This window comes from Cimex lectularius, unplaced genomic scaffold (assembly GCF_000648675.2).
Source record: "Cimex lectularius strain Harlan isolate CLEC.00 unplaced genomic scaffold, Clec_2.1 scaffold75, whole genome shotgun sequence".
NCBI lineage: Eukaryota > Metazoa > Arthropoda > Insecta > Hemiptera > Cimicidae > Cimex > Cimex lectularius.
Genome location: NW_019392758.1, coordinates 1 through 144179, shown reverse-complemented (window position 1 = coordinate 144179; position 144179 = coordinate 1). Strand labels below are relative to the sequence as shown.

Below are 144179 nucleotides of genomic sequence, written 5' to 3'. Positions count from 1 at the left end.
TTTAATATGTTGAATAAGTCAATAATCAATATACATTTAAATTATAACAATATAATATCCAAAAACCAATTTGGCTTCCGTTCATGTCACTCCACTAATGCTAAACCGACCATGTAATAGCTCACAACTTTAACTTAAAAATACATACTAGTTTGGTTATAATAAATGTGGAAAAAGCTTTCGACTGTGTATGGCACAATGTTATAATTTTAAACCTAATGCATTACAGTTTCCATAGTTACTTAATACAAGTTATGTATAAATATTTCAATAACAGAAAAATGTTTTGCCAAAATTTCTAACAGTCAATCCATTACATGCAATGCCGCAGCAAAGGTACCGCAAGGTACAGTTATTGGCCCCACATAATTTCTCATCTGTTTTAATGATGTCAGCAAGTTAATGTTGCAATTTACATGTTTACAATACGCGATGACAGAGCCTTTGTCATGTACTCATTTAGAATCGATACTATCACCAATCTCTTATCAACAGTTCTATAAAAAAAGGTTTCAAATGTTTCAACAAATTAAACCCAACATTGGTAAAACTCAGACACTATTATTCACTAAAAGAAGTTACAAAATCTTATGTCACATAATTGCCGATAATTTTTAAACACCATGGAAAAGGCCCATAAAATATTTCGGGATGTAGCTGGACTCCAAGCTGACTTTCAGCCACATCAACCTTATCTGTGACAAAACCTTAGAGAACTTCACAAATTAATCCACAAAAACTCATCAAATTTTTCTTTGTAAAGCCCGTTTTTGTTTACGCCTGCCCCAATTTCGTTAAATGCGTGTAAAATAAATTTTTACCAACTCTAAATTGCACATAACTGATGAGTAAGAATTATGAGTGCATTTCACAGGTGGACTGCTATTTTTTATGTACACTCTGTCCTTAGCATTCCATGCATATCAACACACAATTTCTGGGTGGCAGAAAATTTGGAGAAATCATGTGAGAACTACTCACATCAGCACTGAGACTGTTTATTACAATATTAGCTAGCTCAATTTTAAAAAATATAAGCATGAAAATAAAACATATTTCATAATTTAATCTTTTTATTAAGGTTTTTTCTCCCTAATTTTCTCCAAGTTTTTTCACAATATTACTAAATAAATAATGTAAGCTTAATGCCAGAATGCATATAGAAGAGAGCCCGAAACCTCTTGTTTTTTTTACACACGCGCGCATATATATACATATAATATATATACATATAATAAGTGAATAAAACTTATTATTATTTGATATGTAAAATACTAAGTTTGTCCAAAACCTAATATTTTGCGTGAGGCGTTTTCTTGAACGAAGAATTCAGTGCAGAAAACTAGTATTGTATGATTATGAAATATTTGTTTACAAAGTTTTTTTTTTAGAAATTTGATGTTGGTTAAATTCAGTAGAAATTGGTCATGGACTTATTTTAACCTCGTGTATATTTTGACAGTATTGAACGTGCTATGAATTTATGATAATTCGCCATCGTTTGAGTACAATAGAGTAAAAGGTCCGAGGTCCTTCGACATTCTCCCATATCGCCATATCGTGAATCTAAATCAAATAGTTCATTTAATTGTAATTTTTCACGACTTTAATAAGCCCTGCTATTATTTAAATTTTAGTAATTATAATATCTTAACGTCACCACCAATCTTTCAGCCACGCATGCCAGAGGTATTAGTTCATATCGTTTTATATACACGGATATATAAATCTTTTTTCCCATGCAATACGAATAACTGGTAATTATACATATTATATCACGGATTTTTCAACCAGAGGCTTTCTTCACTTCGCCGAATGGGATTTCACACGTGCCCCACCTCCCAGGCGAGATTCGTGACCGTCTGAATCAATTGCTCCTAATAAAAATAGATATGAGCCGCAAAAATGGCCGTGATGCTACAGACAATGGCACGGTGGTTTTAGAATTTTTTTTTCTCCTGTCATTACAAATTTCATGCAGCCAATTTAGACCCTCGGCGACGAAAAATGTTGTGTTTTTTTATTCGGCCTTTATGCTGTTCCGAACCGTGTTCAACACTATTTCACCGCCTACGTTCCAACTCAATTATGACGCACTCGTTAAAGATTTTAATTTTTGATTTTGTTTAAAAGTTCTGGATGCCAATTACCGTGATTGTATGATGTTGTTAGAAATCAGAAATCAAATAAACTTGATGCTTTTGTGTTGCTATGGTTTAAATGTGATTTATAAAACTTAAGGTATATTTAGCCTTAAATAACTTGACAATATTGCAGAAGTGCGCTTTTAAAGTTTTATTATTTTACCTGCTTAGGTAATTTTAAAACACATGTATGGCCAAAATCAACGCAACCGGAGCCTTTATTAACAAGAAGTACAACAACAAAAATTTCCTACAAAATAGTTATATCAAAGAAATTTTTCTTTTTCAATAGTGAAGATGGGCTGGATTAAACCCAAAATAGAAAATTTAAAATTGTAGAAATTGACCCATTTTCAGAATTAAGAACATTACATTATTAACAATAACGACATATGTGTGGTGATTGGTGACCGTTAGTCGATGATTGTTGTTCAGAAATCGTGATAGGCGGTCTGGTGTGATGTAGGTTTCAGAAAAACATTTTCTTTATCGTGCCAACGTTTTTATCTTTATTGAGATCATCTTCAGGGCCTGGGATTTACAAACATTCTTTAAATTTAACTTTTAACTTCAAAATCCAACGTATATAAACATAAAACAGCAATATCTCACTAGCACTCTCAACACGACACGCAAGAATGGCACAATTACGCAGAAAACAAACACTTTGAGTGAGTAGAAAAACTTTGATTGAATATAAAAAATATTTTTTGCATTGTATCAATTCACTTTTTTCCACATCCTACATGTATTTGTTAAATTTAAACAATGTTTGTAAATCCCAGGCTCTGAAGATGATCTCAATAAAGATCGAAACGTTGGCCCGATAATGAAAATGTTTTTCTGAAACCTACATTACACCAGACCGCATCTCACGATTTCTGAATAATAACGATATAGATAAATTTGCATTTTCGAATATACCTAAATCAAGAAGGAATAGCTTTGATAAACTTAAGGAAACTTTTTGCGCACATTTTAGACAGAATTTACATATTTCGCATTATAAAATGTTGCAGAAAATGCATGAGGATATGGATCATGTATGATGATTATTTTATGATTAACATTTTAAAAAATGGAACGACTTGAATATTAAGACTACAAAAAAATTTTAAATAACGTGTAAAATTACCAATTTGTCGGACAATATTAAAGAAATAATACTTAGCTTCTAAAGCATAACTACCAAGCCTACTGTTAACTTATAAAATTAATCAGTTTTCTAAGGATATGGCATTTCTGAATAAAATCAATTAACATGACGGGGTTATGCTCGGCTGAGCCTTCTCTTTATTAGTGAGCTAAAAATCATGAAACAGACGTGAATTTATCGACCAAGGTGAGCGCCGGAAAACGTGACGATCAGCCCTTCATGATTCAAATGATCAACGCTGACGCAGCTTTAAGACCAGGGACAAAGGTTAGAAGGCCTTAAAAACACCATGAAGGATCAAGTCCATGCTTCTTCCGGCTTTAGTAAACAAAATTTACCCATCCACGAGATTCATCTGAGAAAAGATTTTTGTTCATATGAAAATCATGTGCAAAATCGAACATTTTATCAATGCAGTATTTTACTAATTTATCTGGAATAAAAAAAATGATGCATTTTTATAGGCCAATTAAAGCAAGGTGCTAAATAAATATTTAAAACAGAGGAAAAGCTAAGTTCTAGAGTTTTCGTTTCATTTTCTTTCTTTCGTCCAGTTCATTATTTTCATTAATAGAAAATTTAGAAGATATAAAAAATATATAAGTAAGGACAATCCCAGACAAGTTTTATAGTTTAACAATAATAATTACATTATCTGAAATACGTATTGAGAGATTTTTTGATGTGGTCTGACTTGTAATTTCGTCAGTACCGATTGTTTTGGTTTGGCTCTTCTTTTTTTCTTTTTACAGGTCTTTACCATTTGGAAAAATCATACCCAACACTGAATATATTAAATCATAGTGCATGCTTATTATGCACTTGGTTGAATGTTGGGAATGTGTACAATTGACAATATCGATCTTATCTGGTCTCGCTGCTTATCACATGATCTCAATCATAATTATCTGTTATTATTGCAACAACAAACAAACTTTGAAAACCTTTGCATTGATATTTAAAGCTTCAGTGGTGTGTCTAATAAAAAGGACAAAATTAAATTTATTAACCTAAATTAACAATCAAATTAGAGTTTGAATATCAACATTTAACTGTGCAGACACATTGCGTAATAAGTACACATAAAGATACTTTTCTAATTGACAGTGCTGATCGTATCTGGTCCGCCTATTCTCGCTGGTTATCTTATGTTCTCAATCGTACTTTCTATTATATTAACAATACCAAACAACCTACAAACCTCCTAACAAACATCAAAGTGCTATCGCATATTTCTAATCACCTTGAAAGCTGTAATTAATCGAAAAATCTCAAAAACATAAGAAAAAAAAAGTTAGAAACATAGAATAGACTTTCAAAGGTTTTTCATTGTTTTATCTGAGAAAACGTTAGAAACAATATTCTGAAAGAAAATAGGAGGTAAAAGTAGCCCTATGATTCTATTTCTAGTCATAATTACTGGCTACTCCCTGTGTTTGCTCTGAAATTACGGGATGGTCGTATTACGACGGTACCCAGGACCGTAATTTCACATTCTACCTAGCCCCTCGGGCTGTATTACGCCAGAAGACGTTGCAGGGATTTTACAGCGTGCCAATACAGAGCAATGAAGCATTTCGCAATTCTTTTATGGTATACATTATCCGAGAAACTCTTTTCTCCAAGAAGCAAGCCGAAATTGTAACTTTCTCTTTCGCACATATTTAAACTGTGGACTTTTCCCTTAGAACCGGAGATGTTTATTGGTCAAACGCTATCTTTGCCTTTCGACACGTTTACACGTGGTCTCTTGATTTCTAGAACTTTACTATTGAACTGTGTCTAGTCGCACACGTTTCAACTTTTATTCACCGTAGATTATCGAACTTCTTATTTTGACAGTTCCAAACACTTCCCGATCGCAGATAATTCGCCTCTTTTCGCAGTGTGAATACGTGCTTGAACATCGTGCGAACGTTTTCTCTTTGGCTTGTATATAGGAAAAAATCGAGATAAATTTGACGTGATTTTTTGGCAATATATTTACATACTTATAAGATTTGTGCGAATTTCTAAGTAGGTTGCCAAGCGTCAAGAACAGAGCTTTTAAAGTGATTTTAATCTACTACGATCTAAAACATAATCTTGGTCAAATGACTTTTATTTATTCTTAAGTTATAATTAAGATATATAAGAAAATTGGTGAAGCCTTTTTTTAGATCAAACAGAAGCCAAAACGTGGATCAGGGGACCGCTATGGCTGTCGCCCAGGTTTAGGTTCGAATCTCTGCACATCCCATGTAATTTCCAATTTTCTGTAAAAATAAAAAGATATCGTTAAGTGGTCTGCCCTTGGTAGAGACACAAACCGCAGTTGGACGTTAAGCTCTGCTGAATGATATGGATCATTTTACTTTGAAAATAGTGTTTGCATATTTTGTTGGTTTTATGACACACACACACACACAAACTGGAGAGTGAATGAGAAAGAGAATAAATAAATAATAAAGTTGCATTGCTCTATACCAGCTTACAATACGCAGATCTTTAAAAAAATAAAACTATATAACTAAAGAGAATTATAAATAAACATAACATGTACAATTTTTATTTTTTTTAATTTAAATTTAATTGAGAATATCATCACGGGTAAAGTCTCTACGAGCTAATTTAAATTATGAAAATATTTATAAATAGTGAAGTAAACACTTCATTACTAATATTAATAATTGATTATTTGGAGATCGAGAGAGCGGTTTGGTGTGATGTGGGATTAGAAAAACATTTTCTTTATCTTCAGGGCCTGGGATTTAAAAACATGGTTTAAATTATACAAATTTAAAATTTAATTAAAATTTCTAACATTGTATAAATGCATTTTTTCACATTGTATAATTTAAACAATGTCTGTAAATCCCACCCCCTGAAGATGATCTCAATAAAGGTCGAAACTTTGGCACGGTAAAGAAACTGTTTTTTCTAACCCCACATCACACCAGGCCGCATCTAACGATCTCTAAATAATCATTAATTAATGGTCACTAAACACCACACATTAATATTTCATTGTAAATTTTTATCTAAACATTTCCGCTATTTTTAAATGTAGCAAAAAAGTAAACTGGCTTGTCCAGTCTTCAATATTTTGTTCATTTAAATTACATTTTATTCTACACAAAAAAATTATTGTCTTAAACCAAGATATTTCTTTTCTAAAAATGTCTTCAATTATTAATTTAGGATACGTATAATCTGCTAATTTAATTGTTTTAGATAAGTATTTTTGGTGGGCCATGTACTAAGTAGATTAAGTATGATAATTTAAATGTCCGTAGAGTCAATAACCTCTTTATAAAATGACAGAAAATTACCAATTTTCTCGAAATGCTTTCAACCCTAAGTTTGTGTGGTCTTGATAGAGAAAGAGGGTAGAAGATATTTTAACAAATTCCTTACATTATGTTCTCTCCTGTAGAGTAGGTGTTATACAAACCGAGGAAAGATGAACACTTCTAAACATTTTTCTGAATATGTTTTGCAAAACATAGCGCCAATACGTCTGAATTATTATCCAATTTGTATCTAATATATACTTAAAATGTTGTTATTAACGGTAATGTACCTTTTTGGTTACCTTTACAAATAAATCCTCTTAATGTCTCGCTAAATAATCCCAAAAAATTAAAGAAAACTTGACAGCTTTAGAACACAATAAAGTTCTTATTTATGTATTACAATTTAAAAAAATAAATTTTTAAATTAGGTATTAGGAATTGGTTTGAAAGTAGCCTTCCAATTCGTATTTTATCCAGAAAATTAGTATCATCTCTCTAAAAAATAAAAACAAGTAAAACATATAAATAAAAACTCAGCATACTTAGAAAACAGTTTTGCATCTATTAATCACCAAATATGTTAGGCGAGGTCGGATCTGAGCCATTTCCGTCTTCTAAACATCGTCATTAGAAGGAGATTGTGAGAATACTAGTAACCCACTTTTTTAATTCATCCGGTGAATTTATAGTTCCTTCCGGTAAACCAATTTAACTCTAATTCTGACACATTTCGTAAACTCGTGTAATAAATGTGCCTGCTTTATTTTATTCGTTTTGCTTTGAATTTTAGTTAGAAAAACCGTTCTATTTAATAGTTATTTACTCGTACACAATTTAATCTGGGTTTTAAATTTGATTCTTTGTTTTCTCTAAATAAATAAAAAGTGAATATAATTTTGTATTAATTTGTAAACCTAGTTAAAACTAAAAACATTTTTTTTAATGTTAATTGAAAAATAACGAGCAAAACGACATCTTTAAAATTTGTAGACTGAGATGATCAATAAAATGTTATGGTTATGGATGAGTCCATACAAGACATTAAATTTTTGAAGCTCTCCTTGTACATAAATATGTTTTAAAATGCATGCATTGTGGTGTAAATTGATCTGTCAGACTGAAGCACAACAAAAACAACCTGAAGAAAAACTAGGTAGTGCATAAAGATTGGGTAATCTATGCATCTCAGGAGCAACTCGACCAGCTGTTTTAGAGTCACTATTAAACCTACCTTGTTTGGAAACGTGGAAAGAGAAGCTCGAAAAAGCACAGACTCAACAACCAAATAAATCGGATGGAGACTAAAAATTTCTGGTATTCAACAATACCAAATAAAATCAGGCGACAATTATTATAAATGGGGAATGGTAGACCCCGGAAACATACTTTGCAACATTCTATAAATTTTTAACAGACTACAAAGGAAAAAAGCAGAAGATCAAATATAATTATTTGGTACATGGATGGCTCGAAAATCAGTGAAGGAACTGGGCTAAGCAAATGATGTCCAAGCCTGTTGCAGGTATGAGCAACAGATTTATACAGAAGCACATTTCGGTCTTTCAAGTTGAAATACATGCTAATTGTAAAAAGTCTTAAAAGAGGTTAGAATGACAAAAAATGCTCATTCGATCAGACAGCTAAGCAGCTTTAGCGAAGTGAGTACCTCCAAAATCTCCAGTATTTGGGAAAACGTAAGAACACCTTGGGGACCTGGGCACAAAGCCATACTGAGTAATGCATAGGCACACTACCAGAGGAGGATGTGCAAAAACCATAGATTCCTCCAGCTCGGAATGGCTCCACAAAAAACAAAAGTAGAGGTGGACGGACCCCAGAGTCAGACCATGTAAATTACATAAACTGCATAAAAACTGGCCAGCACGTGCCTATATTTGACTGGATAAAACTCAGGAGTGTGATATAGGCTGTGCGTATCCCGGGTTTTTTTACGTAAATACTTTCACATCATCTTCGAATGCGAACTCAATAGAGACATAACCTAGGGCCCCCCCCCAAAAAAAAAACCCCGGGGGAAAGATTTTTAGCAATGACCTATTACTTTTTAAAAGAAGGAACAAGTTCATCGAAGTGAATTAAGGGACTTGACATGTAAAATAAGCCCAAATGCTGCAGTGCATCATCAACTATTAATTTTCTGGTAGAAAGAAAATAAAAGATTCCTACTTTATATCCCTTTGAAATAAAATAACGATACAAAATAAATTAAATTTGGGCTAATTGGATGCAAATAAGAGCAAAAGATGATTGCCATTGATTTCATTATTTTACCGTATAACATTACTCCATTTGGGGCCATAGCGTGCTTCACTTTTATATGAGGATTTGTAAGAAATAAGAAGAACTAATTTACTGTCGTCAGCGCCAGTCAAAAGCGGCGTTTCGACAGCTTTACCAGCAATTCACTCGAATTCTCATGGTCGTTGCGAAAAGCAGGGGCAGTTAGTTGTCTGTTTGTGAAGATTTCTAAAAACCCGCCCGCGCCGTAATTTTCACCGAGGCGCTTGTAATTCTATTGTTGACGTAAATGGCAAGTAGCCGCAACATGCTACTGTTTCATGAGAACGTTTTTTTTCTCTCTTTCGGAGATGGCACCGATCCCGTAGAAATTATCTCGGCCGGTCGAAAACCCCGGTATCTATTACAAATCGCGTTTTTCAGCGTCGTCGGGTTAAGTACCGACCCGAAGACGTGATAAGTCAAATATCAAAGTTCACGATTGAAAAAAAAAATACTTGAGTACGTTCTCCTATAGCATATTTTATACCCTACGGCGGATTTTTATACGAGATCCGTGTGATTGTAACAATGGTTGCCCAACCCATCAGGTCATAGGGCATGGAAAGTTTTATCTCCGCTTGAAATTATTCTTCATTTCTAGAAAACATCGTTATATTAACTTAGCAATAGGTGTTGATATGCAATTTGAGAAACTTCCTGTTATTTAATTATAATCAACAGCAAATTTAGAAAGCTTTTTTCAACCGTTGCTTAACAACAATTGAACACAATTAAATAAGAAAAACAAAGTATTATAAAGCATGGAAAAAGAAAATCTGTCTGCCGGAGGTCGCTGGAAAACAGAAAGACGTGATAGTACCTTTCTTTCACAATAAACGAAAAAGTAAGAACTACTTAATATATAAAAAATAAAGAAAACAATGAAGATAAAAGAAAAACGAAGTTAATTAGAAATTGAATCCCACCAGTAATTCATCCCGGTAGTGCCAGGCCTGTCGAGCATATTTAATTAAATTCCTAAACTATTACTTAAATAGTAATAATAAAAAACTGAAGAGACTGCAAAAGTAATATGCTTGTTTTTTGCAATTACAGAATAATTCATCTGTAAACGGCGGATCTCTGACAAAATGGTGCATTCAACCAAAAAATGAACAATGTCCTCCCTAACACCTAAATTACTCAGGGGATACCGTTCATTTTCCAGAATCCGAAAGGGATATTCAGTTATAAAAGATCACCTCTGATCTTAAAAAACCAACGAAATTTACCCAAAGACAAGCCTTGCGAATTATTTGTAATTAAGCTAAACCTACCGGATCTGCTACCTAACTGCCTCTAAAATAAGAAACGTCCTTGCTGGAGTGCAGAAACAAATTTCAATTTTAAATTAACAAGTATTTCTTTAAAAATAGCTGGCCAATTGTTTACATTATGTGGCGAGAAGAGTTCACAAGACAGCTCATTTATAGAGGTCGTTTCACACCCAAAACCAGAGTACACCACTCTTAATTATTTCAAGGGCAACTATTTTTGGAAAGCGATTATCTGGGAGTTTCATTATTTTTAATGTATATTTGAAATAGAATGTACACAAATACAACTGGCAAATAACTTTTTTATGAAGAAGCGTTGAATTTTTTACAGCGGCTCAAATCTTTCGTAGCAAATACCCGAGAAGCATAACATAGGATCGAATGGCATATTGAACTAAATAATTTTAATTTTATGGGCAGGGGAATCATAACTTGTGAGATGAAATCATGCATAATAATAATAATAACCTCATTTATTTAAACATACACATATACATTTAACTTCTTTATGTAGTTAATACAAAATGTAATTCTCGATAATAATTATGCATAATATTCTGACTACGCCAACCGAGGATAACTTTCCTAATGCGCTTATTTTGTGAAATAAGTTTTAATGGTCTTTGTCACTGATGTAGGGCATATAGAGTATATTTATATAGTTTTCTAATAAAACATATTTATATTATGAATGAACTAAACAACACTTAAATAATCATTACAATAACACACTTTTTTCACTTGAAGAAGAACTTTTCTTAATTTTGTTTTTTTATTTTTAGAGTTTTTGAATTATTAAACAGATTAAAACACAAATCTTCAACGTAATTGTAGCTAATGTTTCAGCGATTTTAAAATATTAATATGCCTAAGACAATTTACCATCACATTTGTGTGATGACACTAAGATGTAATGTTCGGGTTTTTTTAAATATGGCGCACTTTAAGAGCTGTTGTATCCCCGGTTCTGTACCTCGGTTGGTAGGTCCAGTTTCGGTGGTTGAATTTCTTTTACTTTTACATTGTACATCCCAAAACACTTCCGCCTGCAAGCAGATATGTCGCCACAGGTTGTTAGTAGGTGTGTTTATGTCGTCTCGGCTTCTTTGCAGAATCTGCTGTGATGGGTTATACTAATTTTCATCAGATACCATCCAGCCTGCAGTGTCCTGTTCTAAGATTTTCATTTGATACATTATGTTGTTTCTTCTCTTGGAAAACTTGTTAGAAGGTTCTTGGATTGTGTCCAATGAGAGAATTCCACTGTTTTTTTTTTTTTTCATTTTGTTTCAGATACTCATTGACAGTATGAATCCCTGTGCCTGAAGAGTTCAAGACCTATCAGAGGAATAGCAGACCTTTTCTTGGAAAGGGAGTCCGCTCTCTTGTTGCCTTCTACCATAAGTCCTGGGATCCAGCGTGACTTTAAGTGTCATACCTAGTTTTTCAATTCAGCATCGTCTTTGATCTAATGATTTTTGAACATAGAGCTTCTGACAAATCAGCTATATTCTTGTTTTGTACCTTTGTTCAAATTGAACTGAATACATCTTTTAATTGAATGAACTTCAGCCTAAAAGACACTGGCGAATTTCATCATGGGTTCTTAGTACTTAGTTCCAGGACCCACCATTTTGCCCAGGTATCTTTTTGCATTCCATCTGTGTATCAGCAGAAAGTGCCGTTCTCGAGGGAGGAAGTTTTCCCTCTTTCCCATTATTTTTTGGTGCTTAGATTTATTCAGAAATTTTACTTGAACTCAAATATCATGTTCATATTGCATCTTGGGGCCGTGAGCATCGAATCTTCCTTTCCTTGGGCTATCTCTTCATTTATGTTTTAGTTGGAGGTTTCTCATTGATAATGTTAATAATGGTTTTCTGTGCTAATCTCATTACCATATGGTGGATGGAGATTAATAAAAATATTTTCTCCATGTCGGACACGTTCTCATGGTTCCAAATATGCAGTCAAATGCGGGTCTCAGTATTTTCATAGATCTTTCTGTTTTGCATTCAGACGTATGTTAGGTTTTACCGTTATGTTATACATCCAGAGCAGAGAATCTGGTTTACATCCATAGTTGTTTTCCAACTATGCTTCTGCACAACATTAATTCTCATGTCGTTTTCTATATAGAAGGAATGACCCTAGATTTATATATGTTTTTAAATTATTTCATATACACATTTTTTAATTAAACAATAATCCTATTCGAAGAAAATGGTCTGATGTTTTTTAGTATTTAGGGCCTGTGAGTACAACTACGGATATTAAAATATAAAATTTGCCTTAATAAAATAAAAATTTAACCGTAGAAAATTAGCGGTTCGAGATATGATTGATCAAAGTGTTATCATGATCGTCATTTACATACCAATCAATGTACGATTACTCTCGTTGGTTTCGATTATTTAAACAAAGATAATTAAATGATAGATAATTACCGTACAGTGTTTTTGAAGCTGTGGATTTATTATATATAGATATAATTTACCACCGATTTTTCGAGTGGAAATGACTTATGAATCCTCGCCTGTGAAGGACGTTCTGCACGAATTCCCCTCTGTCCTATTTCGTAATCGGATTATTGGAGGTTTCACAGACTGGGTGCTCTTTGACTCATGTCCTAAAGAACCTAGGTCGAAAATAAATCTGGGAGCGTTGATAACTCAATTTAACGCTCCGGATCGAAAGAAGAAAAACCCCAGGAGCCCGTGCTCATTGGTAAACTCAACATCTCGAGAATTGATTCGCGACCCCGAATCATTTGACACGAGTTTTTTCACCGTGTTGCTCCAGGACAATTTCTTTAGAAAAATTTACGGGCACAAGTTCAAAACCAATCTACAGTCACACCAATCTACAAGTTGATTTGCTATGTTTAATGATTGTTGATATATTGCTATAAGAAAAAAAAACAGTAATTAATACATTCTTTGGAAGTTGCATTGTTTGCAGCAGTACCTTTACATACCAAAGGAATAATATTTTTGTTTGATAGAAATATAATAAACTAGATTTTAGCTCTTCTCTTTTTGCCAATGACGAAATTTTTATTAATCTCTTGTATTATTATTTGCTGTGGTGCTGCCAACATTCAGTTGGCCAACATAGTCGGATATTTGTAGCAATTTATAGGTCATTTAAAAATTATCCTGTTGTGCAATATAATTATTAAATTGTTGACTGGTCAAGCATAATTTTCATATATGGGCCTTGGACTAAAGAGATTGGGTTGTAAGCCACTTTAATGGGGATGGCAGCTGTTAGCTGGCAACTTGGTTATTAAGGTAGAAATGAACTGGTCAGTTTATTCTTAAAATAGATATACATATTGGTATTTAAATAATTTTTTCTTGTTTTCTGCAGGTCATCTCCTATTATCATTAACGACGTGAGTTGTACCTCAAGGCTGTAACAGTTGCCGAATTCAGGGTCCGGTCCTAACTGTGTCGCTATGTACGTGATCAAAGTCAATCGTTTTTCATTTCTGATGAACGTTATGCAACGATTTAACCTTTTACTAGGCCTTGTTTCACTCTGAAAACAATTAGGCCCCCAAATCAAAGAGGAATTTTACGCTGACATTATGTTCAGTCTGCTTATCATCCTCGTGTTATTAATAACACAGGTTAACGGTACACGGGTTTTTTATAAGTCGTGTGAACATCGGCCTTTTAAATATACAATTCGTGGTTTACTGTTGAGACACATTTACATAAATGTAGTAATATGTTGATAATCCCTTTAGGCCAGTATTGAAAATGTTCGTAAGCAGTTATTCATGTTCTATCAAAGCTGGGTTTATTCTTTGTTATAAAGGTTAAGTTGTGTACAATACTCTATAAAAAACGATAATTTTATAAGAGAAAAACACAAAACCACCGCAGTAACTCTTTTTCTCACCCTTTCCATTTTTCATGTTTTCTCGCTATTTGTTTTCCCTTCCATCTCTTTCACTTACTCGCTCACCATTTTTCTACTTTTACATCAATATATATGTTGTATGTTTGCAAAGGGCGTAAATAAAACACACCTATAATTATGTAATTTGCTTGATTTTCAAGAAATTTTTAATTGAGACAGTGTCAGTGAGATGGGTTGTTCTTTTGTAATGATTGATGATGATGGTTTGATACTTCATAATTAACCCCGTACATTATTATAAAAGTTTCAAGTCAAAATATTCATTTATTAGTTTTTGTTTATTTTTCATACTTTGCGCTTACAAGCCTACATGTATATATATANATCCACGATCTACAAATATATATATATATATATTTGTTTTGCGACGTTTATAAAATTTTAAGAGTGGTTGTTGTTTATTCAAATAATGCTGTTTGTCATTTTAATATTTTTTTGTCGAGCCAAATTTGTATTTTCGATTTGCCATTAAGAAACAATTTTTGTTCAACTAGAACTTTCTTTCACTATCTAGGTTCATAATTGATGTTATTTCAAATAACCTGGCGGTGGAGGTTTCAAAAAAAGATCACCGATTTAATGAAACTTTTTTTTGGAAATACTACATCAAAACATATTAAACTATGTTGGAGTGCTCTTACCATAGAGCGTAGGAACAGAGAAATAAAATGTTTCAAGAAATTTCCATGGGTTTTTTAATTTGTTGTTTTGTATAGTCTTCTGCTTTTGTATTTTAATTCTATTATACAACATCAATCGATTTAAAAAAAATAGATTAATAAAATAATATAGGCAGGATCGTATTGAATGAGGTTAAATGTGTAAAAAGTTAGCAACACTTTTCCAGTAAATAAGTAAATTTTTTCAACAATTTAAAATCAATTTAAGCAACAAAAAGTAGGTTTTTTCGTTCTGGTGTCCTCTTTTACCAGTTAAAAAGTCATAATTCCCCCGGATTTTATCCACAACGTTATGACAACCACTGGAAACTAGATTATTTAAATTGGAGGATTATAATAAAAAAAACTTAGATTTTATGTCATTATGAGTGAATAAGGATAAAATCAAAAAATGCATCTAAAGTTTTATTTTATATATCAGGTTATAATTTATTGACAGAGGATAATACATAGTTTATAAGGTTACTAAGCCTTGTGATGTTTCCGGTAGTTCAAGAGAGTTGTTTCTGAGATCATTATTTTTCGAACAAATATTGGCGGCATTTGACAAACTAACATTTTGAGGAAAAAATATTTTTTGATTATCCTAAAAATTTGTATTCAAGTCGTTAGGCGGGGGAGGGGTGCAGAAAACTAATATCAACTTTATTTCTTCCCAAAAATATTTTAAACCACTTTGCTGCGTTCTTCAGTCATGTATGTATTTCAATATCTCGAAATTTTAACGCAGAGACAGAGCAACTAACATTTTTCTATTCTGGGTTTTAAACAAAAATAATAAATTCAATCTTATGCATGAATATTTAAATACATACACAACAAACATATTTAAAAAATTACTTAAATTTTCTTTTGAAATATTTTTGGCTTCTAAGTCCCACTGGTAAGAACGTTCAGTCAGTTAGAAGACTTATATGTTTGGATCTAATATCGTCAAAAAAAGTTCTTTAAATTTGGTGATCTCACGTCTGAACCCTTCTCTTGTGAAGAAACTTTTAAAAGTGCGTTATGACCAATAGTCGTTTAAAAATTATCAACTATATCAACCTTCTAATTAATAAAACTTGTTTAGAAAGGTAACAAAAATATATGGAAATATTTGCTTAACTTATCAATATTTTTTAACGATATGTTCAGGGGCAAACTCAATGTCAGCTACCAAACAAGGACACTGTTCACATTCATTGAAATCAACATAAATTTATAGCCTGGTCATTTATTGATCTTTAAGAACTACCTTAGAATATGTTTATTTCTTCGTTTTTATTAATTACAAATTTTGAAGATTGCGTTGATTTTGGCCGTTTCCATTCATATGTAATTCAACCAGAAATACCAATAAATAAGATTGTTTATCATCACAACTGTATAGCATTAAATTATGGTAAAAATGAGGCCATTGAAGCCCTTAGTTGGCCTTTTCGTGATATTTGATGATCATTTCAAAATCCACACTATCAATTTTTCCATTATAATACAAAAAGATGAATTTTATTATTTTATCGGATACATAAACTTAAAACAAATGTAACCACAGTCTTAAAATAGATAATGTAAGTATTTCAATTAGGTTGTATGTACAACACTAAATGAAAACTAAGTCAAATTTGGAAATCTTTAATCGCCCTTCAAATTCCTTCGTATTCAAATCTGACATTGAAATTCTGGCACCTCTTCCGTCGTCTCGAGAGAAATTCTATGTCGTAACCATCTTTTCAATTGACGGAGTCACAGTCAAATCAATGACATAACAGATTCGGGTTAGGTGTTGACCGAAGGCGCCTTCTTTGCTTTAGCTGTTTCGAAACTTTTATCATCTCCATCATCATAAATCGTCCTTTGCCCATTGTTTCACGCGTCCATCGGAGTTTCACAACTGTTCATCGAGTAGGCGTCTTGTGACACTTTCAACCGGCAACCCAACCTGAGACCACAATTACGTAATTAATGAAGTGTGATAATTGGTCATTGTTCGTTACGATCAAACAAAATGTTGCATAAGAAAGAAAAATTGGCCCGTATGTGGAATCGATTTGTGATTCGCGCCGAATCTAGTGGCATAAAAGACTGTTCTGATCGGTTTGCATAGAATAAAGGTTCGATAAACGATGCGTTTAGCCTTACGTGGTGATTTTTGGTTTTTTAAAGACATGTCCGTCTGTGGTAGCTTGGGAATTCATCCTTACATAAACATGGACACGGGTACAAAGATATAGCGTAGTCAGGATTATGCAAACCTTTTTTTTTATACATATTATTGTAAAGCAAATCTACATTGGAGATTTCTCGGGTTGCATTCAATAGAACGCATAGCGTTTCGCCTTTAGAAAAAAATCATACAAAATCAGAATATCACTTTATTACGTTTTCATATGTGTCAATGTTAACATATGCCGCAGACCATTATGTTCGCCTGGAACAGATAGATATTCAGAGAAAATCGATAAGTTAGGCAAGATATTACGTATTTTTTGTATGGATCGTGCTTTCTGACTAACATGAGTCCGAATCGGACATGGGATCAGCATATAAGTGAATCTGTTTGGTGATACTAGGCAGAAAAATGTTGGACTGGGTCCAAGCATTCTTGCCAATGCACCTTAGGAGCTGAGAATTTTTCAAAAACGTAATTACTTCATAAAACGTTGGCCTTTATTGTGCATATATATATCAAAATTTATATCAATCGATTTGACTTTTTACCAAGTTGGAAAAATAATGTTCAAGATCGTAGAAGATCTGATTAGATTAACAACATACAAAAACGAAGACAATTCCAGCAAAGTAAGCCGAGAAAAATTTTTTCAAGAAAAAAAAAATCAGATTCGTTTTAAAGAAACTTTTAAGCTCTTAAATACTACTTTTTATACCATTCTAAAATATACATATTTGGGCTTAATTAGTTGGTGGTAATTTGTATTTCTCCGATGACCAATTTTCATTTAAAAAACTAATAACTCCTTTAATATTTTACCTTTGTCCACCGAACTAAAACTGTTAGAACGTCGAATCTGTTTACTTTCAGCCTATGTCTACGATAATTTTATGACATTGTAATTGCGAAAAAGTAAGAAAAATATATCAAACGTTTTATCTTATTTATCAGGTTATAATATATGTTCTAAGTCTAAGCATGTGCGATCACGTGAAGTTTATAGGGTTTAAAAACAATCTGAATAGGGTGGAGTCTCATGGGATCAGTAGAGTTGATTCAAAGTTAGTGCCAGTTTTGTTATTTTAAGAGAAAAGTCAGAGGCATGTCTCAATATGAGAGAAAGAGAGAACGAGACAAAAAGTAGTTTTTGAATTTACAAAAAATTATTTATTTAGCGGTTTGTGCAGAAAACTAATATCAACTTTGTTTTTTCCAGCTGGTTAGCTGCTAGGGGCCATTGCTTTGTTTTGTCTAACTCACATTTCTTTTTATTTCTTCCATCTTTGATGTTTAACCCTTCCAGATGTGATTAAAATGCTTTAACCTAATGAGAATACACATTACTATTAAGCCGATAATCTAAGTTAGGCAGCAAGATTCTCGATATACTGCTGGGACCTAAGAGGCCTAAGTAAACTGGCATTAATATTTCAAATTTGTTGAAGTCGTTGCTTGATCCGTCCATAATGAAATAAATTTTCGAGATGTGACACAATGGCGACTTGATCATGCCTTCTTGAGTAACCTCCAGTATCTTAGTAGCGATGGAAGGCACTTGGGTCAGTTGTTCGGGGAATGCTAAACACCCTGGCCTCATAGGCTTGACTTCTTCCATCAATGCTATCATTCTAGCCGGATCTATATCACTTAAGACCATCACTCAAAAAATTTTGAAACTTAAAAATAGTACAAGTTAAAAAACAAACCACCGGAACGTTAAAAAGAAGCTTTACAGAAAAACCAACAAAGAAATGATATAATATTCAAAGGTCTATTTTACAAAATCCAATTTAAAACACAAGATGGACATTTTATCTGCGTTTTATTTACCTCTATTCCTTTAAAAAGAACCAAATATTGTTCTTTCTTCTTTTTTTGTTCTTTTTTTACGAGGGTTCGCAACAGCAGAAGTCATATAAACCCTCAGGGTGCCGGTGTTTTTGAAAAAAGCCCATTTGTAAGTATCCAGCGGCCCTGCATTCGAACCCGGGACCTTTACCTTACAGTGATGAGCGCCGTGTCAACGCCTAAACCGTTGCGGCCACTGACGCCCCTCCACCAAATATTGTTGTATGATAATCAATGATCATCGTTTAGTAGTGTTTTAGATTTTTTTTCTGATTGCTATACTAATGGTTATTTTTTCTGTTTTGTTTTTTGGATTAAATTCAAAACGTGCAACTGTACCTGATTCACGATTATATTATTGTCTCCTTTGTTGTTCATCTTCTCATTAAAAGAGGTTGTGAAAAAAAACCGCGATCATCCCTCCCTTTGAAAAGTAATGTTTGGCATGGCGAAACGTGAAAAGGAAAGGTCGTGCTGGGTCCGCGGGGTATAATGTTGGATCACGTTTACCGAACGGCCGTCGATCCCATATTGTCAATTAAAATTACTAAAATTGCTTGCCGTATCAATTTTTACCGTGGTGAACTATGACGAAACGTGTATGCTTGCATACGTATGACCTTTGCACGGTGAAAGCTAAATCATGTGGCATAATTATAGGAGGAAAAAACTCGAAAGAATTCGGTTACATCTTTATCTGAAAATTGCACAAGCAATGCTTTAATTGTATCACATTCTTTAACATCCAACCAAACGAAATGTGTACTAAAAGGAAGAAGAATTTTAATGTAAATTTAAAATAAATCAATGTAAATTGAAAATTTAAAAGTAATCCATTATATAATCGTTTTATGTAAGGTTTTGGTTAAAATGAAAAAGTCCGTGTCAAGAGCGAGATTCGAACCCACGACCCGCTTTTAAAATAATTATTGGCTTATTGTTAGTTGACGTAAATGGAGTAACTACAGTGCGTTCTGGTCTCACTTTAAAATTGTTTAAAAACTCTATTCAATCAAAACAATAACAAAACAAATGGACAAAACCGAGTTTTTGAAGAAATAATATTTTAGAAAACTTTGCATAATTACACGCCGAATAGTAAGGTATGCTTTATTAATTTACTTTAATAACTTAACTTATTAATAAAACTTACAAGAATACAAAATTAACAAGGAAAATGTAAAAACATAGTCATTTAATTAACATACTTATTTAATTATTGGATTTTATGGTGTGTACGGAATGACTGATAGTGATCCTTCCTGCGGTGTTAGATCATAACAGATAATTTTTTATACTTTATCCATGCATGTTATATAAATTACTAAGGATTCAATCTGAAATCCATTCATTAACTTCAATATTTAGCAGATGGCCTTCGTACGTTTCACTTTCAGTTGATAATCATTTTTAAAATTTTGATTGGAATCAATTCCGCGTTTCTGAAGATTTGGCTAATCGCCTAATTTAGCAACTTACGTAGAACGGTGATGAGGGATGAGGTCAATTAGAAAACGAGAGTCAGTTCCTTCGCAGAGCTTTCGAGTAATATATCATCTTCATCAGTTCTCTTAATTTAAAACATTACAATTAATAAATTAAAACACAAATTTTTACGGGTAAACTTAGGTTTACATAAAACTAAACTTTATGTATATATATATATNGTAATAAAAATATGTTTTATTATGGTTTACTATTAAACTATGATTGAATAATTACAAAATAAAAATCAATTACATTCTACAACAAATAACTTGACCAGTCCATACTCTTTCAACCATAATTTACCTAACTAAGCCTCCACTCCTCAAGAACTATTGCAGATATAAATTTAATACTGGGCGACATAAAACACGCAAGTTTTTTATGTATTTTCTATAATTGCAAGCACTTTCATCTTTATGTTCATAGATCATTTCTTTATTTATTAAGAAATTCTTCTTTATTAATTTCGAACTCCATAGCTTTTACACTACCCCGGTCAAAATTGTGTCCTGTTTATGGATATGGTGCGACAACGCAGATCCACTCTAATCTGGGTCTCTTGTGTTCGGATATTCAAATTTTATTTAATTCTTTGGTTTGCCCATAATATGCGGCAGTTCATGAAAGACAATTTAGTTTGTATATCACATTACTTTTACACTCAGGTACTTTGAACTTTAATTTATTTATAGTATTTTTGTATAGGATATTTTTACACTAAGAGGTATATTTATGCTTAATTCTTGCAATCTACCTCTAAATAACACAGCTAATTTGTTTGAAATTTCATAAAAAAATGTAAGTTATTTAAATATTTTAGTAGTATTAACAGCTATGTTATGCATTCTTCTTCGACACTATCGTTGAGGTCCATTTATTTCTTGGGCGTAAATCAAAAGAAAATCTCTTTTTTAATCCGTCCGTAGAGAAGGAGAAATCGAAGTACACACGATGCTTAACGGGACTACAAGTTCTCCGTAACGAACAAACTACGTCCATAAATATAGTAAAGGACGGTAGCCGTTATTCCAAGAAACGGGCAATCCCAGCATGTTGCACTGCAATTTTAAAATTGACGGGGAAAAAAGCCAGTTAGTTGGTGGCCTAAGAGTCATATAAATTGTTTAGCTATCTGACATTTCAATTAGTGAAGAACTCTTGTATCAGAATTTTTTTCTTTATTTTTCGACTTATCTATCAGAGCGGTTGTTTCGGGTCCGGCAAGTATCTGACTACTCCCACTTTTTTGCCGCGAGAGTACCACAAGGCAGTGTGTTTGGACCAATCATGTATCCTTTTATACTGCAGATTTCCCGAATATACTAATCACCAACCTTCGTCAATGACACCACTACTATCCTCTGACGATATTCTCCATGATATAACTTAGTTTTTTAAGTAAATATCAATAGAGTAAGCCTGTACATTCTGATCTATCCTGTTATGGTTTCTCAGGACAATTAGTAAAGAAAAGGTCACGAATAGTGATTTTGCTAGTAATGTTTTACACTAAATTTATGTTATAATTAGCCAAACTCTAGCCATTATTCCTTAAATCTATTAGGGAAAAAAACACAAATTCAAAAACTTTATTCATCATAAGTGTTGTTTTAATTAATCGCCACTAAAATAAAATATTTTAGCAACAACAATCAATAGTGGGCGTCGGTGGCCGCAAGGTTTAGTCTTTGACACGGCGCTCATCACTGTAAGGTAAAGGTCCCGGGTTCGAATCCAGCGGCCCTGCATTCGAACCCGACATACTTACAAATGGGCTTTTTTTCAAAAACACCGGCACCCTGAGGGTTTATATGACCTCTGCTGTTGTGAACCCNAAAAAAAAAAAAAAAAAATCAATAATAAATAATTCATTATTGCCCAAGTTTGCGTCTGAAGTTTAGTTTAATTTGTCTACAATGATTAAAAACTACATTCTAATGATAATATGTTTACAATTAATAAGAACGGTCTGCTTGCATTTATAGGAAAAGGAATGACAAAGTAGAAAAAGTTCACAGAGCTATGCATGTCTGTACGTAATACTGAATAATAATTGTAATGAATTTGTATATTCAAGTAGTTTATCTAATAAGGTTTTCTTCCTTGTTTTATGTTCTTATTTCCAATCCGACGGTTAGGAAGTAAAAACCGGATAGAAATGATCATCAAGTCTAATGGAGAGTAAGGCAAAGTCTTTTCAGGATACGATGGGAACTATTCAAAAACGTCATCATAATTAATGACATGTTTTTAACAAAATATTAGATTTGAGTTGATTTCTAGCGGTTTCGGCTACAATTTCCATAATGCAAAATTCTAGGTTAACTATGTCTAAATATATTTAGTCCTTTTCTTAAATTGGACACGCCAGTAATCTAAAAATATGAAATTAATACAAGAATTTTAACAAAACTATAGCCACAGGGAAAATAATTTATGAGCGTGGTCTTGAAGACCTTCTCCAGATTAAGAATGAATTGCTAGATACCTCGTGATCTAACAATTTTCCAATTATTTTTTATTGGTTTGAATCTTACTCACTTGGAATTTTAATTGGTTCTGTTTTCATAAATTCACCATACACATGTATTTATTTGACGGTCATTCTAAAACGCGTTGAACAAATACTTATGAATATTTAATCGTCCAAAATAATTGATAGGATATTTTACAGATTGCAATCACCCAGAGAGAAATGAAAAAAAATTGAATCTTGAACAATCGTGGCTAGAATGAATTTACAAGATCTCGTGGCAAAATCAGCTTGTTATTTTCCTATTATTTTCTATTGGCTCATCGAAATTTTGTTTTCTCGTTACTTTTAAATCCGTCAAGTTTGTTAGTTTTGATATTCATACTAGAAAGTCCTGTTAGGATATTTTTCTATAAGTTAGAAAAAATCATCATTGTTAAGTTTGATTATTTTGATGCTATTTTTACGTAAAAATGGAATAAACAGAAATGAACAACCACCATAACATTGATAAATAAATTTTGTTTCTACAGAAAAGGATACTGAAGAATAAAAAGAGCCGAACAAATAAGGATATGTTTCTGAACAGGATGGTTTCCGAATGTTCAGAAATGATTTTGCAATTTCTATTCATATACAAGGTGGTTCACTACGAGTTGCAACAAAAAAGGAAGTGGTTGATAGAAGCCGGTAAATGGAGTAGAATGTCGCAAAAACAAACTTTCTCACTCCGACAAGATTTTTTTCCCGGAAAAGCTGACATCCCGCAAAAATTTTCCTACATTATCTATACATTTTTTAACCAAATTGAGGCCATTTTGAAAATGTATGGTAAATTGTCAAAAGAATGATTCATCTTTTAGTCCAATTTATTTATTGACGCTTCGCTGGCACAAACCTGTAACATGCAATATTGAAAGATCTTTGAAAAATTTCATGAATCCACTACACTGCAACAAAACATCCTAGAAATTGGAAATTTCACAAAAATTAAATTATTTAATGTTTTCGAATTGAATTTTTGATAAAGGCTTTGGTATTTTTTTCTCGAGAAGTATGGTAGATTAAACTCCAAGATGTGTATGATGATGATAATTTATGATAAGATAAATAAGATAAGATATGATAAGATCAAGATTTTAAGTGAAGTGGATATTTAATTTTTTGGGAAAGTGTTTATATATGAAAACCTGAATACTGCAAACTTAAAAAGTAAAGATACCCTTTTTTGTAAACAAAATATAAAACAAATATCCACTAAAGCTGATAGGATTTGTGACCAACTAATATCTGCAATCAACAGCAAATTGTCGAAGTACGTTCTAACCTCATCGTTTCGAAAGTTAACAATTCTCATAGATTTTAAGCGTTTTTTGATGTGGGTTTCAGTAAAACATTTTCTTTATCGTGCCAACGTTTCGATCTTTATTGGGATCTTCTTCTGGGCCTGGGATTTACAAACATTGTTTAAATTTTACAAACAGATGAAGATGATCTCAACAAAGATCGAAACTTTGGCACGATAAAGAAAATGTTTTTCTGAAACCCACATCACACCAGACCGCATCTCACGATTTCCGAATAATCATGGACTAACGGTCACTAATCACCACACAGTATAATTAGTTTAACTGTCAATATAGATTGTGTGAAAAATTTGAGTCGGCGTGAAAAAAATGCCATGGTCTTGTTTGGGAAAGGGACGACAGTGTGACACACACCTTCGCCGCAAATTCAATTATCTCCCGGATGAACTTTGAAGTTTGACCTATTTTCAACTGTGTTTAAAGCAAAAACGTTAATCATGCCTTCTACCTTTATTAAATTTATGTGACGGGAATGACATTAAAACGGTAAAAATCACAATCTGGCAACAAGTTATTATGTATTATGACATATTTGATGATATAATTGACTTTAAAAATCCTTTTTATCCGCAAAATTGTGACTGCTCTCACGCTTCGGATTTTCTGTAAGTTTTCGCAATTTCTTTTATCTCGGATCGCGAAGCCCCTCTTGTTACCGCCGTAGCATAATATTCGCTGGCCTTTCCCGATTTCTCAATTTGTTCATGTGCGCAAAGGCTTCGTTGAATGAAGAGAAAGCCAAGTGGCCTAATTCGGCCATTTCTCACGGAGCGCGAGCTTTTCAGCTTATGGAGACGTAAAAGGGCAAATACGGCTCATCCTTCATCACGGGAGATAATGGGTGCCGTTGCGGCTTGGACGACAAAGCTCAGATCCCGTATGGTTTAAGCTAGAATTTCATGGCTTTTTTTTTCTTTTTTTTTCATTGGCCTTCAAATAAATATATGTACAAAACGGGCAAGATTAAATTGTACCTGAAACAATATTCAACCATTTTTATTCTTCATCGAACACAAGTTCATAGCGTGGTCATGCTTCATGAACCTTTACCCTTCCATAGTCATACGTGCGAGTGGATTAAATTAAATAAGTTTGTTCGGGTCGATAACCATTGCTATACTGAACCATGCCTTAATTTTTTCAATTGCCAAAGATAAAAAAGAAAGAATTGAACAGGAATAAAAATTTTGAACTACTACATGATGCCATCTTTTCGTGCTTTCCAGAGAGAGAGAGAGAGAGAGAGAGAGAGAGAGAGAGAGAGAGAGAGAGAGTGAGAGAGGGAGAGAGAGGGAGGGAGGGAGGGAGTGNGAGGGAGGGAGAGAGAGAGAGAGAGAGAGAAAAGAGAGATGTGTGTGTTCATGTTTCAACTTTTGGATATGAGATATGATGGTATATTCAAATGTTCCATAGAGCTTAGTATTATTTTAGATATTTTCTTAATTAAAGGCCCAATTTATGTGAAATCATCATCTTAGTTTCTTTTCTTGTTGTTACTAATAAAATAATAAAAAGGTAATTAAAACGATGAATGATTCGTGTAATGCAATTTGGCCGGTACCGATAATTTTGGTCTGCCAAACATTGTTGGGACGGTCTATCCAACGCATTTTGGTATTTCGCTTTCTTCAGTGTTGGGCCTGGGCAATTTTGGACAGAAACCAATAAATAATACTTAAAATTAATTAAGGTTTGTAGTTGAGATAAAAAAAGTCAGTGTCACGAGCGGGATTCGAACCCACGATCTTCGGCTAGATACGCCGCTGCTCTACCACTTGAGCTATCGTGACCTCGATCCACTCGGCCACTAACTTCCCATCTCAACGGCACCTTTTGGATTTTCTCTCCTTTTTGCCATTTTTCAAATGTCGTGTAATCTATTTGATTCTCGGCGACAAATGGCCATATAAAGAGCAGCGGCGTATCTAGCCGAAGATCGTGGGTTCGAATCCCGCTCGTGACACTGCCTTTTTTATCTCAGCTAAAAACCTTAATTAATTGTAAGATATTAATTGGTCAAGCGGACCACGCAACTAGTGAATTTAATAAATAATACTATTGGGAAAATACATTAATTTTTTAGCGTAGATCAAACGTTATTTTACGACGGTATATTAAAAAAAATATTTAAATATCTACTCAGTAGTTGTACATAAATTGTTATATTTTATCTACTAATAATATATATTACAGTATAAACGATTTAATTTGTATGCTTTGGCTTTGCTGAAGATCTTCTTAGAAATAATAACTTCCATATTCTGTTCCCACATGATAATAATGTTTTATTATTATAAATCTAAGTAGTTACAAAACTTCTGTTGGATTTTGTATGTATTTTAGTTTAAGGTTTTCATCAATTCTAATCTACGCTAGAATTGTACTGTTCTAGAAATAACACAAAATCTAAAAACGTCTCATGGCCATTGTAGAACATTGTTATTATTTCGCCTCAGTACAATCATGTACGATGTGGTTTTTATGGTCAAAGGTTTCTTTGAAAAAGTCTCTGTTGATGAACGATTGTCCTTAAAGGGTCATGAGACTGAATAAAGCTTTTGCCGGGGGGCGGTCGTGATTCCCCGATGCCTTTTTTGGCCACTTGCGGTCATTGGATTTCTCACGAGATGAAGAGAAAATAGGAAAAAGGCCCGATTTATCCAGCCGTTCCAATGCGTTATGTCATGGAGTAGTAATTTGAGAAATAGCCTCTAGATTTTTTTGACTTAAAAGAAATTAATGTTTTTTCCGTTTAAGGGACCGAGTTTGTGAGAGAAAGTGGACAAGAAAACTACTTGTTCCACAATCAGAGGTACATCACACGCTATATCCATACAATTCATACAAGTATAAGCAGTTGAAGCAAGTATGAAGCCTTGAAAATTAGTGCATGTTAACATAAAAGATTTATCACACACACTATCGATATATTGATCATAAATTAAAGAGGTTCAAAGCGACATAACTCATCGTCAATAAATTATGAATTTAGTATTAACATTGTTAAAAGTTTAAATAGTAAACTACATAAAACATACAAAACTGAAAATTGTTACGTTTGATTGAGTACATCTTGAATAATAAGACCCCACATGGTTATATTTTAATGATATGATAAAATTGGACTTAGTAACCCTACATCGGCGATTTACCTTTTGCTGAATTGTGGATACATCGATCATGTAGCTTCTTCCTTAATAAACTTCTCCCCTCACACTTGGTGAAGAGCCCTAATTCAATCAACTTCACAGCAACACGCCCACGTACATATACGCACACAGAGAGTACAACACCTATTCTATACCTAACCTAACTAGTTGACGGGTCTGCGGGGTACTTCTTCCGCCACAAATCCATCCGTTCACACTTAATCTTTCAAGCAAATAAATACATTTTTACGGATATAGTTCAAAATGTATTTACACTGAAAAACTGGGAAGGCACCGGATATTGATATTTCGCTGATGTCTCACCCTCTTATCACACTACACACATTCATTGTACTAATTGACCTAACCAGATCGATAGGTCGGGTGGGTACTCTATATTTCGCCACAGACCAGTCCGTTAACACTTATCCATTCAAGCAAATAAATACATTCATACCATGAAAGGATATAAAAGTCACATCTGAGGGGTTATGTATAACCATATGCTTTTATCGATTTTAGATATTGAAGTTTATCTTTATGATCACTGTTGCGCTTTAAGATTTTCGCCATATCGTTAAGCAGGCTACACTGAATCCTATGCGGCGCTAATCGGTCACACTCTTTTAAAATATGTTTCACTGTCGCCGCACCGCTCAGGGGCATCTCCTAGGACTCTTTCCATCGAGGCCCAAGTGTCAGGCGGGTGAGGTCAATTCTTAATTGTTTGTGGGAATAATTCTCTTTTTTATTTACTCCGGGACGCAAGGATTCTCTGATTTGAGCTTTTTGGTGATGGCTGTCCAGCGGACCTACCATCGAGCTTAATATTTTCAGTCTGCTGGACTGGCCGAGCTGTCCGAGTCATGTGGCATTGTTGCTGCTTCTTGCCGCTTTGACAGCCCCTTCAATCAGGCTGACATAACTCGGAATCCTCAAGAAGATTAACTCGCCTTCTTTCCCTTTTAATATCTTTAAACTTTCATAAATCTTTCCAATTAACTGGCCCACGCAGAATTTCTTTTGCATGGCTGAGACCGCGCTGAGCGAATCCGTACGGACTACCAATTTTGAGCCTGGCAGGTTATCAATTTCGCTCAGCGAGAGCGAATGGCGGTTATATACTTAATAATCTCACAAATCTCTCTTTATCAAAAATTAATTATGATATTGCACCTTTCATAAATAAAATTGGAAACTAGAAAAGGCGGAATTAATCATGAATTTCAGAATCCCATTAGTCAGATAGCATTTCAACGTTATAAATTAGAATTCTCTGTATGAAATTGGGGCGGAAAATATAACATTTAAACACTGTAAAAGTTTAATATTTTAAAACTTTTATATTAACTCATCTCATACACCGTTTGCCGGATATGTAATTTAGATAATTTCCTTTCCAGTTAAAAGTTCACTGACATGTTTCATAACTGACAGAATGCATACGTTTCATTCATTTCCGTAAATACTTTTTAGGATTATTTAACTTTTTTATTGTTTTAATTAAACGTCTGATAAACTTACCGAAACAAAATGAAGGAAAAACATAACTATACTACAAAAAAGTGATAATAGATATTTGTAATTTCTTCTTATTCTATTAATAATATAAAATAATAAAATTAACAGGTATATTATTGTAAGTTGGATAAAATAATATAAAAAATACAAACCAAAAATAAAAAAAATTGTTAATCGTCATTTTTAATAACGGATTTACTTAAGAATAGTAAACTAATAACTGTCTGTCTGAATAGTAATAACAGAATAAACTGAAATTCACAGACAGAAACGCGACTCATCAGTAAACACAACAGCATTCCAATTGTTTTCTTCTAGGAGGTGCTCGCTGTACTATATTCTCCTGAGTTTCTGGTGGCAGGCTGTTGCTGCAGGTCATCTCAAAGGGGCGTACGATGTGAAGCCAACAAACGAGTTTTCGTATCGTTTGTGTTGATGAAAGCCTTGCCAAAACATCTTGTACTTCATTTAGGATCTGGCGGGCATTATAGAAAGAGTTCCGTTTTGCAGCAACGACTATATTCTCCCCTCCCTTCCGTCGTAATGCGCTGAGAATCTGAGATCCACTACCGGCCGTCCCATTGGGACTTCCAGTATCTCGGAATCCGGCTAAAGCACGGGAGACCACTGCGATATCCCCTTGCCGGTGACAACGTTGATATTCTCACATTAATATTGCGAATTTCTGGGTTTTTCTTTCCATGGTTAATGAGAATATAACTGGACAAAAATGGAGAAAATAAAAGAAAAGGTGTTTATTTGAGTTGTTAATGAATAAACTTCATGTTTCTACTTTGTTTTATCGCACTAACAAAAATATATCGGTTAATTGAGCTAAAATTAATATAATAAGAATAAATTACAAATATCTACAGGGTGTCCCATTTCCTTCTGACGAAACTCAGGGAATCGATTGTACTCTTCGTTTGGAGCAAAAAATGCTCAGGAGAAAATTTTCGGAAAGTTCTATATTTTGAAGATATTCGTCAATTTATTTTTTTCAACTTTTTACCACCTTACCACATAAAAACGCTTACAGCTTTCAAAATATTGAGACTACAACAAATCCAATTACACCATTTGAAAGAACGCTAAATTTGCTGATACTTCTTTGCAATAATCTGAATGACATAAAATGTAAGACAATATCAGTTGGAGCATGTCAAAATTACAAAATTTAAAATTTTGGTCATGATTGCACGTTCTACTGAGGTTACAAAAAAATACCTACAACTTGTCAAATTTTACAAAAACTTCTTCATTTAATATGCTTTACGTTGATATATCCAGGTTTTTAAATAACGTTCTAGTAGAGTTGAAAAATAACAATTGAAAGTTCGAAAACGTGAGCTAAGGTAAATTTGAAGAGGGGGGGGGTAGAAATTCAGAAAGTCTGTTATGCATTCGAGAAGAGGGAAAACACTGAACATTTTCTCTGAAAAGTTCCTCCTTTGTTGTTAGGTGCTTGCTACAAGAAGAATTGTATGAAGCTTTCTGGTATAGTTTTTGTGAGATTACAGATGTGTCATTTTTATTTTACAAAGCGAGTTGTAATCGGTTTATTTCTACCCCACCTTCAAATTTACCTTAGCTCACTTTTTCGAACATTGAAGGTATTTTTTTGTAACCTCCGTAGAACGTGCAATCATGACCAAAATTTTAAGTTTTGGAATTTTGAGATGTTCCAACTGATATTGGCTAACATTTTATGTCATTAAGATTATTGCAAAGAAGTATCTAACAGCAAATTTAGCGTTCTTTCAAATGGTGTAATTGGATTTGTTGTAGCCTCAACATTTTGGAAGTTGTAAGCGTTTTTATGTGGTAAGGTAGTGAAAAGTCGAAAACACCTAAATTGACGAATATCTTCAAAATAGAGAACTTTCCCAAAATTTTCTCCTGAGCATTTTTCGCTCCAAACGAAGAGTAGAATCGATTTCCTGAGTTTCGTCAGAAGGAACTGGGACACCCTGTGTATACATGTTTTAACATTTTTTTTCAATTGCTAATATGTATTTAATAAAAACGAGTTGAAGAAATGAGACATAAAATCAATATGTAGTACGCCAAACGATAGTTCTATAAATCATCTTATAATAATTTAATTTATTAGATCCATTATATTTAAAGGACTTTGTTCAACTGTTTATTTTCTGATTTAGTTTTTATCCTTTCAGTTGAAAAGTAACAAGAAAAGCCGTTCTGGCAATAAATAGCCGTTCAGGAGAATTCTTTAGTTACAGACAGCATTTAAAAAGGAAGAAACGATCGATTAGGGGATATAACAGTTTTAATGTTCATTTTTCAATCTTTGCTAAAATTCATATATAAATTTTACGCTTTTACTTGCTTTGCAAACTATAATGAAATTATTTTCATTTTTTCTTGTCGACATATTATATGAATTAAATGAAACTAAATCTGCCGATAGAAAATACAAATTTGTTATGGCAGACAATATTTGATATGAGTTTTTACAATTTAATAACTTATTACAATAATAATAACATATTTGAAATCATATATACTGATGGTCAAAGGCTTCGTTTATGATTTACAAGGTCGATTATCCTGAAATACTAGTGTTGTGTTTTTTGTTTTTATGAAAATTACCCCGGAAAATCTAGTTTTAGATTGCCGGAAAAAAAATTTCTGCGCGGAAAGCGTCGTGTTTCGTTGGAAGGCCTTGGCTATGCCGAAAGCAGAAAAATGGCACAAAACGGCATCTCGAATCCCTTTGACCTATTGGGACACAGAAGACATCTTCCAAACTTGCCCAACTCATATTATTTATGAAGTTGAAAATGAGTCGGAAACCTTTGACCGTGTCGGGGTCAATTGATTCCATCACGATAAATGTATTCGCGTACGAACTTAATGGAAAATGTCCCGATGAAGAGGCACGCTTTATGAAACAATAAACGCTATGACTTATGATCAAAACGGAGTGTTGATTTATTTTAACATAATATAATGTTATAATATAACGGTTTAATACAATATAATGTTTTATCTATCAATGCCACACTTTGATACTTCATCAATTTTAAACATTTTTTTCAATTAACTTTTTTTCGTTTAATAACAATTGTCCAAAGGTCCTTATGAAGCATAATTTTCAGTATATTCACTTATCAAACCAGTAGCAAATAATATCCTTCAATTTCATACTGGCGTAACAAGCCAAGTACATGGTAATCGTAAGTTTCTTTTAAACATCATGATATAAATGTGACGTTGTCAATTGAAGTCATATCCATAACCGTCATTTTGCTTGTTTCGGGTTTCTGAGTACAAAGGACTAGAAAAACGTCAACGGTGATCTGTCAATGTTCAATTCGGACAACCCGTGCAGAACAATTCAAGAATGAGCACGTGTTCCACATAATGTTAAAATGGTTACCAAGTGTGTGATTTTTTCCTTTGTCCCAGAATAATATGGAAAAATTGGCCTGACCCTGTTTGGCAGAGAAATTGGAGTGACGCATGTACATATTTAACCCTTATGAATTTACTTTCATTCAGAAGGAGTTTTAACTAATAGTGTTTTTAGTTTTTTGATCAGATCGTAGTTGAGTGTGCAATTAAAAAGACATACCAGTAGATATTCGATAGAAACTTTAATCTTGGCTGCATATCTTGAAAAGAAGACCATTTGTAGTCGTAAAACAATTTCCCATCAAGCTTCACTCTAGGATAAGTTTTAGCCACATTAATGATAGATTTGATTAGTCAAATACAAACAAAGCAGATGGCTCCCCTTGGCCCAATGTGTCGACGAAAGCTTGCAGCAAAGTCCATTGTCTCACAAGCCTGAATACGGCGGCTCCTCGACCCCCAGGGTGCCCATTGTTGACAATTTCATTAGGAGAGTAATTGTTGTCGTAATTGTAATTGCCATCCTTTGTAATTAGTCATTAAAGTCATGGGCTAAACTAATTAGCCACGGATCAATGGGAGGATGTCGTTACTATGCTTGTTTCGATAACAAAAACCTTCGGCATCCGCGTCCAGGGATGGTCGTGACTCCTTACGGACCAAACAAAACGGACGGTCTTGAATAAAGCGGAAACGCAATTTTTTTATATCATTAATCACCAAGCATAAAGGATCATTTGTGATACGACGTCACACCTGTCACCAATTATATAAGCAATTTTATTATAATAGCATCTTTGTAAAATGACCTGGGCAAAAATTTAACAGTGTCTTTTCTTCGAAGAGACTAGTAATACTACAAATTTCAACCCTTTTACATTTCAAAAAGTGCAGTTTTAATAATTTTAGGCCACCCCATCTTACCATAAATAAAATTTAAGATTTCAGATGTGTGTACCATGATCTATGTTAAAGTAAGAAAAACATTAAAAATAAATTTTTAATACTTGTGAAATGTTATTATCTGTTATAAATTTATTTAATATTTTAATCATTCATTATGAAACTTTAGGATGTTAACTTTCTTAACTTTTTCCTTATTCTTAAATCTAATGGTAGTAATTATAATTGTTATTTGCGTAACATTAACAGACATGCTTTCCCACGAATAATCTGCATATGAAATTATAGAATGTTGTCTAAAAGAATAATGAAACTAATAATAAAAATAAAATACAAAAGTAGAGAGTTACTTTATCAGATTTTGTTTTATTCGAGAAAGAATGTGTTTCGAATTCACCAGTGATACAAGCTTTGCTAGCAAGCTTTTAAGAAACTAAAGTTTATTGCTACGATAAATAAGATAAGACGGTGCTAAACAGATGTATAATTTTGTTCTAATTGATGTGATAATTTTAATGAAAGGTTTTCCAATCATATAAGTTTTTGGGGAGTGGTTGAAACGTGTACAAACATGTGGTCAAATTTTATAAAATTCAGGTAAGCAGATGTACGAGAAGGAACATAAATGAAAACTAACAACGTTAAACTTTTCCCTGGACGTGCTACGAATTCGAAAAAAAATGCTTTCAGGCGTGGGCAGCCCTTCCTCCCATTGTTCCCGACGGTCGTCCCTCTGCTTATTATACAATTGAAAACTATCATTTGAATTACAAGGATAATTTCCACTCACGTTTCCTCAAAAGACTGTGGCTTTTTGAGGCAAGTTTTTGGGCAGAACTCGATTATTTCAAGTGGCCCTTTGTCTCTTACCATTGTATTAATTAAAACGATTTTGTGTTTCAAACTTAGTCCTTTTTCTTTTATATTTCTTGAAAAACAAAGACTTGTTCTTTTCAAATTAAATTTTCGTGCATAAATATTTTGAGAACTGTCGTCATTTTTGATTATTCTGGTCCGCCTAGTCTCGCTGTTTTGGTTTGTCAGACGTTTTTCGGCATTTCCCAATCTTTAGTGGTATATTTGTCATCAAATTTGAAATTTGTTAATATTTGATTTTTTTAAATATTTGGTTGATTCTTCAGTCTATCAATTTATTCATCAACAAAATAACAAAGCATTCGTGATTATTTGGCTGCCAATACCAAGGAAACTTAGCTTTAAAAAAAGAGACTCAGAAACTCGCTGAAAAAACAAGGAATTTTGTAAAATAGACAAGTATGTAGATTTGGTAAGGTAAATTTGTCGGTTCCGGTCATTATGATCCGTCTATTATTGCTGTGTGGTCTGTCATTAGTTTTTCCACATTTCCACATCGCAGGGGTGGATTTCATATATATCATTGTGACAAGCATTCCAGCAACATTACCATAAACATTACTGACTGCAAAGTAAAACATTCAAGTACATTTTTTCACTCTTCATGGAAATTTGTAAAATGTAATGATATATTTCATCAGTCTGATCGGTTCTGATCACTGATCCATTCGCTGTGTTGGTCCGCTAGAAAAAAAATTTCCACATTTTTTTTTACTTCTGCCGCATTCTTATTAACAAAAAGGTAGAAACCAAGCCCTTTTCATTTTACAAGAGTCTGATTGTTCAACCTGAAAATTAATTTATGAACAATGATGAGCAAACACATGCGTATTTGGCAATTAGAACCAAGGTAACTTATCTAGATAGGAAAGAGATTTCTTAACACACAATTTTTTGACTATGAACGTTTGTCAAACTGTATAAGTAGATTTTTCTCAACACTCGTCAAATGGGGTTAAATTGGTCGATTTGCCCTCGTAAAATCTTAAAACCAGTAAGGTGATGATGAACTTGGAGTTTGATCGTTTCCGATCATTTGGTTTGCCGACTCACTGTTTCGGTCTGTCAGTCGCTTTTCGACATTTCACCTTCTTCAATGGTGGGTTTGTCGCAAACTGCATTTTACCTAAACATACTTGGACGGCAATCCAACATAAACAGCTAGGATGGGAGAACATCGGAAATGATGAAACTTCAAAATTCACAGGGTTTTTATTATGCAACAGATATGTTATGCTCTTTTTACATTTATTCAAAATAGTTTGAAGTGTGCAATGACACACAAAAATAATTTCCCTTTATATGTTAAGTATTACGAAATAGGCGTGTTATTGTGACACTTTTGTCCAAAACAGCCCGTTTTCGATTTCCTCGAGTTTTTGTTACTTACAAAGAAATAAGGATTTTTTTCGCAATAACAATCATTTCTCAAAGCATAATTCCATCGATCATTTCTGCGCCCGGTATTTTGTTCCAAGATCACGATAGTAAAGTTGAAGTGTCGTATGTTTTTAAATAGCCGGTATTGTATTTTTTTCTCACATCATACATATTCATAGTCTAACGGGGTTAACTACTAGATAAGGCTGCTACCGAGAAACGATAATTTCTGTCTTTAAAATAGGAAGTAGCAATTAAGCAAGGCTTCGCGCTAAAATAAATTAGCATACATTGCTTTTTGCACGACCTCGTCCGTGGTGAGTTTTGCCGTTGGCCCGAATATGACATACGTTTATCCAGATCCGTTTCAATGATAAACGCAAATCTGCGTTCAGAGGTTTCGACCTATTCTTTGCCGTGTAGTTTTTGGGCGTCGGTCGGTGAGCGGAAAACCATTGTGACTGCCGTTTCCTATCATCGGCCCGAAGGCCGTTCGGCTAGTTAGCTGCACCCAGGCCTGTTGCAACGCAAATGCAGAATTTCTGTACGCCGGCACGATTCGGCCAGCTAACCTTTTCTACCGACGTGAAAGGCGTCTTCTTCATTGGATCTGCCCTTTGTTGGGGGCGATGTTTATTTGAAAACGCGATGCGCAAATTGCCACTTTCGAGAGAAACGGGGACACTTCGCCTCCGCCTCATCACCTTGAGAAAATTTGTCTCTGATTGAGTATAAATTACTTTGTGTTGAAAACTCGAAAAAGTCATGACTTTTTCGAACTTATCCGCATTTTACACAATTTCTTCAATAAAGCTTGATGCAATTATTCTTTAATGTACTTGATGACATTTGAATGCTTATAAAATATAATAGAATTTTCTGTCAAATTCAATTTTTGTCTATATATATTAAAAATAAACAGACACTTTAGGACGTACTGTTGCTCTCCGTACACTAAAACAAAGTGCTGAATGTATCTACGTGATAATTGATCTAATTCAATTAAAAAATATAAGTTAAAATAACTTAACTTGATATAATTGTTCAGACCCGGATGGAGTTCTCTTCTTAAAAAAATGCGTATATAATAATTTTAAGTCTAGTTCCAATTTAGTGAAAAAAAATAGACAGTACCTCAGGCCTAGTTCAACTTTACAATTTTAAATACAACCATATACATCCTGACACATCATTTCAAATAACGTTTTACACTGAAAGGAATGGTGCAATCGGATTTTAAATTGGTCCAATATGACAAAGTTACGACAAGAAATTTGAAAGTCATTTGGGTTTGCTATTTCATGTTCAAACTGCCTGCCTTGCGTAAAGATCCACAGATTTGCTCTTTTTAACCACTCTTCACCGGTGCTCAGAGCGACAGAGACAGGGGAGATGAATTGACAAGCATTTTCTATCCATTGCCGCAGTTCTTCTACTGAGGGTGTTGGGTCATGACTGTCTTTTAAATAGACCCACAGAAAATAGTCAAGTGGAGTTAAATCGGGTGACCGAGGAGGCCAACAGATCGGGCCATGAGGTCCTATCCACCTAATTCGGAAGTGACGATTCAAATAACGTCTCACCTGCAACGAATAGCGTGCGGGGCATCCATCAAACTGGAGAATCAACTTAGTCGTTGTTGCAGAGGTACATCATGCGATAGTGTTGGTAAAACCTCCCTCAAACAGTTGAGAAACTGAGCACCATTTAAATTATTTTAGTAGAAGTAAGGCCGAATTACTTTATTTCCGAGTTAACCAAACGTTAATACTATGGACCATCTAATGATGAAAAGAGTACGAATTTCTCGAATTTTCCTTGGCCCACGTTTTTCCATAACGGTTTAGTATGGCATTAGAGGTGAACTTGGATTCAGCAGGACATAGGATTTATGTAAGAAGGTTTTCTTCAGCCTCTTAAATCGACATTTGTACAAGGAATCCGAAGCCCCTGGACAAGATGAGAGCGATACGGCTTAAAATGGTAAGTCTGGAGTACATCTCTAATTTGATTTTTTGAAAAACCTAAAACCCTTCCAACAATTCAGAGAGAGGAATTCGCATTTTTACATACAGTAAAATATTCAGTTCCTCGTCGAAATTACGCTGCCGGTTTCTTTTAGCCATAATCATGTCATTTTGTGGTCAATTTAAAATCCGATCGCATAAAAAAATCCTTTAAAATGATCTTTGAGGATGCAAACGGTCGAATTCGAATTTTTAGAATTTGAACTGGACCTGAGGTACCCTGTATAACTTTTCTCCAAAAAAGACGGTAAAAATTTGAAACTAGATTAAAAAATGTTAAACAAGTATTTTTTGATTTTTTGTTAGCGTCATCGGTCCAAGAGAAATTCAGCCGGGCCATTTAAAAAAGACACCCTGTATATCATAATAAGAATTACAAGAAACATACTTGTGGCATAAAGTATGCCACTTGAAATCTTTAAAAAAAATAGTACGTCTTAACATTGTCCTGTATACAAATATTCCATTTGTATAAATAGATTTGAATAACTATGTAAAACAGGTTCGTTTTCAACATACATAAACAAAAGAGAAATCTGTGCCTCATATAAGGTGGGACAACCTACAAAGAGTATCATGAATGGCTGCTCTTTATTACTTTTGTTCTATTTGATATAGAGATTCGTTCTGGTCTCACTTTCAAACTCTTCAAAGCCTTTATGTTATGGATATTAAACTGAAGTAATAATTTGGTTAAAACTGGCATTTTTAGGCAATCAAAAATATTGTATCATCAAAGCCAATTATGATGATTATTATCTCAATAAAAGCTTTCAAGAGCAGTAATAAAATTATTTTTAATTATGGTGCTTTATGTTGTGTAAATAATCTTTCTGACAAAGCTTTATGTTCTTATCCAATAATAAATTGTTTTCTCTGTATAAGTCAATTGGCAAGTTCATGTATAAAATCCATCCCATAACTCGATTATATCTGATTTGGCCCTCGCGCTTTTCACTTTTGCTTGGTACTCGTTCACAAAATTTTAATTTACAACTATTCCGCTTGATTATTTTCCTAATGATGATGGTCAATTTTTATTTATTGTTTTTAAGTTTTACTCTTTATTTTTGTTAATGAAACTTGTTATTTTATGGCTTTGTGTCTGTTTTTTAAAAGTGACCAAAAAAATAATAGTTCAACTTTCTTGGCAATTCTATATAAAGTCACTCACTTGAAAGACTGAAGCTCTCTGCTTTTCCTTGCTCTGCAGGTTCTTAGATTTACTAATGATTTATCTGCATGTTTGTTACATTTTGTTTCTTCAATTGTTATAGTAATTTATCTCGTTCTACAACGTTAACGAATAAAATTAATTAATCGTATTTGTAATTGTGAATCATCATATCATCACATATCACGTCATGGCCTTACGTAAAAGTACAAAAATGTTTGTAAAAGTAAAGAAAAATCAATCCTTTTTTTCAATTTGTCCCTAATTCTCTAAAACGGTATTAGGTTATTTATTAATCGCCTAATTATTATCGTTTATTATAATCAATCGCGATAAAGGTGAAATATAACCTACAAACTGATAACTCACAGTCTCAAACTCTCAACAATAGGATTCATTATAATTTTAGAACTACCATAGAAAGGCTGATTATTTCTATGAAATAAACTAATTTTATAATCATTAAGGCATTCTAATTCAATCTTCTTCAATTCTTCTTCAATAAATTTAAATTAAACGCTGTATTTGACTATTTTAATACACTAACAAGGCGAGGCTATTACGGACATTGGGACACCGATTTCAGTGAAACTTTTTATAATACTAGGTCGAAAAATGTTAGACACGTGTCCAAGCGCTCTGACCAATGGACCATAGAATCCAAGAAAAAATTTTTTAGTTGTATTTTTGTTTTTGTTGTGCATGAATTTCAAGGTTATTATGTATGTTAGTAAGTATCATAACAGTATAGTAAAAGTGTAACAATTATAATTCGTTTTGAGCACAAGCATTAGTAACAAAATTTACATTTTTTGGAGGCAATTGTTTTTCTCACACATGTCCAGCGTTCCACATAAAATTCATAACTCTTGTTGATGTTCAAATTTTCTTCCTTCAGGATTTGTCAACAAGGTTTTGATATTTTGTCATTATCAGGGAGGAAAACACTAGTGTTCAAAACTCAAAAGAATCAATCTGTAGGCGAGTAAATTCGTAATTATCGAAATTATTTAAAAAATGCCTAAAAGCAAAGTCGTTTTGGGCACCACGATACAAATTTTTGGTAAAATTAAATTTTAAAAAAAAATCTCTTCCTTTTGCCTTCCAAATGTAATTTTTTCCGATAAACACACAAACTAACTTTAAAACGACTCTACCGATCCACAGGAAATTTTACGGGGGATTTGCGACCTTAAAACCTACATGGAAAGGTAAACTGATCTACGTAAATAAGATAATAAATTTATGGACTTTAGAAGTGCTTAAAATAAACTGAATAGTTTTAATACATTTTTTGGTCTACTTTCCTGGAAGTTTGGTTTAGTTTTAATAAATTTTTATTTGTCTAATTTCATTGTGAGTAAAACAAGCGCATAGAATGTTGTATTATATTATCTCACCATAATGTATACGAAAAATTGAAAAATGGCAAAAAGGAGGGAAAATTCAAAAGCTGGGGTTGAGATGGGAAGTTAGTGTCCTAGTGGATCGAGGTCACGATAGCTCAAGTGGTAGAGCAGCGGCGTATCTAGTCGAAGATCATGAGTTCGAATCCCGCTCGTGCCATAGACTTTTTTATCTCAACTAAAAACCTTAATTAATTGTATTATGTATACGATTATCTCATCCACCATTATCTCTAACCTCGCTGAACCTCACAAAAATGACTTAACTCTCAAATCTCCATTTACTTAGAATCATCAAACTTACTTGTACTCTTTAATCTGCCTTTCATCTTGGTGCCTCAACGATTTCGGCTATTTTAAAAATATCTACCGATGTTCAGAAGGCCAGATAGATGGCCATAGATCAAGGTAAAAATTCTTGTCCTTCTCGATTTTTCTAAAGCCTTTGACACCATGAATCTTTCTCTTCGTTTTTCCGAATTCAATTCCATTTCTTCTCAGATACAGTGTTCTTCGATAGATTCATTCTTCCTCGCAGCCCGTTAGCAAATAGCCCTCATCCCAGACAAGCCACTTCCTTTTCCCTCAACTCTCCAGTTATCTACCTTACTCTTTTGTTATGTTAATGACCTTCCTAATATTCTTAAATATTGCACTTATACGTGGATGACTTCCAAATTTATCTCTCCTTTTCACTTCATGATGTTCAAATCTCAAGTGTAATTAAACACTTCTGGGACATTGGAGTGTTTAGGACCACACATCACTCTCGATGTCAATATGTTATAGTAGTTTGGATTCCATTCAAACTCCTTTAAGTCCCGTCTTTTGTGAATAGCTCCTGACCCTAAAATTTAACACCAAGTATATGTTTTTTCTGATAATTTTTCACTTTCTTATGTAGCATGTGCCATTTATTTTTATGCTTTTACATTTTAATATTTCTTTACACAGCCATATTGACATGAATTGTGCTAAATGTTGTACTTTTTATAATCCAAGGGGCCCACAGCCCCAGAATAAAATTTATTTTATTAATTATTCAGAAATCGTGAGATGCGGTCTGGTGTAATGTAGGTTTTAGAAAAACATTTTCTTTATAGTGCCAACGTTTCGATCTTTATTGAGATCATCTTCAGGGCTCAAAGTGTTTGTCTTCTGTGTAATTGTGCTGTTCTTTCGTGTCGTGTTGAGAGTGCCAGTTTATTTTATTATTTATTATTTTTCTACTCATCTTAAACTGCACGCTCAAAAGCCACACACCACAAAAGCCAAAAATCATAACTGAAAAAAAACGTTTTATATTTTTGAAGTCATTCAATTATACATAACTATTGCCTGAATTTTACGTAAAATAATTCCCACACAAATAAATTAAATTTAAGTATAATTATCTATTTTCTAATGATTACCATTTTTATTATTTTAATTAATATTACTGTTTAGTCTGACATTGCCTAGCAGACTACATGGCCTAATTTTACCATATAATTTACAATATATTGTATGTAAATATTATATTAAATTACGTACGGAATAATATTGTTTTTGAAAGAATGTTTTGTAATATTAGCATTCCAATGTCGGCCTGTTGAAAACCAATTTTTAAACCGTAAAACACGGTAAGCTTTGATTGCAAAACATTGAACTTTTCTACGATATTTCATAAAAATGATTACTGGGAAGGCGAGTTTGTTTGGAAAATTGAGCATAACAAGAAATTGATTGAAATGAAATATCAAAGTCATTTTTATAAAAACATTATTGCTTTCCAACTGATTATATTCGTCTCGGTCACACATGTACAACACGCATGTCCAATCTATGTAATTTGTTTATATTTCAATGGATGTTGAAATGAAAACTCAATAGAATTCACACAAAAAATATGTGTGTAGGGTGAATAAGGAGATACATGAAAACAGGTTTTGCAAGTGTAACATACCGGAGTACGTATGGTGAAATCAATTTTTTTTAGTTCTTCAGCGGTAAACTGCATTAGCGATGATTGCAACAATTTATACCTACTTTTATATTTAAAAAACGATACTTTGTGGGATTCAATATTGTAAGGATATGTATTGAAATTGAAGATAAGAATAAATTGAATGAAATATAGCGGGTTTTTTATATAATAACGTAATTCTCAAACTTATCATATTTGTTACGGTCACACATATCCCTATCTCATGGCATATTATACTATATTTTTATAATTAATTTGATGCTAGTATGGTTTTCAAAACCCCAAAAAACGAAACGATAATATAATTATTTATTCGTATTTTTTCGTTGAACTTTCTTTGTACTTTGTATATGTGACCTCAATATTAAAAATCGGTTCAGTAACTGCCAGCATTTTCCAGAGAGGTGAATTGCGCTCTTGCTGTACAACTTATTCACAAATAGTCATTCCAATCTAGTGAAACCAGTAAAGGTTAGTACAAAAAACATATGAAAGTTTATTGGCTATGTACTCCACTGGTACCATAAATAGATTGTCTTACAATTTTATTATAAGTCAAACCCATATGCTTCATGTATGCTTTGGATGCTGAACTGCAAAACTCAAATTCTGTGGAGAAACACATCTCGATAAACAAAACTTCGATGCTTTGAACGAACGTCCACGTTTATCAACTAGTTCAAAAATTTCGGCAGTCTTCGGATTTTGCTGCACTCCTCTATTCTCCAAGCTCTTTAAAATTTGCCGTCTTTCATTAGGTATATGAGTGCAAAACTATCAAATCTTATCTTTAGGTGGTTCACGAACCTTAATTTATCATTCTGGTCTCGTAAAACATGAAGTCACAAAAATCCAGAGCATCTGCAACTGGCCTTTCATGGCAGTTCATATAAATCAGTCGAGCTGATACCATCCTGAATATCCAGATGACTACATCTAAGTTTACAATTGGTACGAGTTCTGTCTGAATAGAAAAAAATGAGAACTGTACATTACAGAATAATGAATTCCTCAATATGAACATTTCAAGGAATGGTATGTTAAGCAACCCAAAGCAATTTTTTGGGTGGGTCACCATAACACCTCAAGGCCCACAAATACTAATTATAAAACAAAACAGTTTAAACAAATTCTGTATCCCAGGCATAGAAGTTCTGAAATCTCGGCCTGTCGAACATGGGGCGTGAAGACTGGGACCAACGGGACCAACATTAGTACTCACAACACGATGATTTGAAAGGTGGACTGGTCTGACATACTCGTGTGTCAGCTGAAAAAGTGGTCAGTCAGAGTAAACATTCTTATGAACGTTTACGTTCTTTGATTGTTCTGACGGGTTCACCTGATCTCTTTTGTAGCCTGAAAGTAATATGGCAGCGGTCTGCCCAAGAGCAACATTCCTAAAAGACATCCTATATCATCCTATTAGCGGTATTACACTTCCTTACTGCTATGACAATTCTATTGTCCAAACATAAGCTTATAAAAGATTTGTAAATATGAAGAATGATACATGAAGATCTTTGCTTCTTGGCTGAATAATCCAGCAACAAGAGAAGGCATTGGATCGCGTCCATTAAAGACGCTGCATTCTCCCGATTACGGACGATGACGGCACGATTCCATGAAGATGAGATTTTTCGGTCGAATTGTTGTACAACAACGGAAGTTAAGTAAATACTTTGACTTTTTTTACATTTACTTCACCATGGACACCGAAAAACTAATTAGTGTAGTTGAATATCACGTTCCCTTGTGGGATATGCGAAACAAGAATTACCTCTGACTACCAGATATTTCCGTTCTTTTGCCCTCCGTCTCCTCATATAGCAGGGAGTATCCAATAACAATAGCATATCCACCACATCCATTTCGATTATTTTTGTTATTGGCCCGTAGCACCCTTGTATAGCTCAAGGAGATTACAATGGTATCTGACAGCAAATTTAGCAGTTTTTGAAAAATTTAGTTTCTCTTTTGTTTCCAAAAATTTAATTGAAAGTTCTAGAAGGATACCTTCTCAAAGCAAATGCAACGCATTTCTCAATACTTATTTGGATTTTGACAATTATGACTAGTTCATGAATTACGAGTAGTATGATGGAAACTGTACATAGTTAAAAAAACACATAAAGTGTTGGGTATAGATATTGAATAATGATATTATCTGCGAAAGGGTTGAGAATGAGACCGTGGTTTATATGTGTTTTTTCTTCCATATGGTGTTTAGAATGGTTTATGTTTACTTTTTTATGTAAGTTAATGCGTTGAGTAAAGACACCCTGTATAATTTGTTACTTTTATTTTATTTCTTTTACCTTATTCTTTTGATTATGTTTTATTGATTATGACTGCACTTTTTTTGGACCTTGTCTGTCGATGTATATTATAATTTTTATATATTATTAATTATATATAATTTTAATATATTATAAATAAATAAACATAAATTAATCATGTGAGGAGCTGCTGGGCTTCAAGAATTCTTTTACCTTTTATTAATGTTATTTTCACGTGTCATGCAATTAATATTTACAATAGTTTCACACAAGCTCCCCGAGGAATATCTAATACTTTGGGGGAGTGAATGTGACCAGACTTCTATGTTTCTGTCGAGTGTTGTGTTTGTGTTCAATTATTGGAATGAATGTTATTTATTAGCGTGAAAGGAAGGGGTTGGTTGTAACCCTGTCCCGAGGAATATCGAGTACCCTGGGTTGAGTGTGTGTCGGTTGGAGAGTAAAAGTAGTTATTAGCGAGAATGGAGTGGGTTCAACTACTCCCTGAGGAATATCGAATACTCTGGGGGAGTAAATGTGGCCAGACATCTATGTTTTTTGTTATATATATATGTATCGTATGTTTTGTTTCTACTCTGTATTTGACAACCTGAGGTACAAACGAGATGCTAGCATATCGAAGTGGTACACATTTAAAAACAGAGAGTCAGAAACCAGATTGAGACGCTCAAATGGCTGCAGTTTAAAACAAAATATGCGCGAAAGAAGAGAAAAAGAAGAAATAGGAAAGGCGATGACCTAAGTGTTTGTCGGCCCATAAACTTCCTACTTTATTATTATTATTAGAATAGAGTCAAGAGAAACGAAGTGATTTACTGGAGCAAATTATATTAACCGCAATTATACACGCTCGTTCTTTGGGAATTATAAATTATTAATTATACCAATTATTACATGATAAAATTAAAAGGAGCAAAAATACTATGTTCGGTTATTTTACAAATTTATCGCTTTTCGATTGGTCAGATTAGCTCCGGTGTAATTATTTTAAGGTTAGCGCGTTTCCGAATATACAAAACCCAGGGATTATTTATGATTTTCACACCATTTTGCAAATTAGGCAGCACCACCTACCCGTTCAGATCAACAGGGCGAGAACCGATTTCTTCATAGCATCTTATTGTGCTGCCTTTTTTTTCCGGTATTCGCATGATTAAAAGACCTTCAACGCACAACGATAAAGCACCACCGGGCAAATCAATTCGCCGACATACACGTGGCGACACTTCATTACCTCATGATCGCAGAGTGCGGGCGTGCAGAATAAAAAGGAACAATTTCAATTCTGCAATCACGGAATCTGATTCGCCCCGGACGACAACTTGTCACTGCGGCTAGCCGTGCGTTCAAAGTAATCGGACCTATTGTGTAGCCGGGGTTTTCTAATCTCGCCGAAAACCCGATAACTCTGCTCTTTTGTTCACGTAAAATCAGCCCTTGTTTCATAACATTTGTATAAAATTTTAATAATTTAGATCAGGGTATTGTTTCGCTAGAGTTCAGCGAACAATAGTACTACAATAATCAAAATTTCAGGGGACCGCGGGGGCCAAGTGGTTAGGGTGTTAGGCTCCTTATTTGCCTCGCTAGCGATTCTAGGTCCTAATCCCGGGGAAGACCATCGCTTTATTAATTGACAATAATGAGGAAAATTGCAAAGTGGTCAAAATTTCAGAGGACCGCGTTGGCCAAGTGGTTAGGGTGTAGATGAATAGGGTTTTATACTATTCATGTGCTCATTAAAAATGAAAATGAATGAAAAATGAAAATTAATATTGCATACAACCTGATTGATAGGGAACTACAACATAATGATTTTGGTTTCTTGGAATTTTAGAACAATACAAGAGCCCTCCCCAAAGAAATCATAACAATTCATATATATATATATATATAACAAGCTGTGATAATGAGAAAAAGTGGTAAATCCGTTGTGGCAGTGTGTATAACCTCCCACAACAGGAAAACCTCAAATAAGTTTAGTCATCGCCCATGTGAGATATATATATATATTTACCTAAAAGGCATGAATACTGCACGAGGCCGGGCCGGGACCAAAACTGGGTACGGTATTCAGGCGTTTTAAATATTTTTTCGCCCGTGCAGTTTTCATGCGTTTAAAATATCGCCGACCTCCCAGGGTTCCTCCAGCGGGGAAATTTCCCGAATTTTCCTTGTACTTTGCATACGACTATTTACGTCCATTAAAAAAACAATATACATATCAACGTGAAAGTACATAATTTTTTCAATATATTTATTGGCGTTAATTGTATTTATAACAGTCAAATAAATTTTCCGAGTTTTCCCCCGCTTTTCCTCTTATATCGCGAAGACGGCTCGATGGATTTTCTTAATTCCAACGTTTTTCCGTTAGGTTTGGACCGAACTAGCTGGGAAAATAGTCAAATAAATTTTCCGAGTTTTCCTCCGCGTTTCCTCTTATATCTCCTAGACGGCTTGCTGGATTTTGTTACTTCCAACGTTTTTCCGTTAGTTTTGGGCCAAAGTACGTACGAAACTAGTCAAATGAATTTTCCGAATTTTCCTCCGCTTTTCCTCTCATATTTCCTAGACGGCTCGATGGATTTTCTTACTTCCAACGTTTTTCTATTAGTTTTGCATCGTACTAGATGAGAAACAAGTCAAAAAAATTTTCCGAGTTTTCCTCCGCTTTTCCTTTTATATCTCGTAGACGGCTCGCTGGATTTTCTTACTTCTAACGTTTTTCCGTTAGTTTCGGATCGTACTAGATGAGAAACAAGTCAAAAAAATTTGCCGAGTTTTCCTCCGCTTTTCCTCTTGTATCTCGTAGACGTCTTGATGGATTTTCTTACTTCCAACGTTTTTCTTTTAGTTTTGGATCGTACTAGATGAGAAACAAGTCAAAAAAATTTTCCGAGTTTTCCTCTGCTTTTCCTCTTATATCTCGTAGACGGCTCGCTGGATTTTCTTACTTCCAACGTTTTTCCTTTAGTTTTGGATAGTACTAGATGAGAAACAAGTCAAAAAATTTTTCCGAGTTTTCCTCCGCTTTTCCTCTTATATCTCGTAGACGGCTCGATGGATTTTCTTACTTCCAACGTTTTTCCGTTAGTTTAGGATCGTACTATATGAGAAAGCAGTCAAAAAAATTTTCCGTGTTTGCCTCCGCTTTTCCTCTTATATCTCTTATACGGCTCGAATGGATTTTCTTACTTCCAACGTTTTTCCGTTTTTTGGATCGCACTATAAGAGAAACGAGTCAAAAAAATTTCCGAGTTTTCCCCCGCTTTTCCACTTGTATCGGATGATTTGATGCTGTCCGAAAAAATTTCAACATTTAAGTCATTTATAATGTCTTTTAAACTTGTTTTATCAATTCCGCTCTTAATCATAAGAACATCATCCCCGTCAAACGTTAATATGCGTTCTGAGAACGTTTCTGTTCGGAAAACGAGTTCGAATTCATTTTATACTCATTTTTAAACCGATCTAAACGAAAGTAGTCAGAAAAATTTTAAATGTTTCCCTTATGATCTTATTAAGATTTAAAATAAAATAAATGTTCATCTTGTTACATTACTTCTGTAACAAATGAGGAAAAAGTTTTATTACGACAGACACGTGTCTAATTGCCATCTTCGCCAAGAGTGCGTTTTTTAATATTTCATTTTCTCTACTTTTATGTTATAAAAAGATTTATATAAAATTATTTACAAAAACTTTCTCTTTAGATTTGAAAAAGAAATTTTTAAATAAAGTGTCGTTCACACCTGTGAAGTTCAATTATAATGATGTAATTTTTTGAATATAAAACTTTACATACACTCAAATCTTTTTTTTTTTTTGTGCATAGATGCATGCCAAAGTGAATTGGGAATAATAAAGAAATAAAAACTATGAAAAACGTGAACAACATTATATATTCACATATAAAAAATTCATGAAAAATTTGTATTCCCATACAGATTTATAATTTTTATGTATATATTACACATAGACATAAGTATTTTATTTTTATCATTTTTAAATAAAAAGCTTCTAATAAATAAAAAACCAAGGTGCATGTTGTAATCTGCAAAAAGACATCTGATTAATAATAAATTTTTTTGTGTAAATTCCAGTTTATGCAACACATTACCGGCAGGCCTGGAGAATCACCCACCTCGGGTGTTGGCAGACCGTGGTCAGACCTCGGGTCTTTTATGTCCAACCACCGAGGTTGGGCTCCGGGTGCTGTGAACATCTAATTCATTTCAGCGCTCAACGCAATGCAATTCCTAGATGATTAATAAAAGAGAATGCTTTTTATCTTATTATTCATTACATTTCATAAACGGAGAAAAATTAATATTTTGAGGAAACTGACTTTTTTGGTTGTCGCCGCGTATGGAATGTGATAAATAATAGCAAATAACAAGAAATACAACAACAAACAAATAAACGTAATACAACAACCTATTGAAGGAAAATAATACTAAATAATTAATCAATTTAAAATATTGACAAAATATTCACAGAAAAAATATATATGTATATAATATACAGATAAAAGAAACCACGGTGCACGTTGTAATCTGCAAAAAGACATCTGATTAATAATAAATTTTATAATAAAATATTTTTTATTTATTCATTTTTAATTGTTGAATAATATTATTAATTGCCCCCCTGACCAATTTGGGGCTCATAATAAGGAGGGATTTATGCTTATTCGATAACTTTCTACACCCCTGCCTTATCCTATCAAATCCAGGTAATTTACTGTTGTTAATTTCCTCATTAAATTCCACCCTCAAATCATCTTTTATTTCTTTCGACCAACGAAAACGTTTGCGTTGTCTTAATCGGGGGGCATGTCTTCGCTTTCTCCCAGGAGTTTCACCGCGGGGTAACAGAATTTCCTCTTCACTGGATGTATCTGTTTCCCCCCGTTCGTAATCAGGGCTATCTCGTACTGCGTATGAGCAACCAGGTTGTGGAGAAGTATTTAAATTTTGCCGATTTATAAAGCCTTCCTGAAAGCTTTGTGGTGGTGTATTGGGAAGAACCGTGGAGGGTTGAGTTCCTAAATCCTCCAAATTTTCTATTACAATGCTGTCAAGAGGCTGTCCCTTGAATGTTTGAATTCTACCCTTATCTAACGCTGTAAATAGCTTGCTAATCCGGCCGAGATGTAACGCAGAAACAGGATGCCTATAAAATTTTAAATGGGTTTCCTCCCGATGGCCTAACGTTTCTGCCACTTGCCTTAAGTCTTCAGTTGTTAAGCTGACATACTGAAGGCTTACAGCCAAGTGTTTCCTTAGCTTGGTCCCTCTTAGGAGGGTAGGATTTTCAGCCCCACATTCATTCGCGAATTCTCGCATCACCGCGGTTCCTTCTACGAATGATTCCCCCCGTGCAAACAGGAACCTGTTATTTGGTCCAACGTCGGCCACTGATCTCAACTCTAACATTCTATTAAAATACTTAAGATCCTCTTTTAAAACTAACAAAGCTACCACTCTTCCTAATTTTCCCTTCACGCATAATCGTTTAAAAGAAGATGCAAATAATTTTTCTGAGTTACTAAGAGAGAGGTATTCATCGCTTCTCTCGTCTACCTCTTGGGCGTTGTACCAATCCTCAACAGTGATTTGATCTATTTCTTTAACCCTCTTCCTATTAAAGATCCATAATTTTAGTAGCAGGACTTTTACAAACATTCTATAAGCTTTTTCATTAAAACCTCCCTCTAACGCGGTGAAGGATTCTTCTAATTTCATTTTAACAAAATTAATTAATTTTTGTACGTCTTCCATGATTGGAATGGCCTGACGTTGTATAAGTGTCTTTCGGTCTGCCTGCTTCCGAGCTACACTTGAAACTCGGTCGGAAAATGAATCATCAAAGATGTCTTGCCATTCCTTAACTTGTTTAATGTTACTTGCATCTTCTTCTAAGCGAAGTTTGTAAGCCACCGTTTTAGCAAAATTCCGAAATGTTCTTCCATACTGGTCCACAACAGATGGTTTCGCGTAACCTCCCCCCGGGCCTTGACCGGCACCTCCCATTTCCCTAATAGCCTCCACAAAATAACCATACGTTTTGGGCGTCAAACAATCCCTGGAGGAATCAAGCACTACATTTTCTTTTATGTAAACTTTTTCCTTAATTTTGAAAATAATTTTTGAAATTGTCCTAATATGTGATAAAATCATTTTGTGCTGATCCTCTCCAGCATATTTGTCGCTCAGCATATTACCATGCTCTATTAAGTAGGGGTCTTTTAATAACAATGACCGAGTATTACCCTCCCGCAATTTCGGCATTATAATATTTTTTAAATAATCATTCAAAGTTGGAGGTAATGACAAAGCTCGTACTTTCGCATGCTGTTTCTCTACTCTCCTATTTGCAAATATAGATTCGTTGCATAATTTTAAATGAGGAAAATAATTCTTAGAACTAATGAGATTATTACAAGATGTGCATGGAATACGAGAGTGTCGTTTACTTCCAACCTTATTGCATTTTAAAACAATAGGGGACAGAGGATGTTCTCGATTGTATTTTTCATCCCCGTCGCCCTTTATTTTTGCAAATAAACGGTTTTTATACGAGCCTGTCGCTTCAACGTATCTTTTAACTTCTGCTTCTGCTTCGTGGGCCGTTTTCAGATGCCGGGATAGATAGACAATTTTTTTATCGCAAAACTTGCAAAAATGTGCCTTCCTATTACTAGTTCCTGAAAAAAATTACCTATTTTTTACAAGTCGAATGGCTAAATGCTATTTTCAAAATAAAAATAAGAATATCTCAAAACTAGAACAAAATAAAAGTCGTTATTAAACTATTTAACAAACTAAACTTGATTTGCGGTAAAAACCTAGTACTGCCACTTGTTTTGCCAATTTTCAATCGTATGCTTCCTTCAGAAAAAAATACGTAAATTCCCCATGCATAAATCAAATAAAGATTACTTACTGCGATGTGTTGCTTTTGTCAATTCACGTGACTCCGTATTTGGAGGAAGAAAAATCTGTGAAGTCCCCTCGCCAGGTTGGTCTCCTATGACATCTATTTATACAAGAAATAACGATAGCAAATTCTAACATTTACTTTGGTGATTAATCAGCCTTCTCATTTTAAATATATTTTTTTCTTTCCAAAAGGTAGATCGGGGATGAGGCCAGGCCGATAATAATAACGATATAACGATAGTAAATTCTATTGATGTTAAAGCATTTTTCATAGCAATAATAATTTTACTTTAGTAATGTGAAGATTTGTTTAAATACCATAAATAATTAATTTTTCTTTACATTTGAATACCCAGCAAAAAATCATAAATTTCCAACTCACCAGAGGTAGAAGACGGAAATAGTCGACGTGAAACAGATTTAATTCTGCTCCTATCGGATTTGTCAAGAGATGAGCCAGGTGTAAGCGTTGGTTCAACGTGCTCTGTAACAAATCAAATTTGTATTATTTTCAGGATCTTAAAAACTACAAGTTGTGTTCATTTAAAATTTTTAAGTGCAAAATTAAAAATTTGATTATTTCAGAAATAAGAAATAGAAAATGGAGCTAATAATATATTTTTCATGCGATTTATCGATGTCTGTGGAGTTATTAGATATTTATTTATATTATCAAAAAAATATATATTTACCACTGGGTATCTGAATGTCAGCGTTTGTTTCATCTCCCTCATCTCTTGATATTGCCACAGTCGAAGACGATGATGCTTGTGCTTGATCTGAGAAATAAAAAACACATCTCAACTCTGAGTCAAACTATTTTAAATATTTTAGGAGGTCCAATATTTACCAACTCTGATCTGATCTGTCCGAACAAAACCACCAATATGTTCTTGTTTTTCCGTAAACATTTTTAAAAAGGAGATTTGATTTTCTAGTTCACTTTTGGATTCTGAAATATGGGTTTATTTATCAGAAAGATGTTAAGGTTTTAATTAATTTTACTTACTGTTTTTCGTAATCAAAATACCATGGCAGCTTTTTCCCTTATCAGAAAAACTGTACAAATCCTCTTTGCCATGTTTTCCGACTTTCGTTAATTCATTTTCACGCTTTATGAAGAATTTTTTGTCCTCAACTTTTTGCATTAGACAAAAGTTTTCCCTGAAATATATAAAATATGCATAAATATTATGGTAACAAAATATAATTTTTTACGCAAGCTTTACGAAATAAGTTATTAGTTATTATTAAATTTGTAATATCAACAAGTACTTACTGTATGGAAAAATAAAAATAAATGTACTTACTCTGCAAGAGTTGACATTCCTGACAACGCCAGATTGACCAAAGCCTTTCCTCGTTGCATATTTGTAACAATTAAACAACAAGTTCGCACAAAAGTTCACTGTCTAGAAAAAATGATCGTTTATCGTTTTGAGTCAAATCGAAAAACAACCAGGGTGAGCAGCAAGAGCACTCTGAATTTATAGAAGTATTGCCCCAGAAAGTCATCCAAAAACTAGGAGAGGGTAGGTTTATCCCCACTCCAATTAAAATAAATTTCGGGGTGTTGCCGAAAAAGGAAATACAAAGTACGAAAATCAAACAAAATTATTTTAAACATTACAATTTGAAACTTTTCAAAATCCCTATTCTATTATTTTCTTGTATTTTTATCAGAAGAAACTAAATTTTATCTTCTATTTTGATATCAGTTTAGTTCATTTAATTAAATGTTGGGTCACGACCTCACCTTTTGTCATTTTTGATACGTTTTTATTATTAATTTTGTGTTTGTTTATAATACTGTAAATAAAAGTATCAATCTATCTAAATAAGCGAATATACGTTGGAAGTAAAAAAATCCAGTTAGCCGTCTACGAGATATAAGAGGAAAAGCGGAGGAAAACTCGGAAAAATTTTTTGACTTCTTTCTAATATAGTACGGTCCTAAACTAACAGAAAAACGTTGGAAGTAAGAAAATCCATCGAGCCGTCTACGAGATATAAGAGGAAAAGCGGAGGAAAACTNTGAGTATTTGAAAAGTAAATGAAAAATAAAAAAAGCAAAAACCTTATTTGTCAGTTTGAAGTAGTAGTAATAAATAACCTATAAACTTTAAGGTAATTATTGGTATAATTGTAAGAGGTGGTTCACCTTGAAAATGTTAACATGTTCACTTTTAACCAAAACGAAAGAATTGCGAGATAAACTTTTTTTTTAAAAACCTTTAATAGTAAATGAACAATTATAGTTTGGATAATGTAAGAACTGATGAATGATCATGGTGAAATTTCATTTCTCAAAACTCGACCAAAATGAGTCGAGACCAATTTCAAAAGAGAAAAGGTGTGTTAATAATATTATATATATATATATATATAAAATTCTAAAAAGTCATTGGTCATAAACATTTAATTAATGAATTGGCACAATTACTACAAATAAAATCTTTTTTTTATATTATCTTATATGATTATATACACATGCACAAATCCACAATAAAATTAACTTAAATAAAACCTTCTATTATTATGTATATATATAATACTAAAAAAAGTCATTGGTCATAAACATTTAATTAATGAATTGACACAATTACTACAAATAAAATCTTTTTTGTATATTATCTTATATGATTATATACATCCAAAAAATCCATAATAAAATTAACTTAAATAAAACCTATTATTATATATATAAAATACTAAAAAAAGTCATTGGTCATAAACATTTAATCAATGAATTGGCACAATTACTTCAAATAAAATCTTTTTTTTATTATCGTATACGATTATATACACTTACATAAAATCCATAATAAAATCTTAAAATCTCTTGATTCCTTGAGAAATAGTGTTATTATATATATATATATATAAACCTATTTCACAGGTGACTTTAAAATTTTATTATTGATTTTATGTGTAGTAATTGTGCCAAATTATTGATAAATTGTTTATGACCAATGACTATTCTTGTTTTTGTTTTTTTAGTATAACATTAAATATTGTTTATATCAGTTAAATGAATAACCCAGACAATTTTCTCCTTTTGAAACTTTTAACCCCATTCGATAAATACAGTATATGAAAGGAAAAAACAACCTAGATAATTTGATTTCTTGATTTTTTTGCTAATTCAATTTTGATTCTTTTCAAGCATGAAAGCCGGGAGGAGCTGGTTATTTTTGATAGACTGAAAATCGATAGGCGTTCTTGCCCTTGTCCTCCCTGCAAGCTTACCTGCATTTAAGGCGCTAGACATAGACTACGCCCGCCATGCCGGACCGCACCCACGGTTTGCCTAGCTGGCCTTTTTCTCCTGCCAGTATTTTTCTTATTAAAAGCTTCTACCCAAAGTCATTTATTTGAGACAAAAACCTACATGGGCACAGTAATTTATAATCGGGGAAAATTAAACTGTTTGTTTCATATAAAAAAAATATTCTTAGAACATAGTAGAAATAGAGTAGAAAGTCGTGTAAAACAGAAAGGAAAATATTTATGGTGGTGTAGTTTTTACCCCAGTTCTTATTTGATTGAAAGTAAATAACATAAATAAAGTACCAACATAAATTAATATTTAGTCAGGTTGCTTACTATGTGTTTAAGATTTTTTCCCTTTGCATTAGCAGTTGGCTGAAGGGCTAAATGCAGGTTGTTGAAATGGGTGTTATATCACATATATAAATAAATAATAACTATAACAACCAAATAAATAAATAATTTAATTAACAAATATTATTCATATTACATTTAGATACAAACCTCAAAATTATTCTATATTCTACAGGATCGTTCAAGGTTAATAAATATTTATATTTTATTGGTTTGTCCACGAAACGTATTTTTAACGTTTTTTCCCTAGTCATGGTTAGACGGACAGTATGCTTAAGATGTTCGTTGGTATTAAAAAGTTACATAAATCAGAATAACGTTGATTTATTCTGAACAGGAATGTTCCACACAAACATGGTTTTTACGGATTCTTCATTATCGTACACTCCTTTTTTAAGTCCATTTTTTAAAAGTATGACTTCTTTTTCCTACAATGGTAGACTGGCTTAAAGAACAAACGTTTTTGGGCGAACTGAAAAACATTTACGGTCGACTTTATTTTGAAACAAATTTCCATAAGATTTTAAAGTTAAAATAACAACAAATGCCTTAGTGCCACAAGGTAGCATATTAGGTCCACTTCTTTATTTGTTATATACAAGTAATTTTCCGAAAATAGATGGAGTAAAAATTGCAACGTTTGCAGATGACAGCGATGAACGTACTGACTATCAAAAATTCATCGAAAATCCTTCAAAAGGCTTGTAATACAATAAATAAATGGACAATAAATGGAGAATCAGGCTCAATCAGAATAAATCTGTACATATAAATTTTACAAAAAAAATTATATTAAAATGAATGATCGTACAATACAGCGATAGAACTAAATATCTTGGAAATGACATTAGATTCCAAGCTGAGATGGGAAAAGCACGTGAAGAAAAAAAGGACAAAAATAAACTTAAGATAGACAACTATACTAGTTGACAGAAAATAATAATATTATCCAACAATTCAAAATTATACACATTACAAAATAAAACTTTGAGTAACTTCTTCAATACACATTGGTACGTATTGCGGATGTCTATTAGCTTGACCATTGATACTTTCCAAGCAGAAAGTATCGATATATTATTTATCCGAATTTTATTAAATAAATGAAGAGGTATTATTTTACATAATTGGGGCAGATTCTGAAACTTCGAATAGAGAATTTGACCGAAGCCAAGAGCAGGATTGTTTCCAGTGTTAAGTTCAATTTTAAATTCGGACATAAAATATGCCGACATATAGTGTTAAGAATATTTTTATTTGACCAAGAACAATTTGTGAATGTTATAGTTTCATAAAATCAATATTTATCATATTATTGTTTTTCTTTTTCTTCAAAAGTCTTCTTTAGACTGCTTAGTTCAACAGACTGTTTAAATATTTGGCTGTTTTGGTTTCCGGGTCTGATGACGTCGAGTTTATTGCTTTTCCTCGACGTTTCTCCCGTCTTATTTGTTGACCTTCTAACAAACTTTAGCGTGATAGGTTATTTTTTATCTGGTCTGTTGACAAATGACGTCAATTTTGGCGTAGCTAAGGACCCATTTTCACTGGATTCAATATCGCACGGTTCACAATAAAACCTGAAATTAAAAAAAGAAGAAATTACATTGACACAGTATCGGTCAGCGATTAATGTCAATGACTCAAATATTTTATTATTTATTATTAAAAGCTAAATTTTTTTTTCATATTGACCGGTTCATTTATTACCAATAACTTACTTTATTCTCTAGTAACCTTGGACGAGCTTTCTTACCTTTCCAAGTTCTTCGGCCAAATCTCTAACTTGATACATTCGGAATTGCTCCGTTATTACGTTTGAAATGTTACAGAAGTGTGAACTTTTGGAAGCTCGTTGACAAAAAGAGTGTTAAGTCAATATGACTACGTACTTTTTTTTTTGTCGTTCAAAAGTTTTCAAAGTTGTCTAATTCCTCTGTTAAGTTATTGTATCTTAAATCATACATTGGGATCCATGCATTCATGTCTATATATTAAGTATAAGACTTGAGTGGAAGTCTATAGTTTTTTGTTGATATATGGTGAAAGCCTAGACATTTTTTTGTAAGTATTACCTTTTGTTAGAGTAAAATTGGTAAAAAATTAAAATTCAAAAAGATTGAAAGAAGAAAAAAAGGAGAATGAGTGAGAATGAAAAAACAACGAATGTAAACAACGCATAAGCAATTTTGAGAGTGCTTGAGCTTGGTTTGTTGTTTCCTCCTTTAGAGAAATAATACTCAACGAAAACCAAGCTGTCGGTTTTTATTCTGGTCACGTAATGCCTAATGGAATATAAAAACCGGGGATATTTATCGTAATGTATCTTTATTTTACGTCTTCACAATTAATAATTGCCTTTTCTAAAAAAAATTAAATTAAATAAATTATAACGCGCTGCAAAATGTTAAAAAGAAAAATCGCAAAGAAAAATAACTAAAGAACTAAAATTTTAATTATTTTTATATGTTCAATAATAATTGGATATCGAAACTGTATTTTCTTAAGGATGCTCCTATGCTTCTTTTATCTTATTTTAGTTGTTTGTTGAAACCAAATTATTCTTCTCTTCTCTGTTATTGTTTCGATGTGATTCTCCAGTTATGTCTGTACATGAAGGCATAATACATTATATATTCAACTGGTCTTAACATAAGGTCAGGAAATTTCTTAGAATTTCTCTTCCCCATGAAACAAACATTTTTAAAATAACATCACCGTCAAGTAACAGTAGGATTTCTGTATGGCGTATTTAACTTTCGATTAAAAACAAAAGTTAATTGATCACACTGAAACCTTATCTGACAGACCGATTTTTCCGAGTCCGTCAGGGAACTGAATTCTCACCTTATATACGCATTAGGGCGGTGTTCCTCAGGGAAGCATACTTGGTCCATTTCTGTTTTTAATATACATTTCAGATATTCCTGCTATGTTATGTTATAATATGTTAACATTTCAACACATATGATGATAATACAGAGGCCTTCTCATTGAGTGAAGACTGAAGAGATTTAAATGTAAATTGCCACTCCTGCAAGAGACTCAAATGACAAATTTAACATATTTACTTAATACGATATTTGTAGTTGTAAATATCAATAAATGCAATAAAAAATTTAATTGAAATAATGTGTAATTAACCCAGTTAAAACGATTGTATTACATTGAAAAAATGTATAAGCATTAATTGTTGATTGAGCTAAATGTAAAATTTCGACCGATATTCAAAACCATTCAACTAAATAAAAAAATTTGAATATAATCAAGCAATTTTATTTTAAGGTATTAAAAAGTTTTAAACATGTTTTGTTTATTAAACAAAAACTTTTTTGCCCAGAATGAAATTGTTCCCGTGAGATTCCGAATTTTAGAATGTTGCGAATGAAGAGTCCTGACGAATCTTGCCATGATGAGCTTAAGCTGTTTGAAGATGGTTTAATTTTTCTTATCTTTTTGTAAACTTTTCACCAAACATCATTATTTTGAATGGATTTGTTTTTTCACTTTGTAGAGTAATAATAGGCAAGCTATTGTAGCAAGTGATGGTTTAAAAAAACACCCACAAACAATTATAGAATTTTTTAAATAAATAACTTATACACTTATTTTTTTTTATAATATTGCCAAAAATTAACGACGCACTATTTTTTAAATTAATTAAGAATTCGTAGTATACTAAGACAAATTAAAGAATTGTAATAGATCAAATATTTTGTTAGAAACTATCACCCAAAAATGATAACATTTTTTATATTTCTTTGAACTATTAAATGATCCTGAAATATTGCTTAAATTCAGAAAACCTTTAGATTTTGATGCTTACTCAGACAGTACAGACTCTCTTTTAAAAGTAATTCTTATCAAAATTAAAATCCATTTAGTAGTAGTGGAGTTTATTTTATTGTTATTATTGCATTACAACTGTGCTAGAGCACTACAATTAGTTTGTATTTATCGGTATTTAACCAAGGTTGGGCTCCAGCGACTACCGATAGCTAGGTGGGTACTAACTCACCTAATTGAGGATCGGTACTCAATATTCCGCCAACGATCCTCTCTCAGGATACATTCGTGCTAATAAATACATTCACTCACAACACTCCCTATGGGACACAAAACTATCGTAATTACATTTAATAAAACAGCCCCGTTTCCTCCAAAAATCGGAACAGGGTAACCAGACCACTGCCGTGCCCAAGCACAATATTGGCTAGCATTCCTACGCAGTTGGAATGGAGCCAAGGAATTGCACCCTTAGGTTCGAGCAACCTTTTTCTATACTGACTCTGTTCAAAACGTAAATGTCTGTGTGTCAACCTGACATGGCCTATTCTTAATCAGGTGAAGATGGCCCTTCTAAGATTCCAAGCACTACCTATCAACAGTGTTTTTGATACTTGAGTGCTTCTCTGCGGATACAATCCATCGACGCTGCCATTTCTTTTAATCTCTTTTAAGAGGGTAAAACTACATATCTATGATAGTAAAAATCCTAAAGCACTGCCTATCCACCATTTTGAACACTAACACAACTTCGATTTCAGCAATCCAAAAATATTAAACACAGAACAAAACAAACATAAACGTAACTTTTTACAAATGGTTTACATCAACAGGGACAAACACACCATCAATTCCAAAACAGACACAAACTGAGCCGCATCTATGCTAACATCATAAATCAAATTCAATATCAACAACATACAAAACATATAATACAACATATAAAACATTCACACTTCAAACAATTCTATACAGTCTAATTCTTCAACAATTTATCTCTCCTTTCCCTAATAATCCCCGTCTATAATAATCTTGAAAGGTTATTCAGGCCAGAACAACACACCATTACCCTTTTTTTCCCATTGTCGGCCCCTTTTACCTCAAAGAAAAAAAACTCATAGAAAAATAGATTTCTATCTCTACTTCCTTCCCCACTTCATCAAAATCAAACATATATAAACAAAAAACATTAATATCTCACTAACACTCTCAACACGACACACAATGTCACATCTACACAGAAAAAACACACTTTGAACGAGAACAAATAGTTCGATTAAACCTAAAATTTCTATATTGTGTACATCATTGTATAAATTCATTTTCTTACATATGTTTGTATAAATTAAATAATGTTTATAAATCCCAGGCTCTGAAGATGATCTCAATAAAGATCGAAACGTAGGAGCCATAAAGAAATTTTTTTCTAAAGCCTACGTCATACCAGACCGCATTTCTAAATAATGATTAATTCTGAGATTTTTCTCTAGAGGTCTTCGGGGTGATGAATCCTTGTTTGGTCGATTTTAATTATCTTGGACTATAACTTCTTCGCAATTTTGACCAACCACTAAAGATGGCGAGAGAACGAAGCATGGCAGACAGTGAGAATAGGTGGACCAAAATGATAGAAAACGATTTTTTTTTAAATAATAAAATAATGCTTAGTTAAGCAATCCTATCATAGGTCTGTATGTTCTCCCTTCTGCTAACTTTCTTTGCGTTATTTTGACCTTTCTATAATATAAACTTGCTTATCTAGGAGAGGGAGAGAGAGAGAGAGAGAAAATAGGAGAGAGAGATTTGATTTGAATTTATCATTTTATTTTTACTCGCAAAACTACGACTAAAGGACCTTTCTTACATTTAACGAGATACATTGAAATTATATCATGTTATGGTGTACATCGTCTTCACAAATAATTTGTACAAATCAAAAGGAAAATTCTTTATGAAATTGCCACACCAGACCGCATCTCACGATCTCTAAATAATCATTAAAAATAAAATAAATCGACGTACTTGTGACAAATTAATTGCGTTTCGAAAAATTCTATTTATCAATATATAATTGACCTACTCAATTATTATTTTCAATTTAATTAATATAGTTTTCGTTTTTTTACGCTGGACTTGAGCTTTTAGTTCTAGGATCAAGTAGAGATGGCGCTTTAATCTCAACTGAAGCAAGTTAGAAAATTTTCTGCATATTTTGTTAAATTACTTTAAATGAAGGTTAATTTATTGTGTGAAAGTCAATATAAAGTTAATGTCTTAGTAGGATTTTTAAAATGATTTTTTTTAAATATATATTTGACCTATGAAAATGAAAATAGTGGTTCATGCTATGAATTTATTGAAGATTGCAGTGTTCTATGGGAGTACTTTTTTTAAACAAATGTATTTAAAATTTTATATTTTTTAAGTTTCGAAGAGAATTTGAAAAGCACGTGGCTGAAAGACAGTTGAGGTCTGAGTCGAATGTACAATGGAACGCGTTGGATCAGTCCCCCACCATCCTAGCCCCCACACCTCAGCCTGGAATTCTCATGCGGTCCGACGTACAGTCGCATTGTCCGTGAGCCCGAGTGCCATCCTCCAACGTTCGCCCCCGGGTAAATCGGCACGTTAGCCGCCCTCGTCCTTTCCCCGGATCGCTTTCCTTTTTTTCCCCTGAGGGACCCTTCGACACCTGCTGTCAAGACCGGCGTCCGAAGATAAACCATCGGACTTGTGCCTTGTCGGACTGTACCGGACAATAGGAAAACCGTTACAACACTCCGTCCGAAGAGGGGCTTTAGTCGTGTCTAGTCCATCGTTAAACTCACTCACGGGCGTCTTCGGCTCCGTCTTCGAGATGTGTAGATAGTGGTGGTCGCGTTTGGTTTTCGTCTCTTTTTCTTTTCGTTCTTCGCACCTCGGAACATTTTTCTTCGATCCTTTGTGTCTTGTGTTATATTATTAATAATGGGTACGACCACATCCACCCATGAACCTCTGGATCACAAAACTGGGCAATCCCCTTTCAAAAGACATGCCAGTTGCAGAGGAACCAAGGTAATTTTTTCTATAATACATAAAAAATAAACTATGACGTTAAATATTATCGAATTCGCTAGCACTCACATGCTTGACCTTTAAATTCCATAAAGGTTTCACTTCCTTTTAACATTAAAACCTCTAAGTGCTACATTACCTATAAAATATAATAAGTTCGTTAAAATGTCATTGCTTTTTTGCAATATCTATAATATTTCTTGTATTTTGCGATAAACTCGAGATTTTTTCTCCAGGTCTGCCTACTTTCCATTGCGTTTCGCCATCATCGTACCTTAATGTGCTATTTTGTCAAACTACCAGACAAAGAAGCCACAAAAATTGCAAAATTCCGAAAAACCTGACAAAAACAAAGTTAAAATGCACAAACTTTTCATTAGTAGAGATTAATGTGAGTGGATATATTGAACTAATTCCTGGTCCGGCTATTTTCGCTGATTTACATCGCATTCGCGTTTAGCCTTCAAAACATCTTCCTGAAGATATAAAGAACCAAATAACTCATACTGCTAATCAGAATTTGTAAACAAAATAAAATTTTGTCCACTAATGCTTTTGTTTGAGTGACTGACGATTTTGCTTCTCGACATAATCAATGGTGGTTTTGTCAAGCAATAAAAAAAACGTAGAGGAATATTTGTAATCATGAGATTTTTTAAGGTCTCATTGGGTGAAGAACCTGAAGTTTGGTCATTTCCAATTATTTTTATCTGACAAATCATGCTGTTTTTATCTGTCTTCTTCTCGGCATCTTCAGTGTTGGGCTTGAAACCAGCAACAACGGACAATCCAGATAATGATAATAGTGAGATTTCCTCGTTGGGTCTGCTGGGTGATGGAACCTAGGTTCGGTAGTTTCCTATCATTTTTATCTGACAAACCTCGCTGTTGTGGTCTGTCAGATGCTTTTGCCATCTCGGCTTCTTCAGTGTTGGGCCCGAAACCAGCAAACTTTACCATACAAAGAACGCTGAAGATTGGCAAAATGCCGAAAAACCTGACAAAAAAAGTTAAAATGCACAAACTTTTGATTAGTCTGTGAGTGGATATATTGAACTAATTCTTGGTCCGTCTTTTTCGCTGATTTACATCGCATTCCCCTTTCCCCTTCAAGATATCTTTCTGCAGATTATAAGAAACGTACTGCTAACAGTATTTGTAAAAAAATTAATTTTTGTCTGCTAATCCTTGCTGTTTGGATGGCAGACGATTCTGCTACTCGTCGTATTCCATGGTGGTTCGGTCAAGCAATAAAAAACGGATAGGAATATTTTTAATCATGAGATTTCTTCTATAAGTTTCACTGAGTGATGAACCTGCAATTTGTTAGTTCCTGATAGTTTTTATTTGCCAATACTCGCTCCTTCGGTTTGTCAGACTCTTTCTGCTTCTCGACATCTTCATTGGTGGTTGTCCCAGAGACGAGAAATAAAAGAGAGATAAGGATATTTATTATAGTGAAATTTTATCTTTGGATCTGTGAGCGATGAATTTGTAGTTCGGTGGTATCTGATTATTTCTATCTGCCAATACTCGCTGCTTCGGTTTATCAGACGCTTTCTGCTTCTCGACATCTTCAGTGGTTGTCTCAGAAAGAAGAAACAAAAGACAAATAAGAGCATTTGTTTTGTTGAAATTGCCTTTAGGTCTGCTGAGCGATGAGCCTGTAGTTTGGTCATTTTCGATCATTTTGGTTTGCCAATCTTCCTTGTTTTGGTCAATCAGAAACTTTTTGTTCTCTATATTTTCAGTGGTGGGTCTATCACAAAGGCCCTCTAAAAGACGGACAATATTTATAATAACGAGATTTCTTGGTGCGCTGGGTGATGAACCTGAAGTTTAGCCATTTCTTCTGATTATTTTGGTCTACCAATTTTCGCCGTTTTGGTCTGTGAGAAGCTTTCCGCTTCTCGTCATTCTCAGTATTCTGCCTGTCGCAATTTCCGGGAAGAATAAATGGAGAATATTTACAGTAGTGAGATTTTTTCATGGCGTTCTGCTGGGTGATAACTGATAAACATGATAGTGAAATGCATCCTGCTTCTCGACATCTTCTGCAGTTGCTCTGTCACACACTCCAGCATTAATAGTCATAAAAGAATATTTATAATAGTGAGATTTCTTTTATAAATCTTACTGAGAGATACACCAGTAATTTTGTCCTTTTTGATCATTTTTATCTGCCAATACTTGTTTATTTTGGTCTGTCAGACGCTCCCTGCTTCTCGTCATCTTCAGCTGTGGGCCACTCACTGAGACCTGGAGAAATAGATATATAATAGCATTTATAATGTTGAAATTTGTCTTGTCTCTTATCGGATTGACCTGAAGTTTACGATCAGTTTGGTATGCCAGTCCTGTTATTTTGCTCTGTCCGACGTCCTCTTTCTCGATTTTATCAAGGTTGAGTCTAAATTATATTATTTTTTAAAGGATATACGAAACAACACAAAGACAAAACCATCGAGAATAGGCAAGGCTAAGATGATCAGAAGTACCAAACTGCAGGCTCATCACAACAAAACCTCATAATCCGTTTCATCGATCCAAGTCTCCTTCCTCTGTAAATTATTGTCTTCAAGGTGAACAGCTCAAAGTTGTCCATCAAATCTGTGACCTGGGCTTAACTTTTAATTCCTCTCCCTCTTTTAACTCACACGTAGAAGGCATATGCCTCAAATCGTATAAAACATTAAGCTTTATTTCAATAAACACGAAAAATTGTAAATTCACATAAAACTCTTTTTAGTTCCCTTGTTAGAAGTAAGAGTATTGAAATTCGATTTAGTCTCCATACACTGATTCAAATATTAACGAAGTAGAAAAGGTTCTGAATAAATTCCTAAGGATATTGGCAACTTTTTCAAATTAGGTCACTTTCATCCCGGAGAGAACAAATAAATTTTATTTTCCTCCATAGTACCATCGACTGTCCAGACATCCTTCGTTCTATTTCCCCCAATTTCCCAAATTATACCACTATATCCTGCCAAACCTTCCACATTCCTTTACTAAAAGCCGATTTTCTCAAGTTCACCGGAATTAACAGAATATTGAAAAATGCCAATAATTCACAAGTAGATTTTTTCAACTGCTCAATCTCCGATATTAAAAGACAATTTTCCGAGAAATTTTTCCAAAATTAAACGGCAGCAACTCTTTTCCTCTTAAGCAATATTATTCTCCGTTGTTTTTTTATATAGGTTTATATTTTTTTTCTAAATTTTATATATTTCTATAGCCAATTGTGTTATATTTAATTTAGTTTTTAATAATGCTAAGTTTAACCTGTTCTTATTATCATTAATAATATATTTGCAACTGTAATTCGAAATTAATCGCGAGCAACTCTTTTCTTTTTTGTATGTTTTTGTATTATTTTTTTAGTATTTCCTTTTAAGCAATATTTCTATTATCTACTATTTTATATTTAATTTTTCTATTAATTAAGGTTTTTAGTTGAGATAAAAAAGTCACTGTCACGAGCGGGGTTCGAACCCACGACCTTCGGCTCGTGAAAATTCAAAAGGTGGGGTTGAGTTTGGAAGTTAGTAACCGAGAGGATCGAAGTCACGATAGCTCAAGTGGTAGAGTAGCGGCGAACCGAAGGTCGTGGGTTCGAATCCCGCTCGTGACACTGACTTTTTTATCTCGACTAAAAGCCTTAATTAATTGAAAGATATTAATTGGTAAAGCGGACCACGAAAACTAGTGAATCCCAGGCCCTGAAGATGATCTCAATAAAGATCGAAACGTTGGCACGATAAAGAAAATGTTTTTCTGAAACCTACATCACACCAGACCGCATCTCACGATTTCTGACTAAATAATTATAAGTTTAACCTGTTGACATTATCATTAATAATATATTTGCTATTTTAATTCGATCAGTTTTTCTTCAATATTTTTAGTTAATATTACTAAGAAAACTTATGTACAATTTCATTTCAATCTATGAATACTATTGTTTTACTTTTTCTTATGAGTATGAATTTTACCACTAGATCCTGCCAACCTTCCACCTTCCTTTCGTAAAACCCTATTTTCTCAAGTTTTAATTCAATTAATTAATTTTTATGTAAGGTATTGGTTGAAATGAAAAAGTTAGTATCACGAGCGGGATTCGAACCCACGACCTTCGGCTCGACATACCGCTGGTCTAACCACTTGAGCTATCGTGACTTCGATCCACTCGGACACCAACCTCCCATTTCAACCTACCTTTCGAATTTTCCTCCTTTTTGCCATTTTTTTATCTTAACCAATACCTTACATAAAAATTAATTAATTGAAAGAAGTTATTTGGTCAATCGGAACGATTATATTTAATTTAGTTTTCATTAATGCTAAGTTTAACCTGTTGTAATTATCATAAATAATATATTTTCAATTGTCATTCGATTAGTTTTTTCAATATTTTTAATCTAATATGTTATTTAATATATTATTAAGAAAACTTATGTATAATTTAATTTTACTGTATGAATATTTTTACTATTGTTTTACTTATTTTTATAATAAGCCCATATGTAAAATAAATAAATAATATAAAGAATAGCAAGTATAAAGCCTGAATTTAAACATTGGCGGTTAGGTTGAATAAAAATCTTTTATTTATTTTTATTTTGCATCGCGAACACGTCACATTTCATTTTCTCGGAAATCAAGAAAGCAATATATCGGAATTTCCGACTGCATACAAACATTGAAAAACTATTTTAATGCGCTTTTTTAAAATTAATCGGTAGAATAATTAATTATTTTAATTGGTGAAGTAACTTTTAAAATTGGGATCCAGACTCTCTGGGCATTGTTACAGTTACAATTCCCATCTGTACCTTCTGCGGAGCAGACGCAAGTGCAACTGTCACTTTCGAAAAAGACCCGGAGTAAACTTTCCAATCTTTTAAGTACACTGCTTGTACGAATAATTACAGCCCGCTTTTACAATTTTAGAAAATTAACTGGTTTCCGGGCCGTTTTTTTTTTTCTTCGGTGGTCGAATTTTCTTCGGGCTTCCCTGAGTTGTGCTGTTCTCGAGTCTCCTCTTTATTGAATTTTCCTTTTGTTTCCCAACCCCTGATGGCCATTGTGTTGTAACAATTTGCAAGTAATACTATCTAATACTCCATAGATAATTGGTAGTTTCACAAGAAATTTCCAATTGTCCGAATATCCCAAACAATTGTTTAATAAATCTTTGTTAGTATGTAATAAATTCTTGATGTAACAAGTTGCTAGTAGAAAGTTGTGCTTTTTCTTATAACACTACTTTATTTTTAACTTAATTTTAATTTTTTAATCTAAAATTTATAACATTGTTTTATCATCTTATATTACCTACGAATCACACAAGTTTTGTCTTTTCCTGGCCTATCTATTTTTAGTCTATTTATTTTTTCAGACGGTTTTTTTCGAAAAAAGACAAAAACAGATAACCACTGAACATGGAAAAATGTCGAAACGCCTCCGTCCGACCAAACAAGCGAAACTATCCTGGTTTGTTCCGTAATAGCACACTTGTGTCATAAAACCTATCTACTTGAACACAATTTAAAATTAGCAGTTTGTATGAATAAACCGATTATTAAAATATGTTCCAATAGTTCGCTGATTGAAAAAGTGTATTCCATTCTTAAAAAACACTACAAGTTTTTATTTATTATCTGTTCCGTTATTCTGAATTAGCAATTCAATTTGGGACGAAAGGCAATTTTTTGGAGTTTACTACCTCATATTGATTCAATTGAGATGCATTTTTTATCACAAACAAAAAAATAATAAAAAACTTTATATTTGGTTCGGATATATTTTAATTAAATTAAATTTATTTGTTTTGAAAGTTGCCCGGTCGGCGAAGTGATGAAACATCAGTTTGGTAGTTTTCCGATTATTTTTATCAGCAAATCCTTGCTGTTTTGTTCTGTCAGATGCTTACCGCTTCTCGGCATCTTCAGTGTGGGTCTGCCAAAGAGACCAGGTAGAATAAACGGATAAGAATATTTATAATTTGCGAGATTTTCTCTTGTTGGGTCTAATCGGGTGATGAACCTGTAGCTTTGTCACTAAGTTCATTTTTATTTGCCGGTATCCGCTGATTTTGTTTGATTACAGCTTCTCGACATCTTCAGTGGTGGGTCTGTCACAGAGACCAGCAATAAGCAACTGATAAGAATATTTTTAATCATGAATTTTTTTCTAAAGGCTCGTTGGGTGAAGAACCTGAAGTTGTTCGTTTCCGATCATTTTTATCTTACAAACCTGTTATGATGTGTCAGATGCTTTCTTCTTCTCGGTTTCTTCAGTGTTGGTCGTAAAAACCAGCAATAGTGGACAGTTTAGATATTGATAATGGTAAAAGTTCCTCTTTGGTTCGGCTAGGCGATGGAACTTCGGTTCGGTAGTTTCCGATCATTTTTATCTGGCAGACCTCGCTGTTTTCTACTTTGAGGTTCTTTCGCCTTCTCGACATATTCAGTAGTGGGTGCTTCAAGCAAGAAAAGACAGATAAGAATATTTTTAACCATGAAATTTTTTCTAAAGGACTCATTGGGTGAAGAACCTGAAGTTTGTTAGTTTCCTATCAGTTTTATCTTACAAACCTTGCTGTTTTGATGTGTCAGATGCTTTCTTCTTCTCGGCTTCTTCAGTGTTGATCCTGAAACCAGCAATAATGGACAGTCCAGATATTGATAATAGTAAAATTTCCTCTTTGGGTCTGCTGGGTGATGGAACTTCGGTTCGGTAGCTTCCGATCATATTTATCTGTCAAACCTCGCTGTATTGGTCTGTCAGATGCTTTCGGCTTCTCGACATATTCAGTAGTGGGTGCTTCAAGCAAGAAAAGACTGATAAGAATATTTTTAACCATGAAATTTTTTCTAAAGGACTCATTGGGTGAAGAACTTGAAGTTTGTTCGTTTCCTATCAATTTTATCTTACAAACCTTGCTGTTTTGATGTGTCAGATGCTTTCTTCTCCTCGGCTTCTTCAGTGTTGATCCTGAAACCAGCAATAATGGATAGTCCAGATATTGGTAATAGTAAAATTTCCTCTTTGGGTCTGCTGGGCGATGGAACTTCGGTTCGGTAGCTTCCGATCATTTTTATCTGGCAGACCTCGCTGTTTTGGACTGTGCGGTTCTTTCGCCTTCTCGACATATTCAGTGGTGGTTGACACTCTGAGAGAATAAATAAATAAATAAGAGATAAGAATATTTATTATATTGGAATTGCCTCTTTAGGTCATCTGGGCGATGAGCCTGTCTGTAATTTGGACATTTTCAATCATTTTGGTTTGTCAATACTCCTTGTTTTGGTCAATCAGAAGCTTTCTGTTTCAGTAAGGGTTCTGTCATAAAGACAAGTAATAAAAAAACGGATAAGAATATTACAGAATATAGAATATATACAGTGAGATCTCTTGTTGGGACCTGACCGTGTGATGGTCTATAGGAAAAATGATGGGAACTACTTAAACTTGGCTTTGTATTCAAAATAAATCGATCATTTTGTGTGTTATGAAAGCGCTATCGACGAAGTTTTTAGATTTTTATTGTAATCTTGTTGTCGTTTTTTATATAATGCAGAGGTTTAAAGCTTGAAACGATTTTATCCAAAGAGATAGAGTTCTTTGCTGAATTATATGTAGGTATGTTCTTTATAGATAACACGATGAGATACTGTGAATTATAAGGGACCTCTGCTCCCTGATACGTGAAAACTGATCCGAGTATGATTATATTAATTAAAACATGATCGCTTTAATTAGTGCAAATTATATTCGATATGTAATTACTTTATTAAAGCAGTTGAGGTAAATCTGAGAATAAGAGTCAAGGGAGGAAGAAAAATTCCCACCTAACGTTCAAAAAAATGTTGATTGGTAAATTCCAAGCAGGGGTCTAGGTCGGGGAGGGTAACAATAGACGGTCAGGAGAATTACTTTATTGTTTGAACGTGGGAACCTCTGACTTTTTCGTCTGCGTGTATGCAACACTTGTCGGAGGGCCACCGGTGAGGTCTTTACAGGAGGAACGGGCTCTACCCTTACTCAGGGAGGGAATGATCCGAGGGGGAGATGTCATTGAACTTGAAAAGGTCGAGAGAGAGAATCTCGTCTCTTGTGAAACAACTCGCCCCGAAAAGATATGAAGGCAATTAGTCTTAAAATGTCGATGTCGTTTTGTCGTTGGATTGGATGGAAACGAGGTCTTCCCCGGGTAAATAGGCTCGTTACAAGTCCTCATCTCGTCACAATAACAATTCACAATTTACCTTGTCGATTTTTGTTTCTTTTTAACTAATTTTTACAACACCGAGAATCAAAATCTAATCAAATAAAAAAAAGTGATCGAATTGGCTAAAACAAATATTATTTAGAGATTATAAGAAATCTTAACGACTCGAGGCATCGTCGATTAAGGTTAGGATGGATCGAGAGGTTGGTGTGAAACTTTTGGAATCGGGAACGGTTCAGTTCGTTGACAAAAGGTATGTTGAGGTCGTTGTGGATAGTGAAGTTAGTGACTTAGTAAGTAGTTTTGACGGTCTGAGTACTGTTGATTGGAAGGACTGGATGTTGGATGGCTTGGCAGAACTCCACAGTTCAAATCCATATGTCCAAAGTGGTAAAGCCTTGTATAAGGTTAGGAATGACGGTCAAAATGGATTTCGGTCCTAGAAGTATGTTAGTTAGTGTCCAAGACTTCTAAGTTGTCTCTTATGTCTTGTGTGATGATTCCACGTCATTCTACTGTCTAGGTACAAAACTGTTTTTTTAATATGAACTTTTCTTCATTCGATCTTGTCCTCCACATTTTGCTCCAGGCTTTGATAAGTTCAAGGTGTTCTTGCATATTGGATGTTGCTTGGATAGGATTCAAGTCGATATCGCCCTGGTAAGTGATGGTACTGGGGATCAATTTCCAAACAGTCCTAAAAAAAGTTTTAATAAACAAGCCAAGAATAAATTAAGTAGGACGAGTAATTGTGTAAGTAAACATTTAAAACAATAATTTTTTAACAAGATTGTTAAATTCACAGCAATCCCCCATGGAAAGTAATGAAATATTCATGTATTCAATTATACTATTTCTGTACGTTTTTCCAGAATTAAACACCGTGCGAACTTCATATTTTATCATCCTTGACCATTTAACCTTGAAGGTAGATTTTTATACTTTTGGGTCAAAATAGGTAGGACGGGAGGGACTATATGATCTATGTCATCTATGTCATGATCTACGTCAAACATTTTCTTTATCGTGCCAACGTTTCGATCTTTATTGAGATCATCTTCAGGGCCTGGTGTTGTCTGCATTTCAACAAAAAGGTTCTCTGATTAATAGCCGATGCGAGTTTCTTCTCATTGTTGGCGATGTCCTTCAGAATACTTTTTGTTGAAATGCAGACAACACAAGGCTCTGAAGATGATCTTAATAAAGATCGAAACGTTGACACGATAAAGAAAATGTTTTTCTGAAACCTACATCACACCAGACCGCATCTCACGATTAACGAGTAATCATCGACTAACGGTCACTAATCACTACACATTTCTACACGAGAAGAACGGAAAACATGGGATTCTATGAACAAATTTCAACTACATATGGACACGAAGCAAAAAGTATTCTTAATCACATCGCCAACAATGAGAAGAAACTCGCATCGGGTATTAATCAGAGAAACTTTTTGTTGAAATGCAGACAACACAAGGCCCTGAAGATGATCTCAATGAAGATCGAAACGTTGGCACGATAAAGAAAATGTTTTTCTGAAACCTACATCACACCAGACCGCATCTCACGATTAACGAATAATATATGATCTATGGTGTCTCCTTTTTCTCTTCGTTATTGCTGAAAAATACTTTTGTTGAATTTTGTTTTAACTAACTTAGACATTCCAAAATGTTATAATAATAAGTTTATAACTAGCTGCAGCAAAATTTAACATGCAAACATCATCAATCATCATACATTTTTTGTTTAAAGACAAAAATTAAACTAACCAAAATAACACATAAACACGACTTAGGATTAATATCCTGGTGTAAGGTTTCTTCCTTGTAACCGTAAAATTGGTACCAACTGAGGTCATTCCATGTCCAGAGAATAATCACCCCGTTCAAATAAAAAAAAACACACCGGATTTCTTTCAAACCTGTCCCGATTCAAAGATATGATTCATTTGAACCGTTATTCTCACAGATCGTTAGCTTTTTCGACGAGTGATTCATTCGATGCCACCTACCATGTGTTAAATCATGACCTTTACCTCCATGCATCCGAAGTTTTAACGGATCCTATGAACACAATATTAACAAAATACAAACATTACACAATATTAAGAAAATATTTGTTTAAAAATTAATATAATAAAACCTAGGTGTTTTCCAATTTTCCTTAAACAAACCTCAGTTTTTGAAATTTGTATTCAAAGTTTGACTATACTGTCTAAACAAGTTGGCTGATTTAAAATGTAAATTCATTAGACTATTGTATTCATATTGTCAGTTTTTGTCACCGGCTGCTGCATTAAACAAAAGAAATCAATTCTATTTCCATAAAGTTTGTTCAACCTTTGAAAATTGATGATCAATGAATGAAGGATTGAGATCAAAAAACAGTTTTAACAATTCGAAAACTTAAATCAAACCAGAGGGTCAGGATGAAAAAGAAAAACTTTGTTTCTGGTAGAGGCGCTAAGTTAGGGTTATAAACAGGGCGAGACAGCTCAGGCTCTTTCCATATTTGTGACATCAAAACATTGAGCGTTTTCTTTTTCTTTTGTAAAAAATTGGCCAACACTGTAGTTCGGTGTTTCAGGTCATCCTTGTATATCCTAGCTGGATTTGTCTTCGGCACATTTGAAAAAATTCCCACAAAAAACAAATTAATCACAAAACATGGAGAAATAGTGACAAGCATCTGAAGGACAATAACCAGCGAGAATAGATCGGAATGTTCTCTCTTTGAAGCTGCATATTGAGAGAAAAAACTTATGACAAGAAAGAAATCAAAATTTAAAAATTGATCAAAAAGGGTTAGCTTCAGGTAGGGGGCGCTAGGTCAGGGTTATAAACAGGGAGAGATAGCTCTGGCTCTTTCCATATTTGGGACATCAAAACATTGAGCGTTTTCTTTTTCTTTTGTAAAAAATTGGCCAACACTGTAGTTCGGTGTTTTTCAGGTCATCCATGTATATCCTAGCTGGATTTGACTTCGGCACATTTGAAAAAATTCCCACAAAAAACAAATTAATCACAGAACACGGAGAAATAGTGACAAGCATCTGAAGGACAAAAACGAGCGAGAATAGATGGGAATGTTCTCTCTTTGAAGCTGCATATTGAGAGAAAAAACTTATGATAAGAAAGAAATCAAAATTTAAAAATTGATCAAAAAGGGTTAGCTTCAGGTAGGGGGCGCTAGGTCAGGGTTATAAACAGGGAGAGATAGCTCTGGCTCTTTCCATATTTGCGACATCAAAACATTGAGCGTTTTCATTTTAAAGAATCGATCAAACTAAACATATTTTACTTGCAACTACAAATTCTATATAAATTTGCCGAGTTAAAAGCAAATCGAAAACGTAAATTAATACAAGAGAATAAACAAGAAAGTGAAAAACCAAGATTCTACAGAATTAAGATACAATATTTCTTTACGGTTCTATTTAAAAAAAATATAGATTAGATTCTATAATATGTACATGTAAAAAACTACAAGTGAACATAAATCGTTTGAAATTGTCCACGATACCACGTAAGTTCTCCTCATTACCAGAAAAAATATTGGAAAACGTCTATGGTATGAGGGATAATTTTTTATTGAACTCTGGTTTGGCCTTTTGACCTTGAAGTCAGGTATATAAACAGGGAGAGGCATGGCGCATTCTTCCATTTCTTCGAAATCGCAACATATGAGATACGTTTAAAAGAAAATATCTTTTTGATCTAAACGCTCCATGTTCGTAAAACCTCATATTCTGTTTAAACCTATCGGATTTGATGCCCATAATCAAGTTTGTTCAACCTTTCAAAATTGATTTGTGAAAAGCCTGTCGTCTTGAGGAAAGGAGAAAGTCGGCTATAATTTACAAAGGCCCTTGTAAATTGTTCCTATTTATATTAGCTAATGACCCATTGTGATCAATAGACCAGGGGGTTTTCAAATGACCTCATTATCGGAATTGATAAACCGTTTCACGCCCACAATAGGTTGAAAAGAAGAAGAAATTTATACGCAGGTATTTCGAAGTGTTGAAATTTTAAAAAGCCGAGGATTTTCAACTCATCTGAAATCAAATGTAGGGTTTTCTTTCTGTACAGATGTTTATGTTTGTCAGATAACAGGCTCTAAATCATCATAATTTTTACGATAACAGTATTGGAAATAAAAGAGAATGCGACTACAAAGACGGTTATTTCCTATTTAAAAGCTTTCGCAGATAATATTCGAAGAGAGATCTGTGAAGAAAATATATATTCTCGTTGTACAAACCTGTAAAGAAAAATAATATAATTTAATTACTGTACAGTTGTAAATTTTAATGTGATATTAAAAGGATTTTGTGCGATTTTGTTAATTTTCTTTGTCGATTAACCATATCGGAATTGTTAAATGCAAAGCACGTGCACGAATTTCCGGAAGTTTAAGTTCCGCCCGAAACGATCAGGTTGTTTTAACACAATCAATAGAAAAAAAGAGGGTAATGAACCCCACGTATAATTTTTACAGCAATTTTTAATTTAAAAAATAGGACTAAACTAGGTAGTGTAGGCATGACTACAATGAGGATCCGTTTGGAAGCTGTGCTTAGGTGATTACGGAAGGTTGTTTAGCCCCTAAGCAGATGGGGCCTTCCAGCGTTGCCAAGTCTTAGCAAACTTCCTTTTAAAGCTCCGGAGCTTTAAGGCCTTCGAGTCGGACGTCTTCGTTCCTAAGAACACACTTTCACTTCGCACCTTTCGACTGGTATTGACCTAGGCCTGAGCCCCGGGGCGATATACTTTGGACTTCGGGAAAGCCTCCAGCCGACTTTCTATATAGTCAACTTTACAAATGTGTTGAGCTTGGTATTCAAGAGGGGCTCCTTGTTCCTACATCCGACGCGAGGAAGAGGCTTACATTGATTGGTATTCAAGCGGTGGAATTTGTACCTTTTCGAGAAACGAGCCATTCACAAAGGAATCCGATGAATTACATTTGCATTATTATGTTATAAAATGTATGGGTTTATTTTGCACAGATCATTGCACATAAAAACCTTTATGACGAAAGAAATGTACATATAAAAATCGATATAATCGTCATGCTTCAGAATACAGCTAGTGCATCCACATTCCAAGGACAATTATATAAAAAAAATTATAATTCTATCAAAACATACGTAAAACTCCAGTTATGTTTCACCAATAATGTCAATAATCTGATAATTTAACGATGAAAGATAAAAAGGAAAGACATGAAACTTTGCGACAAGGATACAAAGTTAAGAACAATTGTTGAAATTTTCCATATGGATTTCACTTTTTTGTTATATTATCAACGCTGTGTGCCAGTTAAGGAGACGATAAGGATAATTATTACCAGATGGCAAAGAAGAAAGTGACAAACCACGATTCTAAAGAATCAGGATGTAATTTTTGTTCACCTTGTACTTGTTAAAAAATATAGATTACCTTCTATTTGTGTGTACAAAAAAAATTACAGTGTTGTCCCAAAATCCTTGTGGGTAAAAATTGTTATATCACGGAATAGAATATTGCAACCACTTAACCATCTTCCTGCAAGCATTTGAAATTGATGATGATAACACTAATGTCCAGTTTTTTACAGAAATTGTTGTAAAATAGCGTATGGATTATATAAGCGGGGTGTGGCGAGACGTTGGATGTAATTTCAGGGAATTTTTCCTGCGGCAAAACGCAAATGTTTTTTACGTAGCATTAATTTTAAAATTTTATTTTATTTTAAAAATGAATGAAAACACTTTTTAGTCAAATTCTTGGTTAGCCTGACCTTGATGTAGGAGGTGTTAAGTCAGGGGTATAAACAGGGAGAGGCGCTAGCTCCTTCAACTTCTGTAATGGATTTAAATTTATTTCCCTTTTAATTCTTTTTTTAGATTGAAGAAATAAAATCCAGGAAAACACATCCCGTTGGAAAATGCTGAAACGCCTCTGATGAATAAAACAACAACGAGAATAGTGTGTTCAATCATTCAAACTGCAAATTTAAAAAAAATCAAACTAAAAAAAATTATCGGGTTTTTCGTTTCTTTTAAAGTTGGATTTTAGTTTAGCTGAAAATGAGAATAAAAAAACTTAGTGTAGGAGGCGTTATGTTAGGGATATAAACAGGGAGAGGCATGGCGCTGGCTCCCTTAATTTCTGGATGTAATTTTTCTATTTTTTTAATGTAGATTACTTTCTATTTGTAAATAAAAAGCATGGAGATGAAATCTCTTTTTTGTTTGGCAATACTCTGGAAGGTTCTTGAACTTGAAGTCGTTGGCTCTTCGTCAGGGATATAAATAGGGAGAGGCATGGCGCTCATTCTTCGAAATTTAAACACTGCGAGCTTTCGAACATTTTATCCTTTTGATCTAAACCAATGTAAATCATAAATTTTTTAAAGCTGTTTAATTTAAAGATCAGAATCAAATAAACCTTGCTCAAAGCGCAAAATGTCTTTAAACATTTCCTACTTAGAAACACCTAGTTTGTTTCATGATTGGAATTGGCGCAATGTCAAATATATAACTAGGGTAAAATAAAGAATGGTGCCTTTCTGACTTTTTAAGACAAGTTTATTTTTGAAAAACATTATAATACCTTAGGTTGAAAAGTTCAGGAAATTTTGTGGAAATGGATCAGTTGCATCCTTCGTTTAATGTCTCAGATCATCTTGTATCATGGTTTTTCTCCGTCGCAATTTAAAGTAACAAATGAATAAAAGATTAGTCACGATGATATAAAGTAAACAAACAAAAAGATCAAATAATGATTAATATTTGACTAATGGTCTAGCCTTGTTACGCTAAACTCTTTTCAAACTACCTAATATGTAATAATGACGTTTTTATTTTTATCAGTTAATAATAGGTCGTTGACCAATGTCTTTTCACGTTTATCAGTCGATGCGACATATCCATTGTTATTAAACCGTATTTTTCTTTGTGTAGAACGCTCGTAAACATGACGTAGTTTGAATAAATTATTTAACCTCGCAATATACTAATCCGAGAGGATTTAGACCAAGATTTACAAATTCTCAGTTAATCCGACGTTACTTTTCATATCAAAGCACCGCTTTTAAAATAGGCGCGTGGCCGGAAATAAGATTAGGTTTTGGTGGCAAGGGGGAAAGTTCCGATTCAACACAAGTGATCTTATCATACTTACCTTAGGATTTTGTCTAGAGTAAACATAAACTTCCTCGTTGCTTTTTGATTCTCTAGATAGTGGGAAAGATCAAAAAATTTCATCAATTGAATAACAAAAACTACTTTTGATTCTGGGAAATTTTCAAAACGGAATATCCAAGCTCCCATGTTTCTACTGTTGCATAACCAGCCCCACCACAAGGTACCAGTCAAGCTAGTCTCGACGTGCAGAATTTTAAAGATTTACTCAATAGATCTAGATAAATAAATGAAATTTTAGTTTTCGCTAATAACTATTAGTTAGAGAGAAAAGAGAGAGAATTAGGAGCAAAAATAAACGGATGGATATATCGATAGATATAGATAGAGTTAAAGATAAATGTAGAGACAGTTATGTTAGAGATTGCTAGAAAAGAAAGAAACTGAACTTAACTTTTACATACACAAATTTGGGACAATGCTGTCCTCTCATACAATCATGCACACATTAGGTGAGAATGTTTTCGTAGATGAAGAGAAAGAAAGATAAAATGAAACAGAAAGAAAAAAGAGACAGAAAGAGGGAGCAGGCAAAAATAGTTAGAAAAACAAGAATAGAGAGGAGAGAGGAGTGAGTGAGTGAATGAGAATGACATGCCCAATCTAAAAAAAATGAAAGAGAGAGAGAGAGAGACTGACTGACAGACGGAGACAGAGTGAGTGAAAGAGAACGAGTTAGAGAGTGAGTGAGAGGGATACCCAATATAAAAACTGCAAGAGGGTGAGTGAGAGTGAGAAAAAAGTTACCCTACATAAACATTTTTGATACAAGTATATAAACAAAAAGATGGGAAGACTCTAGTATCTAAAAAACTAGAGGGGAAAAAAGAAACCAAAAAACAGATATATGTATATTACAAAAACTACAGATCTAATAACACAAGCAACTATACAACATGTAAAGAGAGAGAGAGAGAGAGAGAAAATCAGTGCGTGAGTGAGGCAGAGAAAGATGATATACCCTACATAAAAAAAACGAGAGAGAGAAAGAGAAAGAGAAAGAAAGAGATACCCTACACAAAAAACTTTTAATACAAATATATAAAAATACACAAAGAAACAAAGAGATGGGGAGGTAGAGAGAAACCGAGTGGGAAAAAACTAAGACACAGATATATACTACAAAACCTACAGATCTACTAACACAAGTAACTATACACACATGTAAAGAGAGAAAGTGAGAGAGAGAGAGAGAGAGAGAGAGAGAGATGATATACCCTACATAAAAACTTTTGATACAAGTATATAAAAATACAGAAAGAAACAAAAAGTTGGGAGGACAAAGGCAAATCGAGAAAGAAAAAGGAAACCAAGAAACAGATATATATTACAAAAACTACAGATATACTAACACAAGTAACTATACACTCATGGAGAGAAAGTGAGAGAGAGAGTCAGTGAGTGAGGCAGAAAGAGATAATATACCCTACATAAAAGAGAGAGAGAGAGAGAGAGAGAGAGAGAGAGAGAGAAAGACAGAAATACCCTACACAAAAACTTTTGATACAAGTATATAAAAATATACAACATGTAAAGTGTGTGATAGAGGGGGTAAGATAAAGCGTGGGGAGGAAGATGGAAATTGTTAGGAAAACAAAAATAATAAAAAATTAATTTTTGTTTTATTCAGCTAGCTTAGAAAAACAAGAACAGAGAGTGATAGTGGAGAAAGAAATACCCAACACGTGGATCGAATACAGTTTGGTATCTCTCTCTTTCTCTCTCTCTTCTCTCTTCTCTCTCTCTCTCTCTCTCTCTCTCTCGTTTTTTTTATGTAGAGTATATCATCTCTCTCTCTCTCTCTGCCTCACTCACTCACTGATTCTCTCTCTCTCTCTCTCTCTCTCTCACTCTCTCTTTCTCATTATCTCTCTCGCTCTCTCTCTCTCTCTCTCACTCTCTCTCTCTCTGTTCCTCTCTCTCTCTCTCTCTCTCTCTCTCTCTCTCTCTCTCTCTCTCTCTCTCGTCTTTCAATTAATTTGCAATATTTTTTTTACATTTCGCAGTTTTCATTGGGGGATTTGGTTTTTCTAACAAACCATTGAATCAAAACAGCAAGGACAGGCTGACCAGGATGACCGGAAACGGCCAAATTACAGGTTCATCGCTCCGCTATCCTTAAAAACATTCACAATTTTTTCTGATGATTCGTCAGCACGTCAAACTTTTTGTTTTCGCGTCTGACAAAAGGCCTTCCTTCTTGAAACGTTCCATAAATCATACGATCTTGAAAAGTCTTTGAATTCAGGTGAGTTATATACTATCCGTCGTGTTTTGAGTAAGTGTTGGTTTTTCCAGTCATTCGTGACACGAGCCCTCGAGTAAAACGAGTCGGACCTTTCCGAATCAGCAGTCCAGTTTTAAACGGGGTCAACTTTCATCGTTGTCTTTGCGGAATTCACAAATCGGTACGGTCGTACAGTCTCCGGGGGTCGTTTCACAAGTGTCTAATGCCAGGTTGCAAAACTTTTTCCCCACCTGACGGCCTATTGTCTATGATGTCTCCGGTTGTCACTGAGGTATCTCCTCGTCATTACGAATTTCAAAACGGCTCAGAAATCATATCGATTGCTCTAAAACCAGAACGGTGCACATTCACACTTTGGATTTATTTTTCAACCCATGTATGAACCATTTTTCAGCTTTTACACCTCTTAAATAATTCATTTGGTCTACAATGGCCGATTCGGTTCTGGAACGTTTGACCAGTTCGTTAAACCGTTATCATTTCTTTAGCCGTAACTCATGGGAAAATGGTCAAAAATCGTTTTTCTCTGAAAAAAAAATCTTCGCTTTTCACTAGTTCCAAGGTGTAATCTCTGTCTTTTTAAGCTCTAAGTTAAAACATTCGTTTACTGTAATAGCCATTTTACCTAAAAAAATTTCAAATATCAGACCAACCAGTAAACCATCATGTTTCGGAAAGATGCACTTTATGTATTGAAACATAAGTAAATGTATAATACATATAATTATATCAAAAAACAAATAAAGTCACATACATAGAGTAAAGAGAGAGAGAGAGAGAGAGAGAGAGAGAGAGAGAGAGAGAGAGAGAGAGAGAGAGAGAGAGAGAGAGAGAGAGACCGAGACCGAGACCGAGACCGAATTACCGAAAACCAAAACCACCGGATACGAACACAAAATAACTAAAAAAACCACTGGTGCACACAAAACAGAGAATAAGAAGAAGGAGGGAAAGAAAGTTTAAGCGAAAGCACAAAAACACCAAATACAGACTTCACAAACGCAAAAAAATTACCTGCATCTTACATTGTTCTATAGCAGATGGATGGAGTGGTCCAGTATTTAAAGTCCGACTCCGGGTCTTGCTATCCTAGCGGTTCGGGGTTCAAATCCTAGACCTTGAAATTTTATTTAAGATTACTTTTGAAAAAGTTATTGTGAAATGTTTCCGACACTTTGATCGCTTTAGCCAACAGCTAGTTAATTAATTATTAATACCTCCAGTATGTCAAGGATTACTTACTTTAGGGCAACGAGAACAACCCCTACAGTGCGGTAGAAACTGGAAACATTTGTACAAGGAGAGGCTAGGAAAAGCTCATTTTGGCTCCAAAAACAGTCAAATTGGATAGGAACTAAACAATTCGGGCACACAACCATAAGTAACAAAATCAGACCATTCTTAGAAATGGGAACTGACTATATGATCCCGGAAACACCTTTTACAACATCCTATAAAGTTCAACAGACTATAAAGGTGAGGAAGAACTCATGAGTACATCAGCCACAATGATATGGTATACAGATGGCTCCAAAACAAACTAATGAACCTGATCAGGCATTTTCTGTACAAGCCCAAAACATGAGCAAAATACTCATTAGGGAAGAACACTTCTGTCTTTCAAACAGAAATGCATGCCAACAACGCTTGTTCCCTAGAAAATCTTAAAAGAGTTTACACTGACAGAACAGTCATAAAATCGACTACCCAAGCAACTTATTTAAGAACTAGCATTTAAAAAAATTATTCAGTGATACTCCGATACCAAACTCTCCAAAACCTGGGTGAACACAATATCCTGATAATACTTTGGGTACCAGAACACAAGGGAATTTTGGCTAACAAAAAAATCAGGCAAACTGGCCAGAGGAAAAGATGTAAGGCCATATATAAGCCCTGAACCTACTCTTGGGATAACAAATACAAACATAGAATACAAAAAAGACAAAAGGAGAAGTGGATAAACTTTAGAAGTGGTAGACACAGTTACTTTATGGCAACCCTCGCCAAGATTGGCAAACTCACTGCTACAGTTAAAGAGGGGGCTAAACTGAGAGGAATGACAGGACTATTAACTGGTCATTGTAACTGCGAACGCATTTACCTAATATACGTAAATTCAATGACGAACCCATTTGTACAGTAGATTATACAATGAGGAGGAAGAAACAATCACCCATATCATCTTTCAATGCGAAGCAATCACTGAATGGAGAGATAACCTGGGTTAAAAAGAAAACCTAGAGAAAGGAGTTGTAGCAACAACAGTCAATGTCTTAGACTTCCTTAAAGCAAGGATCGATCGGGACTAGGAAAGTACAATAAGCCAGAAAACTACAGTGCTTGGAGAACATAAATCCCCACTTCCTTGTCTCCTTGCATTCCAAATCTCCAAAACCTGGGGAAACACAACAACCTGATGATACCATGGTGCCAGGGCACAGAGGAATTTTGGGTATCGAAAAAGTAGACACACTGGCCAGGGGAGGATCTGCAAGGCCATGCATAAGCCCCAAACTTATACTTGGGATAAGAAAAACAAATATAAAATCCTCCATCGCAGACAAAACAAAAGGAGAAGTGGATAAACTCTAGCGGTGCTAGACATAATAAACTTATGGTGAAACAACCCTCACCAAGACTGGCAAACTCACTGAAATTGGAGAGGGCTAGACACAGAGGAGTGATAGGACAATTAAGCGGTCACTGGCATCGAGAAAACATCTACACAACATGGGCATATACAACGATGATCTCACCTGCAGATTATTTAATGAGGAGGAGGAGGAAACAGCCAACCATATCACCTTCGAATGCGAGTTCAATGGAGATTTAACCTAATATACGAAAAAATCTAGGGAATGTAATTGTAGCAGCGACAGTCTACCTGATAGTTCTCAGAAGGATGGAGACTATTGGACTAAACTAGGGAACTAGGAAGGTGCAATAAACCAGAAGGCTGGGGGCACAACCCCGCTTCCTAATATCTTCATTACCATACCATACCAGGGATTACTTTACGCTTTATAGTAAGAGAGTTAAATAATGAACAAAACAAATATGAAATGTGGGCAGATAAACTAGATAAAGTACATCTATGAAAAAAGCAAACCCACAAGAACTAAGAAAAATTAAACAACTGCCTAGTGTAATCAACAAACAGAAACGTATTCAAGCATAACAGTTAAAAATAAGTTTTATTAATTGATAATTAGTTCAATGCTATATTCTAAAAACAAATTAATTACTTACATCACAAAGTTTATGTAACATTAGGCTAATCAAATAGTAATTATATATTCCCAGCTGTTTAAAAAAAAGAGGTTTAGCATTTCTAAATGATGGTGTAGAAAAATTGCCAATCATTACTTTTGACACAGGGATTGCTCAAAAGTGTGGCATTTCTGTTTCATTTAAAAACCACAAATGGAAGTGGTTACACTCATCGAAAATGTGGATTTACGCCCGACTGGGGGTGAAACTTGTCCACAAAATCGGCTAAAAGTTGGGAAACGTGCGCCCCCATTAGGTAATAAGACGACAAGTGTGCATTTCACTGTAGTGTCGTACAAACCGCCGTTACGATACGACTCCTTGCAACATCTCAGTACGCGAGCGTGTCTCAGGTAAACATATTCCTGTGTAAAAGAAAATTCAATTCCGTAAATAAAATTTATAAATTGGGCCAATATTGGCAAAGACAGTGTGGCTTTTTGTTGACAAGTTTGTTACGCACTCCTTTAAGTGTTGATTCAGCCTTATTTAATAAAGATTCACGTCTTGTTGTCAGCAGTTTGATCAAAATTGATCATCTCAACATCTTATTATTCTTATTCTTTTTACATGTGCGAGAATCTTTTTTATCCCAAAATCTCCAGTGAGAAAGAAGTGTTTCTTATTGCTTGTATTCAATCAATTTTGTCATTCATATATAATCAATTACTCTTTTTTCCAGTATACTAACTGGAAAATTGGGCGGTTATGTATAATCGAACTACCTTAGAATAACCATAGAGCATTAATATTGTTGTTTTCTAAGACATATAAATATAGATAGAATACATTGGTATAGTAGTTATGCTGCAGTTTTGGACAGAAATATTTCCGTCTTAAATGGTAAAGTTAGGTTTCTAGTTTTGGACAGGACATTTCTTTCTTACTTGATGGAGTTAGGTTTCCTATTTGGGGCGGAAAATTTCCCTCTTACATGATGAATTCAGATTTCTATTTTTGGACAAAAACATTTTACTTTTCCATACTGAAGGTAGGTTTCCAGTTTGTGGCAGGCATATTTGGGCTCTTATATGCTGAAGTTAAGTTCCTAGTTGTGGACAAAAATATTTCATTTTTATGTACTGAAGTTAGGCTCTTAGTTTTGGGCAAGAAATTTCTTTCTTGCATAATGAAATTAGGTTTCTTGTTTTGAGCAGGAAATTTATTTCTTACATGATCAAGTTAGGTTTCTAGTTTTTAACAAAAATATTTTACTCATGCATGGTAAAAGTAGGTTTCCAGTTTTGGGCCATAATATTTGAGCTTTTATATGGTAAAGTTAGGTTTCGAGTTTTGGAGAGGAATATTATCCATATGGTAAAGTTAAGTTACTAGCTGTGGACAAAAATATTTCTCTTTTACGTAGTAAAGTTCCCAATTTTAGGCAGAAAATGTCTTTTTGGTTTGATGGAGTTTGGTTTTCTATTTGGGACAGGAAATTTCCCTCTTACATGATCAAGTTAGTTTCTAGTTTTAGATACAAATATTTTACTCCTGCATGGTGAATGTATGTTTCCAGTTTTGTGGCAGAATATTTGAGTTTTTATATGCTAAAGTTTGGTTTCGAGTTTTGGAAAGGAATATTAACCACTTACATGGTAACGTTAGGTTCCTAGCCGTGGACAAATATATTTCACTTTTATGTATTGAAATTAGGTTCCTAGCTTTGGGCAATAAATTTATTTCTTGCTTGATGGAGTTAGGTTTCTAGATTTGGACAAAAATAATGTACTCCTGCATAGTGAAAACAGATTTCGTTTTGGGCCAGAATATTTGGGTTTTTATAGGCTAAAGTTAGGTTTCCAATTTTGGAGAGGAATATTATCCACATGGTAAAGTTAGGTTCCTAGTTGTGGACAAAAATATTTCACTTTTACGTACTGAAGTTACGTTCCCAATTTAAGGGAGGAAATTTCTTTCTTTCTTGATGGAGTTAGGTTTTCTATTTGGAGCAGGAAATTACTTTCCTACATGATGGAGTCAGGTTTCTAGTTTTGGACAAAAATATTTCACTTTTACGTAGTGAAGTTAGGTTCCTAGCTTTGGGCAAGAAATTTATTTCTTGCTTGATGGAGTTAGGTTGCTAGTTTTGGAAAAAAGTAATGTACTCCTGCATAGTGAAAATAGATTTCGTTTTGGGCCAGAATATTTGGGTTTTTACAGACTAAAGTTAGGTTTCGAGTTTTGGAGAGGAATAGTATTCACAAGGTAAAGTTTGGTTCCTAGTTGTAGACAAAAATATTTCACTTTTACGTACTGAAGTTAGGTTCCCAATTTTGGCCAGGAAATTTTTTTCTTGCTTGATGGAGTTGGGTTTCCTATCTGGGGCAGGAAATTTCACTCTTACTAAAGTTAGGAGAAAAATATTTTCCTATTACATGTTTAAGTTAAATTTCTAGTTTTGAGCAGAAAATTTCGCTCTTACGTGATGAATACTTCAATCAAAATAAAATATTTACTTAATACAATATTTGTATTTGTAAATAACAAATAAATGTAATAAGACATAAAAACTAGATGAAGTTAAGTTTTTAATTTTAGGTAGGAAATTTCATGCTGAGGTTATGAATATTTCAGGACATATTGCTATATACCTTAACTAATGTCACATTTAGCATAGATTTGGAGACTGCAAATTTAGCAACAGTCCTAGTTTTCATTGAGCTAATGTAGCTACGAAATTTTTTATAACTCCTATAGGGTATTTAACATTATTGCTTATTATTCATTTTTAATGTCGATTCAGCTTTACAGAGATGAGGAGATTCATATCCTGTCAGCAGTTCGGTCAAAATTGATAATTTGTGTCAGTTATGTAATTTATATTCAGTCTGAACTCAGACGACCCAGAAAATTTGCAAAACTCGGCTTGTTACTGAGGTTAATGAGTTTAATAAATATTAAATCTTAATGGATTAAATATTTTATACTCGAATAAATTAATTTTCATCCATGAAGAATTTTAAAATGTCAGTGGGGAATTTAATTTGCATATGTATTAATTTTTTTTTAATTTTTTTCCAGGTAAGCTAAGATACGTCAGAAAACTTGTTTGATGGATTGGTGGTTCTGGTCTGAACGTTATCAAAACGGAGCGATATCTGTGGTGTTTATTACATGCAAGTAGACCAAAAATGTAAACTTGTCAATGACTAACTTTTACATTATTATTTTTTTATCGATATTCTTTTTTGACGAATTCCATAATCGATATTGCCACAAGTATGACGTTTGTTTAGACAAAAATGTACCACAAACGGAAATGTGTTATATTTAGAAATGGTACCGATTCTCCCCTTAAAATTCCGATCAGTCGGCCTCTTTACAAACACGACAGGGGTTATACGGATCCACATAATAGAAAGATGCAATAAATAGTCTAAGGAAATCTTTTTACCGTAGGCGCACACCTGGCATGTCTAGGATCATTGTCCCAAAATGTGAGGGTAGTGCGTCCACCCTTGATCTCTTCCACCATGGGAATAAAATATCCAGGTATAAAACTGAGAAAAATAGACGAGATTAGAGGGTTAATCTGTATGTAGAAACGTGAGAATATACTTTTTCAAGGACAGTTGCCATTCAATACATTCCCACACTCTTCGGTTTGCTTAATCAACATTTTTCTATTATTTTACGTAGGTGACTGGCACGTTTACTCCTTTAGCTCTATTCTTTTTTCTTTTTTCACAGTGAAGTTTAGAGCAGAAAATTCACTCTTACGTGATGAAAAGTTCAATCACTATGTATAAAATATTTACCTAATGCAAAATTCAGGAAGGACAGTTGCCATTCAATACATTCCTACACTCTTCGACATGTTTAATCAGACTTTTTCGACTATTTTTCATAGTCTGCGCGTTTACTCCTCTAACTCCGTTCTTTACATACCTTTTTATCTAATCTCATCTAATTTAACAAACGGGTCTTTGAGCTAGGACAATAAATACCAAAAATTGTTGATCAGCCATTGGCGAAGACAGTGTGAAGATTTCAGCCATCTTTGGATTTATAACCGGTCTCAACCAGTTCGCGAATCACTAGGTAAATCTTTTTCCCCTTTTTTTACGTGTGTTTTTATATCATAAAACCGGTAAATTAATATTGAGTGTTCGATCCGGCAATTTACTTTCCGTTTCACAACGCCCCCCCCTGCCAAATCTTTTTCATAAGGGTTTCTTTTTAAATTTCACAATGCCCTGGGCCTTGCGTAATCTCCTATTTTCAACCCTGCCCGATTGAAATTACGTACGAAAAGGTTTTTGTGTTCTTCCGGAGATTTCATGAATATTTGATCCCGAATCCGACGAGACTCGTGACAAGACTGGGCCTGAGTGCCTTGTAAATAAAAGAATCTGTTTTAATTAGCGGACCAATTAACAAAAAAATTGAATATTAATTGATAATCTGGCATTCCGTTTATATGTTACATTTGTAAACTGCTAGCTAATCCTTTTATAAGACTGACACAGAATTTGCAATTTGATCAACTAAATTCATTCTGATCTAGAAAATAATTAATTAGGGAAATAATTACATCAAATAAGTTAAGTTGATGTTGGGTGTTGGCCTGCGAGTCGGTGAATTCGTGCCTAACTGGCATGGGTCCGTGTGCACTCGCGGGTTAACTACTACAGGTTACTGAGCGATTTATCTCGCTTAATCTCATTAATACTTGTTCTTTTGTAGAAATATAATAGGAACAGTTTGAAATTCTACGCGGAATTTATCATTACAATATAAAAATATAATACAACTTGATTTTAAAAAAATTTTGTTATACATATCTCACAACCAGCGTTTTTCCATTTTTTCTCTTTTAAATGAGAATAAACGAAATTCAACGAAGCGCATAGATAAAAACCCACTCGTTCGTTTCAAAACACTGCAATTTATTTACTGGATAACAATGTTTTAAACATTTCTTAGGAGCTAAATTTAACATGGCAATACTTTGAAAAAAATCCATTATTTTCAATTAATTAAGGTTTTGGTTGAGATTAAAAAGTCAGTGTCACAAGCGGGATTCGAACCCACTACCTTCGGCTTATTCGCTGCTGCACTACCACTTGAGCTATCATGACTTCGATCCACTCGTGACACTAACTTCCCATCTCAACCCCACCTTTTGAATTTTTCCTCCTTTTTCCCATTTTTTCAATAACCCATTATATTTAGTGGTCAAATTGACCGAATTACTTCTTTCAATTAATTAATCTTTTTATGTAAGGTCTTGGTTGAAATGAAAATAATTAGTGTCACGAACGGGAACCTACGACCTTCGATACGCCGCTGCTCGTGCGGTCGTGGGTTCGAATCCCGCTCGAGACACTAACGTTTTCATTTCAACCAAGACATTACATAAAACGATTAATTAATTGAATGAAATAGCAAACCATGTTTTCTACAAAGATAAAAATAAAATCACATAATCACATAAAGATTTCAGGATCAACAAAATTTACTTTCTTTTTATTTTATTTAATTTTTAGTAAAGCCTAAAGTCCTGAGGTGGTTCAGACTAGAGATGAGAAAAACCGTTCTTTTTAAGGGTAGGATCAAAACCGCTCGTGAGATGAATAGGGTCTTTTTTATGGCTCGCCGGATAAAATTTGGCTGATTTCGAATTTCGGCCGAACGGAAAAAAAGTACGATTGTCTGAATTACAGTGTTTTTATGCGAAATAAATCACGAATCTTCAAGTTGTTTTTTTTTTTTTTTACTGTTGCCAATAATAAATTTCAAATTAAAAGAGAAATGAAGAGTTAAACAAAGAAGGTTGTACAGTTCCTCTTTTTGTTCACATAAGAATGAACGAGTGAAAAAAAAAACATAAAATTTCTAAATTTAAGATTTCTCATTAAACATCAAATAAAATGAAAATTAACAAAAAAAATTTAAACTTGCATAGCTTGCCTGTAAACATTGTAACTTTCTTGAATTTTCTTGTATAAGTGCTTTTGTCCAATCCTTGTGTTTTTCTTTCTTCACTTAAGCTAGTTACTGAGTTGTAAAGACAAAATTCAACCCATACATAATTGACCGCATTAATTATTTTAATTAATTATTCTTTATATGTAATGTCTTGGTTGAGATGAAAAATTAGTGTCACGAGCGGGATTCGAACCCACGTCCGAATAGATCGACTTCACGGTAGCACAAGTGGTTAGAGCAGCGGCGTATAGAGCCGAAGGTCGTGGGTTCGAATCCCGCTCTCGATACTGACTTTTTCAACTCAACCAAGACATTAGATAAAAAGAATAATTAATTGACCCAATGCAATCGCTGATGGGATTGGAATGCTTTTGATCAGCTCGCGAGTGAAGCCATCATCACTAGTACAGACCTCATTAGGCTATACAACACTACTATAAGTTTCTCCATTTTCCTTCTAAAGATATGGATTTTTTTAGCATAAAGGCACAGATTCTTTACATCAGACTTGACTTTAATTTTTTCTCTTTAGATCTATGAACACCCATGATTTATAGGAAGTGTGCGGTCCTTCCAATGGACGACCTTCTCTGAGGACTTTTTTCATCAGTCTATTCCCTTAATGATTTGTAGCTAGTAGCTAAGCTCTTGCAGGACTTTGTCTACCACCTTTCATGCATTTTTGTTTTCCTTTAATTCTGTCTTCACCAGAAACTTAATTTTCATAGTCATTGAAGTTTTATGCCAACCTCTAAAAAATTTCTTTAGTCAGTATTCTCAGCATCCAGACTAGGAATGTCTCATCTTTGTCTTTTTTTTTTTGCATTAACAAGTATTTTCAATGTATTTTTCTGTTGAGTTTTATACATTGTTTTTCTCAATCCAGTCTGGTAATATTTATGTGATGCAGGTGTCTTAAGACTTGTTCTATATGAGACTTATTGGGGCTTTATGATGAATTTTCGCCATTAGATTATGTTTTCTTTGAAGGTACTTTTATTGATTTTTCTTCATTTTCGTCCTCATTTCTTTAGGTTAAAGCCCCGGATTGGACAAAGGCGTCGATTTATAGCGTTCGCCGGGTATTCGAAGTTTCGAAACCCTCTGGCGTTCCAATTTGACTTAAGGGGGTTTCGGGTTGTATAGGGTATAGAACCGTAAGGAATGGTTAGGTATAAGGTAGGAATCTATTGGTATGAGCCGGATCGGTCGGAATTCCTCACTCCCTGAGCCTGGATGAGCCAGAGTTCCTTTTAAAAGCCGGAGATTCCAACCGAACCGCATGTAAAAATTAACATTTCCCAGGGCTAGAAGGAAAGCGAAATTGGCAGTTCGTTCCTTTTTAATACATAAAGACAAGGACATATACAAGCATTTAAGCGAATAAATACATTTTTATGAGATCAATTTACAATATTTTTCCTTATCCTGTATTATATATGATCCTTCAGCTTATTCCTTACAGCAAAAGATTTCAAATCTTGCACAATTTTTCGTACTGGTGCTACTTCATGTAATAACGTTCAAATTTACTTCAAATCTGTATTAACGCAGGTTCGAATTTTTATAAGAATATTTTTAAAGTTTTGGCAGATAGTTTGATGGGTTTTTTGATTACGAACAATACTGAAATAGCTCGCGGTCTGCGGCCAAGATGTGAGTCAATCCTGCAGCCTGGATTTCTTTTTTATTTCATTCCTGAAATCACTCTCATTTCCTGCCCTCGTTTTCTCGCAGTCTTCCTTTCCTGTCGAAGGCAACCGAAACAATAAAACATACGAGATGACAAAATAAAAAAAATGTCCCAATTGTTGAAAATGTTTTTAGTATTTTATAAACGACATTTTCATGCTTTCATTTCATTCCATAGTGTAATGTATCTTCGATTTATTATATTTTAATTACTTTGTTCATAATTTTACATACCAACATTTCTTAGGTAAAAACATAAGCGGTAAAAATGGTATTTTGGAGATTTTCTGATTACAGCCAATGTGAGACAAGGATGTCTGCTAAGCCCAATTCTACTTTCTTTGTCTTACTCCAGTTCTGTTCTTGAATGTGGCAGCATCATAGGAATTAGTATTAATTAAGATTCTTGTAGATATATCGACTTTTTAGAGGCTTTTTGTTGCCATTGGAACCTGACAGTAAGTCTAGGTAAATGTAAAACTTTTTAAGCAAATTGATAGACAAACTATTTCAAAAAATTCAAGGGTTAGTAGAACTCTGGTAGGCTTTCGGCAAGAATACACAAAAACAGAAGCAGGAAGTAGTGAAAAAACAGGACAAGAGTGATCGTCGCAGTATATTTACCTGAAAATTGTGAGATATGTGTGGTGATGAACCTGTAGTTTGGTATTTTCCTATGAATTTTGATTGCAAATCATCGCTGTTTTTGTCTATCTCTGCTTCTCAACATCTTCAGTAGTCTTTTTCAGATAAAGTTTAAAAATTGTTTTAATGAAAAACTATTTCGTAAGATTGCTTCTTGTAGTCTGCTGGTTGATTGATCCTTTAGTTTGATCCTTGGTCTGCCTATGCTAGCTGGGTCGGTCTGTCAGACGCTTTTTGCCTATCGACATCTTCAGTGGTGGTTCTACCTTAGAGAACTGCAATAAAAAACGGATAAAATATATTTTTTAATTATTCAGAAATCGTGAGATGCGGTCTGGTGTGATGTAGGTTTCAGAAAAACATTTTCTTTATCGTGCCAACGTTTCGATCTTTATTGAGATCATCTTCAGGGCCTGGTATTTACAAACATTTTTTTAATATACATTTTATTTTTTTAATATGAGATTTCTGATGTACTACTTGGTGATGGGCCTATAGTTTCCCATCATTTTGGCCTGCCAATCCTCTCGGTTTTGCTCTATCACACGTTTCTTGCATCTCAACATCCTCAGTTGTGGCTTTTTTCCACAGACCAGCAAGAATAAATTGATAAAAATATTATTAATATTAAAAAATGTTGAGATTTTCTCATGGGGTCTGATTCGATAATGAACCTATATTTTGTTAATTTCTGAACATATTGGTCTGCTAATTGTCGCTGGTTTGGTCTATCAGAGTGTGGTGTATCAGTTGCTTCTCGGTATCATCAGAGGTGCTATATTCCAGATCCAGGAAAAAAAGGATAATGTTTTTAATGTGTAGAGATTAGTGACCATTAATCGATAGTTATTCAGATATCGTGAGATGCGGTCGGGTGTGATGTAGGTTTCAGAAAAACATTTTCTTTATCGTGCCAACGTTTCGATCTTTTATTGAGATCATCTTCAGGGCTCAGTGTTTGTCTTCTGTGTAATTGTGCCATCCTTGCGTGTCGTGTTGAGAGTGCCCTCTCTTTCACAGAAACCAACAAGTATAGACTGATACGAGAATATTTTTTTTTCCCGATATCTTCAGTGAAGGGTCTGTCGCTGAGGCCAGCAATAATAAAACTGATAAGAATTTTTATAATAATTGCTTGGATCAATCCGGATGAACCAGTAGTTTGGTTGCGATCATCTTGGTCCGCCTATCTTCGCTATGTTGAATTTTCAAACGCTTCACGCTTCTCGACATCTTCAGCGTTCAAAAAATGTTTTATCTGAGTTCTGTCCTCCAGCTTTTTTCAGTTTCTCCGCTTTTTTCAGTTTAATAAAAAAAATTCTCAAAATCTTGCTTGTTACGCGAACAATTATTGACAATACGGGTATCAATTGGTGATAAGAGTGATAACTTCAAAAAAGTAACTATCTGTTTTATTTCTTATTTTTACGATATATCTCTTGCTATCTGCTGTTTTATTTTCTTTGGTGTGCCTGTCTCTATCCGTCAGTTTTTGTGTCTTCTAATTGAGTAGGCAAAAATGTATTCACATTTACAAAGGGCCTTAATTATTTATTATTATTGAATCGTTTATACGAAAACAAAGAATCGAAAATATACTGAAATTACGCTTTGATCAATGGAGATCTGAGAGCACATTTTTTTTAAAAATAAAAGTAAACAAATAAAGGCCGTTTGCCTTAACGTCCAGTTTATTTGGAGATAAGGTTCCTGACTTCCTGTCTTTTTTATTATGTTCGCATCTATGAAACGTCCAGTAAAAATTTGTAAAATACATTTGCCCAGTGTGATATAGCGATCATGATGATTCTTCCGTAGTCATTGTTCAGATCATTGGGCTATTAGACACGCTCTGCAGGACGAATCGTCCTTGGGAAAGTGAAAGTACGCCTGGAATTTTGCATTTACATCAGAGATAAAAAAAAATCTCACTACGACACACCTGATTAGCCGTTAATAAATTCACTAAGGAGTGTAGAAATACATTTTGGCATATAACGATCATAAGTTGTAAAAGTGTTTTGGATATGGACAAAATTCTGTACGGAAAGTTCGTGGTTCCTGTTTACAATCTTCTACTAATTATTGAATTTCATTTGTTTTGTCTGTTCTGTCTTTGTAGGGGGATTTCCTCTCAGGTATTCATCTCTTGTGTAATCGATTTCGCCGGACCTATTGCGAATGACATCACAGGTTGACTAATTTGCCGACGGGCTTCCTGTTTGCATATTAACCCGTTGGGTGAATCAGCGTTAAAAAGCTTTTCACATTCAAGAGCATTATAGATCAGACAAAACAGTTCAGAAGGGTACAAGGGTTGAGTGATGAAACCCTAGGAAAGTTCAAAAAGGGTTTGGTTTTTCTTATTAAATCCTTGCCACGGATGGATAAAGAATCTTTAATATTGAAAATGTCTTTCAGCTTGGGTAAATTTTTTTTTCTTTTTTTTAATTTTTATAATTTGTAGTACATTACAACTACCTTAAAGAAGGTAATAAGTAACAGTGAGCAAGGTAATTAAAACAAGTCAAAATTAAAAATTAAGAGTGGAGAAAACACCCATTGGTATTACTCCAATGTTACAATAATATTGTTTGTTCAATTGATACGTGTGTCATTATCACTTTCACTGTCATCACCATCACTTCCTAGGAGATCTCGCGGCCATTGTCTCTTCAGTCGGCGGGGAGGGTTTGAGGGGATTCGTCGGGATGCGAGGTTTCTGATGTGTTGGTTTACGTTAGTTGGGAGGTTTTTATGAAATTTACGGTAACGGAAACGTATTTCATCTTGTACGAAAGGAATACGTAAATCTGTATGTGTAGTTTGGTTCGATACATAAAATGGAGCATCTAGTATTTTTCGTAGTATTATAGACTGGGCAGTTTGATATGCGGTGGATATTGGAATTTTTGGCTGAACCCCACACTTCCAGTCCGTAAGTCCAAATCGGCTTAACTATGGTGTTGTAAAACAGCCTTTTATTTTTGAGAGGTAAATTAGAGCGTTTGTCAAGAAGTCGTGCAAGAACTCTAAATCGTGTCATAACCTCCTGACGTTTCAGTCTTGTGTGAGGATTCCACGTCAGGCGTTTGTCGATGTACAATCCGAGGTACCGCACCTTGTCCGCAGTAGGGAGGGGAATATTGTTTAAGAAAACGGGGGGGAGATCTTTTTACGAAGAGTGAAAGTAATGTGGGTGGATTTGTCTGTGTTAAATTGTATCCTTTTCTTTTTACACCAAGACTCTAGTAGTATGAGGTATTGTTGGAGGTTTTGAGTGGAAATGACAAGGTCGGAGTTGCTAGAGAGAATTGCCGTATCGTCTGCAAATGCGAATGTGGTGGTTTCGGGATGAGATGGCATGTCAGCTGTGAAAACCTGGTACAGTGTAGGGGCCAGAACGCTACCCTGAGGAACACCGGCATGGATAGGAAAATATGAAGACAGGAATGGCCTTCGATGACTTGGAAGAATCGGTCAGTGAGGTAACTGCAGTACGAGATAGTAGGTGGATGGAAGGATGCCCTTGAGCATGAACAGCAGGCCCGGGTGCCAAACTCGATCGAAAGCTCTGCTTACGTCAAGAAAGGCTCCGGAACAGTACTGTCCCATCTCAAGGGAGGATGAAATAATGTCTACCACGCGGTGACACTGCTGGACAGTTGAGTGGCGGTTGCGAAAACCAAATTGACTTAATTAAATAATAAATTATGGGTAAATTAAAACCCTTCTTTGACGACAATAAAATAGGAAAGCTCTTTCAAAGGACATGGCTAGAGAATTCGTCTTGTTTATATCCAAAAGCGTGACTTACATTTTTCTCCATTGATTCACTGCAAATTTGATGTCATTTATTGATTTTCTTAAATACATTGATCGTAACGGTAATAAAATACTCGAGGCTTGCAAGGACATTTCTCCCAAGTCTATTTTCTTTAGTTTGGTCTTTCAAAAAACAAATTCGATCGTTATCTGCCAATTTTCGATCTATTGTAAGGACATTGTTTCGGAGGAGCTCTAAGCACATGTCATTCAAGGAAGGAATAAACTCATACAAAGCTCAATGAAAGCAAAAGCACCCCTCATACAATATTCCTCAGTATTATTACCATCCGCTACCTTGGGTTCCATCTAGCCTCAAAACTAACCTAGAACCAACAGACACTAAACCAACGACTAATCTAAAAACTGGCTAAAACGAAAAACAAATTGACAAGCTACAAAACAATACTAAAACCTGTACGTACGGACTAGAACCTTGGAGTACCGCTAAACCTTCCAACATCCAGTCCTTACAAACCAAACTATTCAGATCATACTCGATGTTCCTTACTAGATCTCCAACTTTACGCTTCACAATGCCTCAAAATCCCTTTCGATGGTGGATCTGTAGTTTGATCGTTTTGGATCATTTTCGTCTAGCAATCCTCTTTGTTTTGGACTGTCAGACGCTGGCTGCATACGACATCTTCATTAGAGTGTCTGTCACAAAGACAAGCAAGAATAAATTGATACGAGAACATTTTTGATAGTGCCATTTATTCAATAAGTCTATATGGGTGACGAACCTCTAACTTGGTCGTTTCCGATCATTTTCGCCTACTAATCCTATTGTTTTGGTCGATTTTTTCTTCCTGATATCATCATGATAGGTATATCACAGAGGTCAAAATAAATGGCAGTATGCTCTGGTTTGGTCTATCAGATATTTGAGGCTTCTCGGTATCTTCAGTGGTGTGGCTAGTTCACACAGTTCAACATTAAAAAAAAGATAAAAATATTTTTAAACCTGAAATTTCTTCTATAAATTCTACTAGATAATGGACCTGTAGGTTAGTCGTTTCTCATCATTGTGGTCTGCCAATCCTAGGTGTTTTGGTTTTTGACTCGTTTCCTTCTTCCACATTTCATTAGTGATACCAGCAATAGGAAAAACGATTATTTATAACAATGAGATTTCTTATTCGGATGTGATCGAGTGATGAACCTGTTGTTTGATAATTTCCGATCATTTTGGTTTGCCGATTCTCGCTGTTTTGGTCTGTCAGGCGCTTTCTGTTTCTCGACATCCTCATTTTAGTTTTTTCACAGTGGCCAGCAAGAATAGATTGATAGCAATTTATTAGTGAGATTTCTTCTTTCAGTTTGCATGGGTGTTGAACTTGTAGTTTGGTCGTTTCCGATCATTTTGTGTACTTATCCTTGCTGTTTTGATCGTGCAAAGAATAATCATCCAAACATTTTCCACTTAAAACAATAAACTCCTCTCACCCCCTATCGAGTTTTATCCAATAGAACCACCCTTATAATCCCACCATACGACTTAAGAGGAGTTGGCCTAGCGACCTACTAAACGAGTATTGGTCCTCGCATACAGCAATGGTTATTAACTGCCCTGATGATCCACGTAATGTAAATTCAACTCATTAAATGTTGAAATAAGGCTACAGATTGTAATAAATATATTAAATTTAAAAAACATTCAAGGTCATCATCAGGGCAAAGACATCTTTAAGATTGTTTTGCCCTGATGACCTTAAAACATGGTGGAAGGCTGGCAGGTAACAATTGAATTTGTTTTGTTCTTCAGACGATACCGATTCCAGAGTCGTTTTCCCATCTTCACTGGTTTGTCTTGGTGTTTTTTGTACCAATGTTTTATTCTTATCAGTCATTCAAAAGTAATAAAAGGACATCAATCAAGCCTGGATGAGAAACGATTGGAATATTCATATTTGCAGTGTTTACACAGAAAATTCAGATTACCAGTATTATTAATTCCACTAGTTTTCGTGGTCCGCTTGACCAAATTATATCTTTCAATTAATTAATCTGTATTTAAAGTATTGGTTGAGATAAAAAGTCAGTGTCATAAGCGGGATGCGAACCCACGACCTTCGGCTAAATAGCCGCTGCTCTACCATTTGAGATATCGTGACTTGAAAAATGGCAAAAAGGAGGGAAAATTCAAAAGGTGTGGTTGAGATGGGAAGTTAGTGCTCGAGTGGATCGAAGTCACGATAGCTCAAGTGGTAGAGTAGCGGCGTATTTAGCCGAAGGTCGTGGGTTCGAATCCCGCTTATGACACTGACTTTTTTATCTCAACCAGTACCTTAAATACAGATTAGTATTATTAATTTTATGTGTGGTGATTAGTGACCGTTAATCGATATTTAATTTGGAAATCGTGAGATGCGGTCTGGTGTGATGTAGGTTTCAGAAAAATATTTTCTTTATCGTGCCAACGTTTCGATCTTTATTGAGATCATCTTCAGGGCTCAAAGTGTTGTCTTCTGTTTAATTGTGTCATTCTTGCGTGTGCATTTTTGGGCACTCTCGACACGACACGCAAGAATGTCACAATTACACAGAAAACAAACACTTTGAGCCCTGAAGATGATCTCAATAAAGATCGAAACGTTGGCACGATAAAGAAAATGTTTTTCTGAAACTTACATCACACCAGACCGCATATCACGACTTCTAAATAAATAATTATTAATTTTAACTGATTTATTATTTTTTTATGCAAAGCATGGTCGAATTAAAAAATTAGTGCCACGACCAGGCCTCGAACCCACTACTCCGGAGGTGGTGGGTTCATGTCCTTCTCGTGACACAAATTCTTCAACCACGATATTTTGCATAAAAAATAATAAATCAGTTAAAATAATTACTTTGGTTAATAGGACCAACTAAAAAACATATATTTTAGTATTATTAATATCAAATACATTTGTCTTTGGATATTGAATACAGGTGATGAATGAAAAAAAAGGTCTTCCAGTTAAGTGTTATTTTTAGCATTCAGACATAGTAAAATTCGGGATTTACTTCTTTGGTAAAATATCCAGGTAGCATTGGCTTATCCCTTTCAAATCTTTGCGATTAGAAAGGGCTTAGGTGTTACTGGATTTAGGCAAGTGTATCAGTTTTCTTCTCAGGTAACTAGTTTTTACATGAAACGGTCACCGACCGTCTGGAACTCGTAGCCGGCACTTTTCCAGGACACGGCTGACTTTCGGGTCGGGAATTTCCGGCTTTTTCACCCCGATCGGCTTTCATTTTAAAGATGATTGATTTTTCTCTCGGGGATCAATTTCGATTCAATCCCACGGTGATTCTTTTTGACCGCCATTTTGTCAAGACTGATTTTGATTTTCATTATTATTTTCTCTATAAAACAGTTAAAAATTTAATATTGTTTACACAATATCACTGATATTTTCCAAGTCGCTTAATCATCTTTAAATAGGTGAATCCCGTATGAAACGTAACTTATTCATGTGTAACCCCTATTGCAAAAGGGTTGCGGTTTTTTTTTCGTAAAAAAACTTCGCTTATTGGCTTTTGTGTGTTTTTCCCCTCGGTTTGATGTTGATGTGACAAAAAGAACTGGTTCTAGGGGAAAAGCTGGTTGCCCTGCTCCAATTTCCCATGACAGCGAGGAGTCTGTGACCTTTTTGCGCCCGTTTCGTAATTATTTAGACCACCCCACACACAAGCCGTGAACCCTTTAAATATTTCACAAAGTATTGTGAAATTATCGCTATATCCCTTTTTTTTCTAATCTGTTGTGCGAGATATTGGTAAAAAATCAAACAACAAAATATTCTGGAATGTATTTACAATGACCAATCCTCTATCAAACTTGAACTTTCTATTAAATTATAAAACACTTCTAAGGCTGTAGCCGAAGTTATATGTTAAGTTCTGAATGTGGTTTGGCTTACACCATGGGCTCACCACAATTGAATATCAAATTTGACCAAGTGCTGAATTTCATTCTTAATCCAGGATTCGTATATTCTTGATCATCACTTCAGGGCTTTAAATCCCACCTCAACCCGCAAGTGTTTTGTCTAGAAATTATGGTTTAACACATTGCCCTAGAACATTAGTTTAATTATTAAATTATGGATATTTGAATCATTACAAAATAAAGGGAATGCTGTTGAAAAATCCGTTAGGAACCGTCAAAGCCAAAAGGCTCGACAAGAGGATTTTGATTAAAAGCTTATGTTTGCGCTTGGAGCTTTGCACTTTGAGTTTGCTCAAATCGACAGGACCCTCAATTACTCCGAACTTTATAATTATTGGCTTCATTTGAAGTTTTAAAATCGAAATATCGTGTTCAACTATCGTAAAACGCTACGGTAGTTGTGTATTGGACAAAAGTAAAAAATGGAACACTTGCTTCGCCGAGCTTAAAACCCTGACGACTCAGTTGGCTAAAACATCATTCTAGACCATGTGGAATTTTGTGTGGAAATTAATACATCGTTTGAAAAAAAGATATCGACAGATTCAGAGTATTGCCTCAACCTGTTTATAACCCTGACCCCTACCCGCTTATATTCCTGGCGTTGATCCTATGTTCTCAAGGGCAAATAAGCGTTATAGACAATAAAAGATAGCGATTTGGGGAAAAATAATGCATTAAGGAACTTTATGTGCATTTGACGAAGGCAACATTCACGACATAGTACTTGAGTTTCTTGTCTCACGACGTTAAGCCTATGTCCTCAAGGCCAAAAAAGCGTTATAAAGAATAAAACATCGCGATTAGGGGAAAAAGAAAAGAAATAATGCATTAAGACACTTTATGTGCATTTGACGAAGGCAACATTCACAGCACTGTACATGAGTTTCTTGTCTCTCCCACCTTATAACCCTGACGTTGAGCCTGTGGCCTCAAGGCTAAATAAACGTTATAGAGAATAAAAGATCTCGATTTGGGGAAAAAGGGAAGAAATAATGCATTAAGGCACTTCAAGTGCATTTGACGAAGGCAACATTGACCACACAGTACAAGACTTTCTTGTCTCACCTAGCTTATAACCCTGACGTGGAGCCTATGGCCTCAAGGCTAAATAAACGTTATAGAGAATAAAAGATCGCAATTTGGGGAAAAATAATGCATTAAGGAACTTTATGTGCATTTGACGAAGGCAACATTCACCGCATAGTACATGACTTTCTTGTCTCACCTAGCTTATAACCCTGACGTTGCGCCTACAACCTTAAGGCTAAATGTCTAAGAGAGACGGAGAATAAAAAATCCCGTTTTGGAAAAGGACGATGGAAGCGTAAGACATAAATGGAAGGAGTTAGCGAATTGCCTCACCCTGTTTATAACCCCGAAGTTGCGCGTAAGGCGTTCAAGGTTATAATTGCGTTATAGAGTCCCGGTCCCGTTTGGACAAAAAAGTATACAAATACGGCATAAAGGCATTTGACACAGGAAAAATTCATAGAAATGGAAGGTGTATTGCACCACCCTGCTTATAACCTTGACGTTATAATAGCGTTATAGAGATGGTCACGTTGGCGTATTGACTTATCATGCTTATAAACCTGGCGTTGCGTCTACCACAAAGGCTAATATTGCCTTTACAACAAAAGATCGCAAATTGAAGAAAAAATACGATTCTGCATTAAGGTCTTGCCTCATCCAGTTTATATCCCTGAGGAATGCCCCCCAAGTACAATGTCTTAACCATAGGCTTGGCAAGTAGGTTTATATATCCATTTATAGAGTAATGGAGTTTTTAAAAGTAAAATAGAAAATTTTAAAAAGTCATTCATGATAACGTTAACATTTTCGGAATTAGAAGTTATAAGTTTTGCCTCACCCTGTTTATACTTCTCGCGTCAAGGAATCTGACAAAACAGACAGCTCGTAGCCAAAGGTATCGTCACTTAAGTTTCATTGCTGAACCTTCTGATATCCAAAGAAAAAGTATTCAGGGTAAAATTTTTCCTACAAAGCGAGGGCAGATCAACAGGTTTATATACTAATTAAGAGTTTAGGGTTAAATAAAGGAAAACTGTTTCTCAAGCAAATGCGTTTTATTTTGACACTACATTTACAAAACTAAAGAATCAGCGTCTTGCCTCGTCCTGTTTATATCCCTAACACCGAGCCATTTAACACAAAGGAAAACATTCGATCTTTTTATTTTTAAAGAAAATGTTTTTTATCCAAGAGCATTTTTAATAAAGTGTGTTACTTAAATAAACTAACATGTAATTTTTTATCATTGTGGGCGTTTTCCTTTGACTTTAATGCTTTATGGAGAGATTTTATTTTTATCTACAGTTTTACCAATCACAGAGAGCATACGTAATCAAACGTCTCTTTGAACGTTGAGAACGCTGACTTTTTAAACATCAGCGCTGCTGAAAAAAATAGAAAAGTTTAATGACGAAACATATTTCTCTTGGAATGTACATTTCTAAATTTCTTTCCTTAAAATAAATCTGATGATTGTGAGTTGTTAAAAACATAATTATCCACTTCTATTGAAATATAATGTACTGGATTAAAAGACAGAATAGGATAGTAATCTCAATAAGGAAGCAATACCTTGCATGGCTAACGATTTCCAAATTTTGAAAAAAAAAGTGAAAATTATGTTAGCAACATCACTTTCATATAGTATTTCTTGTGAAAGTACATATTTTATAAACAAGGACGTCATCGGATTTATGACTTTCATGTTCAAGGGTCGGCTCTGTGCTGAATAAAATAAAAGTTAATCGATAAGGCTCTTCCACGCTGATAACCAGCGCGTATATTTTTTTTTTTTCAATACAAGTACAATTTGTCCTCCTCCAGGGATTTGATGAATGTTGTAAAATACTTCGGCCGGTTATGTGGGAGGGGTTTAGGTGGATTTTTTTCTGGTTTAGGTTAATCTCTTGACCTGGCTTATCCATGGTCAGACGAGTTGATATTTGCCTTGCTTTCTTTCAGCGTTATGTGGGCCATAAATTAAACAGTATATCCGCTCGAGACTAATGTCGACCAGAAGACCGGCCTTTTTCCTTAAGTCCATGCCCAAAAATGTTTAATATTAAAATTTATTTGGAGATCGTTACGTGCGGTCAGGTGTGACGTAAGTTTTAGAAAAACATTTACTTTATCGTGACAACGTTTCGATCTTTATTGAGATCATCTTCAGGCCCTGGGATTTATAAACATTGTTTAAATTTTACAAATATATGTAGGATGTGAAAAAACAATCAGTAAACACCACACATTTAAATTTATCAATATTAAATGTAGGTAGTTTCTATCTAAACTCAGACTCAAAAAGAAATAAACATTGGAAAATAATGCATAGTTTTTCTTTATACATTTTAGTTATTCAGACAGTTTAGTCAGACAAAAAGGAAAAATTATAATAATTATAAATATAAACGGTATATTTGACCAATTATTTTAAATCGCTTTCTCTCTGTCTTTCTCTCTCTTTCTCTCTCTCTCTTTCTCTCCCTCTCCATCTCCCTCTCTCTCTCTCTCTCTCTCCATCTCCCTCTCCCTCTCCATCGCCCTCTCACTCTCCCTCTCCCTCATTCCTTCTCTTACACACACTCTCTATCTTTCATTTTTTATTTCTCCTTCTCTGATAATCTAGCACTCTTTCTCTATGTGTATGTTCTCTCTCTCTCTCTCTCTATCTATCTATCTATCTCTCCTTTTTTATTTCTCCTTCTCAGTCTCTTCTTTTCAGACAATCTGTATCACTCTGTTTCTCTTTCTGTCTATCCTCCTCTGTCTCTCATTTTTTTTATCTTCTTCTCTGGCGTATATCACTCTCTCTCTCTCTCTCTCTCTATCTATCTATCTATCTATCTATCTATCTATCTATCTATCTATCTATCTATGTATCTCTCACTTTTTATTTCTTTTTTGTCTCTTCTTCTCTGATAATCTGTATCACTCTCTTTCTCTCTGTCTCTCCCCCTCTGTCTTTCATTTTTTATCTCTCCTTCTCTGTCCCTTCTTCTCTGACAATCTGTATCACTCTCTTTCTGTCTATCCCTCTCAGTCTTTCATTTTTTCTCTCACCTTCTCCGTCCCTTCTTATCCATTTTCCTGTATTCATTTCTCTCTCTCTCTCTCTCTCTCTCTCTCTCTCTCTCTCCCTCTTTGTTTTTCTCTCTCTTTCATTCTACTTTTCTTTTTCTAGTCTCCCTTACTAACTATCATTCTATACATTTATCTCCCTTCTTTGTCTGTGGCTCTTCCAGACACAAAACTTCAAAGAATTAGATGGATAGGGATTTATTGTGCGAACCAAATAATAATAAATTTGTTCTAGGACAAGAAACTTGATCTAATTGCACTCAATAATCTTAGTGCGTTTTCAATAGTGCCTGAAGATATGATTTCTAGTAATTATTTAGAAATCGTGAGATGCGGTCTGGTACAGATGTCTAGATCAACTTACAAGAAAAAACCGCAATTATTTAAACAAATAAACAATCTCTAAACTGACCTGTAAGTTCATTTTCAACGGACTTAAAACTGTAAGGCATTATTAGTTACAATTTTAAATAATCTGAGGTAATGGTTTTGTACTTTATGGACATTATAAAATTTTAATGAATTTTTAAACATGTACAATAACTAAGGTCTGGTGGAAAAATTATTATACACCAAAATTTTGTCAATATTAATTTCAAAATAATGTAATTGTATATAATTATTATATCTAACATACTATTTTTATTTATTTAAATTTTTGAATTAGTTATTGATATCAATTTATATAAGAAAAACCCCGGTTAATTGTTTGTGATTGTGATCCCACGGTACACTATTGACGGAAGTCGGCATAATAAACCTTCTTTTGTTTCCAACATATTCAACCAACTTGTTCCAGCGTTTCCATTTTCGTTTTAACCGATTCCCCCTTCTCGTTTCTCCAGGGCGAGTTAATTCGACCACCGGCCCGGGTAATTGAAAACCCGCAGGACTCAGGAGGAAATTACATGCACATCGGAGCCTCATTTACTCTAATAACTCCGCTTACAAAGCTGGGAATATTTCATAGAAGTCCGGCAACCTGTGGTAGCCCCTTTGAACTTGAATATCAGATTTTGAACTTTTGAGTAACGCAATTTCGCCATTTGAACACTGCCCGAGTCGTTTTTCCCTAATGAAATGATTTTTCGGAAAAACCTGTTGAACTAATTAGAAAGTTTTCTTATAATAAGATACTAATAAGAAAAAAAATTGTTAACCATAATAATTTGTTGAATGAGTGAGGAGCGGTCAAGAATGAGGTAGTTTAGAAAAACACCTTTTTCATTTTTTTTTCGCGTTTCGACCTTTATTCGGGTCATCTTCAGGGCCTGGGTGAATTGCAATACGTATGTTGATTGGGAAAAAATGAACTCAAACGTGTTTTTTTTTTTTTTTTTTGAGCTATCAAGAATAAGGTAATTTAGACAAACACCTTTTTCATTTTTTTGTAGACGTGCGTTTCGACCTCTATTCGGGTCATCTTTAGGGCCTGGGTGAATTACAAAACATATGTTGATTGGAAAAAAATGAACTCAGATGTAAATATATACGTGTTTTTATTTTTAGTGACAGGTTGTTTAATTTTTATTTTTGAAGAGCGGTCAAGAATGAGGTAATTTAGACAAACACCTTTTTCATTATTTTTGTCTACGTTTCGACCTTTAGTCGGGTCATCTTCAGAGCTTGGGTGAATTACAAAATATATGTTGATTTGAAAAAAATGCAACACAGATGTAAATACAAACGTGTTTTTTTTATTTTTAGTGACAGGTTGTTTAATTTTATTTTTTATTGTTGAGAGCAGTCAAGAATGAGGTAGTTTAGACAAACATCTTTTTCATTTTTTTTGTCGACGTTTCGACCTTTATTCGGGTCATCTTCAGGGCCTGTGTGAATTACAAAACATATGTTGATTGTAAAACAATGCAACACAGATGTAATGTTTTGTGACAGGTTGTTTAATTTTTTTATTTTTATTTTTGAGGAGCGGTCAAGAATGGGGTAGTTTAGACAAACACCTTTTGTAAAATTATAGACAAAAAGTAGTCCTAGTTCATGTTGTAAATTGACGTGTTTTACCCATAAAGAAATCATTACTAAAAAAATTATTTATTTTTATTCTAATTATTTATTCCTAGAGAAAAGTCATTCTGTATGTAGAATTTAAAAGAAAGTAAGAAAAGAAATAAGGGTGTGGCTGGGGTTGCGAGATCTCATTTCACAAGTCAGAGTTGCTCCACTTAGAAAAAGGAAAAAGAAGAACGGAAGATCATTTGACCGTGCAGATGCTACTTTCAACTTGGACTTCCTGTAAGATGAAATGACCTTTTTATAAATTTCTTGTCCTGGTGAAATTAACAGCAAATAGTCTTATCTTTTCTTATCACCCTGGTCTGCGTATTCTCATCCATGTTCAGCGATGTTGGTTTTTTAAATCAGAATCAGAATATAATAAAAACAAAGACAAATACCAGTGGGAAAATTTTCCGCTAATCAAATCTTACAACACTCACAACGTATTTTGCGTTTTATGAACTTTAAAGCATTTATTTTTATTAGTTTAACATAATGAAACATATTTTCATAGCGTCATAATAAAAGAGGTTTTTTTTAAATTTATTTGTTCCCTATACATGATATACTATACAAATATGTACACATGTTAAAGCATCCCATAGCACAATAGTTGCCAGCATTGCACCGGTAGAATACATGCGTTGAGGAGCCGGCCATTGCTGGTTCCCGGGTTGAGAATCTTTGTCTGAGGACTTTTGATTGGAAGGATTGTATGTGCCGGATGTTGGATGACTTGGCTGAACCCCACTGTTCACTCCGTATGTCTTCACTCAGTCTTGACCTTTTTGCACCATTCGTCGATAAGCTCAATGTGTTCTTAGAAGTTGGAGGTAGCTTGGATAGGGTTGGAGTTAAAGGACAAAATTGTTCGCTTAGGTGGTAATGATTGGGTGAGTAGGTAGATGAACAGTATAGAAGATATGTAAGATTATAAGGAGTGGGTAGGAAGTGTTCGGTTGAGGCGACGTGGTGGGTTGTCAGGATGGGAATGAGTGGAGAGGGCTCGAGCAGTATGGTTACCATGGTTCGAAAGGTTGGTGTGGAAGGTTTGGAATCTGGACAGGATCAGTTGGCAAAAAGATTGTTGAGGTCGTTGTAGTTTCTGAAGTTAGTGACATAATAAGGTGCTTTGACAATTTGTCTAAGGACTTCCGATTGGAAGGACTGGATGCGCTGTACATTGGATGGCATGGCAGTACACCACAGTTCCACTCCGTCCATATTGGTCTTAATAATGTCTTGTACAGTGTTAGCTTTGTCTTAATTGTCAAAGTCGATTGTCTTCGTAGTAGTCCAAGTCTTGTATTAAGTTGTTATTTTTTAAGTCTTGTGTGGGGATTCCACGTCATTCTGCTGTTTAGGTATAGTCCCAGGTTGTATTCATTGCCGCACCTCACTCTGAAACAGCGATCAGGTAGGATTTCAATGAAAGGTAATAATGAGAAGGTAGGAAGCGCTTAACTTTAAAAAATATGCCTGGATGCCAGACCCAAAACAGGATTTTAGTTGTATTATTTTGAAGCATCTGATCCATTCCCGTGTCACTCCACCAGATCGTACAGGCTTGAGCGGAACCCGGTATCTCTTTGTTGTTGATGTACAGTGGAGGGCAAACTGCTTTTTCAGCGTAAAAGTACACCGAGTTTATTTTTATTCGTTCAGTCTTGTCCTCCATTTTTTACACCAGTCTTCGAGGTATTCCTGGATGTTGGAAGTAGCTTGGACAGGATTCGAGTTAGAAGATAGGATTGCGGTGTCGTCCGAGTAGATGGTAAAATATTATCACGATGTATTGTTAGGTTAGAAGTATAAATGATATAAAGGATAGGACCAATAACACTACCTTGCGGTACACCGGCCTGTATCTATTTGACTTCCGATAATTCATCGCCGCACCTCACTCTGAAACAGAGATTAGTTAGGTAGGATTTCAATAAAAGTTAATAATGTTAAAGTAGGAAGCGCTTAAGTTTAAAAAATATGCCTGGATGCCAGACTCAAAACAAGATTTTAGTTGTATTATTTTGAAACTGGTTCATTCCTGTGTCATTCCACAAGATCGTATAGTTAAGGATTAATCGTAAAGTTATCAAATTTAATAAGGGACGAAAGAGATCAAGGTGTAACAGAATTGTTGTCAGAAAATCTCATGTTACTACATAATGGAAGACAAAGGACAATGGTCTCGGGAACGTCATCGATTCTCTTATAAATAATTCATTGTCTTCCAACCTTGGTAGGTCCTAGCGGCCTGGATGACCCCCAGACAAAGCAACACGAGACGTCCGAGATATATCAAACTGAAAAATTGTTTTAACAGAAATTCAGGGATCAACATGATGAAAAGCTTCAAAAATTATAAAATTTAAATATTTTCTGATGTTTAGGTCTTTTTAAGGCATGTTTTTCAAGGTGTAAGTGTTTTCTTGATGTTTTAAAATAATAATACAATATTTAACTTCGTTTACGGCATAAAACAAGCAGAAATTAACCATGTAATTTTAGGCGATAAAAAAATGAAAAATACGATAAAAAAAACGTGCCTACATCCATACAAATACATTTAACATCCAAAAAAGACAATTTTTTTTTCGATTTTTTGGGTTTTTTTGCATTTTTCATGAAAAAAACATTTAAAAAATGTGCCTTCGAGCCTTTAACATCCAAAATAGACAATTTTTTTTTCGATATTTTGGGCCTTTTGCGTTTTTCATGAAAAATACGTAAAAAACGTGCCTACGGAGCCTTTTATATCCAAAAAAGACAATAAAAAATTTTTTCGATTTTTTTTTTTCATTTTTCATGAAAAATACGTAAAAAACGTGCCTACGAGCCTTTTACATCCAAGAAAGACAATAACAATTTTTTCTATTTTTTGTTTTTTTTTGCGTTTTTCATGAAAAATATGTTTAAAAAAACGGGCCTACGAGCCTTTTACATCCAAAAAGTTCGTTCATTATTTAGCTTGAAAAATATTATAACTTTTAAAAAATTTATTTATTTGATTAGACGATAGTGAAAAATCTCAGCTAATTCCTAGACACCTTGCAAGTGTATTCACTCTACTTCCACAGCACTCCTTTGCTTTTCCCCTTACTTCGAATGTCCTTCAGGTCTGATGAAGTAAAAAAGTTCATGATCACGAGAAATATGTTTGAATTATGATCGAATAACTTCCAAATTTCCCCTTCAGCTTCTTCGCAATAGTATAAAGTTATGTCACGTGCGGGATTCGAACCCACGATCTTTGGCTCAATACGCCGCTGCTCTAACCACTTGAGCTATTAAGCCAAAGGTCGTGGGGTCGAATACCGCTCATGACAATAACTTTTTTCATTCCAGCCAAGACCTCACATAAAAAGATCAATTAATTGAAAGAAGTAATTTGGTCAATCATACCACTAAATGTAATGGATTTAATTAGTATTATTATAATTTGACGAAGTCGTGAGGAGAGGTCAAAAATGAGGTAGTTTAGACAACTTTTTTTCTTTTTTGCTGACGTTTCGAGCATTATTCGGGTCTTCTTCACTGCCTGGGTAATTCACAAAATATGTGCTCGTTGGAAAAAATACAATTTAAGATGTAAATATAAATTTTGAACCAAGTACTTCGTAATAACATAAAATGTGGTGCTATTCTTGTGGTGTAATATTGGTTTTGTGTGAAAGTGCTGTGAAACATTTGTATTCTGCTGCTTTTGTATGATTGTGACAGGTAATATTTACATCTTAAATTGTATTTTTTCCAATCAACATATGTTTTTTAATTTACCCCTTGCACTGAAGATGAAACGAATAAAGGTCGAAACGTAGGCAAAAAAAATGAAAAAGGTCATTTTCCAAACTACCTCATTCTTGACAGCCGCTCCTCAGAGTTCAACAAATTTTTAATTTTATTCCCAATTTAAGTAAAACTTGTTCAAAATTCAGCAGTTTGATTCATTTTACGACGATTCTCTGGGTGGAATTTCACAAGAGGATCGTGGTGAGAAATGAGGTTTTCGGTTCAAACTCGATTTTAATGCTGGACTATCCACAAGAGTATAAATGTGAAAACGTGCACAACGGCGATTTTCAGGGCTCGAGCTATGTAAAAGACGGAAGTAATTGTTATTCCGGTTCACGTTTCTGCTAGTCCGTCTATTTTTACACTTTAGGTAAACTTGACCAAACTTGATAACGTCTGAGTATGTCGTGGATCGCTTTATCCCATTTCCTTATATAAAAGTTTATAAAAGAACTTTATACGTTCAATTATATTTCCAGAGGCTTTAACGAATTTTAAACCGTAAAATTGCAGAAACGCCTTATTTTCAAGACGATTTTTAAAACATCGTCCTCATTTTTTTCTGATTTGAAACAACACGTGCAAATGAAACCGAATTTTTATATAATTGCGAGTAAAATTTTTATAAATAATTAATTTCTTTTACTCGGTTTCATCGAACATTTTCCTAACGAGGATATGATATCCGGTAATTAATCTTGACTAATGAATCTTCGGGAAAAGTTTACAATTGATCAGCTTTTATTGTTAAATTTTAAATTATTAATAAATATGTAAACTGGGATTATAATCAATGTGAATAAATTGTTATAAAGATGATTTTTATTGATTTTATTATGAAATTTATATGTGAGTTATGCGGTGTGATGAGGCAAATTTCGCCATTTTCAGTTTTGATTCTGCTATTTTGCCTCTCCCTGCTTATATCCTTGACAGCCCGCTGAACATAGGCAGATAAAAATGATCGAAAAAGATCAGATTACATGTTTGTTTCAAAATAAAATTCATTGTTTAAAACGTTTATAAAAGGACTTTCAAGACAGGGTACAAGAGTGGTATTTTGTTGAAATTTTAAAAATAAAAATTTGCACAGGAACCCCTCTGTCTGCGGGACGATGAGCCTATAATATTGTAATTTTCATTTTAATGGTCTATCGGCGCTGTTTTGGTCTGTCTGATGACTTATTTCGCCATTTTCAGTGGTGATCTGTAATTGTGCCTATCCTTGCTTATAACCCTGATACACCAGTGAGCATAGGCAGACCAAAACGATCGGAAACGACGTTTTCGTTTTTTTAAATTTATTTATGTATTTATTATTAACGTTTTGATTAATTAAATAAACTAATGGGAACTGGCGAAAGATAAACAATTAAAAATGAAACGATTTGTTAATTTTAACCTAAGAATATCAAAATTAAATTATTACTACCTTATATTCTAGCAACAACACTCTGACATACCCTTAAATGTAGAAAATAAATTCTAAATATAATTCGAATTCCAATTAGAAAAAGTAATCGGTTGATTATCTCAAGCCTTCTGAACATTTCGATGTTGTAAAATGCAATTAAATATAGATCAGATGGAACCTTTTAATGAGGTCGTAATTCCTTTTAATTAATCCAGACTAATGGCGCTTGATGAAGCAAAACAATAATCAAATTAAACTTGATCAATTTCACCTTTGTTACTATTTTAAAATAAGGATTATTTTTATATTTACAAAGATGAAATGAAACTTTTTCAACAATACGAAGTCGAAAAATATTAGACAAATGCCCGAGCTTTCTTGCTTCAAACAGAACAAAAAAATATTTTAAAAATTTCCAGGGGCGTCGGTGGCACGGTTTAGGCGTTGACACGGCGCTCATCGTTGCAAGGTGAAGGTCCCGGGTTCGAATCCAGCGGTCCTGCATTCGAACCCGACATACTTACAAAGGGGATTTTTTTCCCAAAAACACTGGCACCCTGAGGGTTGATATAACCTCTGCTGTTGCGAACCCTCGTAAAAAAAATCCATATTTTTTAAGATTAGTATATATCAATCGATTTTTTTTAAACTTTGAATAAGAAAATAATAAGCCGGATTGTATTAAGTGAGATAAGATATAAAAAAAGTTACAAAAACGAAAAGATGCTTTCAATAAAATAAGCCAATTTTTTTTTTTTTTTTTTAAACAACAATTCAGAATTTTTATTAATGATTTGTTTAAGATGTTTTATTTTATTTCTCCGGTTCTAATTTATCCATTATGACGAAATTACACGTAGCTTATAAACTGTTAAGATTCTACGAGATCAGTGAAGAGCTTTCAAATTTATCACCATTTTTGTGATTTCTCGCAAAAAAAAAACCAATGCATTGGAAGGCTAAAAACTTGAAATGAAAAAAATTATATTTTGATTTACCCAAATCTTTGTAATCAGGGGGTTTTTGGGATACAGAAAACCAATATCAATTTTGTTTATTGCTATTTTTATTATTATTATTTATTACGTTATTATTATTCGTAGCCTCCCCTTGTTAGTTATATCAGTTTTAGCCTCACTCGACGAAATCAAATTTTCAATTCAATCTTGTACTGAGCTCAAAACGATTTTTTAATTAATTTAAGCCTTTATTAATAATTAAAGTCACTCAAACGTTATATCCATATTTAATATTAATTAGAAGTTGTATTAATAAGTCAGTTTATAATCAAAACCTGGAATTACATCAAGACATTAATTATTTTAAAATATAACTATTATAAAAGACATTATTTGTAGCGTACGTATGAATATTATGTATATTACATTAATGTTTAATATTAATTACACGTACATAATTAAGTTTATTCACTCAAAATCGATTAAACCAGGTGTTCAACATTGTTGTAAGTTAAAATTCAAAAATGTAATATTCAATTTTCCAGCAATTACTGGGTAAAAATATGGCATTTTTTTACACGAAACGTATTTAAAAAAATTTTAAATTTTTATTATTAATTAATGCAGGACGAAATTTAGTAAAATTAAAGGACTTTAAATCTCGTACAATAAAAGAAAATTAAATCTGAAAGATGAATGATAGAGGAATGAGAGGGGATTTTGATTTGGATTAAATTCAAAATCAGGTGTCCAAAATTATTCGGGTTCAACCACAAAAGCGTATGATTATGTAAAGGGAGATTATCTTTGTTAATCCTTTCTTTTTAACCGATTCTCTCATAAATCAAACAAGATTGACCATTTGACAAACTTAGAAAAAGTTCAATATCGACTAAAGAACTGCCTGGATGAGTGCTTAACGAGAACAAGCGGACCGCGTCAGATCGTCCGTATGGAAATCTGAATAAAAAAGAATCCATTCGCACGCGATAAGCCACAGATGGCAGATGAAACAAGGAAATTGAAATAAGAAAACCGGCCGAGTGTAATTTTGTATGCAGATGAAACGCGGATCTGGTCCGGTGGTGACATCTGGACAGCAGGAAGGGGCGTGCGTCCACTTGAGAGACGAAACCCATGTGCTTCGCGTTTTATTGTCATCGCTAATCCGTGCCATGGATCACGCGACCACCAGACAAAAGCGGCTTTTAATGAAAAATCCATTGATCTGTTCTTTTTAATCTCCTTGACAATCTCTAAATGGTGTGGGATAAAATAGGATGGCAGATAGTGGAGAAAATATATTTAAAAATTAACCAATATATACTTTTTTCTTATCATAGGCTTAACTATCAAAGATAAACATTTTTATCCAATATTATTCCTGATCTTCAGGAAGTTTAAAAAGACAATAGGATTTTTGCTTATTCTGAGACCATTTTAAGGTTTTTACTAGATGGTTTATAATTCTTTGACCGAGGACTGTAAGGTTAGGTTGCAATAGAGTTAAGTCCTTGGCAACTTTGGGACTCAGCCCCTACCAAATCAACCTAACCTTATCTAACCTAATGCATTCCCCCTAGCCTTACCTAGTCTAAACTAGAACCGATAGCTAGCATAGCTCTAGTTGAATACATCAAATCCCCAACTCGCAATTCTCCCCTCAACCGGTAGGTGAAAATCTAAAAACCATACTTTTTCCAAGTTTTTTGGTTTTTTAGATACCTGGGATCATCATCAGACCAAAATAATCTTAAACATGTCTAAAAATTGACTTAATTAAGTTTTTACTAGTTGGTTTCATAATTCTTTGACCAAGGACTGTAAGGTTAGGTTGCAATAGAGTTACAGTCCTTGGCAACGTTGGGACTCATTCCTTCCCAAATCCACCTAACCTTATCTAACCTAATTCATACCCCCTAACCCTACGTAGTCTAAACTAACCTAACCATAGGTTAATTATTTCTAATCATGGGCTGAGTTATCGGAGATGATGTTTTCTATATTTTAAACATTTTTATCCAATATTATTCCTGATCTCCAGGGAGTTTAAATAGACAATAGGATTTTTTTTTTGCTTATTCTGAGACCATCCTGTTTTAATGTAATTATCAGGGAAAAGTAATCTTAAATATGTCTAAAAATTGACATAATTAAGCTTTTACTAAATACTTTCAAAATTCTTTGAAGACCAAACATTGCCAGGACTGTAAGATTAAGTTGCAATAGAGTTATAGTCTTTGGCAAAGTTGGGACTCAGCCCCTCCTAAAAAACCTAACCTTATCTAACCTAATAAATCCCCCTCTAACCCTATTTAGTCTAAACTAACCTAACCAATAAGTGGGTTTTCTTCTCATGTGCTAATCTATCAAAGATGATTGTTTTTATGGTTTTTAGTTTTTTTTATTTCGTTATTTATTACAATCTGCAATATTATTTACATATAATGAGTTAAATTTACAAATGACATGGATCATATGTCGTGAGGGAAGTTAACCCATTGTTGTTCTCAACTGTAGTATCCAATGTTACTTCCGGTCTCCAGATAGTTGAAGAACCAACAGGATTTTTTTTTCTCCTGGCGATTTTTCTTGTTTCAGCTCTGATTTCGTAGTAGCTCAATTTTCTTGGGTCCTTTTGCTGTCATCACAGTCAAGATCTTTCCATTTTATTTTTTGTGTGAAAATAGCTTATTAGTGCATAGGGCAAAAATATACGCGCACATACAATTTGAGTATAGTCTATTAATTCGAATTTATTTGTGATTTTCCCCCCACAAAGAGCTTAATAAAGTATTAAGTGCAAGTGTTTAATTATTTTTTTAATAATAACTAATTTGAATGTTAAATTTGAAAAGTAACCCGTCTCTAACCCTAACCCCACCTAGCCTAAATCAACCTAACCTTAACTAGCCTAAACGAACCTAACTCATCACCTAGCCTAAACTAACCTAAAACAGATGGGTTTTTCTCCTCGTGGGCTGAGCTAGCAAATATTATTGTTATTTATACTTAAAACATTTTTTCCTCCACTATACTAAATATCTAGTATCATTCTTGATCTCGAGGGAGTTCTCACAGGATTTTTTTCTTCTTCTGGCTTTCCTTATCCCTTCAATATTATTCCTCTGATATCGTGGTTGTCATTGTTATCTCAGGGAGTTTAAAGAAACAAATTTTTTTCTTCTGGTGGATATCCATCTCGTTTTAGTTTCGTTCATGGTTGCACAATTTTCTTGGATCATCTTGCTGATGTTTCTATTTTATTTATTTATTTGTGTGTGTGTGTGTGTGTGTGTGTGTGAGAGAGAGAGAGAGAGTGTATGTGTGTGTGAAAACATACTCATTAATTAATTGGAATTTATTCGTGATTTTTTCAACACAAAGTTGTTTTTAAGATCTTAATTAAGTATTAGTAGCAAGTGTTTCATTTTTTTTTTATTTGGAACTTTATTTTTTTTATTATTTATTTTTTATTTGGAATCGATAAAATAGTTTTATTCGAGAAAAGTTCCAAATTTTATGGTAGAAAGGGACAGCGAGACAGGAGAATCTCTCGTGATTAATGATTCAACACCACGTCCTAACGACATCCCTGAGGACATCACATTTGGATACGATAATATATCAACCCGGATTAAAAAGATTGAGCTGTATTTTATAATTTGACTTAAACATTTGTTATGCCTTTTTTTTAACTTTCAGCCTTTTGGTATGGCCCTAGGATTGTTGTTTTCTAAGCTGAGAAAAAATTACAGTATGGTGTTAACCGCATTCTAAAATTAACACTTGTGTCCCGCTATCGTTCAGTACCGATTTTTTTAAAAAGATATCTCGTCCAGATTACTTTCCCTAACTTTGTCCTTGTGTATAAAGAGAATCAATCTGACTAAACACAATTTTGTTAGTATACAATCAAATAAATGTTTTTTTTTTAATTTTCAAATCACAGTTCAACATAAGGAGTGAAGGGGTTAAACCCTTGACTCCTGCCGTTTTCTCATTAATGATTAGGCATGTTGAGCACCTCTTGATGTTTTTATCTCGTGCGATCTACCCCTTTCTGACAGCGTCTTTTCATCTCGGAAGCCAAGTACATTTCCAGAGGTAATCAACGTCCGACAACTGTGCCACCGGCTATTTCAAAACGCGCATGCTGAAACTCTATTAGGTTGATTTTCGGATCTTTCTCCATCTTCCTGCTCAATATTAATTTAAGCTTCGGACCGGAACAATTTGTTTTTCCCAGTGGATTTGGAAATCCTTCAAATTTACCTAGAGCCTTGTTATCCTTAAGATTGTTGAAAGATTCAAAACTGAATAGTAAGAATCTTTGCTGTACAAATTAACAATTTTAAAAATCTTCACGGACCATTAACTTGACCCGCTTTGTTGGAAGTTTAATTTGGTTTCATAATTGGGAACTCGTTAAATTCTTATTGAACTGGTGAGCCTTGAAGGCTGAGGAGGAAAAGTTGTAGAGCGGGGTAAGTGAATTATTTAGACTACTAGCTCCATTTATTTTTTTCTGTTAAGATTTATATAAAACAAAGTAGACCTAATATTAAGAATAATAAGTTCAATTACAGATTGGAGTACAGGTAATTAGGGTTAGCGCCGGACACAGCATGGATATATTTTGGATAGGATACACATTTAGGGTTAAGGGAAGTTTAGTCTGGGTAGGGTTTAGGTTAATTTAGGCTAGTTGGGGTTAGCGGCGGGTTAGGTTAATGTAGGCTAGTTATGGTTACAGGTGGGTTAGGTTAATTTAGGCTAGTTAGGGTTAGAGGTGGGTTAGGTTAATTTAGACAAATTATGATTACGGTGCGTTAGGTTAGTTAGGGTTAGAGGTGGGTTAGGTTAATTTAGGCTAGTTAGGGTTAGAGGTGGGTTAGGTTAATTTAGACAAATTATGGTTACGGTGGGTTAGGTTAGTTAGGGTTAGAGGTGGGTTAGGTTAATGTAGGCTAGTTAGGGTTAAAGGTGGGTTAGGTTAGTTTAGGCTAGTGTCTAAATAGGAATTGGTTAGGGATAGGTTAGGTTAATTTAGGTTAGTTAGGGTTAGAGGGTGGTTAGGTTAGTTTGTACTAGTTTGGGTTGTGTTACATATCCATGATTCAATGTTTTTGTGAGATCGGAGAAAATATGAGAGTGCGAAGCATGAATTGTTTGCTTAATTTTATATTCACGAGCTCTTTATTTGGACAATGTGGACCAAACAAAATAGAAGAGTTATATGTCGTCTGGTTTTTCCATTGAAAGATTATCGGCTGAAGAGGAAATTTTGATTTCGGAAAGAATGGTTTGATAGGATGCCAAAATGGGCTGTTATTGGCAAACTTAACCCCAAAGTAGTTCTCTTTGGTAAGGACCTTCCACGAGAACTTCGAGAGTGGAACTGTCAACAGGACTCAAACAGTTGGGCTAAAAACTGAGATATTCGTTAATAAAAACTGGTGGCCAAGCAAACCTTCATATGCAGTCGTTGGAAGTGGCAAAAATTGTATTTGTACAGCCAACGAAGTTTGATGTCGTCTGAAGAAAGAAATCAAATTATGGCTAAAACGTCTTATGATGATAACTTCTGCTAGTTTATTACTGATCTTTTAATTGATCAGTTTTATCATAATTACTTTAGTAGACCATCATCCTCTTTTGACCTGACAGTATAACCAATTTAAACCTGAAACAAACTCTGCACGAAGGGAGGCTAATATCCGGACTACATCGGTCACAGTTGACGAACTTTGTAAACCGTCGATCCTATTTATCAATTGTGGATACCTGTCCGTCCAGACGAGGATTTGCTCGGAAATATCCGTTATACAGCCATACAGGAAGTCGGCACCAGCTGTTCTTCCGTCCTTCGTCTTCCCACGCCCAGCGTGCTTTACCCCCCTCGGGTGGGTCCGTCAACGACTCCAGGAATTTATTCACTCTTGGGTATCTTTTATTTTGCAATGGGCCGTTTGTAAATTTACAAAGAATATGGGCGAAAGGCTCTCCTCGGCCGGGAGAAACAGCTGTGGGAATCTTTTGAGGGAAGGAAGAACAACCTTGGTAAAAACTACTGGGAATGTTTCTGCACCAATGTATTTCTTTTAAATGAGAAATGCTAATTATTCTTTATAAGAAAATATTACGTAAACTCTTAGAATTTACAACAGAAATAGTAGTTTGATATTGAATAGAAATTATATACAATGCAAGTGTAATCTTAACTTGTATGATCTTCTGATGAGGCCTGCTGGGTTGATGAACCTGGATATAAACAGAATATTTTCTTTAATAAGGGGACAAAGTATGACTGAATGCAATAGAAAATAAATTCCATATCACAGAACATTAATCCAACCAACATCATAAAAAGACTTAAATTTTAAGTAATTTAACGTTTAATTTTGTAATATTTAGTTATTCAGAAATCGTGAGATGCGGTCTGGAGTGATGTAGGTTTCAGAAAAACATTTTCTTTATTGTGCCAACGTTTCGATCTTTATCTAGATCATCTTCAGGGCCTGGGATTTACAAACATTGTTTAAATTTAACAAATACATGTACGATTCGGAAAAAAGTGAATTTATACAATGCAAAAATATTTTTTACATTCAATCAAAGTACTTCTACGCAAAAAACAGACACTTTGAGGGGGACTTTGATTGAATATAAAAAATATTTTTTGCATTGTATAAATTCACTTTTTTCCACATCCTACATATATTTGTTAAATTTAAACAACGTTTGTAAATCCCAGGCCCTGAAGATGATCTCAATGAAGATCGAAACCTTGGCATGTTAAAGAAAATGTTTTTCTGAAACCTACATCACACCAGACCGCATCTCACTATTTCTGAATAATTATCGACTAACGGTCACTAATCACCACACATTTTTACTCGAGAAGAACGGAGTATTTAGTAATCGTTAATTAATTATTAGAGATCGTGAGATGCGGTCTGGTGTGATGTAGTTTTAGAAAAACATTTTCTTTATCGTGCTAACGTTTCGACCTTTATTGAGATCATCTTCAGCGCGTGGGATTTATAAACATTGTTTAAATTATACAAATACATATAAGATATGACTATGAATTTATACGACACAGCATAGAAATTTTAGGTTTAGTCAAAGTATTTGTACTCACTCAAAATGTGTGTTTTCTGTGTAGATTATCGCGGTTGTGTGTCGTGTTGAGAGTGTTAGTCTGTTAGTGAGATATTAAGGTTTTTTGTTTATGTATGTTTGATTTTGAAGAAATGGGGAAGGAAGTAGGAATAGAAATTCGTTTTTCTACGAAGAGTCGGCTTCTTTGAGGAATGGACCGACAAAGAAAAAAGGGTAATGGTTTGTCGTGCCTAGATAGCCTTTCAGGATTATTATAGACGAGATTATTAGCGAAAGGAGAAATAAATTGTGGGGAATTTGGACCATGTAGAATTGTTTGATGTGTGGAGTGTAATGATTGTTTTTTATGTTGTATTATATCATCAACCAAGACCGTACATAAAAAGAATAATTAATTGAAAGAGGTCATTTGGTCAATTAGTCCACTAAAAATAAATGGGTTGTTTTATCTGCTTTGTGTGTTATATGTATGTTATTGATATTGAATTTGATTTATGATATTAGCATAGATACGGCCGAGTTTGTGTCTGTTCTGCAGTATATGTGTTTATGTCTGTTGATGTAAATCATTTCTAAAAAGTTACGTTTATGTTTGTTTTGTTCTGTATTAAGGGCTTTTCAAAGAAGCCGACTCCTCATAGAAACAGGTCTTTCTATCCCAACTTCCTTCCCCACTCCTACAAAATCAAACATAAAAACCAAAAAACATTAATATCTCACTAACACTCTCAACACGACACACAACCGTGACACATCTACACAAAAAACACACTTTGAGTGAGTACAAATATTTCGATTAAACTTAAAATTTCTGTATTGTGTACATTATTGTATAAATTCATATTCATATCTTATATGTATTTGTATAATTTAAACAATGTTTATAAACCCCAGGCTCTGAAGATGATCTCAATAAAGATCGAAACGTTCACACGATTAAAAAAATGTTTTTCTAAACCTACATCACACCAGACCGTAACTCACGATCTCTAAATAATGCTTAATTCTGTCTTAGGGGTGATGAATACTTAGTTTGTTGGACTTTAATTATCTTGGATTATAAACTATCCTCGCAATTTTGATCCACCACTAAAGATGGCGAAAAGCGGAGCATGACAGACCAAAACAGTGAGAATAGGTAGACCAAAATGGTAGAAAACGATTTAAAAATAATAATAATAAAATAATACTTAATTAAGCTGATCATAGATCTGTATATTCTCCATTCTGATAACTTTCTTTGCGTTATTTTGTCCTTATTATAATTTGAACTTGCTTGTCCAGAAGAGGGAGAGAGACAGAGTGTGAGAGAGAGTGAGAGAGGAAACTAAATTGATGCAGATTGCCAAAAATGAAGGGGTGGAGAACGACAGTTAAAAAAGTAAGTGAGAGGGAGAAAGAGTTAGAGAGAATATGTGTGTGAGAGAGAGAGAGAGAGAGAGAGAGAGAGAGAGAGTGAGGAAGAAAGTGTGTGTGTGATAGAGAAGGAGGTAGATAGAGAGAGAGAGAGAGAAAAATAGGCCTAACCTCACCCAACCCATCCTTAACCCTAACCCTACCTAGTCTAAGTTAGCATTTAACAGCTTACATCGACTGCCCCTAAAGGTTAAACGAAGTCGACCTCTTTACCACCTTTACGATGTCTATTGTGCAATCTCCATTATTATTTTTAGCTCGTCATTAAGTTTAAGGCTTTTATCAAATCCCAAAGCTTTACAAATAACTCCTATGTGCATCCTGCTTTCCTATCAAAGGAGTAGGAATCTAAAGCCTACGTAGACCTTCACACTAACAGAAGGTCGAATAAAGTAAATATTATTATGGTATTCTTTCTGCTGTTTCGAGCTATACTTCATACTCCAGTGTCCAGTCAGCAGTCTTAACTATCATTCTAGTTCTCATGTTTAGGTTTATTCTGTTGTTATTTTCCAAGATGGTCCTTTGATGAACTATTTCGCATTAGTCCATTCTTACTCTACCTGGCTTAACCTAAGCCTACCCTAACCTGACCTAACCTTAGCATAACTCCTACACACTCTCTGTTAACACAAAAATGGTTACGCCAAAATAAAATTGTTTATCCAGCTTAAAAAATATCAATGGTGAGAATATTTTTAAGCTTAAGAACTTACCATCAACATGCACTTCAACATATCCAAATATTTGTGTATAGCTGGTTGGAAGAAAAAAATAATCTCCACCCCCTCATTAAGCAGATAAAAAGAAAGAAGCCCTCTTTGCTCGCCAAAATTTTGAAAGCTGTCCAAGATTGAAAATGCCTAAAGAAAGTTAACAAGCCTAGATCATGTGTTAGCAATGACTCATGAGTCTTCATTTTAATATCTAGAACATGTTTTAATGCAAACTACATTTGGTTGTTATTAGGTTTCTTGTCAAAAATGGCTGTGCAATTCATTATAAAATTAAACGCCAGCTTATTTCATCTCTAATGTACATCTATTTGTTTATTTAACAAAAAAAATTGCATGGAGAATAAAACCTTTCCAGAGTTCATTGAACATTTAACAAATCACATATTCCGTTTTTAAGCCTTGCTTTTTTATTAAACCATATTTGTTTATTTTTTCCAGGGTGAACGGCGAGGCTCACCTAAAAGAATGGATCGACTCAGAAGAAGTTTCAGGGACTCGTTCAGGCGGAGGAAGGAGCACGTTCCAGAAAGCTCTAAGCCGCACCTTTGGCAAGCAGACGAGGCGGCCGTCAGGGCAGGAACTTGTACATTTCAAGTTAAGGTAAATAAACAAAACATAGGAAGCCATGCTGACTGCTTGGATAAATAAATGGATTACATTGAAAAAGAAAACACTCATCGTTATAAAAATAATAAAATTATAACAACACTTTTTTAAAATTCTTATTCAGCCCAATTAATCTGAAAATAAAACAGTTACAATTATAGCATGTATTCTATTTGATTTTTTCAGCATTTAGTGATTTTTTTTTTACATTACATGTATTTTTAATATGCAAAAAGTATTTATAAGCTAATAGAATTGAATTTTCTTAAATATTTTGTCATGGCCTACTACCCTAAAAGGGGGAGCATTTTCATTATAATTTCCGATCATATGATTTACAATTATTCTTGAAAAAATGAGATGTATGGTGTTTTTTTTATTTCAAGTTTTATTGATATAGTTATATTTATCATTGTTAATATATCAATTTGTAGGGCTAGATTTTTGTTATAGGACCTACTAGCCTTTGATTAGATCTGGTTTTATAGAATTTCAATTTTTTTAAATTGTATTTGAAATCATAGGTTTCAAAATGGTAAATAAAAGGGCATATTTAAACATTTTAAAGTATTAAATCATAGTTTCATAGTCCTGATGAATGGGATACATTATTTCTCAAAAGCTCATTGAAAGAAGTGAGTGTTTTCTTTCTAATTGTCCTCACTCCTGTCTTTTAAAATAATAATATAAGGCTAATTATATTGGAGATAATGTCATAAAATCGTAAATAAACAGTTTGTAATAATCAATTAATTGGTTAATAAAGTTGACTGTTGAAATTTTCAGATATTACAAGACCAGCAGATTTATCATTTTCTATTTAATTTCTGTTAGTACAGTTATAATTGATAATTTTTGTGATAGTTTATTATTGTAGCATAAATAAAAAGATTGTAACAGCAGAATTTGGTTGACAAATTAAATAACGATTAAATTTAGCATAAAAGTCAAAAGCAGCAGATTTCTTTTATTGCTTTCTCTTAAATTCTTTCATTCTAAGTAATCATAGTCTATAGTTCCTCCAGAGTTCTGCAAGGCTCTGTACTTGGCCTTCTATTATTTGCCTTATTCATGATTGATCTGCTTCCAAGAATCATCTTTTTTCAGGTGACTAAACCCTTCTAGCAATTGACCCAAGCAATATTTTTCTACATTTCACTTTTAAACGCTGTGCCTAACATTACAGACCATGATGTCACTATTTCATATTTGACAACTGTTCATAGTTTGGGGATTATTTTGATTAAAAAAATTCTCCTTGCACCATTGGGTTTGCTGAAATATCAAAAAAAGTTTAATTTAATATCATTTTCTTAAAAAAACTAAGTTGGTTTACATTTTTATGTCTATTTTTTCAATTTTGCTTTGATGACATAAAATTGTCTTTAAATAAAAATAAATGTGTTTTAGTACCTTGGCTGTGTTGAAGTCTTTGAATCAAGAGGGATGCAAGTCTGTGAAGAAGCGCTTAAAGTTTTAAGAGTAAGTGTATTTTTAAGTAAGTGGTTTTAGTTAAGTTTTAAAAAAAATTAAGTTTAAGTTAGTTGATGGTTTAGCTATTGAAAGTTTCCCCTTCTGTGTTTTTTTAATATAAATTATAATTTTTTTGTTTTTAATTTTTAAAGAACTCAAGAAGGAGGCCTGTTAAAGCTGTATTGTTTGTGTCTGGGGATGGTCTCAGGGTGGTTGAAGACGAGACGAAAGGATTGATTGTCGATCAGACGATTGAAAAGGTTTCCTTTTGTGCTCCAGACCGAAGTCACGACAAAGGTTTTTCCTATATTTGCAGGGACGGCACCACACGGCGATGGATGTGCCACGGGTTTCTCGCACTTAAAGAAACTGTAAGAATGACTGACTACCTACAAAAATTAAACAAAAATCTTAATGTAATTTTTGTAATTTTAGGGGGAACGATTAAGTCATGCTGTAGGCTGTGCATTTGCTGCATGCTTAGAAAGAAAACAAAGGAGGGAGAAAGAATGTGGGGTCACAATGAGTTTTGATCCTGCGAGCTCAACATTTACAAGGCAGGGTTCTTTCAGGGCCCAAACTATTACCGAAAGACTGGCTAGTGACTCGAATAAGAACAATAATATTCCTGTACCGAGTATGTTTCTTTATTTATGACAAAGATTCACAATTTTTTTCACATGTTTTAATAAATTTGATTTTACAGCGACAGAAGCTCCTCCACCACCAACCAAAACTGTTACGACGGTCATGTCTACCACCAAACCACCTTTGCCCACTCACGCTATAGAGAGACCACATGCTACTGTTTCAATGTTGGTTCGGCAAGGCTCTTTCAGAGGGTTCAACCACCTGAATCAAGCTTCACCGTTCAAAAGGCAACTTTCTTTGCGGATTACTGATTTACCGAGTAATCAAGAACGTACAAGATCAATGTCTCTCGAAGGGAATTCTGATAATAGACAACCTCCCTCTTCGGCACCCCTCATACATCTTAAGACGCCAGGTAATGCCAAAGAAAATTAAACAGCGAAAATTCACTAACATTGCTAGTTTTGTTAAACTTTTTTTGATTGGATTTACACATGTTGATCATAACTATCATAATGTTTTAGTTGAACATAAACAGATCATCAATTTTTGAAACATTTAATCTGAGTTTTTAATGAATTATTTTGAATTATTTAAATTAATTTGAAATTATTTATGTTTAATTAATTTTTAATTATATATTTTTAATCATTTTTTTAAATTTAATTTTTGAATTTAGCAAACTTTCTAACATGGCTTCTATCCTTATACAATAACAGCATTTTTAGATCATTCAATGAATCTACTAAAATTATTTCATAAATAATATTTTATACAATTAAGTATGACAAATACTATGATTATACACCATTCTTGATGGGGTCTGAGTTAAGCTCAGATTTTTTTTACAAGCATTTGTAAATGTTTTAACTGTTTACTCGACCATAATTGGTTTTTTATAGCTGAAGAGAATTTGTTGATACCTCCGGACCGTTTGAGGCTCTATTCTCTCCCGACAAAATTCATAAGTGAGTTTGCAAAAAATCCCGACTCCGTTGTTCAAATAATAATTTATTTGAAGGCCCCTTGTTCTAAATTGAACCTTAACATCGTTGATCATTTCAATAATTGAGAGTAATGTTATAGCCGATGAAGTACGACCTCCGAACAGATTAAGACTTTACTCGCTGCCAGCTAAAGTTTTAAGTGAGTCAAATACAAATAAAGTGTTGGCTGTGAAGATCAAAATTTGATATTTAACCGTATTCAATGTGCCCCGACCTTATCTGAATTAGTTGACCCAATATTGGTTGAGCCATAGATATAATAATTATTATCATTCCTACCCTAAGTAGTAGTTATAACCGTTTTATATAATAAAAAGTATTGAAGCCCACTGAGTGTAAGTATAATTAAAACAAACAAAAAATTGTAAGAATAAGTCACTTTCCTTCCTTACACACTTGCTTTGTTCAAAATTGTTGTAAGCATTTAAATTTAATGGTTTATTGTGTTTTTAATTATTAAAATTTCACCGATGAAAAAAATGTAGAAGTTCCATTGTCTTGTTTGTTGTAATATTTGACTTAATTTGTAACAGGTGTTTAAACAGTTAATATAGTTTCCATTTAACATTAATTTAATTTGGAAATTGTTTTCCCAGTGAGCCCTATCCCTGAGAGTTCTCCTTTGGTAGACAGAGCAGATCCAGTGAGCGCGATGTGCCAGGAATTATCCCACGGTCTTCAACTCTTGTCCAACGCAGATGACATTCTCTCATCATCGACGGTATATTTAAAGTTAAACATATTTTTTAAAAACGTTGTGTTTAAACTTTTAATTTTTTTGTAGAATTTTTCTAATAATAATTCTGGGAAAAATATATTTGGTTTGACGAACGATCCACTGCCTGCATCCACTTTACCAGGTAAGAAACAAATTTTGACAAACTTCTTGACCTTTGATGAATACTGAATAATGTGTTGTTTTTGGATAATTTATAATTGGCTAGAAAGACTGACAAATTTCAAAATTGGAACAATATGAGTTTTTTTACAACGTAATTAAAAAGGAGTGGCAAGTGGTGGTAGGCCTAAAACGAGCATGGTTGAGGATCATACTCAACTTGCTAAAATAGGCCATACTAGGCTGATAAACAGAAACTAACTCTTGAGTCCAGTTTGTAGAGAAAGGTTGCTCAATGTGACCACTTAATTGAAGGGTTTTCTACCTTTCGTATTCTTTGGCTCCATATAGAGAGCTAGTGGGAATGCCATCTGATAACAGAATTCTGCTTGAGCATGGTAGCAAGTCTTTGGACCACCTTGTTCCAATTATTGGAGGAAACAGAGCTTTTTTTAATTGTAAATAGTTCTTGGTAGTTATATAGTTGTGTTCCTTTTCTGTACATTGAGAGTGCATGTATTTATTAGAGGAAATGTATAGTATAAAAGAAAAATAAGCTGTTATCAGCCCCAGGAGACTAGGACAAATAAGACCCTGAACCAAAAAGTGGGTGATAATTGTGGCTTATGTGCATAGAAAGAATTGACCTTATCAATAAATATCATTCATCAATACATCAATATAATCAATTTATTATGATATTTAAATGAAAATTAAACAAATAAGCTATGTAATTTTATGCCATGTTGACTTTTGCAGTAATTATGAAGAGAACGATGATGTGGGCCTCGTAGACAAACAAATTTATAGAAATCTGATGGTGTAGGGCCACTAAATGTGAAACATCTACAAATTTGCATGTTGACTTAAAGAAAAAAAAAATAATTTTTTTGCAACATCCCTTATCATTTTGGTTGGGTCTATCAAACTTATTCAAAATTTTTCCACATTCAGTACTAAGTCTGACTATTATTTTGTCAATATTTTTTAAGCCTGTAAAATGTAAAAAAATGTTTCACCTTGTTGACATTTTTTATTTATTGTGGAAACTCACAGACCAATCATGGAAATGTTGAAACTTTTCTGCAGACAAAATCATAGATGAGAAGGATTGTTTATAGACAATCATGCTTTACGCTTTACAGATTATTTTATTTTTTAAATGATTGTTTCAGATACTTCATTGACTAGTGATTTCAACGCACGGATTGATGCAGTTTCATTTAATATGAGCAGTATCGAAGGCAGTGGAGGTTCGAGGTCGGTATTGACACCACCGGCTACACCACCTTTAGGAATAAGTGAGCTTCCTAGGCCAGACCAATGGCTCGGAAAAGTTGCAGCCGTGGCGAGTAGTAGGCCACCAGGCTTGGCCCACCTTCGGGCGCAGTCGTTGGACACGACATCTTTCAGAAACGATCCCTTTGAATCCGAGTGGGTACCTCCTCCTTTGTCCCAGCAGAGGGGAACCAACCCATTCCTCACAAACTCGAATAACACAACGCCGGTCAAAGCATTTGAGGTGCAAATGTGATCAAAGCCTATATTCCCCCTCACAGATAACAGTATTAAAGATGATGATACATTCCCTATGTTCAAATAGGTTGAAAAAAATGCTTCAGAAATACTATTAGGGTTCTTTAGGTCACTGCATTTCTTCTAAATAATAGTATGAATTATTATATTTTATAACACTTGCACTATAGAAGCCTAAGCAGAGTCAGCTTTGGGAGAATGTCTTAGGGAAATTTATTTTTATAAATTCAGGGAAGTTTATTTCTATTTCAAGTTGATTTTTCAAAATTGCAATTTAAGATCTGGAATATCAAACTTTGAATGTCATATTGTTGTTGAACCAATCGTAAATAGCGTCCATAATGTTTAGGTATTTATATTTATAAATATTTATATATATGTATATTAACATATCATTATTTGTTATATGTACATAATAGAAAAGGTACATAATAATGACGTGCAATTATATCACAAGGGTAGAGTGATAAAATGTGTAATTTATTAAATCAAATTTATGAAGACAAATGCAAGAAATTCCAATATTTTTGCTTGTAATTATTTGTATATAGATAAAAAAAAACTATGCTTTAATATTTAAAAAGAGGAAATTTGAGAATAAAGTAAGTGCATTGTTAGAATCAAAGAGATTGTAACTGGTGATAGTACTTATTTTTGTTATAGACAATTTTACAAATCATTTTATAATGTAAACATTGCCCTTTTTATGTTGATTATGTTTTTAATTGTTAAGGTACTTATTTGAGCATTTGTAAAGTTTGTAAATTATACTTTTGTAAATAATTATTTTTATTTCTTTGCTTAACTTTGTACTTAATTAACTTGTATTATTGTATATATCATTTTATTATTATTTGGCCATGACGTTTTTATTAATTTTGTTCATCCTAAATTACACAAAAGTTATTAATCGATGAAGAATACTGAACTCATTTCATAAACTATTAGTATTTTAGAATAGTTAAATTTATAAATGCTAATATACCAATTTCCAAAAGAGGAGAAAAAAAAAGAAAATCCATTTATTTAACGCTTTTAAAAACATTGCTTTGTATAGATAATACTTATAAGAAGGCAAGGCAAATTATGAAAGGTGGTTAACTGAATGGTTTTAGCCTTTTATTAAAATAAAAATCATTGATATTCTTGTAAACGATGACATGGATCCTCCGTTGTTACACTTTAATTTAACATTGGATTCAGTATATTCACATCGTTAATTTTTACTTCTGTGTTTAATCATGACATAAAGGATGATCCATATAGTATAGAACAAAAAAACAGTGTTACATGATATTTTGTTGAGAAAAAATATGGTAAAAATATAAATAGTTTAATATAAAAAAATGTTTGTTAAGCAGAATTGTAAATAAATATTTAATGTTACAATTTTGGATTTTTATTTATTTTATGTTTTACTTCAGAATTCTTAAAGTATTTAAAAAAAGTGAAAAAGTTCACTAAAGGACCATCACAGAAACTAATCTACTAAACCTAAGATATGTTAGGACTAATAATAGTAGAACTGGAGACCCCAGAGGAATATATATATATATATAACATGCAGAAATAAAGCTGTGCAGATATAGTCAGAAGGAAGAAGAAACAGCAGGGCATGACCTCTTGTTAGAGTTAGACCTATGTTAGCTGAGTGTCTTAATCTGGGAGAGAAAAAGCCCATGCTTGGATCAATGATAATGTTTTAACAATTTTTTTTATATATATTTTATGTTGTATGCCATTGACGCTCAACCCTTGTCTGAGTTTACACTGTTTTAACATCCTTTTGTGCATTCAGAGGTAAGTAAGATTGTCGTTGTTATTTGTATGTTTTTAAGTTTGTCAGGCAAATTCGGACACACTCCTGGCACTGACCCTAGTCAATTTGTTTTTCTAAAGTATGAGAGACTTGTATTAATTAGTCACTTCATAGTTCATTGCAGTCTGAAAGAGACCTGTATAGTAACCTTGTTTAGTAACCTTCACCTTGCGCCTTTGTAGTTTGTTGTCACTTGTAAATTTGTCATTGGACAATAAGTCATTAAGATTTAAGTTTTGACCTTGTCAGTTTTATTTATTCAATTGTCAATTATGGATATTATCCATGTATCATTTCCTTTATCGGTTGGTTAAAATGGATATTTTTATGCCAAAAAGAACATAAAAGATGAGAACTTTCTCGAAATCTGACCAGCCTTTAAATCTGATAAATAAATGTCATAATTGAAATTTTAAGCTGTCAAAACACCCAATAAAACATGATTTTTTTGCTAAAAATCATAGAAAAAAATAGGGAAGATTGAAGTTTTTATTTAAAATTTGTAAGTTAGTCAGCCAATTTGCTTACATTCCTGGCATCACATTAAGGTCTTTTGTATAATAGACATGTATTAATATTGATTTAGGTTTGATGTCAATTTGACCCTCATAGCATTTCTAGTCACAAATTTAGTCACTCTGTCTCAATGTTAAATTTTCTTGTTGTGTCAGGATGTTTAGTGACAACATAATTTGTTACTATAACTCTTACTAATGGTATTTTGTATAATGTGTCATTAACACTCAAAAATTGAATTATTTACTGTTTTGTTAAGCATTTAAAATTGTTGTGCAGTTAAAATAGTTAATAAAGAATGATTGGTTGCTGTAACTCGTACAAAATGGAATATATTTTAATAAATAAATGTCATTAAATTTACTAATGATTTTTTGCTGTTTTATCTAGCATTAAAAATTCTAATATTATATCTAGAGATTGATTGATAAGGTAGAAGATTTTATTTCAAATATCTAAGTTTGTCGCTAGTTACTCACATTGGTGTGTTTTTCTGAAGTATCAAGACAAATATTAGCTTCACTAGTTTTCGTGGTCCGCTTGACCAATTAATATCTTTCAATTAATTAAGGTTTTAGTTGAGATAAAGCTGAAGGTTGTAGGTTCGAATCCCACTCGTGACACTGACTTTTTTATCTCAACTAAAAACCTTAATTAATTGACAAATATTAGCATTGAATCAGGGTTTGACTAAGAAAGTTAAGATTTCTCTCTCATAATACTTGTGATCAATGTTTTATGCATTACGTCTCAACACTGAGTTTCCTTGTTTTGTCAAGATGTTTACTGACATAGAAAATAGATTATTTTTTAACAAATTAATGCCATTAAATCTAGTAATGTTATAATAAATAATTTTTAATCAAGCGTTAAACAATCTAATGTTATATAGAGATTGATAAGATTGCAGATTTTATTTAAAATATTGTAAATTGGTTGACAAATCGTTCACATTAGCAACAAGAAGTCAAATATTAACAATCAGGTTTTGACTAAGGATGTACATATTTGGCACTTATAACACTTCCATTCAGTGATTTTACACAAGTCAACCATTGATTTATTCACTGTTTTATCCAGATATATTATTTAACTATTGTTTGTCGATTTTTGTGAAGTATCAGTGACAAATATTATCATTGAATCAGGGTTTGACTAAGGATGTTAAAATTTGACACTTATAACATTTGTAATCAATGTTTTAGGTATTATGGCTCAACATTGAATTTTCTTGTTGTGTCAAGATATTTAGTGACATGATTTGTTGCTATAACTCATCAAAAATGGAATATTTTTTAAGAAATAAAGGCCATTAATTCTACTGATTTTTTGATGTTTTATCTAGCATTAAACATTATAAAGTTATATAAAGACTGATAAGGTTTTATTTAAAATATTGTAAGTTTATCAGCTAGTTGTTCACACCCATGGATATAAGTTAACTATTGTTTTGGGGTTTTCTGAAGTATCAGTGACAAATATTTTAATAAAACCAAACGAACGGGATTTTTAAAATAAAACGAGATTCATTCAATCGCTCACTCTCTTCCACTCTCACCCTCTTTTTCACACTCGCTTTCGTTCTCTTATCTTCACATGCACTTGCTCGCTCCACATTCACTTACTCTTTTCTCTCACAATACAGAGTCACACACTCATAGTCAATGCCTTTCTCACACTCTCGTCACACACACACGCACGCACAGAGAGAGAGAGAGAGAGAGAGAGAGAGAGAGAGAGAGAGAGAGAGAGAGAGAGAAAGAGAGAGAAAGAGAGAGTGTGAGAGAGAGCGTTTAACTAAGGATGTTATATATTTGACACCCATGACACTTCTGATCAATGTCTTAGCCCCACTACGTTTTAACAAATGTTTTTTATATGACAATCATTTATTTATTCACTCTTTTATGCAGCATTAACATTATAATTGTGGATCTAGAGATGAATAAATCTGAAGTCTTTATTTAGATGTTTGTAAGTTTATCAGGCTAGTTCACATCTCTGGCATCAATGGCATTAGTCAATTTTTTTTTAAGTATGAGAGACTTGTATTAATTAGTCACTTCATAGTTCATTGCAGTCTGAAAGAGACCTGTATAGTAACCTTGTTTAGTAACCTTCGCCTTGCGCCTTTGTAGTTTGTTGTCACTTGTAAATTTGTCATTGGACAATAATTCGTTAAGGTTTAAATTTTGACCTTGACAGTTTTATTTATTCAATTGCCATTTATGGATATTGTCCATGTATTATTTCCTTTGCCGGTTGGTTAAAATGGTTATTTTTATGCCAAAAAGAAAATAAAAGATGAGAACTTTCTTGAAATCTGGCCGGCCTGCATATCTGATAACAAATAAATCTGATAATTCCCCGTTTCCTTTTTCTTTATCTCCCCGTGGGTGATGAATTAAACCGTAAAAAATGTGACAAACACTAGGACAAAGATGAAGTTGTCCTCGAATCTACAGGAGGTTTTCCCGACTAAGCAGGCCGCATGGATCTTCGCAATTTACATAACTTTGTTCGTCAATCAAGGTGAGGAACGAAGTTTTATGTTTGAAGTTGAAGTCAAAGTCCTGGAGCTTTTTTCTTTTCGCAGGATGGCTCGTCACGGCATCCCAGGAGTCAAACAACCACTACAATTACGATATAGCTTTAGCAGTTCTGCTCACAGAATTCTTAAAGCTAATATGCTCCTTTGGCCTGTACTCTTATCAGTAAGTTAAAAAATAATTGGACTTGGAAAATACACTCAAAGATAAAACAAAAAAGCTTGAAGAGTAAATTAACGATGGATGTGGCGTCCATTACAAGGCTTATGGTTGTTCTGCGCTCCAAAATTCACAAAGGACTAGCAGGGGCTACTGGAAGTCTCAATCGAATAGAAGGTAGTGCTCAGCCGCGATGTATGACATTATTGCTCGTACCACTATACGTAAAAGTCTTTTGACAGCTTCCTTGTTAAGTAGTCAACTCCAAACTGATGAGCTGTAAAATAGTCATCAGAAGGCTTCGCAAGAATAGCTTAGTCTCTAGCATCCTGCATCGGGTTATCTACTACAGAAGAGGCATAGAGTAGAAAGGTGATTATTCTCGTTTAGACACTCGAACAAGGGAGCTGTTCTGTTCCTCACATATGAGTGCCCATTTGGTTTGCAGCAATTAGATAACCAAGACCATATGTGGAGATTGTTAATTCATGTGCACAACCTTTTCAAAGACAGTTATGGCATGGGGTAGAGTCCATGTCCATATCAAACTGATTATCATACAGAATGGGTCTTTAGCTGCACTAAGATACATTGAGCAAGATCTTCTAAAAGAAGAGTTCCTATTCACCCCATTTATTGGGCAAACAACAACTGCATGATAATGCTCTACCCATATAGCTTGAGTTGTCACCCATTACTTGGAGTATGTAGGGATTACCACAATGCCTCACTTGAATCCTCTAGAACATTTATGGGACATGATAAAGACAGATTGTCCAACGCCTACAACAAGCAGTGAACAGCTTCAAACCAGTCTTGTTGAAGAACGGGATTCTCTTTTGCAAAATAAAATCTGGTTGCTTATTTACTTGATGCCTAGTTAACTCGAGGCCCTCCTTGAGCCCAGAGGAGATAATTCATGTGATTAAGAGCAAAACTAGATAATAAATAGTTAAATTTCAATCTATCACTAAATGATTTTCTGATATTTTGGTGAATTTTCTTTCAAATCATCATAATTAAATCAGTTTTATTAAAAGTCATGAATTTTGATCTCGTTTAATTTTATTTATATTAAAATAAGTTTGTTGTAATTGATATAACGATAAAAATACATATGGTTTGAAATAAGCAATAAAATATGAGTGTCCCTTTTTTTTTTTTTTGTCTTTGAGTGTATGTGGCACTTCACTTTCGACCTATTATTCATTTAAGAAGGCACTCTTGGTTTTATTTTTATTAATTAAAAATAATGATTTCCATCTAATTATATAAAAAAAACTTTAATTATTAAGCTTTTTTGTTGTTAGTGCTCGACTCAGGGCCTAGTCACTTATATCATCTAACATTAACTATTTCACCTAACCTTACCTTTCACCTAACATAAGCATCATGTTAAAAGTTAACAAATATGCATTTGAAGGGTTGCTTCCAAACTTTAAGGATTCATCTTATTTAGGGCCTTTTCCCCCCTGAGGAGTATGAATTTTAGCATTTGTACCTACAGTCTGTCTGTCCTACAGTGTCTTCTAGGCAATATCTCTACAGACTTGTTCTGCTGGTTTGTGTACTTATGCCTCCAGAGTCTGCAGTCCTCAGACAGCATCATACTAACATTCTAGTTCATAACACATCCTAGGTTTAGTAGTTCTGTCTTTAGTTTCTGAGGTGGTCCTTTAATGAACTCTTTTGCATTAACCTTGCTTAACCTAACTATACCTGACTTAATCTTAACCCAACCCATGAGCACTCCTCGGTAAATGCAAAAATGGTCACACAAAAATTGTGTATCCAGCACAAAAACATATCTAAAATATGGCTTGAGAAAGAATAACTCATGCACTGGACAAAAGCACCAGATATGAGGCTAGCTAACATATAATAAATCTCTCAAAAAGGAAGATGGAGGAACTCTTCTCTCTCAGCAGACAAGATTAGAGGAAAATTACAGGCCTCTATATTTACTAAAATGGCAAAGCAGAGACAGAAACATACAAACTCTGTCAGGAAGAATCAGAGATTGTCCTAGCCTTTGTAAATGTGAAATATTAGCCTGGTTACCACTTCAGTAATGCATTCTCACAACAATAGAGGTGTGCGAAGTGGCACTAAGGAAAGTGCTTATGCTTATAGGAAAAAGTGCACTTTTGAAAGTATGGTTTTAATTTATAGGGGTTCCACTATAAATCCATGATCGCAATGGAGGAAAGAATTTTCGAAATTATTATTCAACCCCAAACATTAAAAAAAAATTACCACTGTAAATTGCCAGCCCTAAAACGATATATAACAAAAATTGACAAACAAAACTTATTGGTTAGCCAAATGCTCAAGCCCTAATGTTTAATTAAACATAATATCAGATACAGTCTCCCGATGCCGAGATTGTTTTTAAAACAATTATGTTTAGTAGTCTGATTGATCAAATTACTTCTTTCAATTAATTATTCTTTTTATATAAGGTCGGTTGAAATGAAAATTGTTTTCAAATATTATACTTGTGTATTTAGGGAAATTGAGGTTCCTAGTAAAGTGTGTGGTGATTAGTGACCGTTAGTCAATGATTATTCGGAAATCGTGAGATGCGGTCTGGTGTGATGTAGGTTTCAGAAAAACATTTTCTGAATAATCTTTATATATCTGAATAATTTAACAAATGCATGTAGGATGTGGAAAAAAGTGAATTTATACAATACAAAAAATATTTTTTGCATTGTATAAATTCACTTTTTTCCACATCCTACATGTATTTGTTAAATATAAACAATGTTTGTAAATCCCAGGCCCTGAAGATGATCTAGATAAAGATCGAAACATTGGCAAGATAAAGAAAATGTTTTTCTGAAACCTACATCACACCAGACTATCTCACGATTTCCGAATAATCGTTCCTAGTAAAATAAAAAAGATGACAAACTTACATAAAATTTTGGGAGATTTTCCTATTAGTAAAGGATTATACTTATTTACAATATGCATTGCAAAAATTTTATTTGACCTGCATTACAGTATAAACCATACACTACATCCAATTATTTCTTAGGGTAGGTTGTTAGTGTTTTTGAATTTTAATTTTTTCCTTATTTTAGGTATTCCTTATTCAATTTAGTGATGGAATTTAAAGGCAATATGAAAGGTAATTTGTCTTATCTTTTACATTTATTTTTAATAACAGAGGAAACATTTTGTTTGTATTCTGTTTAAATTGCAGTATTTGCTCTATATTTTGTCCCTGCTAGTCTTTATGCTGTGTATAATAACTTGACTTACATGAACCTTTCCACTTTTGATCCTACAACATATTTTGTTGCGTTGCAAATGAGGGTGGTGTTGACTGGCATTGTATTTCAGGTATGTTATGGTAGGTATGGTTTATCATAATTAATAAATACTATTACTTTTTTTCTATTTTAGCTTATTTTTAATAAAAAATTGAGTTTTAAGCAATGGCTATCATTGGTCGTTTTGACTGTGGGATGTATGGTAAAACAGATCGATTTTGGAGATATGCCTGACAAGACTGATTTAAAAATTGGAGAGAAAGAACTCAGTATATCGTATTCACTTGGAAGTTTACTGCTTATCGCTCAGGTTCGTCAATTTGAATTTTTTGGCATAACAATTTAAAAAAAAAAATCTTTTCAGATTCTTTGTTCCTGCTTGGCTGGAGTTTACAATGAATATCTACTAAAAATGCATGCCGAAGAAGTCAACGTTTACATTCAAAACGCTTACCATTATATAAATTCAATTATATGCCTGGTCGTCATATTTACATGGCAGGGGAAATTCACTCATCTCTTTTTTTCACAGACTTACAAACAATTTTTGGATTTCAAGGTACTATTTACCTACTGTTTGTGGTTTTTTATTTATTTTGTATTCTATAATTTACAGGTTGCGTTTGTTATAATCAACAACGTTGCAATCGGTATCGTAACAAGTTTCTTCTTGAAATACCTGAACTCAATACTGAAGACTTTTGCAGGCGCTCTTGAACTCGTTTTCACTGCTGTGATCGCTAGAATACTTTTTGGCATACCTATATACCTTAACACTCTGGCATCTATAGGTTTAATTGTAGTAGCTACAATTGTCTACTCGCAAAATCCAGTTACCAAGCCTACAAAAGCTAAGGGAGAGTTACCATATGTGTAACATACTTTAAAAAATGACTAAATATATATACATATAAAGTCAAAATGTATTTTTTTGTGTTTCTAATTGCACTTTTTGGACCAGTGTAAAAACCTAGTCAACTGTTTTTTAATGTAATTTGTATCACAATATTCTTTGTTTTGTTATAAATTGTGCTTTAAATAAATTTTTGTGATGACAGAAACAAGCATAGTCAATCTTATAAGTCATATATTTATGTAATGTATTTAAATATTATATGTTGTTTATTCAATTTGCTTTGAATTGTGTGTGTTTGTATTTATTTTATTTAATACATTTTTTGTGATAAATAAAAAATTACATTTTTAACTTTGAAAAAAGCCTTTTATATCAGCCCTTTTATACCTTAAAACAAAATTAAATGGCTTTTATGGTTACTTACTATTAAATTTGATATACTGCTCTTCAAAACACAAATAACAAAACTGAGTCAGCAATAATGCTGAAATTAATGAGTAATAAAGTTTTAGGTAATCGGACATAGAAATTTCCAAAAATAGGATTAATCATTCCTTTGTTGTTTATTAGAAATGTTATCTGCCATCTCATGAATTGACAAAGCAACGGATCGTCAGATTTTACATGACCTTTGATTTTTTGTTTAATCATTATCTTCAGTCTTTATTTAGTGTAACTGCTACTAGTGATCCAACATGAATTGTTTTTTCGTATTTATATGTGTATCGAGTGTTTTGATCGGCAGTTTTGCTTTTACGAAACATGATTTGAATAAAAGAGCGGATAAGCTGGATATATTAACCGATGCTTTGCTAGCTGAAGTCAGGCTCATCTTACTGACGAATAATGAAACTTCTGTACCTATAGAACCTATAAATGTTACTTTTACTACAACAATCCTTGATATTAACGTAAATGGAGGATTCATAGGATACAATGGTACGTTTAGAAACCCGGCATCGATTACGAGAGAGGGACCTACGAGCATCAAGCACAGCCTTTTTTCATATAAGCTATCTTTTGAAGTCGGATTCAATGAGATGAGCTTGTACTTTCCTTTTTACAAAGTTTATATGTCTTTCATTACTGAAACTGGTGATGTTTACGTCGGCATAGGGAAAAACTCTGTTTTCATCGAGTTGACCGTCACTCTGCTGCCTCACTGCAATGTCACTCTGACAAAAGTCAAAATTACAAAATTTGATAAGTTGGATGTCAGAATTACAGGTTTGTCTATTTTGAACAGTCTAGAAGGGCCGATTGTCGAATGGGTCTTAGAATCTTACAGAGACACAATCACTCCGATGATCGAGAATGTGATCCAAACTAAGTTACAAGAAGAGTTTTCAAAAATAAAATGGTGTAAGTTCCAAAATTTTTGACTTTTAATCAATTAATTGCTAATTTGTATATCATAATTATATTGTAGTTTTATGTCAAAATTAAAATTATGTTCAAAATTTTGATCTATTTCTTTTGAAACTTTATAAAACAATCAATTTATGTTATCATTCAATTATTCATCTATTAAATTTTTTTTTTAAGCTTATTCTTTTTTTAAATCACTCTTTCACTTTATTTCTCCCTACAAAAGTTGTAAAATAATGCAGAGAACAATCATTGGCCATACCAGAAAATAATTGACACATTCAATGTGTTTGAACCCAACTAATCTGTACGGTTAATTTATTAAATTAAATTTATTTTACACATTACAACCTCCTTTGGCTCCCCTTAAGGTCTACTGCAAGAACATGTTAATCTTCACACTCATAAAAGCATATTTCACATACTTCATCAGGTGTAATTTATTTTTATTTACTGATATTCCTTGAAAATCACCCACCTCGGGTTTTGGCAGTCCGAGGTTAGAATTATTTGGAAAAACAAGTGGTTTGCACAAGAGGCAAATATGTAAATATTGGTCATGGTGATCAAGGTTGTAAAGAGGTCGATTCCTAACTGTAACCTTAACAATTAATTAAGGTTTTTAGTTGAGATGAAAAAAAATTAATGGCATGAGCGGGATTCGAACCCACGATCTTCGGCTAGATACGCCGCTGCTCTACCACTTGAGCTATCGTGACCTCGATCCACTAGGACATCAACTTCCCATCTCAACCCCACCTTATGAGTTTTCCCTCCTTTTTGCCATTTTTCAAATGTCGTGTAATCGGTTTGGATTCTTGACAATTGAAATGGCGACGGAGAACTTTAGTGAAGTGTACTTCAGTTAATTCATTAAATTCACTAATTTCGTGGTCCGCTTGACCAATTAATACATTACAATTAACTAAGGTTTTTAGTTGAGATGAAAAAAAGTTAATGGCACGAGTGGGATTCGAACCCACGATCTTCGGCTAGATACGCCGCTGCTCTACCACTTGAGCTATCGTGACCTGCTCTTTTTTTTCTTCTCAACTAAAAACCTTAATTAATTGTAATGTATTAATTGGTCAAGCGGACCACGAAATTAGTGAATTTAATGTAACCTTAACCTCATATGCGCAACATCCAACGACAGGAATAAAAAAAGTTTAATATTATCAAGTCAAATTTTAATGGCAGTTAACACCATTGACTGCAGGCCTGAAAATACTCTGGCGAATTGATTTAATGGTTTATTTAAAATAACAGCCATGACAACCGCAGTCAACGTGTTATGCTGTAATAACAAAATATACATACATTTTAAAACTCATTTTACAAAAATCGCTCAGTATGGTAAAAATAAAATATCAAATTAAATGTAAATTATATTTATTGACGATACATTGAAAAAAAGAATTATTTTTAATGCAAAAAATGCAAACGACGTGTTTATTCAGTAGGATAGTATTTGTAGTGAAGGTCCTTACAATCTTGTACTGATATACATTCCCATCCAGTATTTTTCATATGATAAACTAAAAATTAATTAACGTTAATATAATGTAAAAAAAAAGTAATATGTTGAATTACCTCTAATGAGACCCCCAGAGTAGGAATCTCTGAATGTAGCCTGATAAATGGCTCTACGCCCTAATTCATAAGCGTCTTCATCTGTCAAATTAAAATTGTAACCAGCATCCAACACGCCAAAAGCATAAACTGAACCAGAGCCAACAGAGAAAACATTTCCCTGCGTACGTGTGCTTTCAGAATCAACGTAATATAAAGAAGGTCCCTTGTGTTTAAAAAAAAAATTAAGTTTTTTAAATAAAAAGAAGTGTTTAAAAATATGAATTTTTACCCTTTTGTCCCAACCAGCGATCATCATGCCCATTGACAGGCCCATTCCTTTATAACTGTATGCCATATTTGACATGATTTTTGAAGCGGCTGCTGTCGAAATTCTTTCCTTGTTACGCAATTCATACATCCTGCACTGTTTCGCCAAGACCCTGTCCCAGTAAACGCAGTCTGCAGCACCACCGGCCATTGTGCCCAGGAGGAATTGGTTTATCTCGACGATTTTCTTCATCCCCTGGGAACCTTAAAATAAAAAAAGGAGAACTCATTAAGAAGGAAATACACAAAAGCATTGATAGATTTACCGATGTATTTTCCGCCAGTCGCTCTCGAATCGACGGCCAGGATTACGCCGTTTTTATAGACAAATCCGAGAGTGGTTGTACCATGGTCAATTTGAATTTTAATCGGCCTGCCAGCTTCATCCTGAGTAAACTCGGCAATGGCAGAATCAGGCTGGAAATATTTGAAAATTATTATTACCCAAAATAAAGTGACAGTAAATAAATTTAAAATCACAAGTCTGACAAATAGCATAATGCCAAGGTTTTAAGAAAGGAGAGGCAAAAAATACAGATTTTGCCAATTTTTTTTTTTCAAATTAATTAATTCTTTTTTAAAGTTTATTTTGTAAACTGTATGTTATCCATGGATCCAAATATATATAAAGGGTATTTGGAAGAAAAAAACGAACATAGTGATGGTTTCTATTATTTGTACGTTTTGGGCTATTGGCCCAATCTTCAGCAGCCCTGATGGGCAAATTCCGGTTAAGCACCCTACAAACCAATGTTGTTCTAATAACTTTAATTGAGTGAAGGCAGCCAAGCCCAGAGTTGGTTGTCGAAGTTGAATGCTATGTAAATTAAACTAAGTCTAAAATCTTCGGTATCAAGTTATAAGGACAAGAAGTAATCAAGGAAATGGGATTTGAAAAAGGAAAAGATGGGGCTGAGCTGATAGAGTGAGGAATGAATGGTCTAAAAGTGAGGAAATACATCTGATATAGGAAGGAGCCAAATAAATATGCGCACATCAGTCATGTTGGACCACCTCGGAGAGCTGAAGAAAAAACGTACAAAACAATTCGTTAGACATTTAAGCCCATTTGAAAGTTCCCCATAGAGCCTCGTATTCAATCTATAACCAAAGTGGGGGAATAATAAAGAAGGAAACTAGGAATTAAGGACTAAATGGAAAAAGGCAGCCTGGAAGATAGAACTGATGGGAGGAGAAGCAGCGTCGGGAAATCTGGGAGATTTCAGGACAAGATCGGATCTAGGACATTCCCAATGTTCTTTGCAGTGGAGTAGAAGGAAGTAGAATGATTATTAATTGTAAACGGACTGTAAGGAATGGAGAAGAGGACTGAATCCAAACACAATAGCCTGGGAGTTTTCTAAGTCCAACTTACGCCAATTTTTCAGCATCCCAGGAGCTAATTGACTTTAAGTCCTCTTCAATTATTACAACTGCAGCTTGTAAGTGGGGAAGTGGAAGGAAGGTAAATTTGAGATTCATCTTTTTGGCAAATCATTAATGAACAGCAGAAAAGCGAAGCAGAGTTGTTTAAGCATTAGGGGACTCTATAGGTGATGGATATGGGAGAGAATGGAGGATGATTTGGGACAAAGACTACTTGAGAACAGTCTGAAAAGAAAGAATGAAACCTGCAGACTATAATAAAACAAATTTCTTGAAGGTATAATATAAATTAAAAGTACTCTTGGACCAAAACACTAAATATTGAATTATCCGATGAAAAATCCCGGGCATCTCCAGGCAGCTCTGCAAAAATCTGAGTTTTTTTTTTTTCATCCACCCATTTGATCCACACAACAAGCTGTTTCCTCATGTGCCAACCACATTTCACCAGCTCTGCTTTTCTAAATACATTAAGAACAGAGCATGTGCAGATGGTTGAGCGTCCTCCTCCTAATTTATGTAGAACATTTTGCCTCTCTCTATCTTCATCATAATATAACTGGGATCGACTCCTGTATTGTTTTCTAGGCATGCTTACCTGATAGTCCCTGGCAGGGTCCCTAGGCAATTGGGGCATAGAGGCAACAAGTTTGACATGTTGGCCAAAGAGGAAGCCAATAAGGATCCTCTAGGTCCTGAACCCTACTGTGGCTTAGCATCTTGCCACAAGAGGATACATCTTAAAGTAGAAACTTAATGAGTACAAAACTTGGTGAACAATACCACTGGTATGAGGCAAAGAGATTCATAGAAGGGCCATCTGCAAAACTTACAAAGGAATTACTGCAAAGTAACTGCAACCGAACCAGGATTCTGGTTGGACTCCTGACAGGGCACTGTCATTTAAGAAAGTACATGCACCAGACAGGAGTACAGACAGAAGAAACATTGTGCAGATACTATCAGGAAGAAGAGGAGACTGCACTTTGTTTCTGTGAAGGTCTATGTAGGTGCAGGTTTCCTGGAACTAGAACAGGAAAAACCGCAAGCAAGATCCTCCACTAAGGAACCACTGGCATGGCCTGAAACTGGCCAGTGAGTTATAAAAAACAGGGCAGTACTATAGATCTACTAGAGGTTGAGGTGTAGAAGGTTTTGTAGCCGCCTCTTTTATCCCTATACTCGGTAGTCTTCCTCTGCTAAACTTCAATTTAGATGCATGTCTTGAAATATGTTAATTTCTCAACAGTAAATTTAAAAAAAAAATTATGCCCTTTTCCAGTAATTTTTCCATCCATCCATGAAAGGTGATCCGAGATTTATTTCCTTACCAGGCACATAAAATTGTTTACCCAAAACGCATCTTCCATTATGCATTCAACGCCAGGAGGTGGCCAGGCATGGAAACTTTACTAGGTATTTAAGGTGAAGTCTCATTGTATAAGTTGACATGGTGTCCACTTGGTTTCAAGGAAGTGAATGAAATGAGGCAAATAAAAAAAATCTGACAAACATATAGCACACCTTCCTCCTCATACCCCACACCTGAGCGGTATAGAAGCACATAAGCCTTCTTCCAAACAGAATATCCCGCAATTTTTGCCAATTCTGCTTGTTTCTTTACATGCTTAGCACAAGTGAGCCTGAGTGAGCACTGTCCCAAGATAGAAGTACAAAATAGGAAAGGTTGTATTTTAAATGATTCTTGTTATTAAAAAAAAAGTGTTGTGTGACAGGAAGCAAATTGTAGCATGTGGGTGTGCATGTGCGCAGTCGCTAGTCCCACGTGTGAAACACTGGCGAAATTTTACTTGGGCAATTGACTGGTGCAGTGCGCAACGAGTTTTTAGCGTTCGGCGAAATCCCGGTGACATCCAATCAGCTCACAGCATTGGAGCTGTTTCTGCGCACCAAGAACAGGGAAAGCCGGTGGCTTATTTGACCAGCAAGAACAAGTTTTGGCCTCTGCAGGTCTTTTTTAAAAATATTTTGCGTGCAATGATCTCATAAAGGTATCAAAAATAAATGGAGCTACTGCAAAAGCTACCATTAAAATATCTTAGTGAACAAGTCAGAACTTATTGAATAATACGAAGCCCTAAAACACTCAACTCTCTCAAGTAAAATTATAATAAAAGGCTTAATAAAAAAAAAAATGTATAAGGTTTTTCTTACGTATGCCATAGGTGCGAGCTCCAGGTTCAGGCAATCTTTGAAATTGCCTACATCATAGCTGTCACTGTCCACTTTGTACCTGTCCGTTTTAAAAAGATCTTCTTTTATTCCGACTAAAGCTTCCAAAGCCATTTTATTATTGAAAAGCAAGAGAACTTTTTAGTTTAAAAGCGAGGCGATTTCCAATGAGCCACGATGACTTGGTATTTGTGCTTGTTTGTTACCTACTTGGCTGTTAAGGCTTTTAGGGATGGAGTGTTAAGGTTTTCTATAAGCGGCTTTTGACAACAATCGATAGAAACTGACAACTCGATTGTCACTTTTGTTATTACCTTTGTTGCAATATTCAACGACTTAAATTCTGGACGTTTTGTTTTTAATAATATTGTTAACGAGAGAAAAAAATTGTTTAAACACATACATCACCTAGCATCATGTAATTCACGGAAAAATTGAATTTTCGTGCAACATCCACTTTTAATACGATGAATAAATTAATATCACAAACCCTCTTCACTTTAAAACTCAAGACCTCTTTGAATAATAAAATGCTATAGATTAAAATAAAATTATACCAAGAATCTGAAGTCAAGATTAAAAATAACGGTAGCTCAAGTGGTTAGAGCAGCGGCGTATGTATTATGTATTTTTGCTGAAAAGAAATGAGGATTTATTTTATGGGGATTTAAATTATTTTTATTGAAAAATGGCAAATAGAAGGGAAAATTCAAAAGGTGAGGTTGAGATGGGAAGTTGGTGTCCGAGTGGAATCCGAAGTCACGATAGCTCAAGTGGTAGAGCAGCGGCATATCTAGCCGAAGATCGTGGGTTCGAATCCCACTCGTGACACTAACTTTTTCATTTCAACGAAAACCTTAAGTAAAAATAAGTAATTTGGTCAATAGACAACTAAATATAATGGATTTAAAATAAGTTTTAATAAGTAATAATGAAGTATAAATAAATTAATAACTTAAAATAAGTAATAATAAAATACAAAAAAAAAAAAATAAATAAATACAAATTTTGCTCTCCCTTCCATTCACCATTAAATATATAGCACATATTTTTAATTTCTCCGAAACTGCATCAACTTTTCCCTCTGTGTGGAAGCAAGCTGTTGTTTTATCATTTCCTAAAGTTTCATCACCAAATGATTTTCGACCTATAAATATTCTACCGTCGTTATCTACAGCTCTAGAAATTTGTTATGTTTAAACAAATTAATAACATTCACTGCTTTTACTTTTTCAATTTGGTTTTCGACATCAACAGTAATAAAACTTCATTGTTTAGTAGTCAAATTGACAAAATTAGTTTTCAATTAATTATTCGTTTTATGTAAGGTCTTGGTTGAGATGAAAAAGCATCATGAGCAGGATTCAAACCCTCGACCTTCGGCTCAACGCCTGTGGCCACTTGCTGAGAATCGATTCCTGATTACACGACATTTGAAAAATGGCAAAAAGAGTAAAAAAATGGCCATGGGGAGCTGTTAGTGAAGTGATACTTTTTTTACTTATTATTATATTATTAAATATTAATCCATTATTTTTAGGGGCCTAATTGACCAAATTACTTCTTGGTCGAGATGAAAGTCGAAGTTACGATAGCTCAAGTGGTTAGAGCAGAGGTGTAGAGCCGAAAGTCGTGGGTTCAAATCCCGCTTGTGACACTAACTTTTTCATCTCAACCAAGACCTTACATAAAAAGAATAATTAATTGAAAGAAGTATTTTGGTCAATTAGGCCACTAAACATAATGGATTATTAATAAGTAAAAGAATTATCACTTCACTAACAGCTCCTCGTGGCCACTTCTTAAATAGCTAAGAACCGAATCCTGATTGCACGACATTTGAAAAATGGCAAAAAGAGTGAAAATTTGAAAGGTTACAACCTTGTATGGGGAGTTGGGGGGGGGGCGCGGTAGCCGAGTGGTTAAGGCGTCAGACTCTCGGCTA

General features: G+C 34.0%; 4 protein-coding genes across 5 annotated transcripts; 2 read left to right on the top strand and 2 right to left on the bottom strand.

Moving 5' to 3' along the window:
• Nucleotides 1-48533: 48533 nt before the first annotated feature.
• Nucleotides 48534-52782, bottom strand: LOC106668362. Its single transcript, XM_014397040.2, has 7 exons — nt 52432-52782; nt 52131-52285; nt 51972-52073; nt 51814-51900; nt 51504-51605; nt 51126-51218; nt 48534-50886 (listed from the first exon to the last, which is right to left on the bottom strand). Exons 1-7 carry the CDS (start codon nt 52488-52490, stop codon nt 48782-48784), a joined length of 2703 nt encoding a protein of 900 aa, XP_014252526.1. The 5' UTR covers nt 52491-52782; the 3' UTR covers nt 48534-48781.
• Nucleotides 52783-61088: 8306 nt separating this feature from the next.
• Nucleotides 61089-127551, top strand: LOC106668367 (protein numb). Of its 2 annotated transcripts, none has more exons than XM_014397053.2 (9): nt 61089-61588; nt 120593-120754; nt 122171-122242; nt 122386-122604; nt 122669-122870; nt 122940-123239; nt 124428-124552; nt 124616-124691; nt 125845-127551. In XM_014397053.2, the coding sequence occupies exons 1-9, from the start codon at nt 61499-61501 to the stop codon at nt 126201-126203; spliced, it is 1605 nt and encodes a 534-aa protein (XP_014252539.1). In that variant the 5' UTR covers nt 61089-61498; the 3' UTR covers nt 126204-127551. The 2 variants fall into 2 exon arrangements, with proteins under 2 accessions (XP_014252539.1, XP_024083128.1); XM_024227360.1 differs by lacking the exon at nt 61089-61588 and adding an exon at nt 85403-85423.
• Nucleotides 127552-130642: 3091 nt separating this feature from the next.
• LOC106668378 (UDP-galactose transporter senju) lies at nt 130643-135677 on the top strand. Its single transcript, XM_014397075.2, has 7 exons — nt 130643-131072; nt 131137-131254; nt 134338-134384; nt 134460-134599; nt 134663-134839; nt 134894-135088; nt 135146-135677. Exons 1-7 carry the CDS (start codon nt 130982-130984, stop codon nt 135404-135406), a joined length of 1029 nt encoding a protein of 342 aa, XP_014252561.1. The 5' UTR covers nt 130643-130981; the 3' UTR covers nt 135407-135677.
• Nucleotides 135678-138128: 2451 nt separating this feature from the next.
• Nucleotides 138129-142531, bottom strand: LOC106670460 (proteasome subunit beta type-5-like). The gene is made up of 5 exons (XM_014400840.1): nt 142217-142531; nt 138922-139072; nt 138618-138859; nt 138347-138551; nt 138129-138291 (listed from the first exon to the last, which is right to left on the bottom strand). The coding sequence occupies exons 1-5, from the start codon at nt 142346-142348 to the stop codon at nt 138206-138208; spliced, it is 816 nt and encodes a 271-aa protein (XP_014256326.1). The 5' UTR covers nt 142349-142531; the 3' UTR covers nt 138129-138205.
• Nucleotides 142532-144179: the final 1648 nt, after the last annotated feature.

What these genes read in the sequence shown, in the direction of transcription:
- LOC106668362 (XM_014397040.2), bottom strand. Translation starts at nt 52,490, where the DNA reads ATGCAACGAGGAAAGGCTTTGGTCAATCTGGCGTTGTCAGGAATGTCA. An exon ending in GACAGATCAGATCAGAGTTG is followed by an intron (nt 51,901 to 51,971) that starts GTAAATATTGGA and finishes TTTATTTCTCAG; the next exon opens with ATCAAGCACAAGCATCATCG. An exon ending in ATTTCCGTCTTCTACCTCTG is followed by an intron (nt 51,219 to 51,503) that starts GTGAGTTGGAAA and finishes TTGTATAAATAG; the next exon opens with ATGTCATAGGAGACCAACCT.
- LOC106668367 (XM_014397053.2), top strand. Translation starts at nt 61,499, where the DNA reads ATGGGTACGACCACATCCACCCATGAACCTCTGGATCACAAAACTGGG. An exon ending in CCAGTTGCAGAGGAACCAAG is followed by an intron (nt 61,589 to 120,592) that starts GTAATTTTTTCT and finishes TATTTTTTCCAG; the next exon opens with GGTGAACGGCGAGGCTCACC. An exon ending in TTCTCGCACTTAAAGAAACT is followed by an intron (nt 122,605 to 122,668) that starts GTAAGAATGACT and finishes TTGTAATTTTAG; the next exon opens with GGGGAACGATTAAGTCATGC.
- LOC106668378 (XM_014397075.2), top strand. Translation starts at nt 130,982, where the DNA reads ATGAAGTTGTCCTCGAATCTACAGGAGGTTTTCCCGACTAAGCAGGCC. An exon ending in GTTTACTGCTTATCGCTCAG is followed by an intron (nt 134,840 to 134,893) that starts GTTCGTCAATTT and finishes AAATCTTTTCAG; the next exon opens with ATTCTTTGTTCCTGCTTGGC. An exon ending in AACAATTTTTGGATTTCAAG is followed by an intron (nt 135,089 to 135,145) that starts GTACTATTTACC and finishes TATAATTTACAG; the next exon opens with GTTGCGTTTGTTATAATCAA.
- LOC106670460 (XM_014400840.1), bottom strand. Translation starts at nt 142,348, where the DNA reads ATGGCTTTGGAAGCTTTAGTCGGAATAAAAGAAGATCTTTTTAAAACG. An exon ending in GACTGGCGGAAAATACATCG is followed by an intron (nt 138,860 to 138,921) that starts GTAAATCTATCA and finishes TTTTATTTTAAG; the next exon opens with GTTCCCAGGGGATGAAGAAA. An exon ending in CTCTGGGGGTCTCATTAGAG is followed by an intron (nt 138,292 to 138,346) that starts GTAATTCAACAT and finishes ATTAATTTTTAG; the next exon opens with TTTATCATATGAAAAATACT.